Source organism: Amphiura filiformis, chromosome 8, assembly GCF_039555335.1.
Source record: "Amphiura filiformis chromosome 8, Afil_fr2py, whole genome shotgun sequence".
NCBI lineage: Eukaryota > Metazoa > Echinodermata > Ophiuroidea > Amphilepidida > Amphiuridae > Amphiura > Amphiura filiformis.
This window is the reverse complement of record NC_092635.1, coordinates 47,446,034-47,573,851: the sequence shown is the minus strand read 5'-3', so window position 1 is coordinate 47,573,851 and position 127,818 is coordinate 47,446,034. Positions and strand designations below refer to the sequence as shown.

Genomic DNA, 127,818 nt, shown 5'->3' with positions numbered 1-127,818 from the left:
TACATAGCATCAAGTCAGGTTTCATACTCAAAGGGTAACAGTACGGGAAGATTACAGTGGTTTGTTGCCAGCGGAAGAACCCGAACGATTACAATACCTAGCTGGGGGTGTAAACCCCCCCAGCTAGGTAAATACCAGCGTGAAGCGTTAAGGCTGTTACAGTTAAATTACATACCCATTGGCTGTTCCATTTAATTTACATACCTCTTCTGAAATGGCCCCAAAAAAAGGCTGTTCCGTATAATTTACATACTCCCCTCTGAAATGGCTGTTCCATTTAATTTGCATACCCCTCTGGAATAGTTTCCCTCTAATCATATTGCATAGCCTCACTGTGAGTACGAGATACTGAATGGCAACAGCAACCTATGGAGAGTAAGAGAGACGACTTCTGGAGGGGACTTTTTACAATTTCTTTATTTTAAATGCTACGACAGTGCAACCTACATTCAATTAAAGCCAGGACTTGGACTTTCACTTTTTACACATTTTCTGCCCAATTGGGCGACTTTTTTACAATTTATTTATTTTAAGTCCTCAGCAAATAAGGACTGTAAGTTTGGGTACACCGATAACATGTGGGGTATTTTGTGTACAAATATATAGCCTTCTAGTCCTTGGCCTCTCTCTTCTTCTCCTCCTCCATCAAACACATTATTCTGACAAGGCTAGCGCTAAAACTACATAGTAGTTCTAGGGCCCATATGTGGTACACTTATGGGCCCTAATCCCCACAGATGTGCCTTTGCCCATCTCGGCCCCAGAGGTCAAGGTCACGGCCCCAGGGGCCCAAAATGTAAAAAAAACACAAACCATGCCATTTCTCATCAGATGAAGCAGCCTCAGGGCCCTGAGTTGGTATACTGATAGCCCTAGGGGTACTCTATAAATACAAGTATACATGAGCCCCACTTGTTATATATTATGGGCCCCAGAGCCCCAAATGTTAAAAAAAAAGGGGCAACAGATTGACAAGGCTAGCTCTAAAGCTACAATCGCACTAGGGCTTATATGTGGCACATGTATGAGGCCTAAATTGTAGATGTGCCTTTTGCCCATTTTGGCCCTAGAGGTTCAAGGCAAATAAAAGTAGCTACAGGGTTTAGATTTGCACACTAATAGGTCTTCAGCATTGTATTGTTATATGTATATATGAGCCCCACGTGTCACACAATATGGGCCCAGGGCCCCAAACGCTAAAACATAGGGCCGGCCGTTACTCAGTAAATAAAGCAGCTACAATGCCCAACTTCAGTCTACTGATAGAGCTAGAGAATTATACTTAAACATATGTACAGGAGCCCCATAAGTCATATATATGGGGCCCCAGGGCCCCAAATGTTAAAACAAAGGGCCGGCCGTTTCTCATCAAATAAAGCAGCTTTAGGGCTCAGAGTTAGTACACAGATTGCACCTGAAAATCACATTGTTATATGTACTTCAGAGCCCCATATATCACATTATATGGGCCCCAGGGCCCCAAACGCTAAATCATAGGGCCGGCTGTTACTCAGTAAATAAAGCAGCTACAGGGTTCAGATTTGGTACACTAAACGGTCTTTAGCATTATATTGTTATATGTGTATATGAGCCCCATGTGTCACACAATATGGGCCTCAGGGCCCCAAACCCTAAAAAACATAGGGCTGGCTGTTACTCAGTAAATAAAGGAGCCACAATGCCCAGCTTTAGTCTACTGATAGAACTAGAGAATTATACGTCAACATATGTACATGACCCTCATAAGTCAAATATAATGGGCCCCAGGGCCCCAAATGTTAAAACAAAGGGCCAGCTGTTTGTCATCATATAAAGCAGCTTTAGGGCTCATAGTTTGTACACAGATTGCACCTGAGAATTACATTGTTATATATTCATATGAGCCCCATATATCACATAATATGGGCCCCAGGGCCCAAAACGTTAAAACATAGGGCCAGCCATTACTCGGTAAATAAAGCATCTACAGTGCCCAGCTTGAGTCGCCTGATAGCACTAGAGAATTATACTTCAACATATGTACATGAACCTCATAAGGCAAATATAATGGGCCCCAGGGCCCCAAATGTTAAAACAAAGGGCCAGCCGTTTCTCATCAAATAAAGCAGCTTCCGTACTATAATATAATAATTGGAAATACCAGCGTGAAGCGTTAAGGCTGTTCCAGTTAAATTACATACCCATTGGCTGTTCCATTTAATTTACATACTCCCTCTGAAATGGCCCCAAAAAGGCTGTTCCGTTCAATTTACATACTCCCTCTGAAATGGCTGTTCCATTTAATATACATACTCCCGCTGGAATAGTTTCCCCCCAGATTGAGCCTCGCTGTCAGTAAGAGAGACTGACAACAGCAACCCATGGAGAGTAAGAGAGACGACTCTGGGAGGGACTTTTTACAATGTCTTTATTTTAAGTGCTAGGACAGTAACCTACATTCAATGAAAGATTGTGACTTGACTTTCACTTTTTACACATTTTCTGCATAATTGGGCGACTTTTTACACTTTTATTTTAAGTCCTCAGCAAATAAGGACTGTAAGTTTGGGTACACCGATAACATATAGCCGTATTTGTGTACAAATATATAGCCTTCTAGTTCTTCCTCTGTTCCAGGTCAATAGTAAAATCCACGAAGTTCCTGCAACGATGAAGTACGCCATTGCTATCTTCTTCTGCGTTATTGCTGTGTACGCAGCGAATGTACCAATTGCTGAAGATGAGGATATGGTAAATATTTTAAATGAATGAATGATTAATTAATTAATTAATTATGATTAATTAGACAAGTTTTTTTTTATGGAAGAATTGTTCTTATGAATTAATTAATTAATTAATAATATCGAGTAATTTTTCTTTAGAGTGAGTGGTTGCATAGATGTTATACTTTAATTTTATATACGAAGCAGGTAATGGTGAGTCCAGTGAAAAGAGACAGACGAAGACAACCGTTTGACTCTTATGGTTTATGTAATGCTCAGGTGTACAATGCGGTGATTTTTATCACTTGTTACAGTGCATTTGTATTGTTGATTTAATAGCCTGCTGTTTTTTGTATGTTTTACACTTTTTGCGTTTTGGAATTGCTAATCGAAATTTACCTTCTCAAATGCCTAGTTATTTTCCCCTCCGCTTTCTAACTGTGTTAAGGTGGTATTTGAGGCATTATGAAAGTGCTCTAAGCATGTTTTAAACAAATTAATTGAGTAGAGCAAAGCACGCTTATCAATATGCTTTTTGTTTGAAGCAAATCGGACATACAGTTTTCAAATTATATCAATCTATATTTTCTTTGTATCTTATTGTTTTTATCAATAATCAATCAAATTAATGAGCTAAAATGGCTCGAGAAGCTCAATAACATGTTATTTTTGCCAATGTTTTGCTAAAAATTTATGCGTAAATGTTCAGGATACTTTTATTTTGCATACTTTGCCTTAAAACGAGTTCAAAGTGTTTTTAATACATTCTAATGTATTATTTAGTGAAACCGCCCCCTAATTTGCATATTTGCATAATTAATTAGCATCTATGCAATTTAGCACATTCTCGCATGTGCATTGTGCAGCCTATGATATAATACTTTAGCTCTCCTGCAATATTTCGTATTTGACACATAGTACAATATGCAGTTTCTCACTTCTTTTTTTGTTTTCAGAATTACTTGGCTGGCGATTTGAAGTTGCTTGATTCTAACTGCTCTTGTAGCTCAATCTCATATAACTGCCAATGTTCAATAACATGTGATTTGCGGGATTTGCCTATCGCTAAGTGTGCCTGTGATTATCCAAAGTGTTGTTGCTTTTGTGAAATGAGTTCCAGTGATTTTTTTAATGAAGCTGCTATCGTGTAGCTAATTTCGGAATTTACATCGAACCAGCAGCGAGACCGGCAGCTGAATCAATAAAAAAAATGTCTAGGAAAATGATTAACTTTTGGAAGAACTTGGTCACCAGCCCTTGATTTTTTCAATTGTTTAAATTATATTATATTATTCGGGCTTAAATTACGTATTTCATCTTCTTATTCATACACAGGATTCATAATCATTCATAGTAATAGGATATAATGTGATGTATTGATTGATAATTTAAGGCATTATGCTACCTTAAGGTTTTCAGAAATTCTTCTTGACAGATTAAATTTTTCTCACTGTCCCCTGAAATGAATTGTTTTAATAAGTGTCTATTATACAGACAAAGGCAAAATAATGGAGAATCAGTTACATCAGATGACCTTGTGCAGTCCAGCTTTCCAGAAAGTGACCTTTCGCTTGGCTGTCAAATGTTGACAGTTGGTAACAGGTGTCATACTCAAAGGTCTTCTGGGCCATATGGTTAACACTGGTTAAGTTACTTCCACCTTATCGCCAAATTAATTTCTTTTTTGATATTTATTCGCCAAAAGTCTTATAAAAATCAGAATTTTTGTGCTGTGTTCATTATTATGTTTTACATGCAAAGAGTTTTAAGAGCTAATAATATACATGAGTCATAGAGTCATGATTTTTAGAGCCCTGCGTGGTATAGATTTGACACTTCGAGTTATCGAAAGAGAACCATTATAAAAACGTTCATTCTTCAGTAATTGAAACTTAGTAATTAGGGCCGATTAATATGGATCAAACTGCTTCTGCTATATCAAAGATGGGTTGAAAATTCAAACCAGAAAACAGCACACGAACAATAGAAAACAAAAGATTCTAAAGATTCTTCAAAGGTAGAAAGTAGCTGTTATCATGCTCGTACTTAAGTTATAAGTGTATACATGAAATCAGTATATCCCCAGCAAACACAAAAACGTTTTTAAAACGCTTTAAATAAGTTATATTCTGGGTTTTGGTTTAGGTAAAAACGTTTTAATAACATTAAAATGTCGGGTTATATAAAGGTCATGAAATCGTTTTAAAACGTTTTGTATGAAAACACACTACAACAATATTTTTCAAATGTTTTCGAAATGTCATTGTAAACTATTTTTGCAAACATTTTGGCCAAATATTTTGTCAACACTTAAATAACATTATGTTAAAATATTTGCACCCAGCAAACACAGAAATGTTCTTAAAATGTTCTTTTACAAAACGTTTCAATAACATTTAAATGTCGGGTTATATAAAGGTCGTGAAAACATTTTAAAAACGTTATTGTAAATATTTTGGGCAAACATTTTTTGCAAAATATTTTTCAACCCCAAAATAACATTCTGTTTAGAATGATTTGTACCAAGTTTTCAAAAATGTTTGTGGAATGTTATTAAAACGTTTTATACCCTTTATATAACCCGACATTTAAATGTTTTCTGTAAAACATTTGTGTTTGCTGTGCAGTAAATTACCAACAAATGTTATTTAATGTTATGAAAACGTTTTATACCATTAATGTACCCTTTATATAACCCGATATTTAAACGTTTTCTGACAACCTTTTGCGAATGATGTCGAAAACTTTTTGTGTTTGCTGGGTCTGCTACAAGAGTTATGTAGTAATTGGATGGTCAATGAATAAATTCATGTGATAATTTCCATCAACTTCGATTTATCTTTTCTTACTTTGGTTGTATCATTTTGGTGTGTCCCAATGCATGGCGAATGAAAGTAACATGAGTGAGGCACAGTGTCATCGCCGCGATATCTTCATGGCAGAAATCGCCATGGTAGGTTGAATCCACCGCCACGCATGGCCATTTTGTTCCGACCTGTTTAATAGTGTTGAGACGTATAATGGGCCGAAGGACATCTGACTAAGGCTACTGACCTCGTTGTGTGTGAGCATAGATTATCAAAATCTATGGTGTGAGTTAGCATGGTACGCCATAGGTCACTGCTTTTAGACTACCTCCACGATTGACCTATACACTGCGCTATATAATTCGGCACATATAAAATCAGAATTATTGTCAGCTTTTGAGTACAAGACGCAAGTTTCTTCCTCAAAACGCTAGCTAACGACTATCATATCTGTTCAACATGTATATTCAAGTGCAAGGAACCACATCTGGCTTCTTTATACAAAAGCATTTACGGATATATTCATAATTTTCACCCTGGTATCCAAAGATTTTCGTCTGAATATCAAAATCGTGCATAGCACATTCACGTTTATCGATCCCGGGTATTTATTTTAGTATCTCTGCTGTACCAAGTAATTATTAGTCAGGCGATGTCGGTGTGTGAGGTTGCGATCCTCCATACTTCTTGCGCCTAACGACCGTTCATTCGTCCGTACAATTGTACGTACGTACCGCATGAGGCTGCATGTCTCCTTTTTATTCTACAAAATACACTCAGGATACAGAAGTGCTTATTTTATAAGTATAGTACCCTCCATGCTGTTAGTGTCGTTACATTGAGGTTTGGTTCACTTTGTTTTCATGCCCTGCGGGGCTCTTCTATATTGAAACTCCATTAGTGGCAAGTTTTTACTATGGAAGTCGGCGGCCTTAGCCCTATCGGGCTTGCGGCCTTCATGTATTTAAAGCCCTGTCGGGCTGGGTGCCCGTCACCCATTTCATACTTTTACCAGGGATTCCCTCATGCTCCAGGCCCTGCCCTCTATCTGGGGCTAATCAGGGAACTTATTACTATTCGGGAAGGGCGAGGGACAAAGAGTCACGCAACGTCACCATTCCAAAGTGGTATATCATATCTAAGATATGAATTGACATACCGGTAGGCCAGTCCTTCCTGTCATAGGCGCCAATTTGGATATTATTCATGTGTTGTGATACTTTTGTTTAATTTTAAGAGATGATACAATACATTCTATAGTAAATCAGTGAAACGCGTTGATCAGTGTTACGAACAAAGATAAATAATCAAATTAAATAAACATTGATCAGGGCACATCACATCAGAGACGATGGCCCAGGGGACGATGGGATCAACGGATCTTGGAAGCAATAGTTTCAAATTATTTCACTCATGTTCAATATAGTTGTTATGTGGTCATACTATAAATCATTATAGGCCTAATCATGTTCATATAGGCTTACCTCAGTGTCCAAATCGAAATGTACTAGAAACGTTACAATCAACAAAATGGCCGTGTTCAGTGTTCATCTTCATCTCTTTCCAGCAATGTGACCCCAGACAAACAAGTATGAATGTGACCTAGAATGCTGCCCTCAGTCGTCAACCGTCTGGATTGACGACTGAGAAAACTACGTGGAAAAAAAGTGACGGATTTTGCAACAGGATTCCTGTGGCATAGAGCATGCGCAGTTGTGTCCAAATTGAACTTTTGACCGAGCTTGTTGTTTTAAGAACTTCAGAGCGTGATCTTTTCACAAACGGCGCGGTACAGCGACGCGGTACACAAGCGCCGCTAGTCAGTCGCTACGGCGCACAACCAAAGTCGCATGCTCGCATTTAATATTTTCAGAAGTCCGTCACGATATGGACTGTAAGACAATCAGTCGTCACTACGAAGCAGTAACACTCCCTCATTTCAAATCTTTAGTTTTGGTTTCTCTTTGTTCAGAAACCAAAAATCAAGGGATTAAAAAGTAGAGCTGATCTGGTCTGCAATCATAACACTATTATGCTGGGAGGACACAGTACAGGGTATATAACCAGAAGTATACAATAGCCTATTGTGCTAACATAATTATTATCATGATTGATATCGGAAATCTATCCCGCGGACGACAGTTGATGCTCTCCGTCGAAGGCAGGTGGCATATTACACTCACGAGTTCTAGGCCTAGAAATCATATATACATGCGCGTAAGGATGGGGCGGGGTGGGGGATTTGTTTGTTTGTATGAAACATAAACGATGCATGGAGATGATTTGATTATGAATTAGTTTATTATCCCGGAAGCACAACCCATACCTCTTTAAGAGGGGCTCCCTCCTATATAACCCTAAATTACCCCTTTCCCCTCCTCCTCCCCTACATTCGATATCTTCATCTCGAGCTCTCCTCCCCCTTCTCTTTCACTTCCAATGCTCTCTCTCATCTGTTTCTCTCTCTCCCGGCCCATATCCCCCTTGCCCTCCAACCACCCCCCCCCACACACACACACACCACAATCTCTTCTCCCTCTATCTTCTACTTTTTGCAGTAAAAATTGCTTCAGTAAAAGTCATTAGGTTATTAGAGGTCATATAATAGCCTTCCATCGATTCTGGTACATGGGATTAAGGACATGAATCGATTTTGTTTATAGCACCTATACAATTACAATAGTGGCCCTTTTGTAATGTCGAATGCAAATATTTCGATGGTCTATATTTTTTCACAGGTGAATTAGCCTAGGCTTATTCGGTTTTGTAAACCACGTCTTTCAATGTAGATTACCATGCTCAATATTGCACTGCGAAATTTAAACATTTCTTTTGTATACTTAGAGTAGGTAACTTCAAATCAAATAATTTTACGATTCACACCACTTATAAGAAACTGAAACCAAAACCGAAACTGACTGACACAAATGTTCGGTTTTAAACAAACGGTAGAAACAATGAGTTCGATATCTTATGATTCAAGTGGTTAGGCAGGACAATAGGAAACCACGTGACCAAAACCAAAACCAAAACTAAAACTAAACATTTGAAATGAGGCACTGTACATGCGGAGTGTGGACGGCTGATTGGAATTAGTCTAAATGTGACCTTGGAGAAGATTGACGAATGAGGGCAGCAGTCTAGGTCCCTACATTGCCCTTAGGCTGAGTTCACATAGGAGTGTACTATATACGGTATTCGCTATACGCTATACGCTATTGATTCGATCAGGCGTGTATAGGTCAGTTTTAAAACTGAACCTTCGTCTAAGCAAATGCTTGTAACTTTACTTCTTCAGGTCACATTGCATTCAATGAGGTGTCAGAATGTGCAGAATTATATAGTGCATCTATTAAAAATAATAATTTACCCACATATGGTTTAGTTTTAAAATTAGGACGGTATACGCTGCACTAAAATCGAACGCGCAGGATTCCCACTATACCATACTATATGCAGATATACGGCCTTTTGAATAGTGCCCTCTTATGTGACCCGGTATTATGAAATTGATACCTTGTTCGATTTAAGCTATACGCATGCCCAGGGGGGTGGCAAGGGGGTAGAGTCCCCCCCCCCCCCCCATGAAAGAAAAAAAGTGCCCCTCTGACAAAAAACGAAAGAGAAAATCTGGAGGGCAAAGGAAAAGAAAAGGGGCAAGGAGCTCCTTTTCCACCAAAATTCGCCCCGATCATGGGCCAAAATAGTATAAAATATACATTTTTTGCGCGCTGCGCACATTGTCATAATAAAGCCCTTTTCATCCCGATCAAGGGCGAAAATAGTGTAAAATACAATTTTTTTGCGTGCTACACACGCATATCATCCCAATAAAGCCTCTCTAAAAAACAAAATCGGTATATGTATTGTGTGATGCAACTGGAATTTTTTCGTCTCTGCCCAAAATTTTATTTTGCCCCTCCTGACCAAGAAAGCTGGCTACGCCCCTGCGCATGCATCTGCAAAACGTGCACCGTATACCCGAATAGTATACTTCTATGTGAACGCAGCCTTATGAACTCTCAACCTTCTGAGCTAATTAATAGTTTAAGGCCAGAGTAAGGGGAGACACATTCGTCCACACCTGAGATTTCTTGATATTTATCAACACTAAGATGTATTCTTTCACTTGAAACTGATAAAAATACAACTTCCTAATATTTACTTGTATTTTTGCCTGATTTATTTCACTCTTTTCAACTCTAAAAAGTCACATGGCTCAAGACAGCTTAGTAAATTGGCGGGAAATAATGAGTCGGCAATGCGCGAATGCGAAATATTGTGATTACGTGCGTGATGCGTGTCGCGTGACGCGGCGCAACTCTGCGGGTATGTCCAACGCAGTCAAGGCGCATTCGGTATGTTGTTAACGCCAGCAAATGTGATGTAAACAAAACAAAAATTTGCAGTAAAAAAGCCACTTAGATTTTTTTATTATTTTGGATTTAGGCGCACTAAAACAGACATTATAGATTCATTGGTGCAAAAAGATGCATATTTAGACCATACACCAGATACAGCTTTTGCAAGCGTGAAAGTCTTGCCGTTTTAAAATATAAGGACGTTTTGTGCATAATTTTGACATTTTTTTACTAAAACGTCGATTTCTCAGAGTTCATTTTCAACAATATTGTACGATTTTTGTGACAAGATAACTCAAAAATATGCAAGCAAAAGGTAAACCTTTTGCACTATCGTTTAGAGCACATCAAAGTCTAGGGAAGGTTTTCTCATTTTTTCAAAATATTTGTTTTGAACAAAAATACACACCATTATGTGCAATTTTTAGCTTAATAGAGTGACAAAATTGCTTTTTTCACATTTTTCGAAATAATTAAAAAAATAAGACGAATTTCAAAAAAATAAAAAACCTTCCCTAAGTTCATGTCTCTTCTTCGTGAAAAACTAACTAATGTTTTTTACTCCGTACGGATTTTTTTTAAGTTGTCACAAAAAATTGGGGTAAAAAGTGCATTTTGTGATTTTTTCAAAAACTCAAGATTTTTGAACAAATCTGACGTCACCATGGGATTCCTTGACTCATTTACTTTCCAAAAATGTAGAGTTTTATATACTTTGGACATACAATTCAAAAATAATGATGCTCAAAAAGGTCTGTGTTCTCTTCCATTACTTTGCCCTTAAGGGATGTAGCAATTTTGAGGGAATTTGAGGAAAAATATGAGAAATCTGCAATATTTGCTATGAATTTTAGCCTAGAAATATTTATCACAGGTGCAAATTCATGGTACACATGAAAAAGGGAAGTCTTTAGATTAGTATTTTAGCATACTTAATTTTGTTAACTGGTAGGAAATTCTTCAAATAGGCTTGTACAATAAACGATGCATTTCAGCCCGCACACCCATTTTTTTCATAACGGGTGCACACCAGTAAATAGCTCCCATTGACTTTCTGTACAAACAGGGCCCAGGAAAACATCATTTTCTTGACTCCAGAACGACTCAGTTCTTCAAAACTTACCTTTTCTGCAAGTCGAAGGTCAGATGAAGTCATCTATTTTAGAAATTATATACGGAGTCCAGCATTTTTTTCCAGAAAAAAGCCGACTAGATCACCCTATAGCCAATACAGCGTACGCCACCTTACAAATAGCTTGGTGTTTCTGAAATGTAATACATTTTGAAAGTTTAGCCAAATTGTAATAAAAAGTCAGATCCTGCTCATTTTTCACAGACAATCTATTTCCCAGGCCTAAATGAGGATTAAATATGAATCAGGGCCTAATAGTTGGGTTTTAAGCCTTTTCTGATGGATTTAATTTAGTCGTATTGCACGAATCCTCGTTTTAAACACTGATTTTTTTTCTCCCAGGGTGTAGGAGACTTGTATTTACTGGTGTGCACTCTAACAGGCCCAAAGTTTACTTACACTGCAGCGCTGGCAACACAATAAATTCTGTAAAACCTTGACGAAATGAAAAGTCATGAAAGCGTTCCGCTTGGTTTATTGCATACCGAACAGAGGGACAGGTCTCTAGTTAGATTCCACAAACATTCATACATTGCCCCGTGGTACCTTACGGAGGCCAGAATTAAAAACCTCGCGTCGAGGTTTTGCCAAGTTTTAAAAATAACGGTTACTTAATGAAATGACGGTTAGTTCATGAAAAAGAAGAAGTGAAATTTAGCAAAACGCGACGAGGTTTATTTGCCCGTAAGAGAGCTCTATTGTTCCGCTATTGTATCCGCTATTGTATCCACTATTGTATTCTATTCATAAACATGATAAAAGCTACTGCAAGAATCGCGGCAATCCCTGATATCGCTGGTGTCTACCGCCGGCGTTTCGCATTTATTGACATTCAAAATGATCCCATACTCTTACATTTATAGTCTTATTCTCGCTTTTTATATAATATTCAAAAATATAGAATCTATAGAGGCATTGCATGTGACGTATCATCCCGTAAATATGGCAGACCACTCAAATGCATTCAACAAAAGCATGATTGCAATCTACCGTGACAGTTCGTCTCACACACATAACCCTGCACAAATAGGTTGATGACAACATTTGATTGAATGGACTGTACTCCGCCATAACTACGGTGAAGGACACCGGTTCAAATCCTTTGTTTGGAGCCAATCAATAATTTCATGCAGGGCCTCTATACGCTGGCGAAGTTACGTAATAATCGGATTAACTACCATAGCAATAGGTGAAAACAATTTTTGAATATACCGCGCTGCACTGATACATTCACGCGGTACCTCTGCATTGAACCATATCATGTTGATCACTTGCACCTGTAAGATAAGTATCTTTGAAAAGACCGGTATTATATTCAATCTATGATTATAGACATACACATGTGATGAGTGCAACCTGCTTGTAGTGCGGCGCGTTATATTCAAAATTGTTTTCACCTATTGCTATGGTAGTTAATCCGATTTATTACGTAACTTCGCCAGCGTATAGATACCCAACCCAGAAGTGCCCATTTATTTTCTAATTTTTTGTAATCGCGCCCAAATATCACCGCAAATATCTTATACACGGTTTTATTGATTCATTTTGGGCTTACCAAAAGTTAGAAATCGTGAAAAATGGCAACATCCATTGATAGCAATGCTTGAGTAAACATTGTCTAAACACTAGATAAAAAGACAGCTTTGTACTACAGAGAAGATGTGAGGAAAACGAGATAGATCCAGCTATCCTCAAACAAAATATGTGTGCTGCCGCTCATTCAAAAGTAATCACGCTATTCAGGTTTAACAAGGGGTTCGAACCCATGATGGGTGTGATACACAACTTGCTGCTTAATAGTTTAAGGGAAAGGTCAGTGTCTGTATATCATCATACTATGCATACCATGCATGCAGACCCTAACATCCAGTTATATTTCAAATAAAATATGACCGAAGTTCCATGGCAAATTATAATTTCTGACGCTACTCTTTCAACCTCTACGATTTATGATACAGACTATTTTCAATTATCAAAATATCTTTATTAGGTTTGCAGGAAATGACAGGAAAATACATACAACAATAAAATAAACATGATCCACAATCATCCCTTTTCTAACAAAATCCTAAAACACTCTCCCTAACTAATTATAATTCGAAATAATAACACCTATTCATTTATTCATTATAAACCTCTCCTAAACTGGAATGTGTATGTGGTGAATTGTAATTTTGATATTAAACCGATATATGCTAAGGAAACAAACAGGTACTATAATATTATTCAAAATCAAGAATAATATCAAACAAATCCTCCTACTCGAACAGTACACTTAATTTAGGCCCGGGATTTAGGCCTGCATTATGATTATAGACCTAAGGTAAAAATACTTGAAGAGATAACAAGAAACCTTTCGTTTAGCTTAATCATGTTAATCGGGAAGTGACCTCTTGAAATGATATCATCACACCGATCAGACTGATCTTTATGTTATTACAGTGCGGCCCACATACAATGTTCAACACAAAGTGAACGATGTTATAACTTGGAGGGCTAACAAACCAACACCGCCAAATTCGACTGACGTGCGCAAAGAGCTTTTAATAGAAATAGAGTCGCAATAGATTATATAATGCTTTGTTCGTTTGATGCCGATTAGAAGTTGCGACAGGCTATTCATAAAGGTGGTACCATTGTTTCGAACAAAGGGGTTCCGCCATTAAATTGGTCACTGATCCGGCATCATATATAACGCTCTACACAACAGGCGAGTATCAATAAGTGAACACAATACAGTCATGTGTAAGGGCAGTCATGTGTAAAGTGGTACCATTGTACTCACGTATCCCAAATGTGTGCTTGTGTGGGTCTGAAGTCTATAAAGGAGGCTTTAGCTGTCGATGCAATCATCTTTACCACCCACCTGACTTTAGGCGCTTCATTTAAATAAATTGAATACTCTTGCTGATCGATTACACATTAGAATGTATGAAGGCTGCCATGTTTCACTGTACCGGGTACTTAAAAAATATCCACTCCATGCCAAAAAGAAATCTACGCCACTGCTCAGGGATATTAAGTGTGTGCATAAGAAAGAATCAGTGCAGAGAAAATAAAATAAATGAATGAATAAAGAAAATAATAATTATTATTATAGAATATAAGCATATAATAACAGCACTAGGCAGCCATTCAATGATGCCCAAACCTTGATGCGTTACGTAATTAGTTAACACCCAGTCAGATATATTTCACACCTGCCAAACACATATCACCCAATTTCCTGGATGTTGAATGTACCCTCTCATGAATATTGATTGGCAACATTTTCCAATATGTCAGCGCTCAAATCGGACACAATAGAACAATAGACCCTTCAGTGCGTTAGACGTGTGTACAACGTGAGAAGCTATGAGGAAATTGAACACTCGTTGTCTGATCATGCATGACATTGTGTTTATGGTTCGGATAGCGGTTACTTAGCAGCTCTCGTTCCGCTTGGGTTTATTGAATACACTCTATAGTCATCAATATGTCGTTTCCAGTCCCTGGCTGAACTATTGGGTTCAGCTATTATTTTTTTTAATAATTCCTTTACCCCATGCAGCTGATTGGGGTGGTTACGGGTCGTTAAAACCACTAACCGCGAAATGAGGATATCGAACATAGGCCCCCGCAAGGCTACAAAAAAACTGCTAACCGCGAAATATGGATATCCAACTAGTTTGCCCGCAGGGCTACAAAGAACCACAAACCGCGAATATGGATATCCAACAAGTTTGCCCCGCAGGGCTTCAAAGAACTGCTAACCGCGAAATATGGATATCCAACTAGTTTGCCCCTCGAAGCTTCAAAAACCAAAACGGCGGATACGTGAGATGTTTCTTAGATGATAAGCCACACTAGCACAGAGAGATGATATATGATTTGACATGGACATATGTGTGTCAAAAATGATGCCAAGATTGCGAACGGATTTAGCAGGTTGAATAATATCCGGACCAACTTGAATTGTGACTGGAGGCATATAAACTTTATTATGAGGAGAAATGGCAACAAAAAGTTCTGTTTTCTCATTGTTCAGTTTTAGCATATTGCCCGTCATCCAAGATCGTATTTCACAAATACACTGAGTAAGTGTGGAGAGGGCATACTGGATTGATGTGGAACTTGTAGGGTCAAAACTGGTGTATAGTTGTATGTCATCTGCGTACTGGTGGTAACTCAAGCCATGTTTGCTGATGATCTTGCCAATGGGGATGGTATATATACTGAAGGACAGTGGACCAACAGTTGAACCTTGAGGTAGTCCATATCTCATAACTTGCTCTCCAGAGAGAGCACCATTGATGCATACTCGCGATGTCCTGCCATTGAAGTACGACTTCAACCATTTGAGTGCTGTGTCTGCTAAGCCAATCTCACATTCCATCCTGCTGAAAAGAATCCCATGATCTACAGTGTCGAAGAACACCAAAAAGAGGTGGAGAAACTCGAAAGCAAATCATATACTCGAGCTAGCCGAAAATCATCTATCACAGACATTCACAAGTCAGCTACCACCGACTACGTAGTCTCTTCTAATCATTCCATCAATTGGGAGGACTCAAAAGTTATCGACAGGGAAGCTGACAAGACCACCAGATGGCTAAAAGAGGCCATCTGGATACGCCGAAAAGGAAAAGACACTCTAAACAAGGACGAGGGGGCTATTCACTCAACAACATTAACTAGTAACAAACGCACGGCGCATGCGCGAACCGGGAAATTCAGTTTTGGTTTTGAAACGTAAACAAAGCCGAATATCAAAACAACTCCATGCAGAAAATCACTTCTTTTTTTATAAAACTAAGCAAAATTACAACAATTACTTCAGGGAATATAAACACCAAAGTCATATCTAGCACATATGTCAAAAAGAAGTTGAAAATTCATCAGATACGCGAGAAAGGGTCGAATTTTCGGTCAAAAAAAATTTCGAAAAAAATCGTATGTTTTTGGCCTAAAACTTGGCCATAACAAAATTCCCGTACACCACCAATTTCATGATTTTTGTTCCTCAAAAATTAACTGAGTAATCCTCATAGTGTTTTCAAGTCAATTCCCCGGGAGACGGAGAAACGGACATATAGAAAAAAAAGATATTTAATTTTATTTAATTTAAGGTTACACGAAGAAACGTATAAAAACGTATAAAAGACGTATAAAGTTGTTCTCTAAAACCGCGTTTTCTCAGCAATCAAATATCGCAGTGAGTCAAATGTTGGTGCATGGATGTATCTTTACATTGTTTTTGTGTGTTTATACAAATTTTTAGAATCCGTTTGAAAATCCTTCGTTTAAATCATTTTTACGCACCATGTTCAAAAGATCAAAAACGCGTTCCATGCAGTTTTTTTCAAATGTTCGCTCCGTATAAAACCACGCCGAGTGATTATTTTCTTTTTTGTATTGTACTACAAATCGACCAAAGAAATAATGTTGCCATGGGGAAGAACAAAATACAGTACCGATTAAATTTTATTAGCCCGTTTTGGGGAACAATTTTCGAGAATCTTGTACCACAAAACACTGTTTTGTTACATTATCGATATCTGGATTACGGGACGTTAATTCAGACATCTGAATACCTACATTATTTCTCAACATTCTGCCAATTGCTATCCCATTTGATTTTCACTCCAAATTGAGGTTTTTCCTCCATCAGTTCGTTCAAAATTTCAGCGCCGACATGCGTGTTTATTCTAAGAGCCATTGTGCGGACGCGATTGTAATCACGTAATTGCATCCAATTATAGTTATACGAGGGCCGGTCAAAAAGTTCGTAGAACTCGGTATGTTACTTTGTCGCACGGTATTAAATTTGGTCTCATTTGAAAGCTTGTTCCTTTAAAACATGACTGCAAAGATATTATATTTTTGCATCACTGTATATGGGCAGGACACTCTTCAGAGGAAGCCTACCTCCATGAATTCACAGGTACTACCAGAAGTGAATACAGGGTCATCATGGAAATTTCTCCCGACGGTGGTGAAAACTCAAATAAACTTTAACAATGTACAGTTGTTGTAAATGGTAATGAAGTCCTTGGTATTCAACAGCAACGAAATGGCTCTTAGAGTTCAAGAATGGAGTAAGCGTCCTTGAAGATCATCCAAGGTCCAAAAGACTTGCTGACGTCATCACTAATGATATACGCGCTGGTACAGTGGCATTGATAATGAATATAGAGCCAAATAAGAAAGATGAGGTAGCCACAAAATATGACAACTCTGATGAATGTGTTTTCAATATTAATCCATTAACATTTGGGTATCCCAGAGTGTATTCTAGATGGGGTCCCGGAATCGTCATGTACAAAATTGATACCAGTTGACATATTCAGGTCCACACCTTCTATACACTTATAATGAGGACCAAGGCAAGTTTAATCTATATGTGGTTAAAGGTGATAAGGCAAACATTAATCACTGCAATTATGAGTGAATTTAGTGGAAGCACCTGGATCTCAAACCCCTAAGAAGATCATCACTCGGTCACCGTAGTGCAAGGTCTTCATCGCTGTTTCTGAGATCCAGGGATAGTCTTGATGACAGATCATTTGCCAAATGAAAGTACAATTATAGGCACATATCATACAATTTTTTATAGCAAAATTGAGGCAAGCCGTCGTGTGAAGAAGGTTGATGGTAGGAATGTGGCTGTTTTCGGATTGTGTCCTGTACGCTATTCTTCGTTTGTCAAGCTGCCATTCACGATAGAGGGGTCAGTTAATTAAACTAACCATATTGTGGTTCAGGCATGGCCTTCAGTTAGTGAAACCTATTTTAGAATTTTAAGTCCTACCTTCATAATACCAGGTTTGCTGGTGATCAATGCTGGTGAGCCTTCACTGAAGAGTGGCTCACGGAGCTATCGGAAGACTTCCATTTTGTTGACATAGAAGGTTTCAAGAAAAATTGCGACGGGTACATTAAGGTATGTATTGACCATGCTCAAGGGAGAGATAGAAAGAAATTGGCTAGTACTCTTTCAAGTACCTTGTTCTACGAACTTATTGACCGCCCCTCGTATATCCGCTTTGGGAACAAGCAATTGCGTAAGCTGATGTATGGCCGAGTGGATAGAGCGTTGGACTGGGGATCTGTTATGAAACATTTTTGTTGGTTCGAGTCCCCGTGTGGCTGAATTTTCTTTTTTTTTCTCTTTTCTCATTTTTACTTCCTTTCTTTCCTCTTTTCTTTCTCCTTTTCTTTTTTCATTTTTTTTCATTTCTTTCTTTCTTTCTTTTCGTTCTTTTCTTTCTCTCTCTCTCTCTCTTGCTTTTCTCTCTTTCTTTCTCTTTTCACTATTTCTTTATTCTTTCTTGCTCCTTTCTTTTTAGTTTTATTTGATTGATTTGCTGACTGCAGTGAATCGTGATTGATTGTTTTTCACTTTATATCATTCAGAAATTTGTAGGCCTGTCTTGTTGAATATTCTTCCCAAATTCGATTTGCAAATAATTGCTTTTTGATATTGTTGTTGATGTTATTGTTGTACCCTATTACATTGTAAATGTAATCAGGGGAATAGCAGCATTGATTTATCAAGGCTATAAATTCAAAATCAACCAATTTTCCAGGGCGTAGCTTGACGAAGTGCCCCAAATCAATTTTAAAATTTATAAAATCCTTATGAAAGTTGCCGAAAACGGCTTGTGCCCCACGGCCGCCCCTCATGACACCCCACCCCCCGACACACGAGCTCCGGGCATCGGCACGAGCTAAGCCAAGTTTCATAGCCTTTTCATGTCTTGACCGTGGATCGATATTCTATTATAAGTTGGCCTACGTCCCGGTACGCTTGTGCATTTTCTGCATGGCTGTTTCTGTTATGAACTTACGCCCCTCTGAAATCAAGCGCATGAAAAACTCTCGGCTAACCTTAATCCACAAATTGACACCTGAGTCGGGGCGTTGCAAACGTGTCATACACGGTGAGTATGTGTGTACATGTGTACTAGTGTAGGGGCCGAGTCTACAGCAAGCTTGAACTTCCCGGCTCGCGCATGCGCCCTGCGTTTGTTACTAGTTAACAACAACATCTTCAGGGGGGGGACGGAGGATTTCTTGATGACTGGCAACCCTTTATTTATTCCCTGGTCCTAATCGATAATCGTGATCAGATTTTGCCAGGCCGGTCTGGATCGGAAAAACTTTGGTAAAAACGCCGCCATTTTGTCATCGGAAAACACAGTTTTTAAATTCCAAAAGAAGTCAACATTGCCTGATGTTCATGACTTAAAACTTCGTGTATGCAAAGATTTTCGGACTTAGATCATAATGGGCACACCGCAACTCTATATATTTTCAATAGTAGCTAAAGCTAGCGTATTTGCATAATAATGTGCAGGATATGCTCTGGTGAGCAAGGAGTGTATTGGGCGAATACATCCATGGGATGATTCGATCACTGACTAAGTTTGATAGCCAAAGACACGGGCGTGCAACTTTACAGCTGCGCTCAATACATGATGCATGATACTGAATGCCACTGATGTTTGGTTTTCTGCATGAAATTAGGATTCAGATTCCGGACAGCGCTATAGATAACTGATTTCACCGGGAATTTAAGTAAGCCTACGGCAGTATGAAATCAGATGATTCAACTCAATTCGTAAACATGGTCAAAGATGATGGAAAAAAGGTATGCCTATTAATTATGCGAGCAATTCGCTGAGAAAACTGCTCAAGATTGATAGATATCGTCAAACTGGCTGCATGCGTGAGATGTAGGCCTATTCAGATTTAGAGTATGATAGGAATTGTTCTTGTTGGAGGTGTTTCGATCATGTTGTTTTTTTTTATTGATGTTCCAACATGTTAAGGTGAAACCCATGTGTATATAGTGAGAAGATTATTCGATTTATATAATAAATCACATGCATGTGCAGGGTACACAAATTACGCGCGCATTATCGATTCAATGATGTGTTAAGTGGTGGACGTAATAAACTTTCTTTTATGAGAGTTGCTGGTTTAGTTATGCATCGTGATTTACATCATACAGGATGTGGTAATTATTGATACCGTTTTACACACAGTTAGAACAGCAGTTCTTGTAAACCGTTGGGTATACTTTTACATAAATAGCGGTGTCTGAATGTAGTGAAGAATGGGCGATAATAAAGGCCCGTGGTAATATATTGTCATACGGATGATCATTGCGCAGCTGCCTTGGTCAAAATTTATATTGGCCTACGCTAAGGCCAGTTCAGTTCAAAATCAGAAACATAACAGGATGATGAAGCAAATTTGGGTTATTTTAATACTGAAATGGTATATGGAATAATCGTGAAGTGATATTTCTATTGGTCCAAGATATTGCTGTAGGCGTTGGCCTATTTCGATTAATATTTTCTTTATCTAGGCCGAGGCCTATGTCCAGGCATGCTGCATTGGTTATGAAATGTATAGGCCTATATATAGGCTACGCAAATTGTAAGCTCATTTCCTAAGTTGTTAAAAAAGGTTATTTACCTCTGCATATCATGCTATTATATATCCATTCGGCTTTTGACATTGGGATATACCAACTAAGTAATATTTAAGGTCGTTTGTCTAATTTTTAATAGAGACCATTACAATTCGATATAGAACGAATTACGGATGGTAGGCCTACAAAGGCCTACAACAAGAATCTTAAATAAGGTTATGTGCAGTGACCGAGATAATGGATAACAGCTTATAGATTATTGTTGCTAACAATGTGATTAAGTTAGAGATTGAGTCTCGAATCGATATCTAGGGAGCTTTCCAATTCATTGGAACCTATATATCTGAACAAAGCTTTAGATGAAATTAGATCATTAATCATGACAATGTGCAGGCATGATGTATATGCCATCATGGTCAGGTATCGTATGAAGGTTATTGTATAAGGATATAATCATGTCTTGCAGAAATGGTGATCATGCATAAATACATAGTGTGTTACAAATTAGTGCATATCGATCGAGTACTGCTTGAGCACGCTGAGGCAGTTAATGAGGATGGAGAAGTTTTTGTCAAGTGTTTCAGCAAAGATATACAGAATAAGCTCAACATAATTACTATCTGGTTACACAGTAGTATTTTTAGTTTTTACAAGAATTTTCTTTAAACAGGACATGGTTTAGCATTATCGTAACTTTTTGTTTTGTTTGTTGTTTTTTCGGTCGACTCGTGCGGAGGCACACTTGTTGGGCCTGCAGACTCGGGTATTTTTGTTTTATTTGGTTTATGACATGTACTTTTTGGGGAAGGAAGATGATTATAATCCTCCGGATCAATCAATTCAATGCAGATGGTGCAAGTGTTTAATTGAGAATATAGTATGATGAATATAGTTTAAGTCAACGTAGAGATTCTCAGATAGGCCTAAAGGTAGGCCTACGGTGGTCCATAATAGTGGTCAGAAATTTGAGATTGACTTATGACGATGTTCAAATTTATAGAGACGGAAGAATGGAAGATCAGTAGGCCTATGGCATAGACCAGACAGGGTCTAATTCTGCATAAAACCGGGCAAAGTTATTTCTATAGATCTGCTGCGCATTCAAATTGCATTGTATTGCATCGTAATTTCATTTGTGTCTATGCTAATTATGTTTACACAACATGAACTCACGTGTTTTCAAGCAAATTCGCCGATAATAGGTGATCAAAAGCGATCGGAATGTTACAAAAGTACAGATCGCATTCAGCTTACTTCATATGAGATGATCTTTGGAAAAATACGGCATAATTTGTCTTGGTGTTTGCGGAATGCCATGCAGTAAAATATTAATACGTTGCGGCAATTCATGATTGACAACTAACAATCGGCGTGTCCTTCGTATCCTCCACTGTCAATTTCTTATCCACTCACTAATCCTCACAAAAGCTTTGTGTTGATTACGTAATGTGTGGAGGCAAATTGCAATAAGTACAATGAAATAATGAGTAGGGCGGGCTCCGAGGCGGGTTTCTTCTTCATCTTACGTAACAGTATTGTTCTCCAAAAAACCCGGAAGCTTGTCGTTTGGAGCTCTAGCTGAAATACAGCAAGATAATGTAAGATAGTAAATGTAAACCTGTATTTTAGCTAGAGTATCTCGAGCTAGCATAGACTAGATAATTAATGGAGTTTCGGATTACAGGAAGAAGTAACCTGATGTAGTAATAACCTGACCTTGGGTTGGATTAGAGATTAGATAACTGTATGGATTAATTTCCAGATTCTAGATGCTTATTATTAAAACGATTAGCACTGATTAGTTTTTGGGAACACAAGTGTTTGCGCACAATTAAGCGTGAACTGACTGGAGAGCGTGATCTGCGAGAGTTGCAGTTTTCAGCTACGGAGACAATTAATTTAGGCCTATACAGGCCTATACAGTGTACAGTTCATTTTTGCTGCTGTTCTGTATTTCTTTCGTGCTTATTTCTACCGGCATGTTAATATTTTAAAGTTTTTAGACTCCAGAGACGATTCTATTGAGCATAGTTTAATCAGGAATATCAGATGAAATTTCAGATTCAAGATTTATAGGCATTTTGTGTTTATGTTTATCTCGCAACAATAATGTTATGGTAGGCCTGTGCATGACATGGTGATGGTGACAGTTTAATTCATTATGATAATGTTGCAGTAGATATTGTTTTGCTAATAAATATAGCTTGATGAGATTATGGACAATAGGTAGGCCTAATCAAAGCATGCATGGTATCGGTGCAAAATATGGTGGACAGTTCAATATGGATCAGTGCATCAGTGCCTATAATGGCGATACATATATGAATCGTGCTGGCTTATTGACCAGTGCAGTGCTGACGAGGTGCATTGCCAGGGTGCATGCAATTTTAACTGCGTAACTACTGTATGCCGGTAGTTGTAGGTAGGCCTTATGTATGTCACATAGGCCTAATCTGAACACGTAATTTGGCTAATATATGTCTAGCTAAATATTCTTAAACATGACGCATGATGTGCAGTTCTCAAGCAGCCATGCTCTAGCTGATTCTAGATTTCATGGGCAGTTTGTTCAAGTCGCAACGCTGCTTAGATGTTAGGCCTAGACCCATGTACCGTACTGATTTACGGCATAGGCCTAGAAATAGTTCTGAAGCGGAAAATATACTAAATAGCTGGATAGCTAGTATAATTCTGAAGTGGATAGTAGCTGTATAGCTATTTGTAGTTCTGAAGTGGAATGTAACTAGACCGATAGGGTCTAGCTGTAAGGAATATAGGCGTATAGACTGCATGGGCTGATTTGAACCCGCATTGTAGCTGCATAGCAAGATTGGCTGAGAAATGCTGAATAAGTAACACTTATGTGACACGCGGTGTTTAGCTGCATAGCTATAGAATGCATGAATATGCATACAAGCCTCATGAGCATTCAGAAGCCGAAATGGTTTTCGATAGCAATGTTGTATCTACACTGAATGGGCCATGTTTACCGTTGCGTAGACAATGGTGGTATAACCATGACAAGATATTGGATTCATACTAGTCAACCTGAGCTAGCTAGACCGCATGGTCATAAACGAGTTCGGAGTGGATTATAGCTGTTGGGCGAATGAGTATAGGCATACATATAACATCAGTAGGTTACCATGTTTACATATGTCACACTCAGGGGTAGTTCTGAAGGCGAAAACAAGATGATATCGATATGCAATAAACCATTATATCGGTTGTATTGATAAATATGACATAGGGCCCCGGTATAGGGCCTATATTTTGCACGTGTGTAGCCTATGAGAGATTACCTATCAGGTGGTATAGGAAGAAATATGTCCGTGTGATAAGTGCAAATTATTTGTGCTGACGATTCTTTCGAACAGGTATTTATCATATAAGGGAGATTATAGATTAGATCACGGAAGCCTAATACGATGAGAAAGAATGATACTGTATGGACTGAATACCGAATTAATATTTCGGACGTTGATGAAGAGACAGAGAAGACATCTGGCATCCAATAGAAATGATTAATCATGTATTAGTTTTGCATAAGTTGAATAAATTATTGTGGCCTATATGTTTGAACAGAGAATAGGGAGAACAGGGAATATAGAGAGCAGTGAGTAGGGCCTATATTTTATCAATGTATATTCGACACGACGTTATGGACGTTGCATATTTCAGTGCATTGATGTTCCAAATTATTTTCGAATAGGCTCGTAGGCCTACACACAGCCCTAGGTAGGCCTATATATTTCCGAAGTTTACGATTTCAGTTGTAGCCAATTAGGCCCTATACATAATTGTGACCGGGGGATTGATATTGTAGATCTAGAATATGTTTTTCAAGTATTTTACTAGTCTTACGTAGTATTATTGTAGGCCTATTAAGTAAGAGGCCTAGGATAGTTTGTTATTTATTCGTAGTATTTGCTTAGATTTAAAGCAGTTGAAAGATTGGTTGGGATATTTGTTATCTTAAGCATGCCAATAGGCCTACTAGTAATTTGAGCTGATACAACCGAGAGATGATGGGCTAGATAGGCCCATAGAACAAGCCTATACGACCTACATGTCAACGAATGTACTATATGATAAAGACGGCTGGTATATTCACAGTATAGGTATTGCCGGCCATTTATTGAATTTCTCATGAAACTGATATGGACAAATCTCGATTGATATAGATAAATCGGGTCTGATATGGAGAAGTTGGGACTGAGAAGATAGAAAGTTGAGCCAAGTAGGCCTATATTAATTTTGTAGATCTATATGCCTTTCATTCAGTCATGCCGTTCTTTAGATCTGATTATGGGGATCGTGTCTGGCACTCAAAGCTTGGTGCTCCCCAAAATATGTGTATTTATGTTGTTTGTTTTTCAGGTAGGCCTATGCAAAAAGGTAGATGATGGCGGGATTGAAAATGCTTTATTCGCGGTTGAGCTTGCGAATTAGCTAATAAATATATTTTCAATAGTAGCTAAAGCTAGCGTATTTGCATAATAATGTGCAGGATATGCTCTGGTGAGCAAGGAGTGTATTGGGCGAATACATCCATGGGATGATTCGATCACTGACTAAGTTTGATAGCCAAAGACACGGGCGTGCAACTTTGCAACCAATTTGAAAATAATCAGACGATTATTTGTAGAGATCCGATAAATGAGGCAAGTAATACTTCTTGTTGAGTAGAACCAATTGAGGGAAGGTTGTATGAATAGGTAACGAGTAGACAATGTATCGGTATTTTTTATTATGTTCGTAATTACAATGCGCGCTTTTCTGATATTAAGCCATGATCGCTGGTTTTTTAACGCGGATCGGAGGAAGCGGTTTCAGTCCGTTCCAGTAGCGCGAATCGCTTTTGGAGATCGATATTCGTAGATTCTACTTGCATAGCTATGACTTCATCTTAGATTGCGGATGATCGGGCAGCGTTAAATGAAGAGAAGAGGAGAATAAAGTTGTGGAAAAGGATAAGCATAAATCATGATATGGTATGGTAAGGCTGGCAGTCGGCCATGCGGTAAGTGCAGATTTTCCTGTATCCATACCCTGATCCGTACAACGTCGGCTCGTGTCTGGCACTCAAAGCTTGGTGCTCCCCAAAATATGTGTATTTATGTTGTTTGTTTTTCAGGTAGGCCTATGCAAAAAGGTAGATGATGGCGGGATTGAAAATGCTTTATTCGCGGTTGAGCTTGCGAATTAGCTAATAATTGATTTTGAGAGATTTTGCCCATAAAAGGTCGTCAAATCACTGCAGAAAGCGAACCGGCAACTGACAATTTTCGTATGCAACACACGCAACATTACATTGGCAATCATTGCGTGGATTGCAATGGTGACTTTCCATTTCCAGTACGGTTTACGTTTACGTCGATACTCAGTAGGATCCTTTCAGGACGTAATGCCGGCCAAGGGTGCAGAAATGTACACATTATTTTATGCCATGGATTGTGTGTAAAGTTAAAGTTGAGATAACTGCAAGAGTTCATGTACTAATCGGACATGTCAGAAGAAAAACACTACGCCGTGCATTGGCAATGTTTGCACACCAGCACTGCAATGAATAGCAATGCACAGTACAGGGAGTGGCACTGCATAATCCCCGGCCAGGACGCCGATCGATGGTTGCATTCATGCATTTGAATCATCATGGACATGGCCATCATCATGATGATCATGGCGGTATGGGCTGATCATGATTACAGTACTTCTGCAAAGTTACCTGACATGAATGTTCGGTAAGTAAGTAGCTGAGATCCCCTGACATGCCTGCCCTGAGTGACTGAGTAGCTCCGAGTCCCAGTCCCAATTATCACTCTCAGAAGTCTAATTAGAGAATAAAGGTATTGGTTTTAGCCCCTGGAGTGCATCTATCGTCTCATATAACACGGGCGACATCATCATTTTAAGTAAAACAACGAGGCGAAGCCGAGTTGTTTTACGCCAAAAATAATGATGTCGCCCGTGTATATATGAGACGATAGATGCACGACATGCTAAAAACAATACCTTTATTCTCATTCTTAAACACTTCAATTCAAATAGAAATATCATAAGTATATTACAAATTTTAATCAAATCAAATCCTACATTTTATAAGGAACTACCTATTGCTTAAAATCGATCAGTCCCGTTGTTGCTATGCGCCTCCCGATTGGTTCAAATAGCGAGCACGCGTATCGCGTTGATGCACACGCGCTGACCCGTGTGATATCGTGTCATATCACACGGGTAAGAACCAATAAGATTGCAGGAACGTTCTCAAGTGTTTAAGAATGAATAATATAAATATACCTGGTGGGATTCCGTCATTTGACTAAAACATGACAGTGGCTTAGCATGGGTACGCAACTACCATGCTACGGACGCACATGCGTTTGCAACTGTTTTATGGGTACATATGTGTATGTGTTTATGGATACGCAGTGTACGCACGCATTGTGTGCAAGTGTTATGGGTACGCACACACGTGTGTGCTTATTGGTATATGGGTATGCACACACGCAATTGTTTATGGGTACGCACATGCATTTGCAAGTGTTTATGGCCGCACTACGCACATGACGCACTGCTCAAATGAGAAGTCACTGCATGCAGCCCATAAATTGTGGCTCTTGAGCCACACACAGACAACATAGTGGTGTGTTGGAGACTGATTCTGAACTTAAGACTTACGTGAAGTATTTCTCTAGCGTAGCATGTTAGACTTGCCTTAACTTTGCTTGTGGGCAAGCACAGCGCTTGAGTAGCACTAGCAAACACTTGGCACCCGCGAAGTGGAACAAACAACTGTGTGCGTAGCCACAAACACTTGCGCAAAAACGTGTGCTTACCCATAAACAGGTACGCGACCGCGTGCATACCCATATTCACTTGCGCGCATATATCCGTAAACACTTGAGTGTAGGCTTATGTAGGCTACCCATAAACGCTTGCAAACAAATTCTATTATAGAAAAATTATCAAATTCGTATACATCGTGGAACATATACTCTTTGCGTGGCTGTGCGTAGTAAGTAGTTGTACGCAGATAGCCTCGCTAATATGGACGCGTAGAGTAGCGTTGTACGTGCGTGTAGTTAGCATGATTAGTCGCGGAGTAACAAGCGTAGTTGAATATTCCACGATGTACATGAATTTAATATTTTTATATTAGTACCGTACAATTTCAATTTCGCCACTTTTGTGGCCAATGTTTGAATCTATTCCTGAACATAATTGACTGATTTATTGCTCACGAAGCCGCAATTCAGTACAACCAATGTCAACCATCCATGAATATTATTATTTTTCATAGTATGAACCAATCAGAGCAAGCGTTAGTAAATTAATAGCCGTGCCTAAATATTGTATAATTGCACTGGCGCGCACTCCGCGTAGTACGTGCAGTGCTTTCGGATGCGTTCATTTTTCTTGCGGGTGGAGGCATTTATATTTGTTTGTATTTTCCAACATTTTAGTGACAATTTTGTTATAAAAATTATAAAAACCACAGGATTTTTTAGTCGTGTATGAAATAAATGCGTATCACTTATTGCTCGAGAAATTGTACAAAATAATGCACTTGTACTGAGATGTTGATGTGTCTTATGCACTCCGCCTTCAGGGCTCGTGCATTAGACACATGAACATCTCAGTACGTACCTGCCTTATTTTGTACAATTTCGCTCCCAACAAATGATACACGTTTATTAACCTATAATTAGTTGTATGCTGCAGCAGCATACAAATTAAAAATAGTTGATATTTTATTAAGAATGCTGATTTTTTTAAATACTACCTAGGACTAAAAGTTTGTTCGGCTTATAATTGATGAAAAAACTCATAACATCATGTCGTGCACGCAGTTGGGTACAGCACTTACCTTAGTTCCATGTTGTGTATTGTGTGACTGGTGCACCCTAATGTGAATTTACGCAAGCGTGAGTTGGGATTTCTTTAGGCCCATGCCATGGCATAGGCCTAACATAGGTGCTGACTCTGGCCTACTCAACGACTAAATTGGGCTAGGACTAAAAAGGTGTTGTTTTTTATATGATTTTTAGCTTGACATGAAGTCATGTTTCTTGTACTTTTGCCAACAGCTAGGTCAGTGTGAACTATTGCAGCAACTTTAGCCACATGCCACAGTTGTGAGGAGAATGTGACTTTACAATTTACATAGATCTACAGAGTGAACAAATAGCATAAAGACCTGGTATGTACAACTATAATTTGTAATTTTTATTTGATTTAAGGGCATGCATTTGTTAATACTGTGATTTCATCTAATAAATAAATGGAAGATGCAACAACATGTTTATTTTACAAAACAGCATTTGTACATCACCTAGTTCATTTTGCCAGATTTTACGTGATGATCAGGACGCCGCAAAATACTGCAACATACAAACAAACAGCAGTACCGTAATAGAAATGTTGTTGTGTGCTCTCCATGTGACAATACTGTTTAGCTTAAAAATATTCTTGTAGGCTTACTGTTGCAATGGGCTATTCCAGTTGAAATCCATACAACCCCAACCCCATGGAATACATGCCCTTAAAGCCATGTGTGATTTTTCCACAGTGATGACCTCAATTTCTTTTTTTTTTTTTTTTATGCCTAATAGCGTACTGAAATACCACGTGAAAGAGTAGTAAGACTAAGCCTGAAGTGCTTTAATTACAGTAAAATTTAAGTTTTTATAATAAAACCTGATATCTCTGGTTTTATTGTGATGGCTGATACATCTCATGCATACATATCATTGAATCAGTGACATATAAACTGTGTGTATCTATCGCTATTTGTCTTAAATGTCTCTTTATACAACCAAGTTGCATGAAGCTCAATGACGATCGGCGAGCCAAAACGCATTGACGATAATTAGGGACCGTTCACAACACTTGTAAGAGGGGAGCCTGATGCAAAAAAATTCCGTCACAAAAATATATTTGGGGCCCCTTGGACCTTTACAGACCTCAAAAATTTCACCCCCACCTTTTTTTGACATGAAAATTATGGGTCAACCCTATTATAGAAAAGCGTATAACTCAATTTTCCCAGGAAAATTTGTGGTCATTTTTTCAGGGCCCCCTTAGGAGGGTCACAATTTTTCAGGGGCCCCCCTTTCCCTTTTTGCATCAGGCCCCCCCTAACAAGTGTTTGTGAACGGTACCTTAAAGGCACTGGAATGAAATGGCAATTTTCTTTGTTTTACCGCATTTGTTTTTTTGCAGTTAAAAGGGGACATAATGTGATTAGTGAAAACTATGGAAACAAAGAACCTATGATTGAAATTGTGCATTATTCAGGGTGTGAGAGTTCAGATTAAAATCTGAATTAAATTATAGGAGGTTTCCAAATTTCAGAATTTTGAGGCTCTTTTATTTGTGGTCACTCACACCCCTGATTATTGCTTTAATCTTCCACACAAGGAGTGTGAATTCCGGGTGTGAATTTCAAATAGGGTTACCTGAATTGGTGACCTATGTCTTCCATAGAGGTGTATGGATTTCAACTGGAATAGCCCAATATTACAAGTATCACAGTATTGTCTTGAATTATTTCATTTTACAGAATATGAACTTGCACGTCTGGAAGAAACTGGTCTACAGCAATCAACAAATACCAGAGACGGATGGCCCGGAAAAATTGTGCCCCCCCCCCCAGCATCATCTACTTGAAAGTAGCTCCTGGCAATTGGATTTCAGTACCAGAGTGGAAGTCACCTATGACATAGTTGCCCAAGATCAAGTCAACCCACCACGCTAAGTTTGATCTACAATTGGAAATCAGTATAAAGATTATGGTTCTCTTTCCTAAACATTAAACTTTGTTTGTTTTGAATGGGAACGAGCACTGCTAAAAAAGACTTGTAACAAGTCGAGTCATTCGAGTTGAGTTGGATTCGACTTGACATTTTAGGACTCCAGACACGACTCGAGTCTGAAAATAATGACTTGAACTCAAGCTTTAGGACTTGAGTCTCGAATCCAAATGACTTGCCTCGAGACTTCAATGATTTCACTTGAGACTCTGGTGACTCGGACTTGACTCTAAGACCATTTGACCCGACTCAGGGGTGGATTCAGGAATTTTCAAAAGAGGGAGAGCCATGTCAAGTGCCGATCTGTAAAAATACATAAAGTCAGGCGCCGCTCTGCAAAAATTATAGGGGCAGTGGGCACGCACCGGGTGCCCCCCCCTCTAAATCCGCCCCTGACCCAAGTTGTATTCAGTGGCTCTAATTCAGCTCCATTTCATAATGTAACATTATTTCCACATCTATAAATGCATGGTTTTAATGGTTTAATTCTGATGAGCTATGTACACTTATTAGGGCACAGCACTGGTAGTGCTGTGATGCATGTATATACATGTGACACGATCTGGTCCATGGGGGCAAAAGGCGGCAAAAATGAAATTGAGATAAAGGCAAACATACATGTATGGAGTAAAAGACAATAAAACACAAAAGAAAATGTACATCACAATACCTCATAACTTTAGAACCAAGTATGCTAGACCTTTGTGTTTTTGGTATATGATAGCATAATGTTACTACAAGGTAATAATTATAGTAACTCAATTTTCAAAAATGCCTCCTTTGGCCCTCATGGAGATAGATTAAGTTAAAATTGTGTTCTGTTTTCAAATTAAAAGAAAAAAATGTAACGTTAATTGAATTTTAAAAAAAATTGAAAAAGTGACGGTTATGAATGAGGTTAGTTAGACTTTGCATCAGTTATTTTTCAGGTATTGTGAAATATCTAAACAATCTTAAATTTACACACCCAGTTTTTTGAATTTACACACCCAAACTTCAAATCCTGCCTAAGACCCTGTTTCACAATACCCTCAATACAACTGATGCACAGTCATTAACCTCTAATCAATGCTTTTCTTTCGCATTTAAGGGGGTACTACACCCCTGTGGTAAATTTGTGACTATTTTTGTGAAAAATGCAAAAATAGACACAAATTTATTGAGGGGTGTAGTACCCCCTTAAGAACAAATATTTTAAAAATATTGTTTAAAAATTAACATTCCATACTTAAAACTTTAAAAAAATTGACAAAGATGATAGAAATTACTGATACATTGGGCATATACAAATGGGGAAGATTTTTCTTATTTTTAAATTCAACTACTAGCCCCTCCCCGGTTATAAGCCCACCCCATTTTTGCCCGGGGGGCCACTTCAGTATGATAGTGTACACATGTGTGACCAAATCTTCTTTAAACACCCTCTAAACGAGTTTTACCATACCAAGAAATTTAAGCCTAAATTAGGTAAGTTAATATAAAATATACCCCTAATGCAGCCTATTATGGGATTTTCCAGTGGAAACACTGGAACCAGACTTTTGTGATGTCAAAATTTCCGCAATTTTATTAATTTTCAACCCTTTTTCAGGTGTTACGTGCTTTTCCAGACTTTTTCATAAATGCGTAGTCCCATGCCTGCTAATGGGTTATTTGGCTAGTACCAAAAATTTGTAAAGGTACCCTAAACAAGTTGTTCAGTTTCAGAAAACTACCCTTATTCTTGAAAATCAGTGTTTTTTAGACCCTAAATGCGTCATTCACAGTAACTTGCCTTGGCTAAAAAACACCCCTTTTCCTTGTTTTTTTGGTCACGCATGCGTACAGACCATTTATTTGAGTGCCCCCCCCCCCCTGCATTTTTTGAATTTTTTAAAGTGAAATTGACCATCTAGGGGGTGGGCTTATAACCGAGTGGTTACGATATTATTACTTTCTTCTTTTTCTATTTAATTTAGTCCCCTCTGAATACATTGCCTTTCATGTGCACAACCTAATGTAGGCCTGGTTGCATAGATCTATCTGTGAGTTTATACATATCAATATTAATTATTATTATTATCATGACTGTAGTAGCCTAGTATAAGGCTTATGGTTTCACATCATTTTTGTACGTGTCAAGCTATTTAGTAAAGAGAGACCACTTTGGGCCGGTTTCTCGAAACATGGCACATGGTCAGGCTTCCTAAGCCACCAGGCTTCCTAAGCCACCAGGCTTAGCCTAATTTAATAGTCCTATACCAGTGCTTACAATTTCACATTGTACATCACCAGTGATCACCTAGAAAAATAAATCAATAAAATGGATCCACATTATTAGGGCTAGCCTGCTGGCTAGGAAGCCTGACCACTAGCTTCGAGAAACTGGTCCTTTTGTGGCTACATAGGCTCCCGTGCAACAGTTTATGACAAAGGTGCCAGCCGGGTTAGAATTAATCGTTAGAGTCTCCTCTAACTGTTTAACCTGTGAAAAGTGAACTGAGATATTTTGGCTCAAAAATGTGTTTTGTGACTTTTTTTCCAATTTTTCCCAAAAAATGTCAAATATTAATTGAAATTAGCCATAATTAAAGAAAGTTGAATGCAACCTTAATTTTTGCCCTGAAAAATAGAGGTAATGTGAATATCGAATATTATATCTGTGAACAAACAGATTCCACCATACCATATTATTGAGGCAAAATTTGGGTTGAAACATGCTTACTTCATGATTTTTATCATTTTTACAAAAAATTCCCATTAAAACGCTTTTTTGGGGGGGGGGGAGAAAAATGTATTTGTTTGACAAGAAATGTATATCAAGAAGTGTATGTATTGAGGTGGATATTTGAATTGAAAAAGTTCAGTGACATTTTTGTGACCCTCAGTTTTTGACCCATGACCTCCAAAAACCAGAGGCCATTTCAGCATACATATTTATTTGGATTTTTTTAAACACTTTTACATAGGCTTATAATAGCGGAGATGCCACAATAACAGGTCCTATGATTTAAGATTTAGAGAGGCCAATGATTTTGAGGTTTTTGTGCTTCTAAATGGTGTTAAAATTTATCTACACATTCCGATCATATCATTTCATTTTACCCGGTTGTTATTTCTGAAAAGTGACATGTGTGTTGAAATGCAGTTTTTGTGAGTACAATTTTTACCAAAAATGTGAATATTAAAATAGCTATAACTTTGAAACTACATTAAGTATGAACTTCATAATTCATATTTGCTGTGGAGAATTATACATGTCATATGTACAGGGTTGTAGCTAGGATAGTTTTTGTTGTGGGCAACATTTAATGAAAATCTTGCATATTTGGCAATTTTTTGCCAAAATGGGCCAAATTCTTGACTAATCCAATAAAATTGTGCAATTTGGGCCTCTGAGTCTGAGTGGTGGGCTCCAGTGCTAAAGTTGCAGCTGACTGGTGGGCTCCAAAACTGAGTGGTGGGCACTGCCACAGTGCCACCCACTACCGCCCACTGTAGCTACATCCCTACATATATTCAATATTTGTTAACGAAAAAATTGCATCTCTATATCTTGATGAAATAGTTGGAGGATATACATTATTTTGGTGATTTTGTACAATTTTGACCGAAAAAAGTTAACAATGGTAAATAATGGAAAAAACAAAATTAAAGATATTTGGAATAAAGATTATACCTGTATTGATATGAATGTGTACATCAAAAAACAAAAAAGTCAATCATTGCAACTTTCTAAAACCAAATGTTTTTGACCTATGACCTCTTGAAAATCAAAGGTCAGCATAAAATGCTTGTTTTGGGCTGTAAATTGTCGATGCAATTTTTGGGTACAAATTTGAAATTTTGGTTTAAATGAGCATTTGTTTTGTTGCTATAGGCCTACAATTTATACAAAAGCTTTAACTACAATTGATGTTCTTGATGTTAAATGGTACCACAATTTCAGGATATTTGCAGAAGTCACAGGTTGTTCAGCTACCATAGCAACTATGTTTCCCACCATTTTTCTGTTGTTTTTGATGGCAAAACTGCCAAAAACTATTTTATGTTGACATTTGATTTTCAAGAGGTCATAGGTCAAAAACTTTGGTTTCAGGAAGTTGCCATGATTGACTTTTTGATGTACACATTCATACCAGTGTATTGGTATACTTTTTATTTCAAATATCTTTTAAAAAAATTAAATTTCATTTTTTACCATGTAGTCTGTAGATAAAATTAACTTTCTTTGTTCAAAATTGAGCAAAATCATCAAAATAATGCATTTCTCCCAAAATATTGCATCAAGATATCATATAAAGATGCATTTTTTTGTTAACAAATATTGAAAATAACAAATTCACAAACTGCATTTTTCTACCCAAATATCTCAGCTCATTTGAAAATGCCAGCTGGGTTAAACAGAAAGATGAGTCTCTAAGGCAACGAAAAAAGAAAACCCTGTTCTACTGGCCCACTGACCCAGATTTTGAACAAATTTGGGAAAACTTTTTCCATTTTTGGAAAGTTTGTTTTTGTATTTTCTCAAATTGCAAATTATTTAAACTTGAGAGTTTGGTGCTTTTTGGGTCATTTAACAAAATAAAAAAAGCTGACCGACCCTACTTGAAAGGTCTGTCCGCCTGTAGAACAGGGTTTCTTTTTTTCGTCGCCTAATGGTTAATTCTAACCTAGCTGGCACCTTTGTCTAATAATAATGCACAAAAATCTTAACTAGAGCAGATAGACCGAAGTGGCCTCTCTACTAATTATCATGGTTGTTTTGTACAATTAGTTGTTGTTTGTATTGTTGTTAGGTTGAGTTTTGAAGTGTCAACTGTGCGGTGGGTCATAGTTTTTTTGGACCTGAATTTGGCTCGGACTCAAATATAAATGGACTGGGCTCGGCTCAGTCTTGAATGAAGTGGACTCAGGTACAAAAAATGGTCTGATAATTATGTACCAATAATTAAAATTAAACCTGTAAGTCGATGTGGTTGTGAAATGTTTTCAATTATGAAAATATAAATGTTTGTAATTTACAATAAATGTGCATTTGAATGTAAATTTTATTTTTGTTGAAAAGTCCAAGTTTGGAAAATGTGCATTCAGGACAAAGTCTATCACTAAATATGTTATGATTCTTCTCAACTTTCAGACCAAACTTGAGACTTGTCTCAACCTCAAGATGACTCGAAACTCAGGTTTAGTGACTCAACTACAAGTCTGTTGCAAAACAAACAGCAAAAACAGCTATTTACAAAATGTTGGAGGGCAAATCCTAGTGTATTTAATTAAAAAAAATTAACTTCATATTAAGACTTGCTCTTACTTAATGGTGGTGTAAGGTGTTCCTCAAGGCAATGTCATTGGTCCTGTTCATTCCATTTTACGGCAAGATTAGTGATCAATGATGATGCTTTTGGATGTTCCAAACTCTACAGAAGTTTGGAAGTAATGTTGATGATTTGACCATTGGTGAGAACAGGGCCCACACTACAGGCTCTATCAAAACGATTGGTACCCGTCAATTTGGATGTTTATTGAAAAGCCTGCCTTTTCCAAATGCAACATTGGAAACTCTTGAAATCTCCAGAATGTATAGTTCATGACTTTTTATGGCAGTTAATCTACAAATTATTTGGATCTGTTTTTTATCCGACATTTCAATTTTTTAATTCAATTTTCGGTCTGTTAAGAATAATTAATTCGAATCTGGTTTTATCATTATTAAATTTTTTCTAGTGTACAATATTAAATAAAATATGTTATACTTAATATTGTCATAATATTGATATTTGTAAAAATGATGAAAAGCTACAATGTGAACAATAAATAATATTAATAAAACAAAGCACGTGTTACAGATCTTTAATAGTAATTGTCTCTCATGGCTAGTAGAACTCAATACATGTACTAGTCTCCAAAATTAGACATGTTGATGTTAGAGGTTAATCACTAGATATGGTTTTGTTGTAGGACTTTCAAATCAATGCACGAGCCGCTTTAATGTTTTGTAGAACAATGCGGGGGACAATCACTGTTATGCGGGCACCTCACTGAAAAATGGGTGATGGTGATGTGTGGCCGACATTTTTCAATTAATGTTCACCCAATGACCGACCCTCTTTTTGTTTGCTGTTATCCAAATATTTTTGAACTAATGTTAGATAAGCTCTCACCAAATTATCCTTTTGAGTCAACCAGAGTTGTGCAATTTTCCCTCACTGAATTTTCCCCAAATTTTACTCAATTTATTGAGGCTCCTGTTTAACCCAAAACTTGCTAGGTTTCGCTGAATGAATCCATTGGGGGGCTTTCCTACACTCTGCTGTTTCAAGCAGAACATTATATAATATACCAAACTTATTCTCGGCAAAACTTATCCCCATTCCAGTTTTCTTCTACCCGAGCTCTATACATCGCTCCAATTTGAATTAGAAATAACATACAAATGGTTAGGGCTATGCTATTATGAGCCCTGGGGAGGATAAAATGGAGGGGGGATTTGTTTGGCAAAAAAGGGGGGGGGGCCAAAATTTATTTGCAGGTTGAAATGAGGGGAAAAACTTTTGGCACACATTTATGGGGCACGACACCTATCAAACAGTACGGAAACGTTCAAATTTGAAATAGGCCTATGTTTTGCTCGGCCCCCATATTTTGAGATTTAGATTATCAGTTTTTCATCCACACCGGGAGAGCCTCGGAGGGGACATGAGTGGTAGGCTTAGATTATTTTTTATAAATTGTTCAAATACAATGCAATGGCCCTGAGCAAATCGCACCATTTTGGGCGGAATTTGCCCAATTTTAGAAAAAATTCCCAAAATGTGTCAGTGACCAGAGGCAATGACCCGCACGGGTTAAAACAAATTACGGCCCCATGAAACTCGGGTTTGAAAATTGTTATGACACCCCTTCCGCGCACAAATGATTCCACAAAGTTCAGGTGTTTAATTCCCGTTTAATTATTAGGCCCCTATAGGCCTATTAGACCTAGATTCCACAAAGTTCTGGTGTTTAATTATATTCCTAGGCTTATATAATTAAACACCTGAACTATAATAGGCCTACTGGTCTGTTTTGTTCCCTTAGGCCTAAGCCTAAAGTCCATTTGGAAAGCGCGCGAAAGTTTTGTAGGCCTATTGATTGTAAATCAACTAGTTTTTCAAACAATATTTAGGCCTAGGCCAATTATAGGCCTAGTCCCAATCCCAAATAGGCTATAGGCCTATCATCATGAATGTTATGACCTAGTAGCGCTTCTTCCCACCCCCATATTTTTATGACCCCCTGTATAGGCCTAGGCCTATTCATGGCCCATCATACCCCCCTCCTCCATCCAGTTAATACTTCTACAGGGAGTAGGCCTAGGCCTACTGATTTGGAGGTATCGCATAGAATCCAAGATTATGAGCATGGAGTTGTTAATGATGTGTTTTTATTTACTTTGAAAAGTGTATTTGCATTTCTGTATTTTAATTTTGTATAGGGCCTACCGCCTAAATAGTTGTAGGCGTACTATACAGGCCTATTCTATATAAATTGCATGTTGATAATTGTTGTGTAAATGTATCGCAGGGCCCCCGTTAGACCAGCTATTTGGTTGAATTGTGCTACCCTGGATTATGAATAAAATAAATAATAAATAAATAAGATAGAATTCAAGAACTCCCCTAAAAAGTAATGTAATATGATTTATAATAGGCCTAATTATGATCTAGGGGCCCTACTACATGACTATCACAGCCGAAACTGATGAAGGATCCGCAATAACCTCCAACCCGATCCAGTCCCCTAATGTTTGTGATTTATTCCGTATTCATTACGTGATAAAGATTTTAGGGAGTAGGTCGAGATTGAGGTTCCTGCGAACGTCGTCTGCTGCCTGGGTAATCGATATCGACACAATTTATAGTCTCAGTAACAGACTCAACGGATCGCTTACATAGCAACATTGACCGGACCTGTGAGTGAACTTTGACGCCATGAGGTTATTACAAAAGCTAAATTTTCTAGAAAACGGCCCATAGATACTGGAATATATATGGCTAAAATTTAGATTGTATTTTTTTCTTCCTATGGTATTAATTTGGAGTCATTTCAGAATGTAATGAAATGGGGAAGATCAAATGAATGTCTATGTTTCTCTTTGTTTTTATATTTCTAACGATGGTGCTCAAAAAATCCCTACACCACGTTAATTTGCGTATTTGGGCAATCATACCTGAATCCGCGATAGTAGTATTCAGTTAGTCAACAGGCCATAATCCTCCTTCCCCCCTGAACATCTTTGACCAACTCATTACGCCCTCAACGGCCTGTTGTCTATAAAAGAAAGTCAGATGTCAGGTGGTGGCTGACATGATCGAGTCGGCAACTTGTAAAAGCGCCCGGCCGTATGGCATTTTCAATATACTTGGTTAGTTTTGTGGGGTTCATTATCGAACCCCAACCATGCCAACGGTTTTAGCTTGTATTTATATTATTTATTAACATAGGCCTATTTGTTTGTGATATTTCAAGCGTTTTAAAATTTCAAAATAATCCCATTTAATAACACGGTTGACGATGAAAATTTACTGAATTTAGGGAATGCAATGGGTTGCAATCTGAAGAAACCACTAGAGTAGGCCTAGTGGTGAAACGTCACTAAAAATGTGAATAGATCAACATCATTTTGGGAATAACCAGATGTAAAAGTTTACACTTATTATTCGTATTATTTTGGGCATAACAGATTTCGACGGACCTGACTTGTGAGGGGGATATTATCCTCAAACTAAAAGCCATTTGGTGCATCATTTTGCATTAGGCCCCTATTATTAACTTATTCTTCCGACCATCATGATTAAGCATAGCCTATAGCCATATAACCATGTCATGATAATGCATAATATGTATTTTAGAACGGATTTCCAGTGGATGCGACTTCCGTGTCACAAATTTCAAGCATGAACATAATGATGCGCAATGACTCAGAACGTATACTATTCCTCGTTTCTTCTTGTTTTCTTCCTTGTTTTCTTTCCACTTTTCCCCCTTTCGTTTGCCTGTGGCAAAACAAAATTTTCAACCCAGTTTTGCTAATATTTTGTCCTGATTTTTGTTACATTTTCGTCCCGGTATTGGCAGTTATTTTATATATGTTTTCAGTTGTCGGGATATTTCTTTCAAATTTTGGGAAATCAGACCGAAAAAGTAGACCTTTACCTTTTCCCTCCCTTTTCCGCCCTTCAATTTTTTAGGGGCACTATGCTGCCCCGCTGGCTATGCCCAGGCCCGTACGCAGAGTGGGGCCGTGCGGCGGGGCAAAAGTCCCAAAAAAAATCCTAACTTGCGACCGTAGCGAACAAAAAAATATGTTTTTATGCTTTTTAGTCAAAAAGGTCCAAAGTTTGTGAAGAAGGTCCACTTTTTACAAAATCGCCCCCTGCACACAAAGAACCACTTTTTCAAAATTAGCACCCCCCCCAAAAAAAACGGGTCTGGCTATGCCACTGCTCTGTCACTCCCTTTCCTCTCCCTCCCTCTCCCTTCTCTCTTTCTCTCTCTGTCTCCCTCATTTTTTTTTAAGACCCGGGGCTGCAGGCCCCAAAGCCCCACTCCCTGGGCAGTGGGCACGCGTCTGGTTTACCGTAATTTGTTGATCTATTTTGAGCCACCTAATCATAACACAACCCTACCCATATCAACATGATCAATAAAATACAAGTGTCCATATTTCTCCGAATTCATCCCATGCACATGTGCAAGAGTCAGGCCACGAGGTTAGGCCTGAACGTTTCTGTAGGGGCCTACCATTTTTCAAGTCATTTTTGTTTACAATTATTTTTGAAAAGGTGCCGCCACAATGCGTGCCAAAAGTCGCTCCCCTCCCCGCCCCCTCGTTGACTGGCCAAAAATTAATTGTTCCCTCCTTTTTTTGCCTTGCCAAAATATTCACTGCCCCCATGACTTGGGATTTTTTGTTACTTCAAAACGTTGGATTTGGGCCATAAATGGCTCGATTTTGCCAATCTAAGTGTTTTCTGGGACCATTTGTCAGAATTTGCACAGATAGATATGATGTTTGCACAGGCAGATATTTGCTAAACATAGGAAAGCATATTCCGATACAGTCACCTTCGTTCCGATGTGCTGCATCTAGTGCCGAGCTGTAAAAAAAGCACGACGTATGTGATATCACAGAACCCCGTATGTGAAATCACTGACCCGTCTTTGATATCAGGGACGTCTTTGAATTAGCAGTGCCCCCGAACTGAAATAGAGAGTCAGGAAATTTAAGACTTAAAGTAAGCACAGTATACACAAGTAACTGATTTTTTCGGGTTTTTTTTTCTCATTGGGCTTGTTTGCCAATGGTTGGATCAACGTTGGCTAATGGTTGGATCACCGTTGGTCAAATAACGTTGGCGCAACATCAAAGATTTGATGTTGGCCCAACGTCGCAAATTACATTTGTATTGCGGTTGGGTCGAAGTTGGATCGACGTTGGCCCAACGTTGTGGTGGTTGGCTGCCCGGCCAAAATCACGTTGGGCCAACGTCGAAAAGCAACGTTGGCCCAACGTAGTAAGGTCAGTTCGCCCACGTTGGACCAACGTTAGGCCAGCGTAGTGTTGCTATCTGGGTTAATATCCCGAATTTATAATATGCCTACCAGTTCCATCGTATAACCGATTTGCTATAGAATATTTGTTATACCATGTTTACTAAGTTCGTATTTATCGTATAATAAAATGTGGCCTACATTCACGAAATCGAGTTTATTTAGAATTTCAGAATTGCTACCGTGAATCCAATCACACACACACATGTTAAGCACTTATGACAGACGCCAAAAGTATCAAAATGATTTTTGGGGGGAAATTAATTAATTATGCACAGCTTTGAAAACATTAATGTGCATCAATTTCATGTTATCAATGAAATGAAACTTATTTTTCCCCCTTCCAGTTGACAATGATATGCAAAATTTGTGTTCAGGTTTGATAAGGTTGAAATTAAAGAACAGTCAATGCCTTGGTTTTCAGTATTAGGGCGAATTTTTGCTCAGTTTTCTGAGAAAATAGAAATCTTACGAAACGGGATTTATATGTGTGTCGCTAAACTGATGGCGGGCATTAGCGGCGCTTGTACACGATAAAACATTTCAGGGTGTGCACTGTTTGTTATGTTATATTTAGGCCTTTACAATTAAAAATCTCGATTTTGAAAAATGTTACTTTAATGTACATGTAACGTCACAAAACAGCGCCCTATCATTCACATTTAAAAATGTATAGAAACTAGTTTACGCTTCTCATTTCATAAAATTTTTAACAATAGGATTTTCACACACCCAAAGTTTTGGTGTCCTTGAGCATTGTAAAGTGGCAATGTTCAATCCCGCCAAAACATTAAAGTAATCTTTTCCCACAACTAAATATCATAGTCAGGAAATTAATGATGCATCTGGTAGCTTAGATCATAACTTTCATTATACTTAGTTGCAATTATCCCAGAAAATTCTTGATTTGTTTTTACAGAGTCTTGAATTGTCGATGTTTTTGATCAAAAAACATCACTCGGTGTATTTTGAAACTCGAGGCATTAACTCTTCTCAAATTAGCCCCAAAACATAATTTATTATATATAACAACAATGGGAATAATTGGACGTTGTTTGCGGAGCCTAAATTTGGTTTGATTTTATTTCACAATAATTCTAAGGTGAGAATTTTAACCTGACATTTCCTTTTTGGATTTCCAATTTAAATTCATTGATACGTGATTTTTTGAATAAATAAAGAGTACACTTACCTTTCTGCAACTCTTCCCGGTATTATTAAGCATCTGCTGATAACCGACATTTTAGCTGAAAACAGTCCCTTCCTATCATTTTTGAACAAAATATGGTTCAAAAGTGCGTACACTACGCGTATAAACTGGCACAGCGAGGTAATGAAGTGAGCTATTTACGGTGGGGTATCTATTGTAAGCTATTAGGGTAGGCCTATAGTATATCTTCCCGCAAGTGACAAGATGTGTCAAGCAGGGCGGTATATTCAAACGCTATTGTCTGGATCATTGAGTATCGATTGCGCACGTATACATGCAACACGGATGTGTGGTCCTCCCAGGTTTTGACATGAATTACAAATGACGTCGTGAATGACCCAGCGTTTTCATTTTATTATTACTAAATTAATCGTCGTTTATCACGATTGCTAAGAGTCGTACCAGTTCAATTCATCAAAATTAATTTGTATTAAATGAAAAACAAACAGACAAGTAGAGTCATATGTCTTTCTATGACCGTATTCCTACCAAAATCTGATTTTCAATACACTAGCAACGTGTTGATATATATATCTTTGAAAATCGCCGAATGTTAACCACAGTCACCGTGGCACAGTAGGCACCTTTAGCATTCATAGTGCAATTGGCAGTGGTTCGAACCCCGGTGAAAATTTTAGTATTTCTTATTCTTTTTACTAATGCGCTGTGCCGTTTTTCAAACACGCCCCTGAATGAAACTGATGGGCAAGTACCCTTAATATAATGTTACGAAAGATTTGAAACTAGCCAATTGTATTGGTTTTGTTTACAATCATTTTCAACACAAAAATTGTGTTAATAATGTTTTAAACTTAAATTGTCAACAGAAAGAGTCAGCTGATCATCAAGTTTTATGTCTTCTTTTAACAAGAGTGGAAACAAAGGAACCCAAAGAATGTGCAAAGTTATTGACTTCGGCTAGCATCTTAAAATTAAACTCTGAGTCAAAAATAAGCTTTGTTTCATTAATTAAAAAGAAAGTTGTTGCATCTTGTTGGTAAAGTGATGTTTGCTACTGGTTTTATTATCACCTGTGTTATTTGTGTTACGATTCGTAATCCCACGAAGAGTAAGTTTAGTTCGTTATTAAATGTGGTAGGCCTCAGTACACCCATCCCCTCCCCCCCCAACAAACACATTGACTCATTTAAGGCGCGGGTCCCAAGAAAGAGAAGAGAAGATAAAGGTGAAGAAAGGAGAAAAAGAGAAAAGAAAATGGAGGAAAGGAGGAGAGTATAAATTGCACGTATAATTGCTGAGTAGGCCAATGTCTAAATAACCGCACACTTGGGACGATCGGAAGTAGGTCCTATAATAATAATATATAGGCTTGCGATTATTTTAGGCATTGCTTGAAGGCGGGTCCTTGTCCTAAAAGCATGTGAAAATTACTACGGGCCCGCCGATATGCAGGGCCCCTCACATTTTGCCACCAAAGTCTGTAATAAGACGGACTCCATACCGACTTCATCGATCAATGCATGCTTTAGTAATTGCGAATCTCAAGTTTTGCAAATTGAGTTCGGGCCCTTTTTTCTGTTTAAAGCAATTGATTCAAATAGTGTAAAAACGATGCACCGAATGGCTTCAATTGGACCTTCAATTTGCCAATTTTTCAAACTTCTCAGGGGATGTTCCCCCTCAGACACCTGCTGCGTAGTGGATAAACATATGATCATTTTCGCTCTTCTTCCAACATTTGCAAATTTAAGCCCTATGTTAGCACAATTTGCGGTATAGGCTTACAGGGAAAACTTGTCCATTTAACAAATTTTCAAACTAAAATTTTAGTGCCAAAATGGTCCACAAAATCACTTCAATTAGGTCTTCATTTTGCACAAGTTTCTTACTTCTGAGTGGGCCACATCCACCCTCAGACACCCCCTGCATCGCGCAAGCGCGACGCGATGGCCGTTTCGCGGCCATTTTTTTTCATTTTTTTCCCTAAAAATTGCCCCACCCCCTCTGGCTGCTCTAGATCGACAACCGATACAAAAAGCTGGTATCGCCCATCCCTACAGAGGTTGGCATAAAATAATCAACACCGTGACTTCTACTTTCACCACGGTGATTTCACACGCGTTTGAATAGAAATTGTCTTGCGTACTTTCCTAATGTTTTTAGAGCACATTTTTTCAATATTTTGAAAAGTTGACATCGAATTTTCTATTCCATATTGGCAATAATGTATGTTGCCATGACAGTTTTTCCAAAGTTGTAGTTTTGTGTTTTTGATCCCTAAGATTGGGTAGTTTTATTACAAATTCGGAATTCTGTGAATGCCAGCATAGTCAGGAAGCTTCGCCAGGGCGCAGAATTCGGTGGAAGTTTGACGGTAATTTCGACACTAAAAAGCATTTTATCCTTGATTTTATTGATATGAACTTTGTTCATTTGCAAGCATAATGACCTGGGTACCAATTGTATATGTTTATTAAATTTTAAAGAAATTTTTGCCCATGTTTAACCTACGCAAATCGTTAAGTGTATATTGACAAAACACTGTATGTCAGTCATAAATATATAGAGGCACGGCGTATATAGGACTGCGAGCGAGTCTAATAATGTAATGTATGTGGTTATCGATTGTGTCAGGAACGGCAGAAAACGGTTGTGAAGAAGACTACGTGGATCGCTAAAAAAATTTGCGTCCTTAACAACCAGTCAACTTTAAGACAAATAGGTGAAAAAGGACACTTTCACGATGTTTTTTCATATTTTTTTTATTTCACATGATCCGTGCATATATCGCCTAGCTATAAATGAAAAAATATTTTTTTAGACCAATCAAACCAATATATGGGTGTAGTATGCCCTTAATACTACCAAATGTGTGAAACAGTACACATATAACATGCAGCAAAATGTTGACTTTTCCAGTCATTCTCAATCAGTAGATACATGTAAACCTATTAAGGGCATGGATTTTGAACTTTATTATTATTATTATTATTATTATTATTATTATTATTATTATAAATAGCGAGTTAGGGCATTCAAAAATGCCTTAACTCGCGATTTGTAAGTTGACTAGCAGTTAAGGCATACGCCCTAACTTTCACTTCCGTGTATCTCACGTAATCTCTATTATTTTTCATTCAATGTTACTTCTGCCAACTAATGTCATTATCTTCGAAGATTTTATCTTGTATTTGTAAGGTTTTTTCCAAGAAATTAGGAAGAAAGAATGTTTTATTAGAAAATGCGTATTAAATACTATTTACGTTCAAAGTATAGACGGCGACTTAGGGCATTCATATGAAATTCGATGATATCATTAAAAGTGGCCTTTATTATTGAGAAACTACGATACAATATATTAACGTGAGCGACTGTAAATACTAATTGTGTGTAAAAATGTCACAAAAAAATCAAATTTGATTATAAAAAGGTTTTATTTGTCTGTCTTTGGGATGATGTTGTTATCAATAACTCCCGATATTTTGTGTCGCCAAATTGATGATTTCGAAATTCCCCGTACTGCCGTAATATTTTCATGGGGCCTAATTTTTATGTTTTTGCATAAACATTTTTTTTTTTTCAATCATTTATAAAATTTATTTTTTGTAAACATTTTTTTGAATTTTAAACATATGCAATGGCTGTAAAAGCATCTAGAATTCATTTCAAATTAAACAGCGAAATCCTCAATCAATTAGAACGTATACAATAGTCAACCCGCACCCGCCATGTTATTTGGATAGATCCGTTCGACGTCACGTTCTGAATCAGAAGCACTGATCTCTACACACCTCAGAAGTCGCTGCTCAGTGGCATAAATATCTCCAGGATACATCATGCATGTACATGTGTATGTACGGACATGGCGACTTCAAATCTGTAACCATGTACAGATTTGATTTAAGCAAAGTAAGTATACACCTTGTGGTTGGGATTCCGAAAGGTGGTTTAAACCAAGGTTTAGCTAAACCCAGGTTTAAACCTAGGTTTAAACCTAAGTTGCGTTTCCCGTAGCTGGTTTAAGTTAAACCTGGGTCTAAAGCTGAGTACTAAAGTCGCAAAAGCCGGGTCTAACTTAAACCTGGCAGGGGGCAGGTTTAAGTCCAGGTTTAAGTGCATTTATCTGCATGCCAACCACGGAAGCCTGCTTGTTACGGAAGCGGACCACTACAATTCGTGGCATTTGCAACTGGAAAATTGTGCCACAGAACCAATTTTTGGAAGTCATAATAAAAGGATTATGTTCCATAATGAATAGAGAAGAGTTGTGACCAGAGTTTGAAACGGAGGTGATCGGCCAAGCTTGTACACAGCTGTAATCATGGACATGGTCATGGCAGTAGCAGTGCAATACACGGCAGTGGCAGTGCAATGTACACGACAGTGACAGTCATATCGACACCCGGTACTCACGGCACAGTGTAATAGCATAGGGACGCGTCATGACAGTGAAGGTAAGAAACGTCGGCTTATTCGTGACATATTAATACTGTTTTATACCACTTAAAAGCCCCTATATAATTATGATAATCTTCACATTATTGGTGACGATTTTAGGCTGTGGTATTGTTTTTAGTCGATTAGGAATCGATTAGGCTAGGCTTAACAAATTACATGTAGGCCTAGGCCTATACCTAACCGAGGCTTTGTGGATTTTATCAGCAAACGAAGCTCGGACAAATCTTTTCAATATTCCCTTATTTATCGAAGTCCGGGCTTTTTTTCCCATTGAGTTCTACCTTGAAATGAAGATATATGAGGTCTCAGGAGTTAGTCATGATGTCAGAAGCCGGTGTAGAAGTAAAACGTTTAAGCCTACCCCATCGCGACCCTGGTCATGATGGTCCTAGCCTGGCTAGCCTAGGGCTAGGGTATCATAGGCTGTATAGCCTATGCAAAAACTGCATAATTATCAGTACCGGTACCTACTAGATAAATATTTTCCGTAGGCCTATGTTCTTCAAGATGTAGGGATTTTGTTCATATTTATAGGCCAGGCTTCAAGTTCAACAATAAGCCTGGTAATGGAACATCACCCTGGCCTAGCCTTAAGTTAGGGCCTATACCAGTCTGTACCATTTCATAGGGCATACATGTGTTGACAGGCCCTATGATTACAGGCTGGCTAGGCTTGGACTCGGGCTGTTCCAGGCTTATTTATTGAACTTCAAGCTCCGCTAATTGTTTATTTTAATATGAAATCTACGTTTGTTATTTTGTCTGACTCGTGCTAGGGTATTTATCAGGGTATTGTGAAAGTTTGGTCAAACAGGCATATTATCAGGTATATGCCTATATAAAATAGACTGCTCATCATTCCTGTGACTGATTAATTTTATAGAATTCTCAGTGCTCACTGAAGTATGATTTTGAGATACCATCATAATCATGTAGGCCTAAATATTACTAAGTAAATTTGTATACATTATTGAATTGCAAATTTTTGTATGAAACTGCAACTGATTAACTGTGACAAATAAAATGTTATGCTTTGTTTTTTCCGTTTACAGGTCAAACTGTCAATGTCATATCAAGAGGAATGTTTTCTAATCAGAGTGATAGGCCTACGGATGATTCCCATGCACCATAACTTCAGGTGATTTTGGTAAGAATAAAGCACTGATTTTTTTGGATTAAAAAACATTACTAAGTTCTACAAATGAAACATATCTCAATCATACCGGTAATCATTCATTTGTTCACTATTGTACTAATTTCTTGAAACAAAAAGCGAATAAATCAAAGACTTAGCATTCAAAATCATGAGTAGGCCTAGCCCATATGTGCCGCAATTTTCCTCTAATTTTCACTTTTTTTGTGAAATAAAATATGCTTTTTCCAAAAATTAGAATGCATACATTGAAATTAGACTTCTACAAATCTTGTGACTTGACTGTCAAATTTGAGAGTGTGCAGGTGTGTGTGGAGGGGGGGTGGGGAGGTGAGGCTGTCAATCAAGTCACCCACCTTTAAAGACAAGATTTGAATATAGGCCTAATTTATATTTTAACTATAAGTGTCTATTTTTTCTTTCTTTCATTACAGAACTTCAACAATCTACATGATGAAGTAACCGTGATCCCCGGCTGAGATCCACTGGCCGTCAAAGTTTGGACTACAGGATCGATGAGCAGTATCAGTACAATCACAAGTGTCTAACAGAAAACGTTTTACCTTGCTGAATGTCATAGGCCTTTAAGCCTAATAGTGTAACACAAACATGATAACATATGAGACTTTTAGTATCCATATTTATTACTCCGGAATTCTAGTTTCAACACTATTCAATGAAAATGAAGACAAAGATAGGTAATTAAGTTGTGTACGTTGCACGTTTCACACACTATAGTAATTTTAATTATTAATTTTTAATTTAATTTTTAATTACAAAATTATTAATTCCGTTCTAAGACTTAAAAGTCTTAGAACGGAATTAATATTTTTTAATTCCGTTCTAAGACTTAAGTCTTAGAACGGAATTAATAATTTTGTCCTTACGTAAGGGTCTACTAATATAGCTTCATTACTTTTCCTATATGAAACAAGCATGGGCATCAATCCTGGAGGGGGACATATAATAATAATATCAAATGTCCGAGTAGGCCTATGTCCCCCTCACATTTTGGTAACTTAATCAAAAAGTCACAAATAAATGTTTGGGTTTTTTTGTTGTTGTTGTTGGTTTTGTGAGTAGGCCCCCTAATTAACGCAAGCACAAAAATAGTACCAGGGTAGTAGCCGTTTTGAGATCTGCACTAAAATAACCAAAATTAATGTAGTCCACCAAATGACGTCATAATTTGGACTTCATTTTGCTCTTTTGTTCAATTTCTGAAGGGGCACATCCCTCTCATATGTGCGGCGCTGACATACCTTTTCAAATCCGTACCCCCCCCCACTCCATTTTCAGAACGTCTCGACGCCCATGACATGACATGACAGTATGCCTAACAAGTAACCGTCTTAACAACAAACGTCTATGCTACTGTACATGAAACAAATTCAATCATTTCTAGTTTTATTTAATGTACAAGGTGGTTAAAAATGGAAATTATATACTTCCTCACTATTTGAAGTGATGGATTATGTATCATGTATAAAATTATAATAATAAAATAAAATATGCTACATATTTGCACTTTTTATTATTATAGGTCAGTGTTTTGTTTTAATATTCGTAATTATAGCTATTTTATGCCTGCTGTCCGTAAAAGAGAAAACCGTGATGCCCCCACGATCGTTGTAATCAACGGAATCAACGGAGGGTATTCCGTAAATGGCGGAAATTTCCAAACGGCGTGCCACTTTGAATGCCCCTCACAGCTTGCCAAAAATTGCTTGCCCCTTTCAGCCTGCTAAAATTGTTTGTCTCGCTCCCCCCTCCCACCCCTTGGCCTTTTGCCCCCATACCATGTCAAATTTGTGGGAACCCAATTTGCAATTTCTTTCATACTCTTTGCCGGATAAGCATTTTTTAAAGTGTTTTACTAAAAGGTGGCCCGTAAATGTGTGCAAAAATAGCTGGGTAAAATGTGCTTGCTCTTCTTTTGGATTGCCAAAACAGCCCCCTCATTTTCCCCTCCCCAGGCTTCTTAATTATTGCACCGGTAGGCCTACTATATGTGCAAAATCAAGAAATGAAATTTAGAAAATACCATTTCAGCTTAATCACTGTTAGGCCTATTAGGCCTCAATACAATGATACTACGTGAGTGTTGTTAAAAACCTGCAGAACGTTGGCTAGTAAATTAAGACTGAGCTTTTCGTGGATTCTAGATCTCCGTATTTGGTTTGAAAAATATCATTTTCATCAATAAACTCAGAAACATGAAAAGATAACAACTCTATGCCCTACTACCCATCTGTTTATTCACAATTTCCTACGCAATATGCCTATCATAGCCTTCCAAATAAATTGGAACATCATACCCATGCACAAAGTTCCGTGTATATGCATAATAGAATACACCACAGTTAGTACTATTCGGCTACGAAACCAGGTCTAAGTTTAAACCTAGGTTTAAACCCAGGTCTAACTAGTCCGAGCTTTCGGAATCGTAAAATAACTTAAACCTTGGTTTAGGCTTAAGCCGGGACTAGTTAGACCCAGGTTTAAGTTAGCACCAGTTTAAGTTAAACCACCTTTCGGAATTCCAACCTGTATATTTTAGCTTAAAACAAATAACAGCAACACACACTGCACATGAACTGCACCAGCATGACCAGTGTGTACAGTATGGGTTGATCCTTCATGTAATTATTTCGTGTAATCTAATCCTAACTCTAACCCTAATCCTAACCCTAACCCTAAGCCTAATCCTAATCATAACCCTAATCCCAACCCTAACCCTAATCCTAATAACCACAGTATGGCTTTACTTATAAATATAATTGTTTTCATCATTCATGGTTTTAGTTTCACCGGCATGCATGCGTCATAGTCTATCTACCTCGAGACACTGGCACTAGCTTTGAAGTTTAGCGTGTTCCGCGTCAGAGCGTTACTTGCGTGTACATACTTTTATGCGGGCATCAATGTGCCGCATAAAATTATGTGCACAACTTAACCACGCTAAAGCTGGTTTCATACTACCCTGCCGCTTGCCGCTGAGAGGCGTGGCGCACGCGCATTGCAAACAAACGGACACAATCAAGGCTTGTCAATGGTTGAAACGACCCTGCCGCTTGCCGCAGTGGCAAGCGGCAGAAAACTAGTGCCGTCGTCTCGATGCAGTTGGCAATTAAGCTATTTGTTTGAGGGAGTTGAGATTTAAAAGCATATCTCAAATTATTCCACTTGTTCATGTTATTGGTCATTGGGAATTAAGGCCGTCAGCCTTTCGCCATCTTGTGGGTACAAATGATACGCGTGTTCATGCGTCGGACACTACGCGCAGGGCGCAGCTTGCCATGAAACTGTTATCATGCATCATCACGCATGGAGATCGAAGGACCATCGCAGCATGTACCCACATATGGCGGCATATGAGTATGACGTCACGCTGACAGCCTCTATTGAATGAATGCAGCTTTCAACAGCTGTACACAATCCAACTGCGATCCTATATCGCGTATTTCAAACTACAACACGAGCGGTCGAGCGCACAATGGATACCAAAATTACCATACAATACCAACCAATCATGAGTGCATTGACATGGATGGGTCCGCGTTAGGCATGAGCAGTCGTACATGGTGGCGTATATCGCGCAGTGTACGCACAAATTTGTCACGCTATGCCTATGTCAGGCTGTGTTCATTCAATTGGAATAATCTGTAAAGCACATGAAGGCTAATAGGCCCGAGCATCACAAATACCGGTTAGGCATGAGCGGCTGACGCTAAGCCCAGCCCCAGCAGTAGTACATGTACATGATGTTTGAAGCATCTCTCTTATGTCATGTTCTCTAGACCTAGTATATAATAGGCCTATTTTGCAGTAAACATTTGACGAGCACGTACTACCAACCATGATGTTGCAGAGTCAGAGCCAAAAACGTGTACGGTGCAAAGTTCATTCATAAATTTCCACTCTGCAACAGCAGATTGCCTCAGCAGCAAACAGGGGGTGCATTTCAATGCAGTAATTACGCCATCGCCATGTAGGCCTACGGTTAAAATATGTGCTCGTCAAAGGTTCACTGCAAAAATATTATAGGGACTACTTTTCACCTTAGGGAGATAATTGGAAATATATTATATCAATCATGCATAAACAAAGTTTGCTGACTCAAGCTTGCCTTGTGCGTATGCATGTATGTAGGCCTGGCCTAGAGTTGGGTTTTGAGTACGATACTAGTCTAATGTGCATCATGTTCAACACTGTTCATGTCACGTCCGTCCGATAGTGATGTCGTTACAGTGCGCTGTAAGCGCGCTGAGAAACCACCCTTGATGTGTGCATGTACGCTCTGTGCGATTAACATTATGTGTGCGAAGTGTAAAATTCACCAAAGTATGCGCATTTACACAACACGCAATTAAGCACAATTCGTGACAGGTGCTGTGCCTACAGCCTACTTGATACATTTATGGCGTGCAGAGAACGCGCATTAAAAGGGCATTTTGTGATCCACAGCCTCATCCACCCACTATTCTCAAAAAAAGTTGTGATTTTTATACCACTCACTGTACCTTTGGCTACATAATGTTTGGGGCTGTGCAATAATTATGAGCCCTGGCTGGGGAGGGTAAAATTGGGGGGAGGCAAGACATTTTTGGTGAGTCGAAAGGGGGGAAGCAATTTTGGCAAAGCTGAGAGGGGGCAAGAGATTTTTGGCACGCGTTCTTGGGGCGCCTTTTAAATAAAACGCTCTAAAAAGGCGTAGGGAAACTGTACGGAAACGCTTAAATATGCAAATTTTCATGCTCGCTACGCTCGCAACATGTACATAGACCATTTAAAGGGGGGGGCAAAGATTTTGTGGCAGACTGAGAGGGGGGGGTCAAGCAAGTTTTGGCAGGCCGAGAGAGGGGGCAAGCGATTTTTGGCGAGCCATTTGGAAATTTTCCCCCCCCCCCCCCCGGGCCTCATAATTATTGTACACCCGGGATTGCACAGCCCCTTATGTACCAAAAATTTCTTGCAGATTAATTTGTTTAGCCAAAATATCACCAAATTTGAATTTCCTTCGAACTGGTATGTCAACAGTGGCCTATGGAGCAGTGCAGTGTAATACACTAAATCATGCATATAAACTCGCAAACGCAAAATTGGAATCAACTGAAATTTTGGGAATAAGCTTTTTTCGTAGATATCTATTGAAAAATGTCATAAAAAGAGGATGCTAGGATCACAAAATCCTCCTTTAATGTAAGTTGACACGCACAGTGACAATTAAAAAGACAAATATTTTTTTGCTAATTATTTAAAGCTCTCAAATTTTGGAAGATTAAAAAATAAATAAATTAAAAATGCACTCGTAAAGTTAGATATTCATAAAAAAATATATATATATTTATGTAATGGGTTTGAGCACTCTAAATTCCAAAGTTAGTCACTTGTATAAAAGTAGGCTAAACTTGTTATAGCAATATTGTAAAATATGATGAGTTAGCCCCCCCATTTTATTTGTCAAAATTCCGATTTTTACACAATTTACATAATAGCAAGTTGGTGGTGCGCGCCCTTAGACATTTGGCTACGGGCTGCGGATAGCAAGGACAATTTTCAGAAGAAAAAAACAACACCATGTTGTCATCAAAGTTTCACCAGTTTTCTATAACATGGCTAGAAAGAAATTGCCCCATTTTGCACTACAGAAGAAGAAGAGCTGAACCACTGCCCTTGTGAAGTAATTTTGTGAGCTAAGATTTGATTAATACCCAGTTATGTGAGTAAAGAACAAGAAAGACACGAGAATTCATCTGGTTTAGCTCTGACAATTCAACTTGTAGGCTGAAAATAAAAAATCTGGTACATGTATCTAATGAATAGTTTACATCCAAAAGCAACCAAACTTGAGCCAAATCTCAATATGAGAGCTTGTATGTAATGGTGGTATTCAAGGTCAAAGGAAAAGGATGATTATTACTTGTGTTTACATTGTCCGACGTACGCCCGGCGGAACTTGGCCGGGAGTAGCGGTAGGCGTTGCCAGGAGTAGTGGCAGTGTGAACGATGGTCAGCGTAAGTTCCGCCAGGCGCGTACATCGACGATTTGGGTGTACCCTCCGCCAGGTGTAAGTTGCAATGTAAACACTGCTACTCCTGACACCCGGTGTAAGTTTCACCTTTTGTTGGTCGGAACTAAGACATTACATATTGCGTGGTTGAAAAAGGTCACAGAAACACTGGAAGTGGTAGTCGATGTTTACACCGACCAGAAGTGAATGCTTGCATGGTGGATCGGCGTAGTGCTAGGAGTAGGCTAGGTGTGGACACGCTGTAGGAGTAGCGAAAATATTTGTGGAATTTTTATCATTGTTAGCGTAACTTACGCCGGGAACACGTTGAATTAGTGGACATGCTTGTAAGTCCTTGTCAACTTCCAGTACATGTATAGGCCTTATAGGGATCAGCAGGAGTAACATATTTCCTTTTTCGTAGCAGAATTGGGACTAGGATCATATGCATAGGCTCTTAAAACCTGTGACTAAAACTGTTGAACATTGCTTTAATTGCCAAGTAATAGGAATAGATCTTTTATTTTATTACACAGGAGTGTAAAATTTAATTCTTCATTATTCTTTGTTAATTTGTATTTTTTGATTTTACAGCTAGAAGAACCTTAATGTAGAAGGAAAGTATATAGAGAGCTTCTTTCCGAAATGGCAGTATATCACAAGTAACAAGTTACAGACTTCGAGGTTTCCAGAGGTAAGAAATTGAAAAGCAAGCCAGTATTGCAGTGGGGCAATCTCTCCCGGGCAATCTCTGTGCTCCCTGATACTAATGTAGATTCCATATCATGTTGGAGCGATGGGAAAAGGTTAAAGGTCATTGGACCTCGACCATTGTCCCAAATAGGGGACGATTGGTCATTAAGACTATTGGTCATTAAGATTTATATTATCAATTTCTGATTCGCGTCTCAACGAAACTTGCCATGAAAGAAAAAGGAGTTATGTTGTTCGTACAATCAACTATAATTTTTGTTGACATAATTATAGGCCTAAATCATGTACTTCACCATGTTAAAAAATTCACCATGTTATTTGAATTTTATATTGATTTGGGCAATGATACCAAGGCAGACAGAAAGTCAGATGGAGGGATGAGATAGCAAGTTTCATAGGGATCAGGTGGATGGCAAAAGCAAATGACAGGAAACTTTGGTGCCAAATTGGGGAGGCTTTCGCCCTGCAGTCCCGGTCCCCGCACTCCGTGCATCCGCGGGTATTCATGCTTGTCGGTGAACTTTAAAAACACCCCCTTTTGCATCTCATTTCGCGAAGTTTTTAGGGGAAAAACACCCCTTTTTTTAGCGATTTCGCGAATTATTTGCCCTTCGAAAATACCCCTATTTTCGCTAAAATACGAACGATATTTCTAATATGCCCTTTTCTGGCAAAACGTGTATAGGCTTCTCGACGAAAATACCCTTTTTTTCAATTTCGCGAACAAGTGGTTTGAAAAAGCACACCTTTTTTGTGTGTTTCGCGAATCGCGTTTCTTCATCTGAAAACATCCCTTATTTCACGAAATTTTCGACGAGCATGAATACCCGCGGATGCACGGAGTGCGGGGACCGGGCCTGCAGTGGGCTGAATACGGCTGATGATGATGATGAAATCAAAATTGTGCTTAGCTTATTATTTCACTATAGGACTATTTTTACTTCACTACTCTATGTGCGTGTTTATAGTGAGCCAGATTATCCGGTATTTAGCGTATATTAACATAAATCAATTGTTAGGCCCAAAAAAAATAACTGTTTGTTTGTCCTCCACAGCTTTGAAAGAGGACGTGCGGGCGGGCGGATTTTTTTAAATTTTTAAAATTTTTTTTTTTCGGATTTGGCGTATTCCTGCACCTAGCTAGAGCTTAAAATAAATGCCACATTCATAATGGTGACTTTAAAAAAAAAACATTTTGTGTATTTAATATGCAGTTATAATTTGTGTTCATGACATAGTCTTTTAATGATTTCATATCCAATGTATTTTGAAGTCACTAAAAATAATAGACTATGACATGAACACAAGCTATAACTTTGCATATTGAAGACACAAAATGTTTTTGGGGGCTTTTTTTTACTTTCAACCATGAAAGATCTTAGTATTTAGCTCTAGCTAGGTCCAGAGATACTCCAAATCTGAAGTTGAATTTTACTTATTTTTATAAAAAAATTTATAAAAAAATTGGTCAGGCCTTGATCTGAGGAGCAGGCAGTGGAGGACAAACAAACAACCTATTTTTTTGGCCTTATTGCAGTATAATAAGTCCACTACAATTTTAACATTATTGAGCCCCTCCATTCCACGGGCACCACCTGTAGACCAGGCTGTAGATGAGCTAGGTGTCACTTGGGCGTAAACTTATCCCATATGGTTTTTCTAGATTAGAATTTCATGAGGAATAAGAATATCTTGGGTAACAAGCCCCTATCCTGAACAGGCTCCCACAAAGGGGGTTCTTTCCGGGGGTCCATTTTTAAGGATAAAATATCATAAGTTACGTTTAAACACAATAGTGTAGAGCAAACTCTTATAAATCTCATAAGAATACCCAATTAGTAAATTAAGCCCAACATATTTGATGTGGTAACAATCTGGAGGTGGAAGAGTAGTAGGGGGTCTCTAAAGGACCCCTATTTCCGGGGGGGTCCATTTAAAGGAAAACATACCCTAAGTTACGCTTAAACACAAAATAGTATAAAGTACACTCTTTTTAATGCCAAGATTGAACCCACTTATTTAAATAAGCCTTTTATATTTGATGTGGTAACAATATGGGGGTGGGGTGTAGAAGGGGGTCTCTAAATGGCCCCTATTTAAAAACAACACCAGTGAAATTTGCCTAAAGTTTATTCTTTGTTTGGTATGACCAGATTTTATGAAGATTAAGTATATCTTGACCAAGAAAGTCAAACTCCTTCATACAAACATCCAGCCACCAACTCCCCACCCCACCCCACCCCCAAACAGGGGGTGCCATTCAAACGTTATGAGCATTTTGAGAATATAATGTGTAATAATGTATGATACTGTAATTTCAAATAATTACGATGCAACACATCTTACAACCTAAAATCAAAATTAATGTTGATATATAATTATTCCAAAACTCGATGGCAACAATACTGTGTGTGTGTGGGGGGGGGGGGGGGGCTTGGAAGAGGAAGTCTCTGAAGACCCCATATTTAATAGACGAGATGGGGTCTTTAGTCTTTAGGGGAATCTCATATTATACGGTTCCAAGCATTTGGGTCCGTAATTTGTAGGAAAATACTTCATACCATTATGTTACCCTTTGGTTCAAATAGGGCACAAATACTTGTTTGTACTATAAAGTTTGCTTTAAAGTTCTACCAATTATGCTTACTTAATCCTCTGTATCGCTTTCATCGCTGTTGCCTACAAAGTCTTCACAATCATGATCTATAAACAGTTCTTGCATATCATCAGGCATAACCTTCTCGAGCCATCTCAGTTCTAGTGATTCTGTCCATGTCAGCAATGTTTCCAGCCTCATAACTACAAAGGACTGCTGAGCGCCATTCTCTAGCGATAAAGTTTGATCTCAAAATATAAAGTCTCAGTGTATGCTGGTATGGTGGTAGCAATGACACATCAGTGATCTTGTTCTGTTTGGTAAATTTCCGATCAAAGAGTATATACCGGGCCTCGTTGACGCTTTTACACTTTATGCCATACAGCAAGGCAACATATTCCGATCTCATTCTGGTGACATAGATATTGCAATCCTAGCGTTATCACACTTCATTGATGATGGTGCAAGAGTTGTGCTAGATACAAACACAAGCACATATCGCAAGGTTTTAGAATGAGCGACATAGACCTAACACCAGCACAGAAGACATCGCTGATAGGATTTCATGCCTTCACAGGCAATGACTACAACTCCTCCTTTTTTTGTAAAGGTAAACAAACTTGTTGGAAGTTACTTGAATGCAAGCCTAAATTCCTGGATACCTTCTCCAATCTTGGGGTGTCTTCTGCTGAAACCCTGGAGGCAGACCTTGAAGAATATGTTGCCTTGCTGTATGGCATAAAGTGTAAAAGCGTCAACGAGGCCCGGTATATACTCTTTGATCGGAAATTTACCAAACAGAACAAGATCACTGATGTGTCATTGCTACCACCATGCCAGCATACACTGAGACTTCATATTTTGAGATCAAACTTTATCGCTAGAGAATGGCGCTCAGCAGTCCTTTGTAGTTATGATGCTGGAAACATTGCTGACAATGGATGGACAGAATCACTAGAACTGAGATGGCTCGAGAAGGTTATGCCTGATGATATGCAAGAACTGTTTATAGATCATGATTGTGAAGACTTTGTAGGCAACAGCGATGAAAGCGATACAGAGGATTAAGTAAGCATAATTGGTAGAACTTTAAAGCAAACTTTATAGTACAAACAAGTATTTGTGCCCTATTTGAACCAAAGGGTAACATAATGGTATGAAGTATTTTCCTACAAATTACGGACCCAAATGCTTGGAACCGTATAATATAAGATTCCCCTAAAGACTAAAGACCCCATCCTGTCTATTAAATATGGGGTCCTCAGAGACTTCCTCTTCCAGCCCCCCACACACACACACAGTATTGTTGCCATCGAGTTTTGGAATAACATATCAACATTAATTTTGATTTTAGGTTGTAAGATGTGTTGCAACATAATTATTTGAAATTACGGTATCATACATTATTACACATTATATTCTCAAAATGCTCATAACGCCTGAATGGCACCCCTGTTTGGGGGTGGGGTGGGGGGGGGAGTTGGTGGCTGGATGTTTGTATGAAGGAGTTTGACTTTCTTGGTCAAGATATACTTAATCTTCATAAAAATCTGGTCATACCAAACAAAGAATAAACTTTAGGCAAATTTCACTGGTGTTGTTTTTAAATAGGGGGCCATTTAGAGACCCCCTTCTACACCCCACCCCCTATATTGTTACCACATCAAATATAAAAGGCTTATTTAAATAAGTGGGTTCAATCTTGGCATTAAAAAGAGAGTACTTTATACTATTTTGTGTTTAAGCGTAACTTAGGGTATGTTTTCCTTTAAAATGGACCCCCGGAAATAGGGGTCCTTTAGAGACCCCCTACTACTCTTCCACCCTCCAGATTGTTACCACATCAAATATGTTGGGCTTAATTTACTAATTGGGTGTACATTATGAGATTTATAAGAGTTTGCTCTACACTATTGTGTTTAAACGTAACTTATGATATTTTATCCTTAAAAATGGACCCCCGGAAAGAACCCCCCTTTGTGGGAGCCTGTTCAGGATAGGGGCTTGTTACCCAAGATATTCTTATTCCTCATGAAATTCTGATCTAGAAAAACCATATGGGATAAGTTTACGCTCCAAGTGACACCCAGCTCATCTACAGCCTGGTCTATGTCTTTCTGCTTTGATTTTTTAAGGCAATGTCCAATGACATACTGAGTGTCAAGTCGCAAGCCAGCTGACTTCAAGGTAACTTTGATGCTGCGACTCTTGCAGCAATAACATCATCAGTATTCGATCATTATTGATATTATTGAATCGCTCACTGTGACTGCTAGTAGCAGTATGATAATTATACCCTTTTAATCAGGTGCATTCCAGAACACAAGCAATCATCCTACATAAAATTGTAACCAGTGACTTTTTGTGTTTTTTTACAATCAGTTTCCATTGAAAATGGATGAGTGTGACACATCAAAATTCAACGTAATTAAGATCCAACTGATTTGTAAATTAATTGTAAAACAAGTCAAACTATATACATTCTGGACATAAGTACAGAGAACCTCTCCTTAATGTTCCCTCCGTTCATCATCTGAAAAACTTCTCAGGACCCCGCGTGTTAATTTATCATCTGCCGGTATGCGTTCCTTTTATTATGCTGCCCCTGTAGCTTGGAATTCCCTTCCCAACACCATCCGCAATATCACTTCTCTCGCTCAATTCAATTGTAGTCTTAAAACTCATTTTCCCCAACATGCTTTCCCTGAATCTTAAATTCTTAAGGTTTTTCAAGTTGTGTTTCAATCTGTGTCCTTTGCTTTTTTGTTTTCGCGCCCTGAGATCTTTTAGATGAATTTTTGCGCGGTATAAATACGCTCCATTATTATTATTATTATTATTATTATTATAAATAGCGAGTTAGGGCATTCAAAAATGCCTTAACTCGCGATTTGTAAGTTGACTAGCAGTTAAGGCATATGCCCTAATTTTCACTTCCGTGTATCTCACGTAATCTCTATTATTTTTCATTCATGTTACTTCTGCCAACTAATGTCATTATCTTCGAAGATTTTATCTTGTATTTGTAAGGTTTTTTTCAAGAAATTAGGAAGAAAGAATGTTTTATTAGAAAATGCGTATTAAATACTATTTACGTTCAAAGTATAGACGGCGACTTAGGGCATTCATATGAAATTAGATGATATCATTGAAAGTGGCCTTTATTATTGAGAAACTACGATACAATATATTAACTTGAGCGACTGCAAATACTAATTGTGTGTAAAATGTCACAAAAAAATCAAATTTGATTATAAAAGGTTTTATTTGTCTGTCTTTGGGATGATGTTGTTATCAATAACTCCCGATATTTTGTGTCGCCAAATTGATGATTTCGAAATTCCCCGTACTGCCGTAATATTTTCATGGGGCCTAATTTTTATGTTTTTGCATAAACATTTTTTTTTTTCAATCATTTATAAAATTTATTTTTTGTAAACATTTTTTTGTAGAATTTTAAACATATGCAATGGCTGTAAAAGCATCTAGAATTCATTTCAAATTAAACAGCGAAATCCTCAATCAATTAAGAACGTATACAATAGTCAACCCGCACCCGCCATGTTATTTGGATAGATCCGTTCGACGTCACGTTCTGAATCAGAAGTACTGATCTCTATCATGCTATACACACCTCAGAAGTCGCTGCTCAGTGGCATAAATATCTCCAGGATACATCATGCATGTACATGTGTATGTACGGACATGGCGACTTCAAATCTGTAACCATGTACTGACAGTCGATGCACAAAACAGATTTGATTTAAGCAAAGTAAGTATACACCTTGTATATTTTAGCTTAACAAATAACAGCAACACATGAACTGCACCAGTGTGTACAGTAGGCCTATGGCTTTACTTATAATTGTTTTCATCATTCATGGTTTTAGTTTCACCGGCATGCATGCGTCATAGTCTATCTACCTCGAGACACTGGCACTAGCTTTGAAGTTTAGCGTGTTCCGCGTCAGAGCGTTACTTGGTGCGTGTACAACTGTACATACTTTTATGCGGGCATCAATGTTGTGCACACAAGAAACCACGCTAAAGCTGGTTTCAACTTTCATACTACCCTGCCGCTTGCCGCTGAGAGGCGTGGCGCACGCGCATTGCAAACAAACGGACACAATCAAGGCTTGTCAATGGTTGAAACGCCCTGCCGCTTGCCGCAGCGGCAAGCGGCAGAAAGCTAGTGCCGATGCAGTTGGCAAGCTATTTGTTTGAGGGAGTTGAGATTAAGCATATCTCAAATTATTCCACTTGTTCATGTTATTGGTCATTGGGAATTAAGGCCGTCAGCCTTTCGCCATCTTGTGGGTACAAATGATACGCGTGTTCATGCGTCGGACACTACGCGCAGGGCGCAGCTTGCCATGAAACTGTTATCATGCATCATCACGCATGGAGATCGAAGCCTGAAGGACCATCGCAGCATGTACTCACAATATGGCGGCATATGAGTATGACGTCACGCTGACAGCCTCATTGAATGAATGCAGCTTTCAACAGCTGTACACAATCCAACTGCGATCCTATATCGCGTATTTCAAACTACAACACGAGCGGTCGAGCGCACAATGGATACCAAAATTACCATACAAATGATACAATACCAACCAATCATGAGTGCATTGGCATGGATGGGTCCGCGTTAGGCATGAACAGTCGTACATGGTGGCGTATATCGCGCAGTGTACGCACAAATTTGTCACGCTATGCCTATGTCAGGCTGTGTTCATTCAATTGGAATAATCTGTAAAGCACATGAAGGTTTCCTATTGGCCCGAGCATCACAAATACCGGTTAGGCATGAGCGGCTGACGCTAAGCCCAGCCCCAGCAGTAGTGTGTACATGATGTTTGAAGCATCTCTCTTATGTCATGTTCTCTAGACCTAGTATATAATAGGCCTATTTTGCAGTTAACATTTGACGAGCGCGTACTACCAACCATGATGTTGCAGAGTCAGAGCCAAAAACGTGTACGGTGCAAAGTTCATTCATAAATTTCCACTCTGCAACAGCAGATTGCCTCAGCAGCAAACAGGGCAAGTGCATTTCAATGCAGTAAATACGCCATCGCCATGTAGGCATACGGTTAAAATATGTGCTCGTCAAAGGTTCACTGCAAAAATATTATAGGGACTACTTTTCACCTAATTTTAGGAGGCTTATTTTGAGCCCTAAATTATAATTATGATAACTGGAAAGGTGAACATCTCCATAGGGAGATAATTGGAAATATATTATATCAATCATGCATAAACAAAGTTTGCTGACTCAAGCTTGCCCTGTGCGTATGCATGTATGTAGGCCTGGCCTAGAGTGGGGTTTTGAGTACGGTACTAGTCTAATGTGCATCATGTTCAACACTGTTCATGTCACGTCCGTCCGATAGTGATGTCGTTACAGTGCGCTGTAAGCGCGCTGAGAAACCACCCTTGATGTGTGCACGCTCTGTGCGATTAACATTATGTGTGCGAAGTGTAAAATTCACCAAAGTATGAGCATTTACACAACACACAATTAAGCACAATTCGTGACAGGTGCTGTGCCTACAGCCTACTTGATACATTAATGGCGTGCAGAGAACGCGCATTCAAAGGGCATTTTGTGATCCACAGCCTCATCCCCCCACTATTCTCAAAAAAAGTTGTGATTTTTATACCACTCACTGTACCTCTGGCTACATAATGTTTGGGGCTGTACAATAATTATGAGCCCTGGGAGGGTAAAATTGGGGGGGGGGGCAAGAAATTTTTGGTGAGTCGAAAGAGGGGGGCAAGCAATTTTGGCAAAGCTGAGAGGGGGGCAAGAGATTTTTGGCACTCGTTCTTGGGGCGCCTTTTAAATAAAACGCTCTAAAAAGGCGTAGGGAAACCGTACAGAAACGCTTAAATATGCAAATTTTCATGCTCGCTACGCTCGCAACATGTACATAGACCATGTAAAGTTTGCAAATTGGCATGTGCAAGTAGGGGGGGGGCAAAAATTTTTGGCAGGCCGAGAGGGGGGGGGGGCAAGCAATTTTGGCAGGCCGAGAGAGGGGGCAAGCGATTTTTGGCGAGCCCCCCACCCCACCCCCGGGCCTCATAATTATTGTACACCCGGGATTGCACAGCCCCTTATGTACCAAAAATTTCTTGCAGATTAATTTGTTTAGCCAAAATATCACCAAATTTGAATTTCCTTCGAACTGGTATGTACCAGAACGAAATTACAACAGTGGCCTATGGAGCACACCTTTGTTTCATAAGCATAACCATGAAGGTACAGGACATTTTTTGTTTTTGCTATAGCCCCCGAATGAAATGTATTTAATTATGTTTGTACTCACTCAGGTAGCATTGTGTGTGAATTTTACATCCGGACTAGAGGCTATTCTATTTTTATGGGCATTTTAGTGTCTAAAATGGCCCAAAATAAGGGTTTTTCAATATTGCTGTCCATTTCTAATCGTCATCCCCATAGGCTTTACATGTAAAATAAAAAGGCTCGTAAAAATTTAATAGCCTCTAGCTGGGATGTAAAATTCACACAAAATGCTTTTTGAGTGATTACAAAGATAATTAAATACTTTTCATTCGGGGGCTATGTGGAATTTTTTTTTATGTATTCCTTGTACAATGAAATTTCACAATAAAATGTCCATTGGAAACAAAGGTGAGCAGTGCAGTGTAATACACTAAATCATGCATATAAACTCGCAAGTTTACGCAAAATTGGAATCAACTGAAATTTTGGGAATAAGCTTTTTTCGTAGATATCTATTGAAAAATGTCATAAAAAGAGGATCACAAAATCCTCCTGTAAGTTGACACGCACAGTGACAATTAAAAAAGACAAATATTTTTTTGCTAATTATAAGCTCTCAAATTTTGGAAGATTAAAAAAATAAATAAATTAAAAATGCACTCATAAAGTTAGATATTCATAAAAAAATATATATATAATTATTTATGTAATGGGTTTGAGCACTCTAAATTCCAAAGTTAGTCACTTGTATAAAAGTAGGCCTAAACTTGTTATAGCAATATTGTAAAATATGATGAGTTAGCCCCCCCCCCCATTTTATTTGTCAAAATTCCGATTTTTACACGATTTACATAATAGCAAGTTGGTGGTGCGCGCCCTTAGACATTTGGCTACGGGCTGCGGATAGCAAGGACAATTTTCAGAAAAAAAAACACCATGTTGTCATCGAAGTTTCACCAGTTTTCTATAACATGGCTAGAAAGAAATTGCCCCATTTTGCACTACAGAAGAAGAAGAGCTGAACCACTGCCCTTGTGAAGTAATTTTGTGAGCTAAGATTTGATTAATACCCAGTTATGTGAGTAAAGAACAAGAAAGACACGAGAATTCATCTGGTTTAGCTCTGACAATTCAACTTGAGGCTGAAAATAAAAAATCTGGTACATGTATCTAATGAATAGTTTACATCCAAAAGCAACCAAACTTGAGCCAAATCTCGATATGAGAGCTTGCATGTAATGGTGGTATTCAAGGTCAAAGGTCATTTGAGGTCAACTTGTAAATAGGCTGAAAAGGATGATTATTAGTTGTGGTCGCATGTCACAAATAGGTCACCCAAAAATGGAGGAGCCGTAACATGAAAATGCTTTCTTCATCACACTTCAAGTTTGGTTTATTCTAAAAGTATAGTACCTATTGTGGAAAGTTTGGTGTCATTTTGTAGATAATTATGTTCTTTATCAAATACAAAAAACCCCAAGTCAATTGGATAACTACTTTGAGATTTATACTTCAATATGTAAGATTTGTCAATGGGGAGCCGGGGCGGGGGAGCTGGGGCGGGGGAGCCCCATAGAGTTGTACACAAAATTGTGAAAATATGGCAAACTTCAAACCTTTGTATCTTAAAAAGTACAACTAGCATGGACCACAAATTGCACATATATCATCCTGGATTGTAGATCTACCTCATAGTAGATCAACTTTAACAAAAGATGTAACTAAGGCCGAGTAAAAAAACAACATGTTTCTCGTCCGCGCCCTCCTCATTTTTTGAAGATTTTTCAAATTTCTTTTTATTTTGTAAACTTTCAGTTATAACTTGTAGAAAAAGATGTTTCAGAAGTTGAAACTTATTTTACGGCTTTGTAAATGCATAATACATCATTTAAGAAGAGTTTTGTGATCACTAGAGGAGCCTACCTCTCAAAACAATAAAATAAAAAGGGCCTCCTCCTTTTTCTCAGATATCAATCTGTATGTCGAATACCCAAAATATGGTGCCAAATACAGGTATTTAGCGTCGTTTTCCAATAAAAAATAAAAAGCCCCTCATTCTCATAATTTTTAAAAACCCGGACGAGAAACATGTTTTTATTTTTACTTGGCCTAATTAATTGCCTAATTAAATGCTGATTAAGGCAGTTTTTCCTATGTTACTGTACAAAGTGTACACGTAATGCTCTGACATTTCTAAATGGCCTATCTTTGGCCCGAATCATCCTGCTTATTCAAAAGTACACATATTTTTAAGGAAATTTGATGAGGAATTCAATTATGCTATTAGTTTTAGTGCCAGAAATGGAGAAAAAAAGTTTTGATTGATAAATGTCATAAAAATTGTAAAATTATTTTACAATTTTTGACCACCCTGTATGTTTAACACAAGGGATACCAAACTCTTTCTTCCTAATTTGTTTGATGGGCCCATGAAATGTCTTTCTGAATCCATATTTATTTTGAGCTACATAGCTTTCAGAAAAGAAAAATATGGGGTTCACTGTGACAAGAAAGATACTAATTTTGTTGATGTTCCACCCTGTATATTTCTTACCCACCCTGTATTATGATGTTATATTTTGTTGACTTGGCATCCTTGTAATATAAGCTTTCCAGAAATATATACTTATAATGGTCTAAAATGTATTTATTAAAAGTTGTGTTGAAGTGAATCAAAATTGGTGGTATGTTCCTCATTTTACATTATGTTACACAAAAGATGACCAATTCATGAGGCTTTTGTCTAACACACGCTCGTCAAGCGTCGCGTCACGCCACGTCACGCCACGTCGCGTCGCGGCCCGTCACGTCCCGTTGATATCTTCTTCAAAGTTACAAACAAGTCATACGGATTCAGTTCACGATTTTGTTTAGTTTTTCCCGGGGTGTTTCCGCATCGAACCCGTCATTATCCCAGGCCCACAGTGAAATGGTTATCGGCGTGGCGATTGCTGACGGCCGCACACCACCAAATAAGCCCCATCGAAATGCACGTAAAAGGGCAAACAGATTCGCGATTTTACCTTCCATGAATTTCTAGACACGATCATTTATTTAAAAAATGACTTTTTTCTATGGCAAAATATTACTTGTATTTGTATGAAAAGATATTCCTTATTAATTTTACTTGGCCTATATACAAATGTAGGTCCTACCAGCTTTAAACCACGATGACGATTCGCACCACAATAGCCACGACAAACGCGGAGTGATTTTATTGTTGTGCGGTCGTAAATGGGCGACAAGCTGTCATTTACGCAATGAAGTTCAACATTTCGCACCAACACTAAAATTCTAACCAGGAAGAGCATCCCAAACCATAACCAAAGGGCCTACTATCCTAAACCTAAGAACCACGGACCCGCCTCCTTTTTTCCAACTTCAAGTAGCAAACCTTATTTATTATTCGGACTAGCAAGCTTTGATATTTAAATTCGGACTTATGTAAACGGAATAGAAAGAAGAAAAGAACTAGGTTCATTGTGCTCACAAGTGAGCACATGTGCATTTGGCAACGAATTGGCCTTGACCTTTATTTGACCTTTGGCCCCTCAACGGTAGATTGCACATCGGGTCACTGTGGAAACGTTTTTGGTAACATTTATTGTTGACCTCTGTTTTCAGGTCAAAAGTCATACGTGGGTCAAGGTCATTCAACATGTCAGGTCAAGGTCAAGGTTAATTAATTCGGACTAGGTTTGGATCAAATCCATTGAGTCTGGAGTGAGATCAAACTTTTAACACAAATGACCCCTCAATGACCTTTGACCTTGAAGCCATATAGGAAACTTAGTAGCCACTTACCCACTTGTGCTTCCCACAAGGTTTGTGGCATGTGAAAAAAATGTCGTGAAATCACATTTTGGCCATATCAAGTAGGTCAAAGGTCAAATTAGGGTCATGGTCACACAACATTAATGGGGGTGGTCAGTGATTATTGTGACCAAGCCTGGTCAAAATCCGATGTAGTATACGGGTGCTAGACTCATTTTGAAATGTTGCCAGAAAGAAGAAAAATGACCTTTGACCCCTTATTTGTGTACATCCTATATGAAGCATGGGTAGGGGATTCTTCTAAAATATTTTGGTGGAAATCGCTTAATCGCTCTAGAAGCCTTAGTATTTTTGTGTGAAAAAATCACATTTTCAACTATATAATCAAGGTCAAAGGTCAAATTGGGGTACAAACCATAAATGGGAGTGGTCAGTGGTCATTCTGACCAAGTTTGGTTAAAATCCAACTTAGTATGTGGATGTTATAGCGATTTGAAATGTTGCTAGAAGCAAGAAATGCGGGTGAAAGAAAGCATTTGGCAACATTTGTTGCCAAATGCAAAAAGGGAGCAAAAGACAACCGAGACGAGAGCAAATCCCCTACTGCGAATTATATGACCAGCTATTTACACCGCCATCAAAGAAGACCAAATAATACCGCATCATATACCTCACAGATTCTGCAAAAATGGCTAACGTGTTTTATAAGTCTGAAACACGCGAATGAGGTAGCTTATTTTGTTTTGATAGGCCATTTTCACGTGTGTTTCAGTGGGAGCATTATTTAGTGGTGTCTTTGCGCTGACTGTACGTAGCCTCCGTCGCAGGCTACTCGTGTTTTTATCACACTCATAGTTTGAGAAAAGCGAAACGCACCGCCTGCAAAAGAGGCTACACTAAACTAGGATACGGGCTGTGGTTTAAAAGTAGTTCCAGCAATCCCGATTATTTTATTCATTGAAGCTTTGCTGTGCTTTGCGGCATTGATGAAAAGCTGGAATTCCATGGACTATTTCACGGACTATTTATCACGGAGGGAGATAAGGGTAATTGTGGAGTTAATAATTTATTATGAACTTTTGATAACATTTCAACGTGACGCGACGTGACGTGACGCGACGTGACGCGACGTGACGTGACGTGACGTGACGTGACGCGTGTGTTAGATAAAAGCCATTCATGACATGCGACCTTGTGTTATTTACATTGTCCGACGTACGCCCGGCGGACCTTGGCCGGGAGTAGCGGTAGGCGTTGCCAGGAGTAGTGGCAGTGTGAACGATGGTAAGCGTAAGTTCCGCCAGGCGCGTACATCGACAATTTACTGGGTGTACTGGGTGTACCCTCCGCCAGGTGTAAGTTGCAATGTAAACACTGCTACTCCTGACACCCGGTGTAAGTTTCACCTTTTGTTGGTCGGAACTAAGACATTACATATTGCGTGGTTGAAAAAGGTCACAGAAACACTGGAAGTGGTAGTCGATGTTTACACCGACCAGAAGTGAATGCTTGGTGGATCGGGCGAGTGCTAGGAGTAGGCTAGGTGTGGACACGCTGTAGGAGTAGCGAAAATATTTGTGGAATTTTTATCAATGTTAGCGTAACTTTACGCCGGGAACACGTTGAATTAGTGGACATGCTTGTAAGTCCTTGTCAACTTCCAGTACATGTATAGGGATCAGCAGGAGTAACATATTTCCTTTTTCGTAGCAGACTTGGGACTACATGTAGGATCATATGCATAGGCTCTTAAAACCTGTGACTAAAACTGTTGAACATTGCTTTAATTGCCAAGTAATAGGAATAGATCTTTTATTTTATTACACAGGAGTGTAAAATTTAATTCTTCATTATTCTTTGTTAATTTGTATTTTTTGATTTTACAGCTAGAAGAATCTTAATGTAGAAGGAAAGTATATAGAGAGCTTTTTTCCGAAATGGCAGTATATCACAAGTTACAGACTTCGAGGTTTCCAGAGGTAAGAAATTTAAAAGCAAGCCAGTATTGCAGTGGGGGCAGTCTCTCCCCGGGAAATCTCAGTGCTCCCTGATACTAATATAGATTCCATATCATATTGGAGCGATGGGAAAAGGTTTTAACTTTAAAAAGTTGTCCCAAATAGGGGACGATTGGTCATTAAGACTATTGGTCATTAAGATTTATATTATCAATTTCTGATTCAGCGCCTCAAAGAAACTTGCCATGAAAGAAAAAAGAGTTATGTTGTTCGTACAATCAACTATAATTTTTGTTGACATAATTATAGGCCTAAATCATGTACTTCACCATATTAAAAACTTCACCATGTTATTTGAATTTTATATTGATTTGGGCAATGATACCAAGGCAGACAGAAAGTCAGATGGAGGGATGAGATAGCAAGTTTCATAGGGATCAGGTGGATGGCAAAAGCAAATGACAGGAAACTTTGGTGCCAACTTGGGGAGGCTTTCGCCCTGCAGTGGGCTGAATACAGCTGATGATGATGATGAAATCAAAATTGTACTTAGCTTATTATTTTACTATAGGACTATTTTTACTTCACTACTCTATGTGCGTGTTTATAGTGAGCCAGATTATCCGGTATTTAGCGTATATTAACATAAATCAATTGTTAGGCCCAAAAAAAATAATTGTTTGTTTGTCCTCCACAGCTTTGAAAGAGGACCTGCGGGCGGATTTTTTTTTTTTTTTTTTTTTTTTTTTTCGGATTTGGCATATTCCTGGACCTAGCTAGAGCTTAAAATAAATGCCATATTCATAATGGTGACTTTAAAAAAAAAAAACCATTTTGTGTATTTAATATGCAGTTATAATTTGTGTTCATGACATAGTCTTTTAATGATTTCATATCCAATGTATTTTGAAGTCACTAAAAATAATAGACTATGACATGAACACAAGCTATAACTTTGCAAATTGAAGACACAAAATGTTTTTGGGGGCTTTTTTACTTTCAACCATGAAAGATCTTAGTATTTAGCTCTAGCTAGGTCCAGAGATACTCCAAATCTGAAAAAAAAGTTGAATTTTACTTATTTTTATTAAAAAAAATTGGTCAGGCCTTGATCTGAGGAGCGGGCAGTGGAGGACAAACAAACAACCTTTTTTTTGGCCTTATTGCAGTATAATAAGTCCACTACAATTTTAACATTATTGAGCCCCTCCATTCCACGGGCACCACCTGCACAAAAGTGATGTTCGCTCCAACTAGATATTGAACATATTATAGACCGTATTTACACTATTTTTGCCCCCCCCCCATCAATGCCCCATCATTTGTTTCAACCGAAACATTTGAACCAGAAGTCCAAATATAGTTAGTCATTTTGGTGTGATTTTTAAGCTTACCTATTTTTTCTTGAATTACTGTTGTGAAAAAGACCTAATAAATGTCCCCTCTTAGTACCCAGTACAGACCAAACACTAGAAACCCACAAAGACAAGAAAGTGCTCATATTTGGCGAGGCTAGGCGAGAAAAGGTAAAAGACAAGGTAGCATATTAAACAAGAATTTGTCTTTAAAAAAGACAAGTTCACAGATCAAGTGTATAGTACATGTACTTTGATCTAACATTTAATATTCATATCTAACCTACTCTGCACTTATTCGACAATAAATAAGTGATATGAGGCTTAATAATGATACCTGCGTCTTGACTCTGGAAAACAATATTTTTTAAAAAGCTCATTTTGCATTTAGTTTTTTAAGCCACCTCTGGAGCCACCTACAGGATCTCATTTTGCATTTAGGTTTTTATTAATTGCGTTGCAAAGTAGCAAAACTGTCTTTATATATGGCCCAATCCTGCCTGGAAAAGGCTATCCCTCTTACAACCTATCAACAGGTCTGATTTCTGTAATGAGGTGTCACCAGGTTTGCAAGAGATATAATAATACCAAATATAAAGACCATGAAATTCACCACATCACAACCAAGCTCACCTTGGGTGCCCATTCCTTTTTTAAAGGAATTTTTATTAACTCATTGCTAGCTTTTGTCAGGGCCAGGGATATTTGTCTTTGTCAATATTATACAGGTTTATAAACATGGGTTATTACAAGCGTTAATAAACATTCAATTAACTATAGATAATGGACTTAGTTTTGTGCAATGTAGTTATATTGAACTTTATCTAAAGTAAATAACATGCTACACAGTTTTCTATACAGAATGATGAGGCCTTTTGTGATGAGGCCTGACCTCGACCTGCTAGTTTTGATTAACCAAATCAGTTATGTGTATTGTCAGCATGTGATGGCTATAAGCCAATTACAAACATGTTTCTAAAAAAGGCTAAAAAATTCCTACGCTGGATAGACTCTTGGCTAGGTTAAGTGCTAATAGTAAGTTGTCATGTTGGGCAAGATTAGATAAAGGCATACAAACTAGGGTATGAGATATTGGAAATATTTCCTAGCCTCTTAAGCACATGGTTGGTGGGCTATATAGATATTCAAGACACAGGGTATGTAAGGGACAAACTGTGCATATGAGATGTGGGTGCAAGTGGTATCATTTCACTACCTTGAAAAAAGGCGAGGAATGGCTCAGATTAAGTCTTGCTCAGATCCTGGACAAGTTTGGCAAGGAAAGGCAAGGTACATCCAGCACATCCATACCTGCCACAGACCCTTGTCTGGAATATAAGATTCCACACCACCAAAGCACACCATGAAGGTAAATGGCAAGAAAAAAAACTCAGTGTTTTTATTGTAAGAACCACACCGGGATTGATTTCAAAAGAATTAAGGCTCACGTGCCTATCTTTGTGATAGCTGTACTTTGTGGATGGTTTTCTCAATATCTAAGCATAAAAAGATTACATTTGTTACAATTATGAAATTTGAGGCACGTTTTTGTTCTTCTTCACCAGATGACGCCACTACATATAATCAGTGTGCTGTAAGATTGACAGGATGTACATAGTTTTCAACATGTCACTGTGAAAAAATCAAGCTGGCAGCTGCTGCTTACCTACCCAATATTTGTTGGTTATATGGAAGAACATATCATAAACATTAGGTAACATGGTGTTTTGAATGAACCAGGGAGGTTTAACAATGAGAAAACGATCAATTCCTCCATATATCTTTTAACACATACATGAATAGGAACTCTATTTGGCCGTGTGTACCCTGTATTTGACATATGACAGACACTCTAAAAACACTGTCTGGCAATGTGCTATATTTAGATCACTGAGCAAGATAAAATACAAATTGTCATGATTGTGGAATAGTGGAACACCTGATTTTTGGCATATTTGTCATGTTTACACATGTCCCAACTTGCACCTAAATGGAATCAGCCAAATTTGTTGTGTTTGTAATTGTAGGTCATCAGAGCAAAGTTCGACATAATGTCATAATTCAAGAATTATGACATCATGTCCTCCTATATAACTGCATGTATAACTGCATGTTAAACGCCATAATAACCAGCAGGGTTTATTTCACTTTACCTTGTTATTTCAGCTCAAATGGACAGAAACCTTTCCCGATAATTATTATTAGCATTATTTTAGCATTTTAAGTGCATTAATAACAAATTTAAAATTTGAAGGAAATCGTACATTAAGGCTTTAAGCTTACCTGAAAAAGTCTTCTTACCATGCTAAAGTACATGTAATTATTAATCAGCTAGTCAAGACCATTCCTCTTGTACAAGATATTAATTAAGGCCTATAAGCCTAAACTGAAAAATTGGGGTTTTGTGGAGTAGGCTAGGTGCTAGTTACTGACTCGGAGACATGACTGAGTTTGGTTTAATGCAGTTGCAGTAATCTGTCTGATTTCAATTTTATTTTTGTTCAGATATGACCATGTATGTGACCATCTGCCATCAAGAAACCTGCCACAAACAAGAAAAGCCATTAACAGTGGATGCTGTGTTTCATGGGTAAGTCCAACTCCCTGAACTATTGCTTTGCCTACTTAACAATAGGTATGGTTATATTAATGTTTGTTTCAACTTGTTCTGTGACTCAATTAAAAATATCTGAAAGGCTGAGAAACAAAAAATTAGGCCCTGCCTGATTATCATAATTATCTTAATGTTGCTATCTTCAGTAGATAGCACATGGTTAGCAATACACATGCTGCATTAATTCTAGTCGGCAACTCGGCATCAATACTTAAACTTGAATAATTTCACTTTTAATGGTCGAGATATGTTGAGAAAGGCTACAGATCATGTATGACCCTTTATCATTCAGTAGACATGAATAACAACATTTCATTGGTTTAATAGCCAAATAATATAATTTTGTATTGTTCAGCGCTCATAAATTACCGTACAATATATAGCCGTATTATTCAGCTCTTAATCAGTACCGTAATTAACGGGCCTGCATACTCGTGTTGTATTGTGCTGATCGCAGTATGCGGTAGAGACGGCAATTATGCGCTACCTCACGTCGGTGCTAAGTGTGCTTTACACGCTGGCACTAGCGCGCTGTATTACATGGCCTGGCGGTAGTTGCATGACAGAAAACTGTAAAGCATGCGTTGAAGAGTTTGGAGTAGGCCTATAACTTGATCACTTTATGATTGTGGTATTATTTAATTATTATTTTTGTTTGTTTGTTTGTTTGTTTGTTTGTTTGTTTGTTTGTTTGTTTGTTTGTTTGCTTGTTTGTTTATTTATTTATTTTTGTTTGTTTGTTTGTTTGTGTTTATTTGTGTTTATTTGTGTTAAGGGGGTACTACACCCCTGGCCAATTTTGTGCCTATTTTTGCATTTTTCTTAAAAATTATAGCGCATTGGTGACAGGTAAGATATGTATATCATAGGGGCAAGGACTTTAACTACTGCACTGAAAATTCAGCAACTCAAGGCAAGTAGTTATTGATTTATAGATCAAATATTGGTTTTCCTCATTTTTGGCTGTAACTCCACAACTGTTGTCTGTGCTGAAATAAAATTTCCAGTGCAGTAGTTGTAGTCCTTGCCCCTATAATATACATATCTTACTTGTCAACAATGCGCTTTAATTTTTGAGAAAAATGCAAAAATAGGCCCAAAGTTGCGCAAGGGTGTAGTACCCCCTTAAATGTATACTGAATGATAAATTTGTTACCCCTGTCTGTTCAAATGCAATACTAAAAATATCACTGGTTTTGAGGTCGATCACACGAGGCCGCATTCAGTATTGCATGAACAAACAGGGGATAACTAATAGTATTTGACATGTATGACAGACACTCTAGAAACACTGTGTGGGGATGCACTATATTTACATGTACATGTAGATCACTGAGCAAGATAAAATACAAATTGTGGAATAGTATACAACCAGATTTGTCTGTTTTGGTGTAAGTTTTTTGCTAATTTGCATTACATGGGGGTGGGGGGCTAGATATGGGGATTTGGAAATATGCTCAAAAATGGCTTCAGATTGAATTTTGAAAGAAGATTTCCTTCAAATTTAAAATTTGAAGGAAATCGACACTAAAGGAGGATTTCGTGATCCTAGCATCCTCTTTTTATGACATTTTTCAGTACATATCCACGAAAAAAGCCTATTCCCAAAATTTCAGTTGATTCCGATTTTTGCGTTTATGAAGTTATGCATGATTATGTGTATTACACTGCTCCATAGACACTGCGTCGTAATTTCGTTCTGGTGCACCAGAACGAAATTCAAATTTCACGATATCTTTGCAAAACTAATTAATCTGCAAGAAATATTTTGTACATTTAAACATTATGTAGCCAGAGGTTTCCAGTGATATAAAAATCTCAACTTTTTTTGAGAAAAGTGGGGGATGAGGCTGTGGATCACGAAATGCCCCTTTAAGGCTTTAAAAGCTTACCTGAAAAAGTATTCTTACCATGCTCAAGTACCGGGTACATGTAATTATTTATCAGCTAGTCTGGACCATTCTTCTTGCACAAGATATTAATAAAGGCCTATAAGCCTAACCTAAAAAATAGGGGTTTTGTCAAGTAGCCTGGCCAGGTGCTAGTTACTGACTCTGAGACATGACCGAGTTTGGTTTAATTAATGCAGCTGCAGTAATCTGTCTGATTTCAATTTTGTTTTTGTTCAGATATGACCATGTATGTGACCATCTGGCATCATGATGAAGTTACAGAAAAAATCCCTTTGACTATTTACAAGAAAACCGCCGCAAACAAGAAAAGCCTTTAAAAAGGGATGCTGTGTTTCATGGGTAAGTCCAACTCACTGAACTATCACTTTGCCTACTTGACAATAGGTATGGCTATATTAATCTTAGTTTCAACTTTAACATGTGTTCTGTGACTCAATTAAAAACATCTGAAAGGCTGAGAAGCAACAAATTAGGCCCTGCCTGATTATCATATCTTAATGTTACTATCTTCAGTAGATAGCACATGGTTAGCAATACACATGCTGCATTAATTTGAGTCGGCATCAATACTTAAAGCCATATTATAACATTTGCTGAGGAAGACTCCTCACTGAATTTTTAAAATTCCTTTTTTACACGATTAAATTGTACTTTATTAAACCAATATACCCTGCAAAATCAACATATCAAAACGTTAGGGTACCCTAGCGCCATTGATCATTTTCTTATTTCAGTCCATTAACAACCGTCCACTAACCTCAACAAAATTCAGACATTTTCTCAAAACATTTGTATTACCGCACTATAACCCCACAACTATGACATTATTAGTCGATATCATGCTTCTTCATACCAAAACAAGCATGAGAATGTCCTGCAATTTAAAATCGATCGAAAACAATGTAGATGATATTGTTTACTCGCAAATAATTTTTATTCACCATCGCCTATGTATTAGAAATGCTTCGATCTCTGCCTGAGATCCGCGTTTTTCAGCTTTTCTACTGCTTTTCTATGTATTTTGACCATTTATCTCAAAACGTTACAACGTCGTGTCACCATTTGTACACCTGCTTCCTGGTATCCAATTGAAGCTTGGGATGTTTCCAAGCTTCTCATCTAATAAAGAATCTGATTTGCCAAGTATCTCACTCGCTTATAGCTAAAAAAACTATAAAAGGAGTATATGTACTTCTGAAGCATTACCCCCATATCACCTCTGCATGAACCAGGTATATTTGTCTTTCCGCAATCTGTATACAGTGCGTGCAGTGACACGTACAGTTGGTATGCTGAGATTTCACCAAAGGTTAAGGATGGTAATCTGAGAATGCATAGAGCGCTACACAGAGATCGGGTTTGACCTTGTGATCCCTATAAGCAGTGTTGGAAAGAAGTAATAAGTCGCAGTGTGCAAAGGGTCTCTCACAGCTAAAACGTTTTGATATGGACTCTAGGTGCTGTAGTTTTGTCAAAATCCGAGATTTTAATAAAACGCCGAACCGCACTTTATTATTACGATGGAATTATTAGTTTAACGCATACACAATGTTCATAACACACATTACGCATTACACGGCGCGGCGGGACGGTGATATACATTAACAAAGGGTCGTACTCACAACACGATCAAGGAGTGGTACGATAGGCTTACATGTGCGCTGGTAGTAAATTCCAATTTTTGCTTTGCCGAAGTTGTTCGCTCAAAAATAAAAGGGATATATCTGACGGTAAAAGCTAACATTTTATGGCAAAGAAATGCTAATCTATTTTGTTTGAAAATGTTATAATATGGCTTTAAACTTGAATAATTTCACTTTTAATGGTCAAGATATGTTGAGAAAGGCTGCAGATCATGTAAAATGGGGTTTTAAGAAAAAATTTAACCCTGCAGATTCCACACCACCAAATCACACCACCAAGGTAAATGGCTGGTAAAAAAAATCAGTGTTTTTATTGTAAGAACCATTGAGCTGCTTACCTACCCAATATTTGTTGGTGTTTTGAATGAACCAGGGAGGGTTAACAATGAAACGATCAATTCCTCCATACCTTTTAACACATAAATGAATAGGAAATCTATTTGGTGGTGTGCACCCATAAGTAGCACCCAATTAACACCTTTGTTATCATGTTGACTCAATTGGTCATCAGTCAAGATTAATAGGTAAATTTTCACGGGAAAATTTTCTGGACACGTGACCAATGCGTATCAATGTAAGTGTAACCTTGAGCCTGATCTCTGACCCCTGGCGGTGACCTCGCTATTAAGGGTGTGAGTGAGTCCCGGGAATTCGAGTCCCGCCCGATAATCCTATTACCCGGAAATTAAAAAAAAATTTAATTTTTTTTTCAAAGTTTTTTTCGGTTTTGTAGTGACTCTGGACCTAGACCTAAATGCTAGGATCATGTTAACAAAAAAAAAAAAAATTGAATTTTGCACATTGTTTTGTAATTTTAATATGAAAATTGATGCATAGTTTTCATGTCATACTCTATTAATGATATCAAAATGCATTCAAATTTTTTTTAATTTTTTTTTTTTTGCAATTTCGGCACCCGTTACCCGCCTCAAAAATGCGCCGGTACCCGGGCACAAAATTACCCAAGATCACACCCCTACTTGCTATTCAAGTCTTAGTTATTTTGATTTGAAAAAGTAGTTTTGGTCATTGCTTCGATAGAAATTTAGCATTGCAAAATTATTGATTTCTTCACAATATCATCAAAACGTAATTTCAAAAATATTTACCTACGGAAAAAAAATATTTATCTACGGAAACTCTTGTTATAACATTATAAACTTCCGACAAGTAACTTATTTTGCATCCAAGGAGAAGTTCTTCCTATTCAAATACATTGAAGACCACCGCTGTGCTCGGGGTCACATTCCATAATGCTAATATGTCTGCCCATGGGTATCACGTGAATATTTTCCTATTAATCTTGACTGGTCATTAACAATTTTAATTTTATTACAGTAATTCCTGCCAGACAGCCCAGGAAGGTTATGACCAATTGAGTCAACATGATAACAATGTTTTAATTGGGTGCTTTACTTATATTCCAGACAAAATGTGCTGGAATTTAGTACCTCACCATTTCTTGCCAAACTTGCCCAGGATGCCATTCCTCACCTTTTTTTTAAATATAAAGAATATGTGACCCGTCACATCAATAGTTACTGATTGCTACATGTACCCGTCCCTATTTAGTATGGGGCTTGTTTGAAACAAGTTTGTTGATGTTCAAATGCCAAATTGACTGCTCAGTGCCAGAAGTGGGTAAGTGCAATAGCTGCCATGTGAAGTATGAGTACAATGTACTGTGTGTAAACTGCCAAATGTTCACAGGGCAGCTATTGCTTCACAGGGCAGCTATTGCGCTTACCTACTTCTGGCACTGAGCAGTCAAAATACTGATGCCCTTGCACATTATTTTTTTTTCCATCACAATGCACTCCACCTTCGGGGTTGTATCGTATAAAAAAAAAAATAAACAGCATTTACATTGATATTTGTCATTTGAACTACAATAAAAATCATATCTAGTCATTAATCTCAAATCAAGAACTTAATTTTGTTAATTAAATGCAAGTTTAAACAAACAACATTACTTAAACTCTTAACGAGAGTAACAAGAGTAAAAAACCTATATCATGTATTGTGTTATGTGTTAGACTTGATGATTCCAAGAAAGATGGGCTAACCACTGAGCTGTTATTTTATTAATTTTATTTTCCATAAATCTTCATTTTATCACAGGTGATCATATTCGCCATACCAAAATCACAATGCGTCGAACACAAGAGGTGCAGCTGTTTGTCTCAAAAGAGGAGAATTCCATAGAGGTGATGGGCGCTTGATGACTTGCTAGCCTACCTTATACCGGAAGAAAGGAAGCGTTCCTTGAGAATATTCATATAGGGCTGCTTGGTAGTTTGGTTTTAATAGTCTCATGGAATTAAAATAGTCTATAGAGAACAGAACTATAATCACTGCAAGCTCCTGTAAACTCATCTCCTCAAAATTGATTCACAATAACTTTTATCCCACTAAAAGTAGCACTTAGATAGTCTGCATGCTGTCTACTGAAGCTAATGCTATAAGTATGTTTCATATGTTATCAAGATAGTCTGTATGCTATCTACTGAAGCTATGCCAAGTAGTTCATTCCACACATGCTGTCAACTGAAGATCATAGCAATTTTGTAATTTGTTATTATATGTGATGTGATCAAGCAAAATCAGTTGGAACTCGTAAAAACATTTACAAATCTGGATTTTGCAGAAAACAGCATTGAAATTGAACAACAAATTCCAAAGATATGAGCAACTAAAGAGTTTCCAAAACAACCAGAAACAAAAGGAAATATTTACTTTGTTTGGCTATATCTCAAAATCGATATTTCCGAAGTTCGACTGATTTTGCTTGATCGCATCACATATATTATTATTTTAACATATTCTAGCTACTTGATTGTTTTGTATTACACAGGTGCTACTGAAGATAGTCCATTTTGTTTAGAGGTTAATGACTGTGCATCATTTGTCTTGAGGGTATTGTAAAATAAATTTATTTTAAACATTGTGCTTTGTAATCAAGGAATATCAGGAGCAGTGTAAAGCACAATGTTTAGATATTTTACAATACCCTCAAAATACCTGATGCAAAGTCATTAACCACATTCATAACTGCCACTTTTCACTTTGCATCATATTTTCTTCTTTTAAATTTGAAAACAAAATAAAGTTTTAACTTTATCACAAAGTTGTCACAAAGTAGCTTCTCAGTCATCAAAATATGTAGCATCAAAACCATAGCACCTATCAAAAAACAACCTTATTGGTGCAAAGTGGGGGCAATGGCTCATCTAAAATTGTAAACTTTGATAAGGTTGCACCAAGTTGATGTATCGTTATGATACACACAATTTTCATTAGAGATGAGGACTGTACAAGAATACTGCTTGGACTGCTTAAGACTTGCCCCTACTACTGTATGTAGATACCATTTTTCCTTCCAGAAAATGTATAATTTTTGATATTATTAGTTCATGACACATGGCCTTATAGTAAACATTTCACTTGAATGAACATATCCCGATCTTATTTCAAAATACAATGCTAATGCACAACCTTGCATACTTAATGAAAAACACTAGCCAATCACGAGTGAGTTGGATTCTCTTCCCTGTTAGACACATGCAATAATTAATCACACAGTATACGTGGACAATCATCGCAATGTTGGCAGCTATGTTCATTCAAATGGAATTTTTACTTAAGAAATAAAGGGTAATGCATGATCCTTTACACGAAAATAATGTGTCCGAGGCAGTAAAAACGTAAATAATGGGTGAGGCGCATAAGCACATACAATAACACACCCCTGACATTCCATTCTCCCCTACATAAGCAGGTGTGTTGTGCGCTCTGCTGTGCGCTGTGATGATAGAAGAACATAAAGTTCGTTGCCCTTGACACTTTATCGCTAATTAATGGTCTGTCACGTGACGCTGCTTTCAACAAATCACAGTGCGCGATTTTGAATAATGGGTCGTGGGGGTAATAGAATCTAAGATAAGATGTTTTTATTTAACATGTGCTATCTACTGAAGATAGCATTTACAATTGTTTTGTATTAATCTACTGAAAATAGTGTTTAAGATTATTTTGAAATAAACACAGTGCTTTCTACTGAAGATACACTTCCGGTTTTGTGGTGCAGTAGCTAGAGCATTGGACTCATGATCGTAAGGTTGTGGGTTCGAACCCCATTCTATATGTTATACAAGGATGCATCTGCTAAAGATATCACTTATCATACAAAACAATAATCTACTGAAGATAACATTTTGATTGTTTTGTATTACACAGATGCCATCTACTGAAGATAGCACATAGATTGTTTTGTATTACACAGGTATTATCTACTGAAGATAGCACAGGTGCTAGCTATATAAATAGATTCATCAAGGTTATTGGTAGACAATATGAAAGGTTTCTTTTGAACAAAACTTTCACTTGCCATTGACGGTTTCACCTATCATGGTCAGTGACAGCACAATGAATTTTATTGGGGAGGCAAAGTGAATTTCAGGGGTGGGCAAAGTGAATTTCAGTAAGAGGGGTGGGCAAAATTAACAAATTTTGTGCAAAATAGCTGCAAAAAGTGGAAATGTTCTAATTTTGGTGAAATTCCTTCCTGCCCCCTGTAGTTCCGCCACTGATCATGATCGATGGGCATCATCAAAATGATGATTGGTGCTTCCTCCAGTTGGATATATCCTGACTGAAGGTGGTGTCTTATAAGGCAGGAGTAGACCCTTGTCTTTGTTCATGACATTGGGTCCTTGTCTTCTGATCAAAATTGATTCTTGACGGTTTCACCTATCATGGTCAGTGACAGCACAATTAATTTAATTGGGGGCAGTGAATTTCAGGGGTGGGCAAAGTGAATTTCAGTAAGAGGGGTGGGCAAAATCAACCAATTTTGTGCAAAATAGCTGCAAAAAGTGGAAATGTTCTAATTTTGGGTTTTTACTGTGGTAAAAAGAAGTAAACTCATGTTTGAGGGGCTGTAACTAGAGATCTGTAAGGAATCTGCTCACAATGAAAATACCACTGGAAAGAGCAAATTCTACACGTGTAAATAAAAGAAAGAATTGTTGCAATTGCTCACAGCAAACTCAAGTTATGCTCATTTGAATACAAACACCCATTTTTGTAACTGCACACGGTTTCACTTCCCAAGTAGGGGCCTACCTATTATATTGATTGGTAAGGTGCGATATTCAAATGCAAATAAAGTTCTGTGGCAGGTGTGGTTTCGATCAATAATTCCTCCACGTTAAAGGGCTCTTTTCATTATGAATTTTACCTCATTGCACTACATTATTATAAAACGGGCCAAATGACAACATGGCACCACAATTTACCGCACGGGAGCGCACCTTTCTGTCGACGAAGTATCATGAAACTAAGAGTCCCACTGACATCTTTTTTTCGTCTCCAATTTCCTGCAGCTAACCGGTTTCATGTAAGGGAGCAGTGTATAAGAATGTGAACAAGCTCAATGTGCATGGGACACTAAGGAACAGACAGCCGGAAGCTTCAGGCAGACCACGAACTGCTAGATCACAAGTGAACATTGTTAGAGTTAGACATGCGTTACAGCAAGACCAAAGATCAGCTCAATCCTTTAGCCAACATTCCCAAACAAGCTTCTGCCGGATCGCTCAGTAAAGACTTGAATTGATATCCCTACAAACTATAGTACCGCCATGGACTTTGTTGAATATTAATTAAAACCAAAAGTTGTCTTTTCAACAATAAATCCTGTTAGCACTTTGCTGATTCGTAGAAATTGAAATCATTTCAAATGGATGAAAATCAATCAGCCGTGTGCAACTACAAAAAGGGATGGTTGTATTCAAATGAGTATAACTTTAGTTTGCTGTGAGCAAGTGCAACAATTCGTTTTTTTTATTTAGACTTGTAGAATTTGCTCTTTCCAGTGGTATTTTTATTGTTAGCAGATTCCTTGTAGATCTCCATTTACAGCCCTCAAACATGAGTTTACTTCTTTTTGACTCAGCCTGTATATTACACATGTGCTATCTACTGAAGATAGCACGTATCAGGTAGATTTTGTATTACACACATGCTTACTACTGAATATCATAACTTAGATTGTTGTTTTGTATTACATGCTTGCTATCTACTAAAGAGAGCACTTGGATTGTTTTGTATTCATGTGCTATCTTCAGTAGATATGAGGGACAATTGATAAGTTTGTGACCTAAGGTAGAAGATGAGCTATACAGTTGTAACTGATATTCTTTCCAGTTCACTGAATGATTACACAGAAAGTTTCAAGTAATTATTTTTTTAGTTTTTCTGTTAGAGACAATTGAACCTTGACAGTCGGCTGTTTCTAAGAATTGTCAATTTAGCCCTTTCTAAGAATTGTCAATTTAGCCCCTGTGGGGATGGTGGCTGGCTTTCCTGGGCAGGGATCGTATTCCAGTCTCTCCTTTCCACGTTTGAACTTGACAGCCCACTTCATGCTGTAAGAAGAGGAAGTGTGGTCACTACATCTTAGTGGACCTGCTTGGGTGTTAAGCCTTTGAGATCGAGGTAGTGGAGATGACACTGTGGATTGGCTGATTTTCCCCCAGTTTTTTCCTTCAATTTTCATGGTTTTTTTTTCAATTCTCAGAAACCGCTGTCAATGGCCCATGGTTCAGCTATGGTGCGGTAACCGCTCTAGTTACTCCATATATTTTGCCTTTTATCTCAATTTCAAATTTGCCGCGTATGGCCTCCATGGACCAGATCATATCACAATTTAAGATGTTCTATAGTGTGCCTTTAAGTGGCCAAGCAGGTTTGCCTGCCTTTTTACAGGTCTACTGATAATTTTTTACTGAATGAATTAAATATAACAATTCAATATTACTGTAGGGGCATATGTGTGTATGTATGTATGTCATTACGAGGGGCAGTCAGTATGTTTTAAGAGTTGACTCGTGATGTCATTTGTGGATCGTTTTCATGGCATTTCTCAATGATTACATAAACACTGTACCTTTGTCTTTCAAACAACACATGTAAAAATTATATCACACATATGATTACGTAAGAGCATTAGCATAACATCAGTGGTCTAGAGTCGCCTGGTAAAATTGAGTCGTTTTTGTTAATGGAAATAAGAGGCTGAAATGATGAGGTATTGTTGTATTTTCTATATTTTCTATATTGGAGAATGCTGCCTTTTGGAACAGTAATAGAACACAAACTACCAGTTCATTAAACCATGTTTGTTGGGCTGTAAAGGTTTTAGTTTATTTAAAATGTGTGGTCAAATATGTCATATTTTTGACAAAAACAAGGCTTTTCTTTCTTTAAAAATCTTGATATTGCCAAAAAAAGCAAACGTGGAAATTTAATTTTTTTTTGCCACTTCTGTTGACTAATCTCCAAACATTTAAACGGGAGTCTCGAAAATATTTGAACTGTGATTAAAATATAACTGTTATTCTACCATTGTTACATTTATACAAAAAGTAGTAGTACAAAAAGAGAGGCCATCGTTTGAATGAGAATTTTTTAAAAACTTTTCTGGTCATTTCAGTTTGAGATCATCCATAAAAATTCATATGAATATTTAAATTACAATTTTCATAGCATTTTGTAACATTTTAGGCCCTATTTACATGGAATTTTGCAATTTTCGTGCATTTCCACCATGTTGTATCGGTCATCCCACCTACGCATGCGCAGATTGTTGTTTCATTTGCACCAGTTATCATCGCACTGAGTACCAGCTCTCACACGTAACCAGTCATTATATTTTAGTCTGTTTCATTTTGGAGATAATTGATGTAATTTGTAATAACTGCTTTTTCATATTCGCCATTTTTGCAGAATAATTTTGCTTCCATTCAAGCCCTAAAGTTGTTGAAGTTTCCAGACGTCCTATTTCTATCAAAGTTTACTGGCAAGTCTCAAATTTTACTAAATGCAAACGGAGGACCTAGTGTTTATTCCTGCCCAAAACTAGCCATATGCACCTTGTACTTTTGCTGGTCTCGGACATTGTAAACACGTGTTTTTTCTGTAATTTAAAAGGCCCGCCTTTTTGCGTGATTTGGCAGTGTCCCTAGACTATTAATTTTATGCTAATGCTGTTACGTAATCATGTGTATGATATAATTTAAAACTATTAAAACATACTGACTGCCCCTCGTATGTACATAGAAAACCGGACTTACACATCCTTGATGAACAATTGAAAAAGGCATATAGTTGAATTTCAAAGCCATTGCTAAGTATTTGTGCATCGGTGCTGCCATTGGCTCAAAAAAATGTCTGTGCCAGTGTGTAGCATGGGCCATCACATTGGGGGGCACCGACCATGATTGGGGGCACCGGATCTGATGGGGGGGCACAAGTTGTTTTTCGCAATTTTCCTGTGGGATTTTTTTAAAACTTCAGCGATTGGGGGGGGACATGTGCCCCTATGACACTACACCACTGGTCTGTGCGGTCCATGCACAGAACTAGTTTTCGCTCTTCTGGTTGCCATTTGCTTGGCTATGGGTTTGCTCTTTGCCATGGTTTGGATTTTTGCTTTTCATGTGCTTTTCATGGTTTCTCACTTTTTGCTTGTAATTAGCTGCCTGCTCTGCAAGCTTTATGTGGCATTCTCTGTATTTTGTGTACAGTGTGGTCCAAAAAGCACTTTACCCAATTTGAAAGCTTAATTTCTCAGAATTCAGAGCAGTCATTCCCAGTATTGTTACATATTTTAGATATATATCTGTCTAAAAATGGGAATTGAAAATCACTTTGTCCACACGCAATAAATCAATGGGATGTATCCTATTACTATCCGCATTGCATTAGGCATAATGGGTAAACACCTCGGCTTGTCATTCAAAAGTAATTTTGTTTAAGTTTATATGCATGAATGAATTACAATCCAAGATTTTAATCCTTACTATTCATGCTAGATACAATAGTGTACCCGAACTTCAATTCCATGATTGACAAAAAATTGTGGCTGGACGCGGCGAATGAGCCGTAAACTCGGCAAACTTCATTTTGAGCTACAGGTGAAAATATATGCAAATCTCGTATTTTGGCGAAGTTGAGATTTTTGCAGATTTGAAATGTTTAAGCTTTCTTCTAAACACATACAAAGTTTTATTTTAAAGAAATAAGTGGAAATATGAAATAATCTACATTTTCTGAGGCCCATCTGATGAATGGTCATTATGCTTCCCTAACTTTGAACGCGTTTTTCTCGGTTTCGCGTTTTGATTCATGACAACCTATAACAAGCCATAACTTCGCCGGATTGTCATATGAAGTTTATTGAGGTGTCATTTTAATCCCTGAAACATTATCTTTGCAAATATGTAAAAAAGTAAAAATGACCAGAGGGGGACTTTACGGCTTATTCGAGGTGTCCAGGCACAATTATGAAATTAACAAATGAATCACAATACTCTGAAAAAGATTTTCATAAAAATATGCAAAAACATTTGAAACGCCATGCAAGGCAAACTGTTGCGTATTATCAGTGGCGTACTGTGGCCGCCCTTTCCCCGGGGGGCTGAAGAAAAGCCCCTTCCTCAACAGCCCGAAAAGGTTGCCCCAATTTTTTTACGGTCGTTTGAAAAAGTGAAGAGCCAAAAAAAAAAAAAAAAAAAAGGATTTATAGGCGCTACCGCCCCAAAAGCAACACATTTTGATTTATAGTACAATTTTTTCACATTTTCCACCCTTTTTTCTTTACTAATTCTTTTTGCCGCCCCTTCTTCTGCCTCCACCCCTCTTTTTGCCGCCCCTTCTTCTTCCCACCGTCCCTTCGATTTTGCCGCCCCTGCTTTGACTCCCCGGGAGCTGGCGCCCAAAGCCCCCCCAAATACGCCGCATGATTATATAGCTTGACTCTGGAGTATGGAGTATTAGGCAGTAGTTCGGCCAGTTCTATTACGTCCACTCAGTCCTTCACATCTATTCAACATAATAATAGTTACTAATAGTAATGTACTTCTTATGATAGGTTTGGGTGGGATTCTAAAAAAAAAAAAAATATATCTGTTATTAAGTATACTTCTGCCAAAAAATCATGTCTTGTATTGTAAATTGCCATATCTTGACACCTTGAAATCCTGTCTAGAAATCCACACAGTCACAATATGCAATCAAATTGTGAGGATTAATATCTTGGATTATAAAAATTCGCTCATGCATGTAAAATTTTGAATGACAAGCCGAGGTTGTTTACCAATATGCATGCCTAGTGTATCCCTGTTGGTAATCGGATACATCTGATTGAATTTCATGTGGACATGGTGATTTTCGACCCTCTGACATAAAACTGCTGCCATTTTGTTACTTTGGCTTCTTTTTCTCATTTTTCCACATATTCTTAGAAAGCTATATTTTTAAGATATGTAACATTTTTGAGAATAGCTGCTCAAAACTTCGAGAACTGAACCTTTCAAATTGGGTAAAGTTTTTTTTGGACCACCCTGTATAATTGCACTTATCAAATAAAATACTTGAAATATGTATGTATATATGTTCTAATGTGTTTCCTCATGTAAATTATAGTTACTAAATATGTACTTATTTTTTTACACATGATTAGGCTACTTGTTACAAAGCCTAATGTTTACAAATAAGGGAAAGGAAATAAATAAAGTATGAAGAGATTTGCTTATTTTGGGTTTTGATGATGATGATGATGATGATAAAACATTAGTCTGAAGCTGAAATTATGAAGATGATGTTTTGACAAAGTCTGTACAGAATTCTTATCATCTAATAGCATTTCAGTATTTCAGCTTGATTTTAATGTGCCTTGAATATAAAGTAGATCAAAGCAAAAGAATGTGTCCAGTGCTTTATTTCATTAACCATAATTATATTTATGAGTTCTGAAGACCTCCATTTTTGAGTTCTTGGGACGTAGCGACTTGCTACAGGGTGTATCAAAATGATTGGTACCCGTCAGTTTTCAGGGATTATGGATAGGACTGCCGCAACACAATGCAACATAGATGTACCTAATTTGTGGACAAATAATGTGAACGATAATAAACTACAAATTAAGGCCATTTTACTGTGATCCAATTTGGGAGATACAGGCTTGTCAATAAACATGAAAACGTATGGGTACCAATCATTTTGATACAGCCTGTATGATCCTCCCATCAATGTGTGCATCCAACTAACACATGGATCAAACACAGAACTTTTTACACATAAAATCCATACGTTGGACCATTTTTAGCAGTGAAGCCAGCTCAAGCAGTACCTGTGTCCTTCAGTTCATTCATAACAAACGCTTGGAAAATACTGCACAAATTTTGAGATGTTTTTTGATAACCTAGTTTGTAAATGTTAATGGTTTTGATATATTACGAGCGCAGCGAGCAGGAAATTTTGCATGTTTAAAGGTTTCCATACTATTTTCATAAGCTTTTTATTCAAATGGCACCCATAAGTGTGTTCCATATATTATTACATACTAGAAAACAAACCTAGCTGGGGCATGTTGGTGTTTTGGAGGTATCTGATCCCAGCAAAATGTTCCAAAAATGTTCCCCTGGTCATTTGGTTTGTTGTCACCGAGTTTGAGCCATGGGCTCCATACAGATCTCCTGAAAATACAATTCTAAGATTTCCCCCCAGATGACCTTTGATCGGACTCCTGCAAAATGTTCCAAAATGTACCCCTGGTCATGAGGTTTGTTGTCACCGAGTTTGAGCCCTACCTGACCCTTAACCTTGGGATGACATTTGCAGTTTCATACTCCTGAAGTGCGAGGGATTATTTTGAGCAAGTTGCAGCCTGATCGGAGCAACTTGAATTTTGTCCTGACCTTTGACCTCGGATGACCTTTGCGGTTTCATACTCCCCAAGTGTCAGGGATCATTTTCAGCAAGTTAGCAGCCCAATTACCTCCGATGACCTTTGCGGTTTCATACTCCCAAAGTGTCAGGTATCAATTTTCTCAAGTTACAGCCCAATCGGAGCAGACCTGATATTTGACCTTGGATACTCCCCAAGTGTCAGGGATCATTTCCCCCGAGTTAAGGCTGATAGGAGCTACTTTAAATTCGACCTGACATTTGACCTCAGATGACCTTTGCAGTTTCCCCAAGTCTTGGGTTCATTTTACCTGAGTTACAGGCCGATCGGTGCAACTATAAATTTAACCTGACCTTTGACCTCGGATGATCTTTGCAGTTCCCCGAGTTACAGCCCAATCTGAACTTTAAATTTCATTTTGACTTGGACAACCTAACAAATGCAAACTTGCTCTGGCTTGGACCAAGTCCCGGGGGTCACTCCCATTGTGGCCTGTACACCATCTGCGATAATGAAAACGCGTAAAAAGGGTAGTTTTTCGTGGGTAAGAACGATACGTTACACGTTTAGGGTGTCAAAAACATGAAATATTGGAAAAAAGGGTAGCAAAATTGCAATTGCTGATACGCGGAAATGAAATTTAGGGTATGAAATTTGATGCAAGGAATAAAATCCCTGTTTAGGGTATTGTTTTAGCCAAGGGTTAAATCCTTGTTTAGGGTGCTTTTCAAAAGTTGATTATCGCGGATGGTGTACAGGCCACAATGGGAGTGACCCCCCCGGGACCAAGTTGCACCTAACCACCAAGTTGGAGGGAAGTTTTTCAGGAATTTCCAAAAATAGGGTCGGTATTCTTTTGCACATTTTCTTATTTCCAAAATTAGGGTTGGTCGGTTGAGGGCACTAATCTGATTATGTGCCCAAGAATAAGAGAGTAGCTAGGGCATATACATGTGTTTGTTCTTCTGGATTTTCCTGAGTTCATAATTTTTAATGGCCAAAATTTACACAATTGTTCTGCTTGATTTTCAGCCCATTTTGGGGTATTTTAGCCCAATTTCACACTGTTTTTCAAGATTTTCTACTATCAGGATATTTCACAAGCTATCAATCACACCCACAGTAGTAATATTATGGCAAACATAGCACGTTGGTCTATTTAGAAAAAAGTAAGGATGAATATAGGCTATATTTCTTATTTAAATCATTGAATTTGAAAGACATGACCTCTAAATGAGTACTCATATCCCATATGCATGTTCATAGGACAATCAAGTTACTTTATTACCGGTATATAATGTAGAGTAAAATACAGACAATGATCTTATTTAGACCTTACAAAGAAGTGAATAGGCCTACTTGCTTAGGCCCAGTATCCATAGGATGTTCCCTTGTGTGCCCTTGTTCCGTGTTCACTTGTTCCCATGTAACCTGCCACACACACAACGAACCTTCAACGAAAGTTCAAAAATTTTGATATTTTTGGGCCAAAATTTCAGTCCAAAGTAAACAGTATTTTAAAGGTGGGTAACCTGATTGAAAATCTCATCCTCCACTTTACCTCATCAAAATGCTAATTTTGGTATGAGATGAAAGCTCATACTTTTCTCATAGACATATTGAAATTTAACATTCCAAATTGGTGTATATCCGAAGAAATCATCAAAAACTGCTGAATTAGTCTCAACTATGGTATACCATATAGTTGAGACTAATTAGGCTAGATTTTAAGCGCTCCTTTAAGCGGGCGCACCTATAACATGACTTTGTGAAAAGCTTCTAATTTCACTCTTGCTAGATTTACTTCATGCAATTGTTTTGCTAAAATTATGCCCATATGCCCAACTCAGAAATAAAACCACAATTTGTTTGGATTTTATTTTATTATTGTTTTCTGATATGCACGGGATAAAATGTTGAGCATATATTCTTTGTTTAAAATACAAAATTAATGGACTTATAAAAACACCTAATAAATCCAAACCTTTGACCTTTGTATGCCTTCAACCAGTTTACCGTGTGTCTTAGAACCCGATAGAGCGGTGACATTTGACCATACACTAGGATCCACAACATGCTCATCTATCATGGGAACAGTTCTTAAACCCTAATACATTTGTACATTCATCCTTGGAAGATTTGGGTACACAAACTCTACTCTGCAACTTGAGGTCAAATTTTGCACTATGATTATGTAATTGAGGTTATTGGACTATGCCATTGGGATGAGACTCTTGTGGTCCATAGTACCAGTAATGTTTGCTTAATTAGATGTTATCTTAATTAGAGCTCTAGTAGGCCAAAGGTTATTATTTGCATGGTATAATTGACTTGGAACGTTTGTTTGCTGGGGAGATGTCAGAGTCAGGATGTAGGTATCATTATGCCTCAAATCACGAATTATTGTAAGATTAGTGCAGAGTAGGTTAGATATGAAAATGGAAAGTTACAACAAACGACTATACACCTGATTCGTGAACTGTGTCTTTTTGAAAGACTCGTCCTGTTTATCCTTCATCTCTATTTGATTTTCAGTGTATTAGCAAGTAGATGATGTATATGTATCACAGCGTTATACATTTATAAAAACTTAACGTTTTCTATTGGTCAACATAGGCGTAGATCCCGGGTGGGGGATAACCCACCCCCCCATATTTTGCCAGGGGAGCTTACTTATTCGTGTCTTCTATACTATTATCATCATATACCCCTGCATAACGAAATTCAACAATATTCAATATCCAAAGCAATATCCTCACTATAATAGGTCCCAAAACAGAATTTTCCCCACCCACATAATCGTAAATTGACACGAAAGCTTCATTCCCATTTATTTCATCCAAAACGGTCCTGTCATACATCTTCCCCAATCAAACACATTTCTCTTGCATTTGATCATTTCCTACTCTTCCCTAGAAAAATCATTATAATACCAAATCTACACACCATGGAATTCACCATATCACATCCAAGCACTATTCATCAAATACCCCTGCATAACGAAATTCAACAATATTCAATATCCAAAGCAATATCCTCACTACAATAGGTCCCAAAACAGAAATCCCCCACCCACATAATGCAAATTGACACGTAAAGCTTCATTCCCATTTATTTCATCCAAAACGGTCCTGTCATACACCTTCCCCAATCAAACACATTTCTCTTGCATTTGATCATCTTCTACTCTTCCCTAGAAAACTCATTATAATACCAAATCTACACACCATGGAATTCACCATCACGTCCAAGCTCACTTGGGCGCCCCATTCCTTTTTTAAAGGAATTTTTTATTTGATGATGTCTTCGGAAATCCAGCGAGTTGGAACTTCTAATTTCAATATTTCTGAGAAAAATAGGGCCTTTTACTTGAAATAAATACAATGGAAACTCATTAACACGAAGTTGTGCGGAATTCAAATTTTACTTCTTGTTATCAAGAGTTCGTGTTATCCAGTTCTAATAACATGTGAAATGTATGCTTGGGAATGTAAAACATACTTCTTGTTATCAGGAACTTCTTGTTATGAGGGTTTGTGTTAACGAGTTGCCACTGTATATTACATTATATTACATTAATAAAAACACTGTAGACTACCAGTATCACACTGTATAAATGTTGGTAATTCCATTTTAGTCACATTTACAAAAAACATTTACATTTTCTTTTTGCATGAGTGCTTGAAAGGGATGACATTTTATGTTATACATAAGTTTTAAAGAATTTGATTTTCCAAATATATCAGGTCACCTTCCTTTATCATTTTCTACTTTAAGGGGGTACTACACCCCTGCCCAATTTTGTGCCTATTTTTGCATTTTTTCTCAAAAATTATAGCGCATTGGTGATAAGTAAGATATGTTTATTATAGGGGCAAGGACTATAACTACTGCACTGGAAATCTTATTTCAGCACAGACAACAGTTATGGAGTTACAGTCAAAAATGAGGGAAACCCAATATTTGATCAATAAATCAATAACTACTTGCCTTGAGTTGCTGAATTTTCAGTGCAGTAGTTGTAGTCCTTGTCCCTATAATATACATATCTTACTTGTCACCAATGCGCTATAATTTTTGAGAACAATGTAAAAATATGCTCAAAATTGGCCAGGCGTGTAGTACCCCCTTAACAAAAGGAAATTTTGATGGTTGTCCCTTAATCTACTTTGAACTTTCATCCAAACTTTAACCATGGGTTTCACTGCTCCTTGTAAACAGACTCAATGCAGCACTCATAACTCATCTAGACCAGATGTGAAACAGACTCAACGCAGCACTCATAACTCATCTAGACCAGACGTGAAAAACCCCTGCGTATTTTAACTCTCCATGTAAAAGCAGCTTTATACATTTCAAACATCAGTTTTCAATTTGGTAGCTTAACCCTAACCCGCCAGGGGCTTTTTGACAACGGGAAGGGAAAGAAGGAAGGAATAAAGAGAGAAAAGAAAGAAAGAATTTGTTTGCTCTGGGTGGGATTCGAACCCGAGACCCCTCGCATGCCAATCACTGGGTCGGCGACACTTTGCCATGGGTCTTGGGCTTCGCTGGCCAGCAAAACCGTGCCTATCATCACACCACATGGGATGCATGCACAAACAGCGCATATATCAAGTAGTACTCAGACGTGTTAGGGTTAAGCAAAGGGCGGAGGCTCCTGGCTACCAGGGTTTTTTTACCAGCTCATAGAGTCATGCAGTTAATTACTAAAAGTCTGCAACAAATTTGCACGTAAATGTGGAAATGCAGACAAAACAATTTAACATGGCCCTCCTCTTCCTCGTTAGCTAGTTATTGTTTTAATATTATGAAGAAATCCATACAAGGTGTATCAAAATGATTGGGACCCATCAGATTGTTAGTCTAATCAAATACCTGCTTCTTCCACATTCAGCATTAGATCCTCTTGAAATTACTACAATTAATTGTTTAATGACACAAATCTACAAACAAGGTACATGTAGATGTAATGATGCATTTTGATGTAGCAGACTTGGCCATGTTCACTGGATATTTATGGGTACCAATCATTTTGATACACCCTGTACCATATTTTTGCTGAACCATGAAATAGTATCAGCCTACATTAGTGTATCTTACTTACTTACTGACTGACTAATCTTTTGGTCTGAAATGGACATATCTCTAAATGCCACAAAAGTATGATCCCCCCCCTCCCCAAGTGGTGTCAAATTAAAGAGAAAAAAGTAAAGAATATAATAAAAAATATTTTTCCACCTGGGGTGGCACTCAACATAAGACCCGGGGCAATATTCATATTTCCTATCTCAAAAGCCAAGAAGGTATGAACCCCCAAGTGGTGTAAAATGAAAGAGAACATAGTAAAGAATATAATAAAAATGATTTTCCCACTGGGGGTAATACTCCTCATAGGACCTGGGTCAATAATCATATTTTGGGTCCTTCTCATATCTCGAAATGCCAAGGTGGTATGAGCTCCAGAGTGGTGTCAAATGAAAGAGAAAGAAGTAAAGAATGTGAAAATAATTTCTGTGGGGAGACACTCATCATAAGACTCGGGTCAATATTCCTATTTTGGGTCCTTTTCATATCTAGATAATAGATATCCAAAGAATGTATGACCCCCGGGTGACAGTGGTATACTGCAAAGGCCTGTGGTTCAGCTGTTGTACCGTAACCGCTCTGGTTTTATATATTAATAATTAATAAATCTGGCATTTTAGACTGCATTATATTCAGGTTTTAATTTTTCATGATACCCTCAAACAATTGGTGCACACTGCACAGTCAGTTATAAACTGTATTAACGCAGTGTGTGTAATTTTCTGTGTGTGAAGTTTCTCAGTTTTTTTCAGACCATGATGTCACCTGCTATGTTTCTGGTAGTTTACTGAATGTCATCCATTGCCCGTTTCGCCAATCATTTTCTTCCTTAGTCTGAGGCACTGCAATAAAATACAGAAAAATGCAGTAATGAAATCAAATTGTTCACATAATAGTACATTCACATGATTTTACCAGCCAGTGGACTTTGAATGAAATCAGATCAAAATAGCCCTCATCATCAAGAAGTATTTTGAGCCCTGCTTGATTCACAGAACTGAAACAAAACTTGGGCAGAAAATGATCATTATCTCAGATTGGATAAATTCCCTGCTTGGCAGACATAGCAACCTTCCTTCTTTCCCTTGATGTGCAAATCTTTTGCAAAAGCACTTCTGCATTTATCTGCTATGTATATTGAACTAGAGTGGTTTGTGGCACCGCAAATTTGAACCAGCTATCATTGAGTACATCTCGAAATACATGGGTGCTAAATGCAATATGTTCCCAAGTTGCACAAAATAGCTCGTATGAGTATAATACTATGTTCATGATGCAAATATATATGTGACATGTCATGTCAAAAGGAGACACTTTTGGGCAGGTTATCACTTTTAAGGTTTTTACATATAGAGATATTTTGCTCCACAATGCCGTTTTCCCCAATGAAATCAGACATTCCTAAGCGAAGATGCTGAGTTTGTAAGTTATGGTATTATAAAATTGGGATATAGGCCTTTTAAAATATTATTGACAATGTTGAGAGTAGGAATTACCTTGAAAATGTCTCAAAAAATACAAGATGCCAGTTATATTCCGATCTGAAACTATCTGACAATATATTTAACATTAATAACATCACAAATTCGCAACAAACCCAAATTGTAACAAAATCACCCCCGGGCAGATTTTTGGCTATTTCTCCATTTTCAATCCTGCCCAAAAGTGTCTTCTTTTGACATGACACGTCACATATATATTAAAAGTCAAAATATTCAACAAAACATGATACAATTCTCAGAGCATTGTGCAGAGCGACCATCTCGGTACTGGCAACCAGATATGAGATCTTGTGTGCAATATAGTTGTGAATTAAAGGGCAGATCTATTGCAAAAACAAGTTTATCTCCATTCGAAGAGAATAATTATTACATTACAAGTTGACACTCATTGCAATTTTTTTATGTGTATTTCTCCTGAAAAAAGGGAAATTGTGTGGGTAAATTTTGAGTTCGTACGTGTTCTTCCCCCGTTTGAAGCGAAATTAATTTTCAAGGCAGTGGGCTGATGACGTAATTAAAGGAAGCAGACACTATATCATGCTCTCATTTACTTGTGTGATACAATCACAATCACTTTGACAAGTTTGACATTAGCAACAATGAGTTGTACCTTATAGACCGTACTATTATTTACCATAACAATGCTGCATAACAATATGCAGACTATTGTTCACATTTGGGAAACAAAGCCTCACATAGTATTTTCACACAATTTTCATCACCCTGTATACATAGAAGCAATCATCGCACCCTATATAAAGTATACATTTTCTGATGGGCATTTTCAAGCTATGTTTGATTTTGTGATCCTCAGATTGGGAAAATACTCCTGAAAGATATAGGCACTCCCACACAATATCACATGTTCATTAAAAAGGTAAATGTTACACCCTGTATATCTTCTAGTACACAGGGCCGTTCCGACCATTAGGCCAGGTAAAGCGGTCGCCTAGGGTGGCAAACGCAGAGGGGCACAAGAAAAAAAAAAGGCGAAAAAAGAAAAAACAGGAGTGTAGAAAGAAAAGGGGAGAAAAAAAGAAAGCAGAAAAAAAGAAAAAGTGCAAGGAAAAATAAAAAGGGGGCGAAAAGAGAAACAGAAAACAGGACGGAAAAGGGGGACCTGAGAAAAAGAAAAGAAATGGTTTAGAGAAAAGGAGAGAAGACACAGGGCGGGGGGAAAAAGAAAGAAGAAAGCGGGCAGAGAAAATGGAGATGAAAATGGACAGTGAAAAACAGAAGGAAAAAGGAAAAACAGAAAATACCCGGAAAAAAAAGAAGAGAGGAAAAAAAGAAACAGAAAACACTATAAGTGTGGAAGAAGAATAAAAAGTGGGATAAAAAAACAGAAAAGAAGGAAATCCATAGGCGTGAGATAAATTTCCCCAATATTTTGCGGGGATGGTTCATACAATCATCCCTCCCCCAATGTTGATGCCTGTATGTGGGTTTCTGACAAATTAACCTCATATTTGGCCAGTTTAGTCCCCAAAGTGAATTTTTTTCAGGCTTCGCGAGGATTTATTCCATTTTTGCACCACAATTCAACAGTTTAGCTTCTAAATGTCAAAATTGTTCGCGCGCTTCGAGCGCATTTGTGCCACAAATTTATTATGTTGCAAAAGGTGTTGAATTCACTATACTTCAAGATTTGTTTCCAACCCCATCCCTCCAATGTCAAAAAGAAATCTATGCCACTAAGGAAAACAGTCGTGGACAGTATACAAATAGGCCAAAACTGATGAGTTGAGATGATAATTGTTGTGATCTAAAATGTTTTTTGAATTCATGGGTATAACTAAAATATTCAGGAGTAACGCATTTATCTTGGTAACGATTATCATCAATCCTTTTGTTATGGCCTCTGTAGCCCAAACGTCCATGGCCGAGTTCAATCATTTTGCACATAGGAAAGATTTTTCGAACATTTATGTTTTTAATTTGATTAAAGAATATTTGTTTTAAAGCCATAAAGTGTGATTTGCTTTACAGCGACGCCCTCAATTTTTTTACTTTTTGCATAATTATAATGCCCAATAATATAAAAAAATACGGTACCATATAAGCCTGAAGTGCTTTAATAACAGAAAAATTTAACTTTTTATATTCAAACCGGGGAGACCCGGTTTTATTCAGAGTTCACCGATCGAATGCTTGCTAACATGTCCCTCTGATGTCAGCTTATATGTACACACCTTGATCGCAATCCACAAGCAATATTACATATAATACGATCGTGACGTAGTACACGCATAAAAGGCGCTGGAATGAGATCGCAATTTTTTCGTTATACCTCATTTGTTTGACTCGAAATTAAAAGGGAAAATGTGATCAGTGAAAGCAAACATTTAAATAGAAATCTATTCTTTATGCAAATCACACATTATTGCTTTAAGTGGTGCCTTATCTTTGGATTTAACTGTGTTAAAGCCATATTATAACATTTGCTGAGGGAACAAACTCAAAAAAATTTTAAATTCTGGTTTTACACGATTGTAATGTACTTTAGTCAATAAAGATACTCTGCAAAAATCAAGACTCTGGGTGCTGTAGTTTTGTCAAAATCCTCGGATTTTGAATAAAACGATGGAACCGGCGTTTTATTATTACGATGGAAATATTGTCCAACACGTATGCACAGTACGTACACAGCGTGCGGGATACACATACACACACACCACAAGGATCGTACCGTATTACAACCGCGGGAGTAACATGCATGGGCGCTAGTAGTAAATTCCAATTTTCTATGCTTTACCTCACTTGTTCTGTTCAAAATTAAAAGGGGACATATCTGACAGTAAAAGCTAACATTTTATGGAAAATAAATACTAATCTATTTTTACAAAAATGTTATAATATTGCTTTAAAATGCAAATACATTTATACAACAATACGCCCATATGACCAGAGATAGCTACTGCCAAGTGACATGATAGCCATTAATAATACAATTTCCTTTATTAATGATTATAGGTATAGAAGTGGTAATTTTTTTTAAAGCGAGAATTTTGTCACAGTGTTTTTCGTTGGAATCGACCATACACATGTAGCCAGGACATGTAGTAGGCCTGGCCTACATGTAGTGTACATGTTGAATTCCCAGGTGTCACCTATATTGGGTACCTGTACGCAGAGGCAGCTTTACATGGGAAGGAGGACAGGGAAAGAAAACAGGAAGAAATTGCGAAGCAATTCCAGATCTAATATTTTCAACATGAAACTGTGGAAATGGTGTAGAAGATATTGAAATTCCAACCAAATTATAATGGTATTTCCATCCAACCATTATTTGATTTTGAAATTTCAAATCCAATTATTTTCATCCAAATATACGGCATGAAAATCACCAACTGAAAGTGCTGAGTATTTCCCAGAGGCACTCCTACTTTGGAGGTGACGCATATATAAGGCTGTTAAGACCCCCTTTTTCAGCATTGCTGTCTCCCAAAGACCCCATTTTCCCCCAAACATATGCACCGTCACCCGAAGACCCTTCCTGAAGTTTGATCTGTCACCCAAAGGCCCTTATTTTTCAATTTGAGAAGCCACTTTCATTTATCACTGATTTTGTTACTTATTTTGAAATAATAAAGCCATTTAGAACTAGAAATTCAATGTTTCAGGCTTCTTTTGGCTCTCACCCAAAGACCCCATTTTAAAAAGGTTTCACATTAGGTCCAAAAAGTCTGACTCGCTCAATCAATGACTCAACGGTTTTGTACATTTTGCTCTTTTTGGACAGATAAGCTTGGGAGGTGAGCACTTATTTGCTGGAACTGCCCAATGCGTATGGTTTAGGCATGAATTCTACATTCCACCATATAGAGTTTTGATAGATGAGACAAACAAGAAGATGATCATGAGTAATTGTAGATTGATATATTCATAGCTTTATTCTACACTAGGCAAAGCATATCCCTGAATCCATGTTTCTGTGCTACGTGGCCAGTGGGCCAGGGTGAACTTGAACTGAACTTGTAATTTAATATGTATGTGTGCAGTGTGTGTGTGCAGTACATATATGCTATAGTATCAAAACATTACACACCAGACCCTAGTAAATCCCTGTCATGGCCAGATAACAATGAAAGAAGATGAGAGAAAATAAAAAGAAACTTGAGCTTGTTTTGCATCACAAAGCATTTTTTAACATAGGTTTCAGAACCATGGGGGGGAGGGGGGCCTTGCGGGTGCTCAGCCCCCTCAATAATTTTGGTTGGGGGGCTCAGGCCCTCCAATAATTCCAGATGAAGTAAAAAATATGACCAGATACCGGGAAAAACAGGTGTTAGGCGGGCAGCCTAACTTATTTCTTTCTTGCCATTTCTTTGTTTCTTCTTCTTTCTCACAATTTGCTACTTCTTCAACATCCTTGATCGGATTTCGACCAAACTCAGTCACAAGCAGTATTGGGTAGCTGGCTACCAAAGTTATTGGTTGTTTTACGTCAGAGGTCATCCAAGGGGTCACAGGGGTCAAAAAGGTCATTTTAACCGAAAATGCTCCGATTGAGCTGAAATTTAAATGCAATGATCCTTATGACATTCTAAACGTGTTTAAAATATTTTACAATTTATTTAAGGTCATTAAGGGGTCATAAAGGGGTCAAGTTTTTCAAAATGCTCCAATTGAGCTGAAATTTAAATGCAATGATCCTTATGACATTCTAAATATTTGAAAAACATTGTAAGATTCATTTAAGGTCATAAAGGGGTCAAAGGTCAAGTTTTCGAAGTGGTCCAATTGAGCTGAAATTTATATGCAACAATCCTTATGACATTCTAAACATTTGAAAAACATTGTAAGATTCATTTAAGGTCATTAAGGGGTCAAAGGTCAAGTTTTTCAAATTGCTCCGATTGAGCTGAAATTTAAATGCAATGATCCTTATGACATTCTATACATGTTGAACATATTTTAAAATTCATTTAAGGTCATTAAGGGGTAATAAAGGGGTCAAAGGTCAAGTTTTCAAATTGCTTCAATTGAGCTGAAATTTAAATGCAATGATCCTTGTGACATCCTTAAGCCTAGATGTTTAATGTATCTGATTTCAACAAGGTGTCATTTAAAAATTGAAGTTTATCCTATAGTGTTTAAATCTCCGTTTTCATTTCTGAAGCCAAGTGGTTGCTTTTTTATGTGATGGGTGACATATACCCTTGTGTAGAATATGTGGTTGGAATTCCGCAATTTCAAGATGAAAGTGGTTAAAATTTCCGGGATGTTTGCACTTTTAACAAAGCCTTTGGATTTCCAGGTTTTTGCAGTGGTTATTCATGACTGGAAATTCAGACTTTTGTGGAGGGATAAGCTTGGGAGGTGTGCACTTAATTGCTGGAATAACCCAATGCTCAACATCTCTCAAAATATTTGCTTTCTTTATTTTCCCCATTTTTTAAATTATGATATTCACCGTAAATTACCAACCCTTAACTTTAATTAATTAATTAGTAGATAATTAAATCTGGTCAACCAGAAAAATTCACTTTAGGTTAGATGGAATCACTAACCTTGCAGAGTCCCATGTCCCAACACGACGTGCCATTTCAAGTGGCAAGCGATTCAGCTGTCTGATGGCAGCGGGCAGTTTTGACATTGACGACGTTGTTATTTTGGACCATGAACCCCGTTGGTTTGAACGAGGAGTCAAAGAAGCAGTGTGGGTACGAGCCGAACAACCGTCCCTCAACAGGAGCGGGGGCATTAGAGTTAATCTGTCACATGGTTGGGATCAGGTCATCAAGCAACTTCCTCATCGATTGACCTCGGATGACCCTAAATCATCCACTAAGCTGAAGGCCAAAGGTTTTGGCATAACGTTGGTGATTCCATCTAATCAAAAGTGAGTTTTTCTGGTTGACCAGATTTAATTATCTACTAATTGATCAAATCCCAGATGACTGAAAGTATACATAGTGGTAACCCTTAACTTTACTTACAGATTCAGCACACTCAGTTATCTGGTTGCACAGTTGGTCCTGAGGCCATCACTTGAGTGAAATGAGTGAAATCAAGGTGTTTTTTTTTGTCCTCATTAACTTCTCAGATGCCATAATACAAACAAGGCTGTTTTCACCTGTAGTCTTGACTTTTCTACAAAAACAATACAGTAAAATATCATAAATGAAACTAAACCTAAATGTAAAGAATAAACTGTAAAGCAAGGTACATATCGCTCATTCTACAAAATCCGGTGCCAATCCACTAAAAAAATTGAAAAAATAAAAGTTGTTCAAAAAGACCTGCTTGTTGTGTTTTTTTAAAGTAAATGTATCACTACTTTCAGATGTAAAAATTGCCAACACCACTTGCATATTTTTCTTTCAGGAAGTCATGATGTTTTTTAACACTAAAACTCAATGTAATGTGAGCTACGTTACCGACTATAAAATGGGCTGGTTTTACTCAATCCAAGGTCATAAAAAGCAAATTAAAGATCACTGGAGTGAAATGTAAAACAGATTTCACCATTTCATAGAAGTTTTGAAGATGCTTAAATGAGTGTGTAACGTAGCTCACAGTAACGTAGTTCACTGGTTTTTAATGTTTTTAATGTGATTTGCGAACGTTAGAACGCTATGTCGGTTAATTCTAATATAAATGGGGTTCGACCACTGGTAGCTTTCACATATTATTAGGAAGTACATGTAATACAAGTGCATACTATAGAATCCTGGTAACGTAGCTCACCAATCTTAACATGGTCGGTCGAAATTTCAATGTTTACAACATTTCTATGCCAAAAATGCTACAGCATCACGATTTTTACTGTGATTTTTAAAACCTATGAGTGTTTCCTTTCAAAAACCATAAATTACATTGATACCTCTGTTTTACTTCTTTCCAATAACGTGTGTTAAAAAGGGGTAACGTAGCTCACAGCGTTTTGGTGGAAAGTGCAATTTATTTTAGAATTACACAAAGACATTTTAATCACTAAAAAATAATGTTGATAAACAATATGATGGTGCGTTATCTAATTAAAAAACAACAAATATGTAAAGAAATCGCATTTATTCAAAGAAAATATTCAGGGTTAGATGTGACACTTGAGCTGTGGAAACGCATTTTTAGCAATTTTTGAGCCTTTGCAAGGGTTAATCAGGCTGAAGAAAGCATTTAAAGTATGGAAAACTATATATGTCCGTGTAGATCTCGTTGAGTTCTACCAGAAAAACAACATATTTGATGCCCTAAATGCTCGACAACGTTTTTGTGGACCAAAGAATGGAAAAAAGGCTATTGGCACCGGATTTTGTAGAATGAGCGATATTCTCCATGCATATGTAACAGAGTATAAGTAATATGCAGAACTCTATTAATTAAACTGAGCCTGCTCACAACATCAAAGACAAGATGAATCTGGCCAACATTTCTTGTTAAATGCAAATGAATCTTCTAATATCTAACTTAAAATACATAATTTACTGCTTGAAACATGAAATTAAATGATTAAACAATACAGATAATACATACAGAGAAATCCTCAATACATGAAAGTTCCCATAATGCAGCTATTGCCCAATTTTGGTTGCAACATAAGATTTGAATTGTTTCTATGTATCCAAATGTTGACTATGAGCTTCTATGGTTATTTTTGGTAGACCAATGTATGAATGCTATTAAACCAGATACACACACAGATACACCCCATACATGTGTGTCCGACTGGGGACTTTTTTTGACAATCGGGGACTTTTTTATGAGTTGTGTTTCAACTGGGGACTTTTATGTGCCAAACTCTTACCAATCAGGACCTGTGTGTTTTCAAGTTTAGTACAACCAGGGACCTCACCCTATCCCTAAATGCTTTATTTTACATTTTCACCCATGGAGCCCTAGCCCAAGTTTTACAACTGGGGATGTCACCACTTGTAGCAAAGTCCCCAATTAGTGGGAAAAATGCACACAAAAGTCCCTATTCATAGGGTTTTACAAACGCACCCAAGGTTCTCTTTCTGGCAACATCAAACTCACACAGTGCACTCACCAAGAGTTTAACAGAACATTCACACTGAATGATGGTACGTTGAGCCTGGAGGTCCATTGGTGAAGACTTATTATTGTTGTCCAAGATGTCAGTGGAGACATTGCTCCTGCAAACAAAAAATAGACAGGTTAGTGTCTACCAGTGGCGGCGCCAGGAAATTTGTTTCGGGGGGGCATTAGGGGGGCAAAGTGAATTTCAGGGGGGCAAAATCAACAAAGTTTGCGCAAAATTACCGTAAAAAGTGGAAATTTTCGTAATTTTGGGTTTTTTCTGGGGGGCAACAGGGGGGGCAAGAGTTCTGACTGGGGGATTTGCCCCCCATGCCCCCCCGTGGCGGCGCCACTGGTGTCTACACTGGTGTACCAGCGTGTGTTGATGTTAGTCACTGCCTAACGGTAACAAATCAATAATAACAACAACCAGCATTGTGTTTTATGCATTGTGTCATTGCATATGCCACATGATTAGAAACATGGGCGTATAGACGAATCCAACGAGCCAAGTCATGGTCAGGATTTGGTCGGACATCTTTGGGTAGCCGCTAGCACCAACCTGGTGTTTTGAGCATCCAATTGTGCAAATAAAAGCCGCCTAACACCTAGAGAAGATGCAAGGACGAGGAGGGTTATATATAGGCTAATAGAGATAATTCCGCAGGTAATCCCATCGCATCTATTCATACATTTATGCATTGTAGCCGACGGCTACCCAACTAAAGGCTGCTAGTCAGGTGTAGGAATGCGTGAATTTAGATTCGTCTATATCTGTGATTAGCATGGCTGGTACAAATTCATGGCAGGCAAGTAATGGCGTGACATGAGGGGCAGAGGAGGGCAGTTCCCCTGACTTCTTGCACACCCTCTTGCCTCCAGTATTCTGATCGCCACAACTTTTGTGTATTTTTGATTACTTTATGGAAATTCAACCCCTTTGAAAGTCACCTTGCACAATGACCTTTAACCTTTCCCCAACATTCCATGTATTATGGAATCATTACATTCATTAACCTCCAATTATACAATATTCCGACGAGCCAAATAATGGTCAGAATTCATTCCGCCATTACAGGGGACCATTCACACCAAACTGATGTTGTAACTGCCCAATTGGGTGGAAAAGCGCTGCTTCAAAATAGTCATCTATATATATATTGTATTGCATTGTAAACTTTCAACATCCTTTTATCGCACAGGTGATAGATCACAGTTTAAAATTCCCGTAAAGCCTGCACCATTTCAAACTTTAGGTGGGATGGCCCCTTCAATGGTTGCCATTGAGGTGTATGAATGCGTGGAATAAGATTTGTGTATATCCTTGACACCTACAAGTGAATATCCAATTAAAATTGAACTTCTATACAATTTAAGGTTCATCCTCTTTAGTCATACCACTTTTCTTAGCATATCAATAAATGATGTACTATTCTTTTACAAACATGTCAAATTGGTTCACTATGATGTGACACATTTTGGGTGCATCTCGCTGTATGCACACTGTATCGCATTCCAATTTGTGTGTTGCAAAATTATGATATCACGTTTTCTGCATGACACTTTATTTTCTGCAGAACAATTTCTGCTAAAGGGTAAAAAACAATTGCATGTTCTTGGGTCAACCAAATCCGCTGATTTTTCCCATTTTTTGAAAATTCCCTGAATGGCTAGAAACCCTGTTTTATATCAAACATCTCTTTGGTTACATTTACAGTTACATTTACAGGTATTTTATGGTGTCATTTACCAGAAAATACCATGGCGCTTACAAGAAATATACACAAAAAGTAAAAAAACAAGGGAACAGTTCAAAAAAACACATGAACAGGGATGGAGTCGTGGCAGATTTTATGTTCACATGTTGCGAATTTCATGCCGTAGCAGCTGCAATGTCAAATCTGCTTTTGCCACTGATTCTGTAGCTATGTCTTGGAATAGCGAGCCAGTTACTGTCAGAAAACGAGCTGAAGGTACGAGCAGGAACATAAACAGTAGATTTTAAGGGCACAGCCTATAGGAATAAAGACCAATCGAACATATTCTTGTTTATGCCATAATATTGTAGTATTTCAACCCTTTCATAACTTCAGCTGTGTAACTTACGAAAATTCCCGCTAAAAAGTGGTTCTTTTAATTTTGAAAATCTGGATTTTTCGTACTGATCATACTATAATGATCACCAGACAATAATGTTCTAATCACACTATAGACTGTGTTAACATGGGACGTCAATTGCTAGGCAATTTCGGTCATATGCCCTCGGATATGTTATGTTCAGTACGGTGTACCATGAGGAACATGCTAACTTAAAATAATTTTGCAAACTTTGATAATTTTTACAAACTCAAATTATTTTTTCAAACTCGAATAATTATTACAAACTTTAATTTTTGTTGTTGCAAACTTTAATATAATTTCTATTACTCTTACGACCCATTATTCAAAATCGCACACTGTGATTTGTTAAAACGCGTCACGTGAGAGCCCATTATTCTGCAATAATGGGTCGAAAGCGCCAGTACACATTCTACGCACAGCATTACGCTTTGGTTGCGCGTGCATGATTTCCGCGATCTGGCGCTGTCACTTAAGCGTCGCGCTCCACCTTGAAGTAAACAACTTTAAATATTTGTGCCAAAAAATGATATTTTCTCTTTAAATCGCACTATTTTCTGGTAATAGAATAGAAATAAAGGGTGCAGCATTATCCTTTACGCAAATAATGTGTCTCTCGACAGTAAAAGCGTTTAAATAATGGGTTCGGCTCGCCTCACCCATTATTTACGTTTTACTGCCTCGACACATTATTTATGATGTAAAGGATAATGCATTACCCTTTATTTCTTAAGTATTGTGCATGTAGAGGCCCATTTATTGTCGGATTTCTGTATTTAGATCACGCAGGGGACGCACCATTAGATTCTCAGGGGTGCATGGGAGTTTGGGTCAGGCAGAATTTTTTTGTATTTTTTTATCGCCTCCAAAGGGAGGATTTATTTTCACCGCCTTTTTTTATTTTTTTATTTATTTTTCAATTATAATGTATACCTTTATACAAAGTTGGGTGGGAGAAATTTGTTTTACTCACCAGTGAGGCAAACAAAATTTCATCTCACTAGTGGGTAAGTTGTTTTTTTCGTCTCACTAGTGGGCGAAGTTTTTTTCAAAAACTCCCATGCCCCTTGAAATCAAATGGTGCGCCTCTTAACGCGGCTGTGTACTCTAGACATTGTGAAATTCGATGAAAGTGCAAAATGTGACCACTTTAAACTTCAACGGCCATTATTTCAATGTTCATTTTCTCGGTAAAATGACGATTTAGGTAATACGATAACTCAATAAATACAGCATCTAGGTAAGCAAATATGATCATCGTAAAAAGCACGATTGACTCAAGAAACGATTTTCTCATTTTTTATATTTTGGTCTATTTCGGATTTTAGGCATCATTTTATGCAAATAGGCGTTTGTGAATTTTAAAAAGTTCAATTTGATGTCTTATATGGTCAATATCTCAAAATATAAGGCCAATTGATATAAAAAAATATAACAAAAACCGTTTTTGGAATGGAGCCTCAAGTTTGAGCTAAAAACAAAATAAAATATTTTGGAAAGAGTGTTTTTTGTTATGATGTACCTAACAAATATTGCCAAAAACTCACTTTTTGTGATTTTCTTCAGAATTGTTGTTTTACCCGAAATCTGTATTTATATTAAGATTTATTGATGTCTTGCCTTCATAAAAATGTATACTTTTATATGTCTTGTGCGAATAATTACAAAGTTATTGCACTTTTACTACATGCATGTCTGAGAGTACACAGCCGCCTTAACAACAATTGGGCGCTATTAATACACATTAATGTTTTTAAGCAAATAAAATTCCAAAATATGGTACGTTTTCTGCCTTTGCTTGCCACGTGGTAAGCCTATGTTGAGGTTCTGCGATTATATGTAAAAAAATTCAAGATGGATACCAACAACTAAGACCCTTCTTTAAAAAAAATCATATCGCATCACAAGATAGACTCAATCTCGATAGCCTGAGTCTCGCTGGGAGTCTTGCTCTCGTGAAAGTCGAAAGTTTGCAAAAAAATATTTCAAGTTTGTAAAAATTATTTGAGTTTGTAGAAAGTTATTTGAGATTGTAAAAAATTATTAGAGTTTGTAAAAAAATATTTGAGTTTGTAGAAAATCATTTCAGTTTGCAAAAAAAATATTTGAGTTTGTGAAAAATTATTTTAAGTTTGCATGTCCCTCATGGTACATCCGTAGTTCAGGGACCGTGCTTTTAAAAACCCGCCAGATCGCAATCAGGCCATTGACCTGTGTAGTGGTCATCGTTGCTCGCTCAACCATAACATCATGACTGTCCCTAATAGCTACTCATTAATAATGCGTTGCGTCAGGTCATGGACTCTATTCAATAATTTTAATCCTTTCTTTAAGGTCAATAGATGAAAGGGAGACCTTGAAAAACAGATGCATGTTTCTAGATAATATTTTATCATCCAAGCTGGTGATCTAGGATATTTCTAGGAGGCGACACTTATTAATTCATACCGCTCACATCTTTCTTCATCCAATGGACTTTCGGGAACTTCTGAGATAATAAGTGGATGTTACAATCTAATCGGCTACAATCGGCATAGTTGATGATATCTGATTCTGATAATTCACTAGTAGCAGCGAAATTACAGCACTTTGTATCCTCTGGTGCACTATATAAATCTTATATGGATTCATGTTATTTATTTATTTTATAAATATTTCTTGTAAACACAATCTAATGTGGTGCTCACTACATGTAGAAGGCCTAGTCTGCAAATGTTCAGTGCATAAATCTAGTAAAGATAAAGCTTCATATGTTTAGTGTAATCAAATGAAATACCAAAGCTGGATATTATACAATCGTGATGCATTCATTCTTGTTATGGACGACAAGTATTAACTTTGATATTATTATGGCAATATCCATTCCCTTCTCAATTGATTATGCTTTCTTTTCGAAAAATAAACCATGAGGCCTAGAGGCCATGATATAAACTTATATTCGGTATGCGGAAACCTTCCACGGTTAGGCGGCGCTTGCACTCTCAAGATATTCGCTAAACTGCCGCCTCCTTCATTTGTCAACCTTTATCGAGGGGCGTGTTTGAGGTTTTATAGTCATACATGTAGGCCTACCATTTTTCACCCTTATGTCTCAGTCAACGTCAACACGTTGAAGCAGCTGTTTCGCTTCGCGCATCTATGTGGCGATTAAGCGTGTGCATGTGTACACCAGCGCTTTGACCGAACGCTAGTAATTATTTGGCTGTGCCCAATTAAATGCTCACTGTACTGACATCACTGTACTACCACATCAGGATGAAAAATCGCATATCGCAAACCAGCCAAATTTGTCATAGGTTTGAATTGGGCTATTCCAGATAAAACATGCACCCCCCCTATAGAGGGCAAAATTGTTTTTTTCTAAAATGTCTGGAATTCCAAAGCATACTTGAGGAAAAAACCTGGATTTCCGGCCCAGTTTAGTGCATGTAAAATCTGGAAATCCATGGAGGGTATAGAGGGTTTTAAAAATTGTCAAAAAAAAGTTGGAATTTTCAATTGACTTACCAAAAAAAATCTGAATTCCATCGCCTCTATAGAGGATTTCTAAAATACTCAAATAAAAAGTTGGAATTTTTCAATTGACTAGCAAAAAAGTCTGGAATTCCATGGGGGTATAGAGGGTTTTAAAATTATCAACAAAAAAGTTGGAATTTTCAATTGACTTAACAACAATTGGGCGCTATTAATACACATTAATGTTTTTAAGCAAATAAAATTCCAAAATATGGTACGTTTTCTGCCTTTTCTTGCCACGTGGTAATCCTATTTTGAGGTTTAGATTATATGTAAAAAAAATTCAAGATGGATACCAACAACTAAGACCCTTCTTTAAAAAAAAAAATCATATCGCATCGCGCATAGACTCAATCTCGATAGCCTGAGTCTCGCTGGGAGTCTTGCTCTCTCGTGAAAGTCGAAAGTTTGCAAAAAAATATTTCAAGTTTGTAAAAATTATTTGAGTTTGTAGAAAGTTATTTAAGATTGTAAAAAAATTATTAAGTTTGTAAAAAAAAAATATTTGAGTTTGTAGAAAATCATTTCAGTTTGCAAAAAAATATTTGAGTTTGTGAAAAATTATTTTAAGTTTGCATGTCCCTCATGGTACACCGTAGTTCAGGGACCGTGCTTTTAAAAAACCCGCCAGATCGCAATCAGGCCATTGACCTGTGTAGTGGTCATACGTTGCTCGCTCAACCATAACATCATGACTGTCCCTAATAGCTACTCATTAATAATGCGTTGCGTCAGGTCATGGACTCTATTCAATAATTTTAATCCTTTCTTTAAGGTCAATAGATGAAAGGGAGACCTTGAAAAACAGATGCATGTTTCTAGATAATATTTTATCATCCAAGCTGGTGATCTAGGATATTTCTAGGAGGCGACACTTATTAATTCATACCGCCACATCTTTCTTCATCCAATGGACTTTCGGGAACTTCTGAGATAATAAGTGGATGTTACAATCTAATCGGCTACAATCGGCATAGTTGATGATATCTGATTCTGATAATTCACTAGTAGCAGCGAAATTACAGCACTTTGTATCCTCTGGTGCACTATATAAATCTTATATGGATTCATGTTATTTATTTATTTTATAAATATTTCTTGTAAACACAATCTAATGTGGTGCTCACTACATGTAGAAGGCCTAGTCTGCAAATGTTCAGTGCATAAATCTAGTAAAGATAAAGCTTCATATGTTTAGTGTAATCAAATGAAATACCAAAGCTGGATATTATACAATCGTGATGCATTCATTCTTGTTATGGACGACAAGTATTAACTTTGATATTATTATGGCAATATCCATTCCCTTCTCAATTGATTATGCTTTCTTTTCGAAAAATAAACCATGAGGCCTAGAGGCCATGATATAAACTTATATTCGGTATGCGGAAATCTTTCTCGGTTAGGGCGGTTCTTGCACTTGCATATTCGCTAAACTGCCGCCTCCTTCATTTGCCAACCTTTATCGAGGGGCGTGTTTGAGGTTTTATAGTCATACATGTAGGCCTACCATTTTTCACCCTGATGTGGCAGTCAACGCCAACGCGTTGAAGCAGCTGTTTCGCTCAGCAAGATCTATGTGGCGTATTAAGCGTGTGCATGTGTACACCAGCGCTTTGACCGAACGCTAGTAATTATTTGGCTGTGCCCAATTAAATGCTCACTGTACTGACATCACTGTACTACCACATCAGGATGAAAAATCGCATATCGCAAACCAGCCAAATTTGTCATAGGTTTGAATTGGGCTATTCCAGATAAAACATGCACCCCCCCTATAGAGGGCAAAATTGTTTTTTTCTAAAATGTCTGGAATTCCAAAGCATACTTGAGGAAAAAACCTGGATTTCCGGCCCTGTTTAGTGCATGTAAAATCTGGAAATCCATGGAGGGTATAGAGGGTTTTAAAAATTGTCAAAAAAAGTTGGAATTTTCAATTGACTTACCAAAAAAAATCTGAATTCCATCGCCCTCTATAGAGGATTTCTAAAAATACTCAAATAAAAAGTTGGAATTTTTCAATTGACTAGCAAAAAAGTCTGGAATTCCATGGAGGGGTATAGAGGGTTTTTAAAAATTATCAACAAAAAAGTTGGAATTTTCAATTGACTTAACAAAAAAAATCTGGAATTCCATCGCCCTCTATAGAGGGTATCTAAAATTACACAAATAAGTTGAATTTTTCAATTGACTACCAAAAACTCTGGAATTCCATGTTAGGGTTTTTAGAGTTGTGTTAGGCTTGTATAGGTGTTTATTGTTCTAAAGGTTTCATTATATTTATCTGCATTTATTCCAAGTCATCTATGATGTTTTACATGTATAATATAGGTGTTTGGCAGTAACATACGCAGGTTTTCAAAGTCTGGTTCAGGGGTCTCGATTCTCTGACAGTTTTAAAATTTAATAACTAATTCCCCAGTTTCCCCCGATTGGGTGCATTATTTCCCCAAACTTTTTGACAAAAAAGGGGGGAAGGCACATCCCCTGTCCCTTTATGCATGTCACTGGTGTTGGTATCCTAGGTAACCACTAAAATTAAGCATCTCTTTTGTGAAGGGTTGCTGTTCTCCTTACGGGTTTTCAATAACAATATGTGGTATGTAGGCCTACTAGTTTCTATATTAGGCCTAAAAAATGTTTGATTGGCGTAACATAATTTTAACATTCTTGTTAAATCGGGTCTTTAGGTCCATGAACTGAACCACACAAAGGGACGTATACTCTGTCGGCAGCACACATTTGAACTATAAAAGGATTGTATTGTGAAACTCAGTTTCTTGCTTCAGCTCTTTCTAAAAATTCATTAGGGCAAAATTCTCTCTTTATGTCCTTTATTTATTCCTGTTCTTTCTTTCTTGAGGCCTAGATCTTTTTTCCCTACTTTACAACTCGAATATTGTTGTATTGTCAATGGATATACCGTGAGAACGTTCAGCCTAATGGCGCCATGGGCCCCTTTGATATAACTGGTATTTTAGACACAAACTTAAACTAAGTGCCCTCCTACAAAAATCCCACCAGCAAATAAGGGCATGCGCATACCCTTAATTCTTGTTGTGATTTTAGAGGAGGTAGCTCTCTCTTTGTACATGAAATTTACCCCAAGGCAAAGGAGCCCATGTAAAAAAAAAAAACGGTACATAAGAATTCAAACTTTCTTACTTTGGTTTGAGCTGAGACTAAAATACCTAAAGCCTCAAATGTTGTTTTTATATTAAATACATACCTATATTTGAATGAAATAGATATATTTATAATAGGCTACATGATAAATACATGAAGCCACAGCAAGTAGAACGAGTGCGACCTTTGTCGCGCCTATGGTGCCTAATTGCTGCAGTACCTTGTACTACGTAGGTGCTCCTTTGTTAAAAGGGAATTCCCTGATTGGGGAGTGGACATTAAAGAGCTCATATCTAAATTCGTTGGGGACTGTTACTTTTTAAAGTTTCAACGTCCGTATACATACGACATGTATGAATAAAATACGACATGAATAAAGTAATAATAAAGTGCACACACATCTTCCAAATCTAGGTATAGGCCTATCCTTTATTGTTACCAAAAATAAATACATGTTGCATGGATCGAATGGTGCAATTAATAATACCTTGTCTGTGTCATGTGCTCATTTCTTCGATAAAACAAAACAAATAACCACTCGTATCATACTGATGTCTGAGTGAGGGATTATTATTTGAAAGGAAAATAAGTTCACGACTGCACTTAACTTTCAGACCACAAATTGACCCCACTAAACCTAGTAAAAATCAAAATGCAAGTTTCCATACTGCAGTTACTGTCCGTTTTCCTATACACAATACACAGTGCTCTCACCATTGAGCTGTGACCTCTACAAATCGTGCCACGTTAAAAGGATAGGCATTTGCCTAGTTAACGTCAATGTGTGAAAAATAACCGCCAATATTAAAAGTACTCTCAAAAACTTCTAGCAAATATATTTCTCTAACATGACCTAAAATTACAGCTAGGTTAGATGTTCAGAAATATTCGTACTTTGGTAAAACAGTGAGTGAGGGCAAGGCATAGCTAGCCAAATCCCGTGTTAATTGAATGGAGATTTGACCGAAAATTTTGGTAAACGGACCGCTCACTTCTGAAGAATGCCACACGAAAGCGGTACAAGCTACATTTAAAGTACTCTCTGTTCGATCATCATGATGAGTTTTTTTACATAGTATGCCGAAATTTGGTACTGTACGTAATTGACAAAGGGTCGTACTTTGCTGATGAGTAAGTGACAGTGAACATGAAAATCAGGGCCCATAACCCAAGTTAGTAGCTAGTTAGTGGAGGCCACGGGACTGATTATTGATTATTGAAGTGCCTTATTAATAGATACGCATACGATTTAGGGCAAGAAAAAAAACCGGGACACTTTTGGAGACATCATCATCATCATCATCATCATCATCATCATCATCATCATCATCATCATCGACATCATCATCATCATCACTTTCTACATTTTTTCTAAACAACATAGGGCCTACCGTTTTAATAAGATTTTTTTCTTGAAATGCATGTAACTATAATTATTGTTTAGAGCGTAATGAAATAAAACATCACGATTTTCATCACAAAACAAAGTAATAGGCCTACAAAAGAAATACATTTTTCGAGAGTGATTAAATAAAACATCACGATTTTCATCACGGAACAAAGTAATACATAAGACATCGTTTGTTTGATTGCAATCAACCGCGACAGTTCGTCTCACACACATAACAATGCACTGCGATCAAATAGGTTGATGACAACATTTGATTGAATGGATTGCACTGCGCCATGATTACGTGCACCGGTTCAAATCCTTTGTTTGGAGCCAATCAATAATTTCACGTACAGCCTCTATGCAAATTAGAGTTTACACACGCTGCAGCTGGGGTAATCGATCGAAGCTGGTTGCCGTTAGTGATCGAATGCATGAGCTTATTTGCTTTATTGAATCGATTTACTGGATTAATTTCCTGTTAACTGGGTTTAATGCCACAAAGGTCGAATCGGGCTTGCCATGGACCATAAGTGCATCATGGCAAGTTTTGGATTGGGAAACTTGCATGTTTTTACTGCACTTGACTCACAAATGCTAGTGTTTCAACTCAATGCAACTTCTTTTCTAAAATTGGCAAGTTTCTTGAGTTTTCTGGAGTAAACACGACCAAGCTGAGTTGTCCACACTATGCGTTTTACTTGACTTTGTTTATGTAAATATATTCAAGGTTTTTATAATTTACACCTGTCTATTTCTTTCCTTGCCCTGTTACATGTATAGCTATTATTATAAGATGAGCTCAAAGTGTATATTTCTACATTTTGAGCTCAAAATATTTAATCAATGATAATAGGGATATCATATGTCTATACTATTGTGTGTGGGGGTGTGGGCTGTGGGAGTGAGTGTGATGCTGTTTTAAACAAATAGGCCTATAAAAACAAAATCTTCGCACAAGCTAGAATGAAGAGTGAAGACCCAAGTCGGGCTGGGGATCACCATTGCCGGGATGAACCTATAGACCCACACCACTCTTCATCATACATAAATTCTTCCAGGCGCATTTCATAATATGAAATTTAAAAAAAAAAGGAAATTTAGTTCGACAGAGGTGGGGCTCGAACCCACGGTGCATCGCTATCATGTATACAGTATCGTATCGGCATATTACCAGCGCCTTTACCATGTTAACCGCCGCCAACTGAACTGACTTGTTTGCGTTGGAGCCATCTTGAAAATTTGAACATATAAATAATCACAACTTCAATTACTTCATTACTTCAACATACCACGTGACAAGCAAAGACAGAAAACGTACCATATTTTGGAATTTTATCTGCTTAAAAACATTAATGTGTAGAGCTACCATTATTAATATTGTTGAATTCTCAGGCGCATACAAACAATACGAGGGGCCTATGATACATACACAATTGATTTCGTGCATGCACATGCTCTGCAAGGTAGGGAGCCTAGTCAGCCTACCATTTTTCTTGTAAGACTGGATTCAGTAGTCCACGAGGTCCCCAAAGTTAAATTCCCATAAAGACGTAAATTTTACATAAAATTTCCGCCATCAATTCAGTGTTAATTTTATTATTCAGAAAATATTTTGGTATATAAAATTGAAATAAAATTCTCTGCTTCCTAAACCACTGAAGCATGATTGGGTATCACGAATCGTTATATATGATGTAGGGCCTACAGTTAATATTCAAATATTCTTTTACACATATGATGCTTCAGTTTTTACACAAACAAGAATTTGCACTTATTCGACAATAAATAAGTGATATGAGGCTTAATAATGATACATGTGTCTTGACTCTGAAAAACAATATTTTTTAAATTTTTTAAGTTTTTTTTTTTTTTTAGTTTTTTAAGCCACCTCGGAAGCCACCTACAGGATCTCATTTTGCATTTAGGGTTTTTATTATGCTGCAAAGTAGCAAAACTTTCTTTATATATGGCCAATTCGTGCCTGGAAAAGGCTATCCCTCTTACAACCTATCAACAGGTCTCATTTCTATAATGAGGTGTCACCGGGTTTCATGAGATAATAATACCAAATTTAAACACCATGAAATTCAATACATCACGACCAAGCTCACATTGGGCGCCCCATTCCTTTTTTAAAGGAATTTTATTAAGCCACCTACAGGAAACAAATTTGGCTATAAACTACGAAGAGTCTAATAAATAAATAAAATAAATAAAATAAAATGAAAATTGTACATATGTATGCAAGATGCCTTATCACTGAAGTAAACAATTTACCCAGCCATTTGCTCTTGCTATAGCTTTTGTCAGGGTCAGGGATATTTGTCTCATAGTCCTGCTTTTATGAACACCAATATTATACAGGTTTATAGGCCTACACATGGGTTATTACAAGAGTCAATAAACATTTGACCAATTAACTATAGATAATGGACTTAGTTTTATGCAATGTAGTTATATTGAACTTTTTCTGAAGTCGCCTGCTGCATAGTTTTCTATACAGATGATATGTTTACTTTGTGATTAGGCCTGATCATGACCTGCTAGTTTGATTAACCAATCAGTTATGTGTATTATCAGCATGTGATGGCTATAAGCCAATTGCAAACATATTTATAAAAAAAAAAAAGGATAAAAAATTCCTACACTGAGCAGACTCTTTGCTGGGTTTAAGGGCTAAATAGTAAGTTGTCATGTTGGGCAAGATTAGATAAAGGCATACAAACTAGGGTATGATATATTAGGAATTATTTCCTAGCCTCTTAACCACAGGGTTGGGCTATATAGCTATTCAAGACACAGGATATGTAAGAGATAAACTGTGCATATGAGATGTGGGGGCAATGGCATCATTTCACTGACGTGAAAAAATATTTCATTGAAAACCCTCCACTCAGCTATTTTAAATAGGTAATCAGGCTTCCTCAGCATATCACATGTGTTATGGTATTATTTTTGCTAATTGCCCTGTGGTACTTTTATGAAAGGGAGACTTTTATTTAAATATAAAGGACGAGTGGCCAGTATTCGTAGGGTCTATTTACAAATTCAGAGTCTTGCAATTATGATTTTAGAGCCAAAGGGTAACTATATATTATAAAATTATAAAAGGTTAGAAAGTCAGTATTAAAAGCAAGTCAGTAAGATACACCTCTACACTACAGGCTGCACTCCATAGTAGGCCCACAGCTAAAAACTACACTGACAGAAAAAAAAACTTAAAAAAGAGAACTTTTTTATTTTTATTTTTTCACAATGCAAAATTGATCATTAAGAGGAGGAAGCAAATTATATTGCCAATATGTTAACTTTAATTTTCCACTTTTATGCAAGAAATAAAAGAAGAAGATAAAAATTCCCTTTAAAAGGGGAAGCCAGCTTCAATAGAAAACCGTGAATATATGGTCTCAAACTCTGAAACATCTGAGCAGAAACGTGTCCTTTTTACGGTTTAAAGTGAGTCTGTACCTGTCGCCATCTTTGGAATATAATACAACATTCTCTGGCCAAACATCGGGTTAAATGTAAGTAAATAGTTCAAATCGTCTAAATTCAATAATATCAAACAGTCACGGACATTAAGTCAAGGCTACATGAGAAGTTTGGGGTAGGTCACACATTTCCTTGGTATAAAAAACAGCCAAAAGGATGTCAAAAATTCCCTCTTTTTATCACAACGCGATTTATTACTAAACAGCATTTTCATAGGGCATACGCTGGTTCTTTCAATTCTAATTTAAAATCTGTTCGTCACATGCAGTCTGATTTGGTATCTATGTTTTCATCAAAGTCTTGGGAACTAATGTGGACAGTAGTTTTGTTTAAAAACGGATACTGTTTAAAATATCAGTATTTACGAGCGACATTTTGAGTGTGTAAAATGCATTGAAAATTGTCGGCTAAAGAATGCATAAATTAAAATCGCGAACAGTAATAGCAACAATAACTATCTACATTCCAAGCGGAAACGCTTTTCATAAGCATACCACCTATTTTTGGGCAATCGCTGCAACCGAAATATGAAATTCCAGGCCATCTGTAAAAAAGAGCGTGAGCATATTTTACTATGAACTTGGGACATCAAAACACATGTTTTAATTGGTGTCAGACCTATTTTAATGATACGATAATTATGCCCCCAATAATGGCTTTCATTTGAACTATTATTTGTTAAACTGCTATTTTTACTTTTTGAGAAATTCATGAATTTATCGAAAAACTCGACGGAGAGTGTCACCGTAACAGCTACATGCCTTAAACAGTACTAATGAGTACTTATTGGCAAACTGGAAGCCAGTGCAAGGTTGTCAGGAGTCCTCCAACACTGTCACATATGGTACTAGTTACTAGTTGGTGGTAATCATGGTGTGGTAATATGTCACTTATTAATATGTCACTTTTTGGTGGTAATATCACTTCTATCTGGTACCAATCCAAGAAAAGGAATCACAGAGAATGGCAAAAAAGTATGTACCGTACTCACGCGCGTATAGTCCCCCCTTCGAGTAAAGTCCCACCCCAAACTTTCGGAAAATTTCAGAATTAAAAAAAAAAAAAAAAAAAAAATTAATTTTTTTTAAAGTTATTTTTTTTTCGGCTTTGAGTGTCCCAGGACCTAGACCTAAATGCTAGGATCATTCGTGGTTGACCTAAAAAAAAAAAAAAAAAAAAAAAAATTCAAGATGTTTTGTTTTTTAATATGAAAATTGATAATTTGTATTCATGTCATACTCTATTAATGATTTCAAAATGCATTCAAATTCAATGCATTTTGAAATCATTAATAGAGTATGACATGAATACAAATTATCAATTTTCATATTAAAAAATAACAAAACATCTTGAAATTTTTTTTTTTTTTTTTTTTTTTTTTTTTTTTTTTTAGGTCAACCATGAATGATCCTAGCATTTAGGTCTAGGTCCAGGACATCTAAAACTGAAAAAATAAAAAAATAAAATAATTTTTTTTTTTTTTTTTTTTTTTTTTTGAATTTGAGTATAGTCCCACCCCCAATTTTGAAAAATGTTCACCCAAAAACGGGGTGGGACTATACTCGCGTCAGTACGGTACTTTTTCAAGGCAGATAGCAATTCTTCTAGGAGTTGTTGACATGGTTCCTTCAGGAAAGAAAGTTCATACTATGAAGACCTAACTTGTGAGAGAGAACTTTGTTAGTTTGTATATTTGTACCGTTATGAATGTATAATGCTCTTACCTCCCATTTTCTCCAATCTTCTCTTTAAAATGTTTGGCTCTTGCACCCAAATGGCTTGCAGAAAAGCTGGGACATCACCTCCAATTTCTTCACTAACATATTTGTCCTTGGCTTTAGTTCACTGTCAAAATCAAGCAAAAATAATATATAAATAATATTCTTTATGAGCAACATGCTGTGTTCGAATTGTTTTGTTTTTACCTTTAGGTGCACTTTTGCGCCTCATTTTGGAAGTTGTCGTGCAATTTTATCTGATGCAGAGCAATTTTTGTAGGATAGGACACTTATGTTCAACATAGGCTTAATATGCAATTTAACATGCATCCCCCCCTCACACACACACACCCACCCACCCCCACACTGTAGGCCTAACAATGAATACATTTCAGTGTTTTTTAACAGCCTCTTTATACTCTCTTACAAGTATATTTTGCTATGATGCTACACAAAATAACTTGCTACTTTATACAACAAAACAATTTCAAAAATAAAAATAATTGTTGGTATTGATCTGTGCTCTTGGCGGAAACACAAAGCTTGACGTATGTTGCTCATTAACAAGGCACTTGTGTCAATCTGATGAGTAAGGCCTCGTATCCATAGGCTGTTCCCTTGTGGCATGTGCCCTTGTTCGTGTTTACTTTTCCCATGTGACCTGCCACACAGACAACGAACCGTAGAAGTGCCACTAAGCAAAACAAAGGTTCGTCGTCTGTGTGGCAGGTCACATGGGAAAAAGTAAACACGGAACAAGGGCACATGCCACAAGGGAACAGCCTATGGATACGAGGCCTAAGGGACTGCCATTCTTCTGGGCAAGGCATACAAAATGATGTATGCATGTCTGGCATGGGTAGCTACCCGGGGGTCGCTACTGGGAATTTCAATTGAATGAACACAGTTGCACAACAGCGTCCAGCAGACACTGTGTGTGCTATATGGACATGAATTCGACCATGTCAACTTACTTTAGCATTTTCCAAGGTTATGTGTTTGTGTTGTATTTTGAAATAGGCACAGATATGATCGCGGTTGGATCTCATACAGTCATTTGCAGAGCTGTGTTCATTCAATTGAAATTCCCCAGCATTTGCCAGTAGGGCATGTATGATGTAGGGCCTACACATCATGACACAGACTCAAGATTCATTGTAATTTCTGCTAAATTTTACAATTACTTCACCCAAAAACTGTTTTCAACTAAGTTTCATCAAAATAGGGGCCTACACTATAGGTGAGCAGCTATTTCAAGAGACAACTGTATGCATTTAATACTCACGCTGACCAGTACAAGTATCCATCTTCCATTTGAGGCTAGAGTCTCAAGCTATCGTGTTTCTTTGATCAGCGGTGACATTTTTTTTTCTCACGTTTAAATTCCATTTAAAATGTAAAATTTGGATGAAAGTTACTTTGATGAATCAACTGTATCCGGTATTGAGCAAAGGTCGGTTATTTTCAACAGCCTATGATTCAGAGCAAATGTTAGCTATTTTGAACCCCAGTTCAGTCTATAATTTAGTTGAGGTGCAATTATTTTAGCACCAGTTTTGATGTGATCACCCGTCATAATCAGCCATGTTTATTTAACCTCCCTTGCTAACACGGTGTCATGCTTCATCAAATTTTACTAGATTTTGATAGCTCAAGACTCTAGCCTCAAAAGCTATTGGTGAACAAATTTGAAGCTATTTTACCAGTTACCATTGCCAATCCCCTGGGTTGTGTGGGGTTGGAAAATTACACAATGTTCCAAAATGCTACACATTCATTCATTCCACCTGAGCCTACCAACTGGTTAATTCCTATGTATTCCCAGCTTACAGCCTCACATTTTCAAGGATGGGGTACTTGAAATAAATTGCATGATTTTAATATCATTATGATGCATGTCACACACAAAACACACTTGATCGAGAAGTCTATCCTCAATCCAGGTCAATCTCAAATCGGTTGGAATCAGTGAAGCATGGCACCACATAAAGAAGCAAGAGGATGTTTAAAGGCATTCCCATAACCCAATGGGGTTTCTGACCTTGTATGTCTGGCTTTTTGTATACATGTGGTACAGTTGATCATACCTTGCATTGGGATTGTGTGCAAATATCTGGTGTTTTCATCCTATTATTTAACATTCAAAACATCGAGACTTAGGAATGAAATTAATGCTGTGGGACAATATGAATGTTTCCTGTAAGAAAATCAAATATCAGTCATAAGTCTCAACTATTAGCTTGTTGGCTGCAGTTTTAAAATTACCATTTTGTGTGTGTGGCAATGGGGACTTTGCCTTTAAAATTAGGTTATATTGATCAAATTTCCCAATCATAGTGCATTGTAGGAATGTTTTTAGGGAAGCCCCACCAGAGCAGTTCTTTGGTGAACCAAACCTACCTGGTTATCAAATTAATCAGTGACAAGGTTATCTCTGAATTTGGCAGGTGCTAATTGATGTTTTAATGTTAGTGCACCTGTCAAATTCAGCAATAACCTTGTCATTAATTAATTTGATAACCAGGCAGGTTTGGTTCACCCCAGAAGAACTGCTCTGGCGGGGCTTCCCCTTTAAGCCTCCTCTGTAAAGAAGCCTAACACCACGTAAAGCAATGGAAATTCTGTTCAAGTAAACAATGCCAATCGCGATGGGTATGTCCAGCGCCCAAAAAGTTGGTCAAATGACACAGCAGCAAATTATGGTTAAGGCTAATGAAATGAAATGATTAGTTTCCCGTCACATTTTTTTCAGTGAATGATTTCATTATTCATTATTTTGGAAAATTTCATTATTTTCAAAACTTTCATTTACATGGCTATTACCTTTATTGTTGATAACAGACCATCTCAAAACAGGTATTAATGCTTAGATCATCAGTACAGACATTTTGCAACAGAATGAGGAATGATTTGAATTTGTTTTTATTGATATGAAAAGAATTAAATTTGCAATTTTTGTAATCACTAGAAACATTATGAGGTAATCCTTAAATTTTCATTATTTACTACATCCTCTACCCCTACAACTAAGAAAAACTGCTGATTATGATCAGCAGGGGATATCAGACATTTTGAGAGCTTCAATTTTGATTATTTCCATCTCAATTTCAGATAATTGACTTTTATATGAAAATAATGAAAGTTTTGGTCAAATTGAAAAATTATGAGGGCGGGTGACAGGAAACTAATAATTTCTTTTCATTAGCCTAATTTCAAATAAAAATGAGCAAACTGCTCTGAAGATACAGATAAGATAAGTCATCAAAACAAATTTCGGTATCATTAAACTTAATGAAGAATAATGTTTTAATGGGGGCACTTTAAGTTGTCAGTCCCGTGTACATGCATATTTTCTCACATTAATGTAGTGTGCATGTTAAAGAACGTCACAGGCTATTCGAAAAGAGCAGGGGATCATCCCGGTACTGTTGACTGTAGGCCTACTTCAAAAATACACTCATCTATTCTAGGTTCCAGAGTAAAAAATAAGTACAGCTTGTCTGTACGCAGTACAATAATACTCATGAGGGAGGCACTTACAAGGAAGAAGAATTGCATTTGAAAAATTACACTGTGACTCATATTTATAGTTCCATGCTCTATCTCTGTCCACACAGTAACTATCGTGTCATCGTGGATAGCAGGTTTCTCGATCAAATGACACACAGACAGTAAGCTTACCAGCTGTTCAGTCTAATATTGAATATTGTGCATCTCTGTGGCAAGATGGTTCCACGGCCATGTTAACATGCATGTAGTCCGAATAATCAGACCCAGAACAAAATATTAATTTCTGACATGATCTTGTTCTGACATGCATGTACCCATTCATGGCATGCGCGCACAGCACTCAGGCTGCCCGTCTGCACGGCATGCCGTGCATAGTTAATAGTACATGCATGGCGGGTCTCGTTTTATTTACTTACATACGAGACCAGATATAAAAGAAGGTGTACCAAGTGCCCAAAATTCTGAAAAATTCAGAAAGATTTGAAACTCATACCGCTGGTGCTGCCTTGTTCATGTGTTGCAGGACGGTCAATCACAACACAAGTCAATGGCAATGCAGAGCTCGGTCCCAAGTCGGGAAACCATGAAACAAGTACAGAATTTGGGTGCAAAGTAAATGTACATTTTCATGAAATATTCATCGCTGATGATGAAACCGAATTAATTTTAAGAATATTTTAGATCAAATAATTACCTTCGATTCGAAACGGTAGTTGCTCTTGCAATATTAACACCTTTTGCAGCATTATTATTCCATCACGGTTAATGTTTACGTGTGGGTTCGCGAGCATCCATCTTTAAATAATTGCCTCTTTACCAGTCGTTTCTCTAAATCCATGAAATTTTCCTGTCGGGTTGTTAGCGGTTACCGCACCATAGCTGAACCATGTTATTGTATTATACCAGGGAAGAACAGATTATACCACTGTCCTCCTGGGGTCGAACCTTCTTGGGATTCTGAAATATAGACCCAAAATAGGCATTTTAACAGAGTTTTATGAGGAGTGTCACCGTGTGGAAATTTATAGAGTAATTTTAATACCGGGAGGGGGGGAGGGTAGGCCTACCGGTACATTCTTTATTTTTATTTCTCTTTTATTTGACACCACTCGAGATACAAAAAGATATTTCCTTAATAATCGATGATCTATATGTCCACGCACGTTTTAAAAAGGATTTGCAAAATATATCGAAACAATTACCACCTTCATCCCAACTTACGGGGGTACCTAACATGAAACATATTTTTATATCTAAATCACCTGCAATGAATGTTTGCCAAAGGGCCTCTAGATTTCGGTCACCGAGGTCACGCTCCAGCTTTAAATACTCTTCAGAACGAATATTATTCAGAGAGCTGCAAGTGAAAAGGAAGTGTCTGAGGTCTTCAATGCTCCCTTTACAAAGAGAACAAGATTTGTCCATGCCCTCATTCCATCTATATATTCTGCCATTTAGGGGAAGGATGTTAGAACGTGCTTTAAATTTCAGTAATGGATATGGAGGCATAGGTAGGCCTATGTCATTTCAGTTTTATCTGGGGTTAACGTCCCTTATCTGGGGTTTAGATTGCTCTATCTGCGGTTTACGACCCTTATCTACGGATAAGGCGTCTTATCTGCATGGGGTTTCGATGCCTTATGAAGTTTACGCCCCTTGTCTGCTGGAAGGCGCCTTATCTGGGGTTAGACTGCCTTATTTGGGCTTACGTCTCTTAGCTGGGGTTAAGGCGCCGTATGGGGTTAAGATGCCTTATCTGGGGTTTAGACTGTGTTATCCTAGGTTTACGTCCTTCATCTGAAGTTAAGGCGCCAATATCTGGGGTTTAGATGCCATATCTGGGGTTTACGTTCCTTGGGGTTAAGGCGCCTTATCTGGGGTTTAGATTGCCTTATGGGGTTTACTTCTCTTATAGCTTTATGTTCCTTATTTAGGGTTAAGGCCCTTAAGGGGCCTTATTTGGGGTTGGGACTGCTTTATCTGAGGGTTACGCGTACGGCGCATTATCTGCATGCCTTATCTGGGTTTAGCCTGCGATATGCTAAGGTTAAGGCATCTTAGCCACAGGTAAGGAAAGTAAACCCCGCGGATAAGGGCGTCTAAACCACATATAAGGCGCCTTATCCCTAGATAAGGGATGTAAACCCAAGATAAGGCAGTTTAAACCCCAGATAAGGGACATAAACCCCAGATTAAGCGGAAACGACACACTTATGGGTGTCATCTTGGACTTCTGGGCAAAAATATGTCATAACGTCAAACTAACTCACCCCCGCACACACAACACCCTTCCTCCTCCCTTTCCAAAAAGATATGGACATGAAACGAATTAATTTTATGTGGCCATATCACAGAGCTGTAGGCCTATTTATGAAACGGCTATTAGGCCTATAGACAGATTATAAACAACAACGATCAACATGATGAAAGAAATTGAACATGTTAAAGAACTTAATGAATTTTTACACCAAGATAATAGTAGTGAATTGTTACAAACTTTTGGTCGGCCGTATAAGTTAATCTATTTCAGCGTGTGTCTTCACGTCGAAATATTGAGGTTAGTCTCAATTATTTTTTGTGTTGAATGACTGTTTAAACCAAAGAGCTTTTAAATAGAAATAGAGTCGCAATAGATAATATAATCTTTGTTCGTTTGATGCCGATTAGAAGTTGCGACAGGCTATTCATAAAAGTGGTATACCATTGTTTCGAATAAAGGGGTTCCGGCATTAAATTGGTCACTGATCCGGCATCATATTAACGCTCTACACAACAGGCGAGTATCAATAAGTGACCACACTACAGTCATGTGTAAGGGCAGTCATGTGTAAAGTGGTACCATTGTACTCACGTATCCCAAATGTGTGCTTGTGTGGGTCTAAAGTCTATAAGGAGGCTTTAGCTGTCGATGCAATCATCTTTACCACCCACCTGACGTTAGGCGTTTCATTTAAGGGCTGGGGTATGAACGTTTGGACAGTATTTATTTTGGGACATTAGAGCACATCAGACATATCGAATTGCATTCTGAATACGAAGAATGTCATTCTGATATCAAATAATTTTGATTTTTGAAATTCGCAATTTAATACACATTTTATGGTAAATCATTAAAATTGATATTTTTGATATTTAACAGTACTTGAAGTAAACTTTATAAATCTGATGATTTATACTTAAAGTGTATGTAGGTGGGATGAAAAGCCGACGATCAATTGAAAATTTTGACCTTTCGTATTGAAGATATGGATTTTTTTTCTCAAAACACCAAAAAAAATTAGGTCTTTTTGGGAAAAAATCCATATCTTCAATATGAAAGGTCAAAATTTTCAATTGACCGTCGGCTTTTCCTCCTGCTACATACACTTTAAGAATATATCATTAGATTTATATAATTTACTTGAGGACTGTTATATATCAAAAATTTGAAAAATATCAAATTTTTATAATTTGTCATAAAATTTGTATCATATTGTGATTTTCAAAAATGAAAATTATTTGATATCAGAAAGACATGCTTCGTATTCAGAATGCAATTCGATAGGTCTGAGGTGCTCTCATGTCCCACAAAAAATACTGTCGAAACGCAATAAACGCTCATTTTGGATCCCTTAAATAAATTGAATGCTCTTGCTGATCGATTACACATTAGAATGTATGAAGGCTGCCATGTCCAGTCCATATATCTATATTACACTATAATGGTAATCGCTATACGTATAGGCCTACATGTAAGTATAAGTATAGGCCTATAAAGGTTGTTTTTAAGAAATTTCCATTTAATTTTATTTTAAGAAGGAGATTGGTATAGAAATAGCCGGGAGAAATAGTGGCGTACCCAAAGAGGGGAGGGGGTTGGGGAGGGGCAGGAGGGGATATGGAGAATGAGAGAGGGCTGGAGGAAGGGAGAAATAAAAAGATATAATAAAGACAAGTAGATAAATAGAAATATAAGGAAAATGATGGGAATGAGAGAGGGAGGGTGAGAGGGACAATGAGAGCGAGGGAGTGATAAAGTGTAGGCCTAGGAAAGAATAAGTACAGAGAAGGGGAAAGAAAGGAATGATGAATACATTTAATAATAATTATTAGGCCTATATAATAACTAAACACATAACAGCACTGGGCAGCCATTCGATGATGTCAATGCATTTATTCGTTACGTAATTAAAACGCCCAGTCAGATGTATTTCACACCTACCAAACACAACTCACCCAATTTCGCAAACTGGACGTTGAATGTACACTCTCATGAATATTGATTGGCAACATTTTCCAATATGTCAGCGCTCTAATCGGAAACAATAGAACAATAGACCCTGCAGAGCGTTGGTTTAAACCAAAGAGGTTTTAAATAGAAATAGAGTCGCAATAGATTATATAATCTTTTGTTCGTTTGATGCCGATTAGAAGTTGCGACAGGCTATTCATAAAAGTGGTACCATTGTTTCGAATAAAGGGTTCCGCCATTAAATTGGTCACTGATCCGGCATCATATTAACGCTCTACACAACAGGCGAGTATCAATAAGTGACCACACTACAGTCATGTGTAAGGGCAGTCATGTGTAAAGTGGTACCATTGTACTCATGTATTCCAAATGTGTGCTTGTGTGGGTCTGAAGACTATAAGGAGGCTTTAGCTGTCGATGCAATCATCTTTACCACCCACCTGACGATAGGTGTTTCATTTAAATAAATTGAATGCTCTTGGTGATCGATTACACATTAGAATGTATGAAGGCTGCCATTTCCAGTCCATATACATTATCTATATTACACCGTATAATGGTAATCGCTATACGTATACATGTAAGTATAAGAATAGGCCTATAAAGGTTGTTTTTAAGAAATTTCCATTTAATTTTATTTTAAGAAGGAGATTGGTATAGAAATAGTGGCGTATCCAAAGAGGGGAGGGGGTTGGGGAGGGACAGATTCACCTCTGTGAGAAGTCTTGGGAGGGGGAGGGAGGAAGAGGAGAGGAGGGGATATGGAGAATGAGAGAGGGCTGGAGGAAGGGATAATGAAAACAAGTAGATAAATAGAAATATAAGGAAAATGATGGGAATGAGAGAGGGAGGGTGAGGGGGACAATGAGAGCGAGGGAGTGATAAAATGTAGGCCTAGGAAAGCATAAGTACGGAAAAGAAAGGAATGATGAATACATTTAATAATAATTATTAGGCCTATATAATAACTAAACACATAACAGCACTGGGCAGCCATTCGACGATGTCAATGCCTTTATTCGTTACGTAATTAAAACGCCCAGTCAGATGTATTTCACACCTACCAAACACAACTCACCCAATTTCGCAAACTGGACGTTGAATGTAGGTACACTCTCATGAATATTGATTGGCAACATTTTCCAATATGTCAGCGCTCTAATCGGAAACAATAGAACAATAGACCCTGCAGAGCGTTGGTTTAAACCACCAACACGTATGAACATTCACTCAAAAATTACTATTATTATTAATTTTGTTCTTGTACCATTATAGCATGTCAATTAGGGAGCCTATATCGCAACTTCAGGAATTCATAACGTAAGTTCCCGGGACTGGAAAGCGTACGATATAGATACAATACACGCAAGCACTGTCGTCATGCACAGTGTATTGGTGCTGTTTTTTAGCTTTTAACATGCATTTTCTTCGTCCTCAGTAAAACTATTTTGCAGGATGATGCTTAGTATTGAAATGGTGGATTTGCAGGCTAAAAAGTAGCCTCACTCTCCCATGACATGATTCATTTACCTATATATTCAGCAGTGAATTTTGACTTGACCCAGTGATGAAATAGTAACCTCATGTTCCTAATAAAGCTGTGTTCATCAGTAGTGATTGTTTTGACCCATATGATGATGAGTTTCAATGAGTGTTGAGTCTTGACAGGTTCATACATATGTTTAAAAAAAAGCATGCTTTTGTTTCAAGATACATTTTGCCAAATGCCAATTGTATCCCCAGGCTCATAATTATTGCACATAACCTTTATATACAGTAAGCCAAAAAATTAAGGTACCAGTTACGTTTACCCCCTGTATATCCTAAACAAAGAAAGAAATGACATAATTGGAACCAGCAGCCAATAGCTGCATCTTTTAGCTCGAATTTAAGACCTCATTCGTTGAAATTGTTCAAGAAACAAAGACACGGCGATCCCAAAACCCAAGGAAGATACAAA

At 37.6% G+C, this 127,818-nt stretch overlaps 3 long non-coding RNA genes across 4 annotated transcripts; all 3 read left to right on the top strand.

Moving 5' to 3' along the window:
* Nucleotides 1–25,645: 25,645 nt before the first annotated feature.
* Nucleotides 25,646–31,289, top strand: LOC140159125 (uncharacterized). The gene is made up of 3 exons (XR_011859849.1): nt 25,646–26,167; nt 28,514–28,626; nt 29,989–31,289. It is a non-coding gene; the product is annotated as an uncharacterized lncRNA (long non-coding RNA).
* Nucleotides 31,290–46,222: 14,933 nt separating this feature from the next.
* On the top strand, nt 46,223–48,379 carry LOC140158283 (uncharacterized). Its single transcript, XR_011859756.1, has 3 exons — nt 46,223–46,438; nt 47,495–47,589; nt 48,030–48,379. It is a non-coding gene; the product is annotated as an uncharacterized lncRNA (long non-coding RNA).
* A 15,651-nt stretch (nt 48,380–64,030) lies between these two features.
* Nucleotides 64,031–78,609, top strand: LOC140158282 (uncharacterized). 2 transcript variants are annotated; one of them, XR_011859755.1, is made up of 4 exons: nt 64,031–64,250; nt 68,833–68,925; nt 75,003–75,125; nt 78,551–78,609. It is a non-coding gene; the product is annotated as an uncharacterized lncRNA (long non-coding RNA). The 2 variants fall into 2 exon arrangements; XR_011859754.1 differs by lacking the exons at nt 64,031–64,250; nt 68,833–68,925 and adding exons at nt 71,867–71,973; nt 72,765–72,849.
* Nucleotides 78,610–127,818: the final 49,209 nt, after the last annotated feature.